The sequence below is a fragment of the Lissotriton vulgaris genome, chromosome 9 (assembly GCF_964263255.1).
Source record: "Lissotriton vulgaris chromosome 9, aLisVul1.2, whole genome shotgun sequence".
NCBI lineage: Eukaryota > Metazoa > Chordata > Amphibia > Caudata > Salamandridae > Lissotriton > Lissotriton vulgaris.
The window spans coordinates 590,680,757-590,824,935 of record NC_141697.1 but is presented as its reverse complement, the minus strand read 5'-3'; positions in this window follow the sequence as shown (position 1 = coordinate 590,824,935).

Below are 144,179 nucleotides of genomic sequence, written 5' to 3'. Positions count from 1 at the left end.
AATTGCATTAGCAAATGAACGAGAACTAGCACACGGCAAAAGGATTAATATCCTCACAGCGGAATCCGCCTTCGAGGCGCTATTCAGCCCAATAAACCTGCCTACAGTGTCACTGGATCCGAAATGGATACAGTATGTAGATTCTCTTGGAGCGGAAGATGTGAAATACTATTTCGCCCCGCAATTCGAAGAACTGAATGATTTAGAATATGAAGAAGAATATCCTCTGCCAATCGAACTTCTGCCTCTCCCACAGTACGCCTGTATAATCTATACAGATAGATTTGTACAGCATTTCAACGTAGAGAGCAAATCCTACGATGCAGCCTGTGCGATTGTTAAAGGTCGTTGGCTGTGCGGTAAATTCAGACCGAAAGTAACAAAAACTGAATCAGTAAGAAACTGTTCGGCTCAGAGAGCTGAAATCAGATCTTTAAAGATGGCGCATGAAAATGCAGAACGTGAATTCCCGACACTAATCGTGTGCGATTCTCATTTATGCGTCAACTCTTACAATAATAAACTGCAGAGTTAGATTGAAAACGATTACAAAGATGACAGGTGGCACAATAAAGCATAAAATGCTTTGGGAACAGGTAGTTCTTTTACAGAAATAACTACAAAAGACTCACGTGATACACACTCTGAGTCATCAACGTGATGGCGTTCACGTTGCAGGGAATTCATTGGCTGATGAAGCCGCGAAGGCAGCTGTGCAAACGGCTTCCGTAGCTGCGATAACTCGGTCACAAACAAAAATAGACAGCGACATTCTACAAGCTGTCAGTGCGTCAGTAAAAGATTATAAGAAAACACTCCCAAAAGGCTTTCCAGAAAAGTACTTCTATTCAACAGATACAAATAATGTTCCTTTTGCTCGAATCCCTGGAGTGGGGGATAGAGTAATTCCAAACATGGAACACAGGTTAGGACTAATCAAAGCGGCACACAAAGGGCTTGCTTCTGCACACGCTGGCGTTTCCGCAACAATATCACTATTAAAACAGAGATATTGGTGGCCTCGCTTGAGAATACAAACTAAAAAGTATGTATTAGAATGCGAAATATGCCAAAGGATAAAAGTATCAACAGTAAAACGACCAGCGCAGACACCCCTTCTCATCTCGGATAAACCATTTGCATGTGTTTACCTGGACCACTGTGGTCCCCTACAAAGGGACGGCAATTATAGATATATCATGGTAGCAGTGGATTCCTGTACGAGGTTCATATGGATGTGGCCCCAGCGCTCGGCTGACGCTAGAACGGTTATAAAAGATCTGCGAGTCTTTATCGGCACATACGCAATTACCACGTTCCATTCTGACCAGGGTCCTGCTTTCAGCTCTCGAGCTTATAAGGAGGCCATGGCCAGCATGGGAATTGGGTTGCGGTATTCTTGTCCGTCGCACCCCGAAGGGAATAGTGTGGTAGAAAGAAAAAACCGAGACATAAAGCGATCTATAACAGCGAAGGTATTAGGTTCAGGCGCTGGGTGGGTCAAACATTTAATAAGTGTCCAGGCCAGTCTTAACAATTTGCCAAGAAATTCTCTAAAAGGTTTCAGCCCATACGAACTATTGTTCGGAATTAGAATGAGAATTCAGGACTTAGATAGTCAGGTATCAGTGGTACAAGATAATAAAACAGACTTTGACATCAAAGATCGTTTGGCTGTTTTACAGGAACTGAATGAAACAAGAAAATCCTTAAGCAACATAAAGTTAAAGCAACAGCCAGATACCACTGACGAGGCACCACAAGCAACAGCTCCAGCAAGGCCTGTCTGGATTCCAAAGATTGGGGATCTAGTCAGAGAAAAAATTGCGGTGAAGAAGGAATTTGGGCCTTCTTACAGAAAAGCAGTACCTGTCTTGGCAGTCACCGGAACAAGATCAGTAGTACTACCGCCCCTTGCTGGTAAAAAGGAGAACAGAGTTGCATCTATCGACCTGGTAAAACCACAAGCATGTGGCCTATAATCAACAGTAGGCCCAGTGGACTCCCGAGAAACAACAGAATACCCAAACTTGCAACAATCCAAGAGGTTCAAACTGAAAGACTAATCACATTCGATCAGCCTGCAGTGCACAGAGAAGGACTATGCAATAATGCCATGGAACTCGTGCCTCTTGAGACACAGATTGAAACAGTTCGTCAAGAAACACTAGTCTACAATAATGTGGCATCAGAAAGTGCTACCGAAAGACAGATTGAAAGATCAATCCCAACAATTGACAGAACTGCCTCTGGTTATTTCATCGACTTCGACAACTTTTGTGAGGATCAAAGTAACCCCGAAGTGATGCCAGAAACAAAAAAGTATTCTAAAGAAACTACGACGGAACTCTTTCAACAAATCAAAGAATTATATCTGGATTCACCGTTGATTGAGCATTGGATTATTTCAGGGGTATTCATACTCCTACTATGCCTAATTTTAGTTTTAAATTTAGGAAAGTTTATTACAATTGAATGGACACAGCAAGTCAGAACATCAACCTAGTCCTCAAACCACACAGATCATCCCACGTGAAGAGAAGAGAACTGTCAACAGTAAATGTCACAGCCATTCCAATACCCGGTGGGGTAGTATGAGAGAAAACTGACTATGAGATCTATGGTCCGGTCGAGATCCTGAAGTATCCTCATCAACTGATGGTTTCCTTAAGTGACTTTGTAAAACCTAGTACATTCTCTGATGATTGGGACTTTAACAGTATTAATGACATGATGTCTGATTTAGTAATGTCAGCTAGATTCACAGAACATGATTATTTACAAGGTTCGTCTAGTTATGAACAGTTATTCTGTTTTACACATTATGGCGATCATTATTTGCATAAATCTGCACAGCCTAAAAATGTTTTTAAGTATAATCAATGGGAACATTGTGCTACACCACCTAGAAGCAGTTCTAAAACATTCTTTGAGAAATTCAAGTACTTCTCAGGGTTTAACACCAGTGATGCAGAAACGTTTTATTACAAACTGTTAGATAAAACAGGAATGAAAACAATGCTGACAAACACTAAATTAATATATTCAGAAGCATTTTATGAAAAAATTATGACATTTGGTTTTGATTATTGGAAAAATAACATTGAAACAAAAACCATTTGGGGTACGAAAGATTGGCAGGTACAAGGCCTTGAAGCACTATTTAGAACCTGCATGATACCAGAACAAATGATGTTTTTAAATGACACAATTCACCAAACATCCTGTCTTGGCCAACCTAAGATCAAAGACCTTAACAAACCGTCTATTCCGAAGCCAATACCTGAAAATGCAACAACAGATATTGAGATAGACGTAACAAAAATTTTACATTTTAACAGAACACATCCTGACTGGAAAAAGTGGTTAATCTGGCCTACTGACACAAACAACTGTCAATATAGATTCCTGAACAAAACACAGGGGTTAAAAATGACCAGACAAGACCCTAGATACTCCCAGAGACAACATCCAGGGATAGTAACAACATACAGTGTAGGGAAACTCTGCCTCGAATGGCTAGGATCATCCACACTGGCTGAAATTAAGCAACACTTGTCTTTACTAAAAGATGGTGCTGATTTGCGCGATTTCATTCTTGGACCACGCAAACAGTGTCAAAAGCGTTTCATAGCGGCCAGCATCTATGCTGCGTACAACGAGGCTTGGAAAGTCACACAAATTGAAACAGCTGAAAAAATACGAGAAAATTGATCGTATTAATTTGGAAAAATCACTTTCTGTAGTGGACAATGGGTTAATGACTCTGTCCTCCAGAATATATTCGTTGGACAATATTGTATCTTCTGCCTTTGACATAATAGACAGAGACTTGCTAATGTTACAGCATGGCCAGTCACAATTACGTTCTATTGTACAATTAGGCTGGACGCTGCAAAATCTTCGTTCAGGCTATGTGCCTTGGCGTTTAATCAACACAACGTCATTGTTTTCCATTTTTAACCTTACTGATAAACAAATCAGTTTGGCACAGAAAGGAGCAGACTATACAATCCTGAGCATCGAAAAACTTGAGAGATTACCATTGACAATGTCAGAAAGTCCTGTCATTGAATGGATAATACACGGAATTATCACTATTCCGATAACAACTTTCCGATTTAAAAAGTGCCTTGAATACATACCTACTGGCCAGTATGAACGATTGGGTAAAGGATATGTAAAATCAGAATGGAAATTACCATACACACATTCATGCTATAGTGACAGCGACAAAAATGTATTTCTTAGTGGTGAAAACTGTAAACATTCACTAAGCGGTATACTTTTGTGTCAGGGTATTAATTTACACGGAGCCTGTGAAGGTAATTCTAACAACCTTTCATGCCACCAGCTTGTCACACCTGCAACTCAGATAGAGCCCTTCTTTATGCAACTCGCGAATGGGAGTTACATTCTAAGAACGGATCACAGATGTTGTGGCCTTGTTCCAGGGAAAAGTTATCTCGTAAGCGTAACTTCCATGGTCAAATGCTGTATGCAAGCATTGTTCCCGGCGGGCCTGGAGACATAGAGACTCCCATCTGGCCTCGTCTGAATCTCTATTCTATACGAATTGATACTTTAAGCAAAATGAAGTCTGTGCTTTTGCAGACAACAGTGCCCATAACGTCATCAAAAGAGACGTATGATCTCCTAGTTGCAAGGACAGCTACGGAGGTTCATGACCTTTTATCAACAAATTGCCCCGTGCATTTCGTAGAAATGTTGAGCCAACTCCTTAACATGTCTAGTGCCACAGGCATCCCAGGCATATTTAAGATGATTTTTACGGGACTGCTAACACCATTTCAAGCAATTCTGGGAATCGCTCCAAATTTTGTCCACTCTGTTTTTTGGCGGCATACCCCTATTTTTGAGACTTGTAGCAGGGATTTTATTTTTGACCCTCCTGCTTCGTTATGGCAAGCCACAGCTCAGACATGACTCCTATGGGAATGGAAGAGACAATCCTAGCAATCCGCTACCGGGACAGAATAACTAGAGTCCTTGGATTGGCCAGGCTGAGAGATCTAAACATGACCTGGTTCCTTTCATTCAGACCGATATGGCAAAATTGCATCTTACCTGTACTACGATGTATGCTATGCGGAGATGAGTGCGTGTTGGACATCTGTCTTTCACTCCCATCAGCAGTACCAATGGATATCGATACTTTGCTAAGTCCGATAACGGCTCACGCATTGTGTTGTCCCCAGCGGCTACCAATCCTGATGACGGCATTCGTTGAGACTCCTGTGCTACGACTAAGCGTGGGCGGAAAATCCGTTCCGCTCGCGGATTTTGCGGATTTTCGGGAAATCCGCAATCCGCGAGATTTGCGGATTTCCCGCAAAATCCGCAAATTCGCACGCAGCGGATTTTTTTGGCGGCGCGCGGCGTTGGTGATACAATTTTTGCGGCGCGCGGCGTTTATCATCGTTTGCCGAGTTGTTTTTTTCGATAGTTTGCGAGTGCTGCGCCATTTTGGATCTTGCTGTGTGATCCCGCGGGAATTGGCGAGCGCGATTACGTCATCGCGGCTTGCCAGCGATAGCTTGTCAACGCGAGTACGGCGAGATCACGTCTCGCGGTACTTCGCAATTGCGAGATTTGAGATGCGGCGAGCGAAAATATAAATTTGCAATTCTGCGCAAGAAATCCACCAGCAAGCAGCATAAACCTTCTAGAAATGATGATTTTTATGTGAATAACTCCTTAGTTTGACATTTGCCTGCACTTTTTTAGCGAGGAGTCCATTTTGGGGAGGGGGGCAGGGGGGTGGGAGGAAGGAAGTGCCCCATAGTCTTCAACTTCCTGTTCCTGTTCAGCAGGCTCCTCCCAGTGCTTTGTCCATCTCCTGGTCACTTTTCATTTGGATGTGGACCTGGAAGGATTACTTTTTGTGGATGCTGCTGGATCTTTGGATTTGAGGCCTTTTTGACTTTCTTTGGATCACTGTTGGATTAGAAATTTTACAAGTAAGTTTGTTTGGGGCATTACAGTTGCTGCAACTAAAATTTTGGGATTTTCGATTTTTGGGCTGTTTTGGGGCCTTTTGCCCAGTGGTGGGTGAACTGATTCTTTCTGTGGGTTGTCTTGAACTTAAACATCATGGAGGCCATAGATGAATTGGGATTGTGCTGATTTTTCTGTGTTTTTCGATTTTTTTTTTGTTGTAAAATTTTGTGTTTTTCGATTTTTGACCTGTTGTTGGGGCCTTGACCAGGGGTAGTGAGTGGTGCATGGGCCTAGTCTTTCTGTGGGCTGTCTTGAATTTAAACATCATGGAGGCCATGGATGGAATGGGATTGTGCTGATTTTGCAGTGTTTTTCGATTTTTGGGCCTGTACTTGTGGCCTTTTCACCAGGGGTATTTGAGTCTAGCATGGGCCTAGTCTTTCTGTGGGCTGTCTTGAATTTAAACATCATGGAGGCCATGGATGGAATGGGATTGTGCTGATTTTGCAGTGTTTTTCGATTTTTGGGGGTGTTCATGGGGAGGGACATGCCATGTGGCTGGTGGCCATTTTGAGTGCAGCTACAGGCACTGGCCATGTGCTGGCAGGCAAGTGGCCATTTTGAATGCAGGCTTTGTTGTTAGGCCTCCAACCATTTTGCCTACTTTTCAACCTTTATTTATGCCCAGGGGTAGTGAGTCTTGCATGGGCCTAGTATTTCTGTGGGTTGTCTTGAATTTAAACATCATGGAGGCCATGGATTGAATGGGATTGTGCTGATTTTGCAGTGTTTTTCGATTTTTGGGCCTGTACTTGTGGCCTTTTCACCAGGGGTATTTGAGTCTAGCATGGGCCTAGTCTTTCTGTGGGCTGTCTTGAATTTAAACATCATGGAGGCCATGGATGGAATGGGATTGTGCTGATTTTGCAGTGTTTTTCGATTTTTGGGCCTGTACTTGTGGCCTTTTCACCAGGGGTATTTGAGTCTAGCATGGGCCTAGTCTTTCTGTGGGCTGTCTTGAATTTAAACATCATGGAGGCCATGGATGGAATGGGATTGTGCTGATTTTGCAGTGTTTTTCGATTTTTGGGCCTGTACTTGTGGCCTTTTCACCAGGGGTATTTGAGTCTAGCATGGGCCTAGTCTTTCTGTGGGCTGTCTTGAATTTAAACATCATGGAGGCCATGGATTGAATGGGATTGTGCTGATTTTGCAGTGTTTTTCGATTTTTGGGTGTGTTCATGGGGAGGGACATGCCATGTGGCTGGTGGCCATTTTGAGTGCAGCTACAGGCACTGGCCATGTGCTGGCAGGCAAGTGGCCATTTTGAATGCAGGCTTTGTTGTTAGGCCTCCAACCATTTTGCCTACTTTTCAACCTTTATTTATGCCCAGGGGTAGTGAGTCTTGCATGGGCCTAGTATTTCTGTGGGTTGTCTTGAATTTAAACATCATGGAGGCCATGGATTGAATGGGATTGTGCTGATTTTGCAGTGTTTTTCGATTTTTGGGCCTGTACTTGTGGCCTTTTCACCAGGGGTATTTGAGTCTAGCATGGGCCTAGTCTTTCTGTGGGCTGTCTTGAATTTAAACATCATGGAGGCCATGGATGGAATGGGATTGTGCTGATTTTGCAGTGTTTTTCGATTTTTGGGCCTGTACTTGTGGCCTTTTCACCAGGGGTATTTGAGTCTAGCATGGGCCTAGTCTTTCTGTGGGCTGTCTTGAATTTAAACATCATGGAGGCCATGGATGGAATGGGATTGTGCTGATTTTGCAGTGTTTTTCGATTTTTGGGGGTGTTCATGGGGAGGGACATGCCATGTGGCTGGTGGCCATTTTGAGTGCAGCTACAGGCACTGGCCATGTGCTGGCAGGCAAGTGGCCATTTTGAATGCAGGCTTTGTTGTTAGGCCTCCAACCATTTTGCCTACTTTTCAACCTTTATTTATGCCCAGGGGTAGTGAGTCTTGCATGGGCCTAGTATTTCTGTGGGTTGTCTTGAATTTAAACATCATGGAGGCCATGGATTGAATGGGATTGTGCTGATTTTGCAGTGTTTTTCGATTTTTGGGCCTGTACTTGTGGCCTTTTCACCAGGGGTATTTGAGTCTAGCATGGGCCTAGTCTTTCTGTGGGCTGTCTTGAATTTAAACATCATGGAGGCCATGGATGGAATGGGATTGTGCTGATTTTGCAGTGTTTTTCGATTTTTGGGCCTGTACTTGTGGCCTTTTCACCAGGGGTATTTGAGTCTAGCATGGGCCTAGTCTTTCTGTGGGCTGTCTTGAATTTAAACATCATGGAGGCCATGGATGGAATGGGATTGTGCTGATTTTGCAGTGTTTTTCGATTTTTGGGCCTGTACTTGTGGCCTTTTCACCAGGGGTATTTGAGTCTAGCATGGGCCTAGTCTTTCTGTGGGCTGTCTTGAATTTAAACATCATGGAGGCCATGGATGGAATGGGATTGTGCTGATTTTGCAGTGTTTTTCGATTTTTGGGCCTGTACTTGTGGCCTTTTCACCAGGGGTATTTGAGTCTAGCATGGGCCTAGTCTTTCTGTGGGCTGTCTTGAATTTAAACATCATGGAGGCCATGGATGGAATGGGATTGTGCTGATTTTGCAGTGTTTTTCGATTTTTGGGCCTGTACTTGTGGCCTTTTCACCAGGGGTATTTGAGTCTAGCATGGGCCTAGTCTTTCTGTGGGCTGTCTTGAATTTAAACATCATGGAGGCCATGGATGGAATGGGATTGTGCTGATTTTGCAGTGTTTTTCGATTTTTGGGCCTGTACTTGTGGCCTTTTCACCAGGGGTATTTGAGTCTAGCATGGGCCTAGTCTTTCTGTGGGCTGTCTTGAATTTAAACATCATGGAGGCCATGGATGGAATGGGATTGTGCTGATTTTGCAGTGTTTTTCGATTTTTGGGCCTGTACTTGTGGCCTTTTCACCAGGGGTATTTGAGTCTAGCATGGGCCTAGTCTTTCTGTGGGCTGTCTTGAATTTAAACATCATGGAGGCCATGGATTGAATGGGATTGTGCTGATTTTGCAGTGTTTTTCGATTTTTGGGTGTGTTCATGGGGAGGGACATGCCATGTGGCTGGTGGCCATTTTGAGTGCAGCTACAGGCACTGGCCATGTGCTGGCAGGCAAGTGGCCATTTTGAATGCAGGCTTTGTTGTTAGGCCTCCAACCATTTTGCCTACTTTTCAACCTTTATTTATGCCCAGGGGTACTAGTGAGTCTTGCATGGGCCTAGTCTTTCTGTGGGTTGTCTTGAATTTAAACATTATGGAGGGCATGGATGGATTGGGATTGTGCTGATTTTGCAGTGTTTTTCGATTTTTTTTTGTGCTCTATAACTGAACTGATGTTCCTCTGTCTTCCATTTTTTTTAGGTGCACAAGACTCAAGAGAACCACCAGTGCCAGGAAGAAGTCCTGCAGCGGTGTGTGTGTGCAGCACGTCTGGCCTCAGACAACTCTACAATTCGTGCAACTGCGGCCTGCTCTCTGACCTGCTCTGAAGAAGATGGCCCCGCCCCCAAAGAAAGTTCTCCGTAGCTCCTCTAGCAAGAAAGTTGCTAGTAAGGAGCAGAAGAAGCAAGGTACCAAGGAGGCTGGTGTGCCACCCGCCACGTATTTTGGGAGCAAAAAAAAAAGTACGCCTGCTGCAGCAGGTTCTGCTGGGGACCAAGCTGGGAGCAGCACCCCTGCTCCATTGGGTTCAGTGCCTCCACCACCACGCCAACTTAAGTCAAAGCCCTTGAGTGCTTCAGAGGCAGTCAGTGTACTTCTCCAATCACCATCGACCAGTGATGTTGGCTCATCGCAAGAAAGTAGCAGCAATGTCCCTGAATCAACACAGCCGCAACAACAACACCATGTGCAAGTACACGCCCAAGTACATGTGGAAGGAGAGGCAGCAAAAGGAGATGCGCAAGCAAAGGTGCATGGAGGTTCACAAGTGCCCACAATAGTTGTTCCTCCCGAAGTAGGGGCACATCAGGAAATCGACAATGAAGCCGAGGTATCATTGGAAGCCACTCCTCCTGATGATCATTCATTGTCTTCCACATCCCTAGCAAGGAAAAGATCAAGGGGGGTGTCTACATCTTCTTCAAGCCCACCTCCTTCTGATGATAACGATCCAGCTTGGGAACCACAACTGCGGTCTGACAGTGAGGCACACCATGATCTGACACCGGAACCTAAGCGTAAAAGGAAGGTCGTCCAAAAACTCAAACCTATGGAGTGTGATGAGGCTCAACAAGAAGTAACAGATACTGCTGGTGATGAAGCCTCTCACGATGACGACGAGCCAGTCATCACAAAGGTCACTGCAGCCCCACCGGGCATGCAGCAAAGAGACATTTTGACCCTATCCCGAGAAGCTGCTGAGCGTGATGATGATGTCGGCGAGGAGGCAATGGAAATGGAATTATTAGATTTGGAGTTAAGTAGTACACCAAAACCTACCGCTTCCATATTTCTTCGCAAGAAGGTACCCACCTCGTCCTCGACCTCAATTCGTGGTGGTGAAAGTGCAAAACGTACTGAAGTTCGGCAATCCACATCCTCCACTTCATCTGTCATTAGCAGCAGGACCACCACCACCAGTATCGCCGCCTCCTCCGGCCCCCGAAGACATTTCAAGTCTCCAGTTTGGGACTTCTTTAGTGTTTGCCCAAAAAAGGAAAACGTAGCCATTTGTAGCCTTTGTAAGCTTCGATTTAGTCGTGGTAAGCTTGGTTCTAACTATGGTACCGGAGGCCAGAGAGGTCATCTTGAGAGAAGGCACGCTGTCGAATGGTTTCCGCACCTAGAGGCGGTCAAGAAAGCCGGAATTGCACGTAATGAAAACGTTGATTTGTCATCTGCTGATGACGAGGAGGTAGAAGAAGACGATTCAAACACTTCACTTACACCCAGTTCCCATGTCAGCAGCACACCCCATGGGAGCCACACTAAGAGTGTGGGAGAGAGTGAGACATCAATGCGGAAAAGTTCATCAGCGAGCGTAACTGGGTCGAAGAGATCATCATCATCCCGTAAATCATTGGTCCAGGGCAACATTAAAAAGATGTTGTTTACAGAAGCGCAATATGAACGCAACCACCCAATGACCCGTCTGTATAACACTAAGCTGGCTAAAATGCTAGCTCTGGACCTTCTCCCTTTTTCTTTTGTAGAAGGGGTTGGTTTTCTAGAATTAGTGACAGCGCTCTGCCCTAAATGGAAGGTTCCTAGCCGGTTCTATTTTGCCCGAGTTGCGGTTCCAGCACTACATGAAGATGTTCTGAAAGTGATTGGGGCAGCTTTGCAGAAGAGTGCTGTTCACACTATACATCTGACAACAGACATGTGGACCAGTGGCGCAGGCGCTGATTACATGTGCATCACTGCACACTGGGTCTCTTTTTCAGGGGCTAAAGCAAAGCTAAACTCAGGTGTTGACACTAACATTGTTTTTAAAGGTGCTCGGAAACATGCAACACTAGCCATGTTTGGTTTGGAGAAACGTCACACAGCAGAAAACATTTTGGATGTCTTTAACACAAAGGTCCTTAACTGTCTGTCCCCACTAAAACGCAAGGTTGGTTATGTTTCCACGGACAATGGCTCCAATATAGTTAAGGCCATGAGGGACGGTTACTATTTCAGAGTGCCGTGTTTGGCGCACTGTATAAACCTGGTTGTCCAAAAATTCTTGGGTAATAAACGCAGTGCAGCGTACAGTGTATTGGAGAACTGCCGAAAAATTTGCAAGCATTTCAGGCATTCTTTTAAGGCCCGCAAGCAGCTGAGGAGCATGCTATATCAATGTCAAATGCCAGTGAAAGCACTCATCCAGGAGGTGGTAACACGTTGGAACTCAACCTTCTACATGCTTGAGCGTCTGTATGAGCAGTATACGCAACTCGATCAATATTTCTTGAAAGAGGGTATAGAGGAGCTGAGGATGGGTGGGCCGCAATGGAACATAGTTGAAAGCCTAACACGCATGCTTCGTCCTTTTGAGGTCTTCACGCGTGCAGTCAGCAAGGAGGACTCTAATTTGGGAAAAGCTATCCCATTGTTGTACATGCTGGAGGACCAACTGAAGGAGGTGTGTTCTGTGTTTGGAAAAGATGACAAAAAGAAAGACTCTTTGCTTCTGGCTGAGCAATTATTAGAGCTCCTACAAGGTGATGAACGTCTTAAAAAGATCCACTCAGAACAGCATTACATTTGTGCTACTATTCTGGATCCACGCTACAAAAAGGCGCTGGCAGGCAGAGCATTCTTTCCTTTTGGTGATGAAGATGTTACAAAGTACAAACGTTGGCTAGCCTTGTCAGCCAAGAAGTTTGAAACAGAACGGCTGGAAATTGAAGGAAATGGCAGTACATCAGCAGGCCATCCCCAGTCAAAACAATCCACTTCTGCACCTGTGGCTGTGGCACAAGTGACCTCTCAGCCGTTAAAGACACCGGCAACCGGATCATCTGCACGAAAGACAACAGAAACATTGGAGGCTGAAGAGGATTGGCTAGCTCTGCGTGGGTTTGGTTCTCAAAAGGTCAGAGGCACAGCAAGAGCTACGCAAAGTGGAGGAACCTTGGAGGAGGACCTTGAGTCGATGGTGAAGGACTATCTGAATGACTCCACAGAGGTCTATGTTAATTCTGACCCATTGGCGTATTGGCATGGGAAAAAAGAATTGTGGCCACAGCTCACCAACCTGGCTTTAAACTACTTGTCTTGCCCACTCGCAAGTGTGTCTTCTGAACGGGTTTTCAGTGCGGCTGGTGGGATTGTAACTCCCAAACGGAGCCGCCTCTCGCCCAAAAATGTGGAGAGGTTAACAATGATCAAGATGAATCAGCACATCATACCACCAGATATAAGAGTACGAGAGAGCGTGCCGGATGAAGAGGAGGTGGCCAGCACCATAGATGAGGGAATTTCTACTCTGTCAGGTGGCACTGACCTCACCCTGGCTGAATTCGCAGAGTATGATGACGAAGCCTTATTCTTATTCCTGGACCGTGATACCGACTTCGAGCCCTGAAAATGAGACAACGAATCAATAACTTTCTTTTTCATCCTTATTCACTTTTATTCCTGTGTGTCTGTCTTTCTTTGTTGTGCACAGTTAATATAATTCAAACTTTAATCAGATAATCACAAAAACAAGCCCATCAGCAGAACTGTCTTCACTTGTTTGCTAATTTATTTGAAGGTGCCGCAGTCTGCATTCCTCAGGTTCACAAGTTCAGAAGAACATGCTCCTCTATCCTCCTCCTCCAGACTCCTATTTCCATCAAAGCAGAGGGCTGGTTTACGCCCAATGAAGAAAGACTCAGCACTTGTGGGGGTGTTGTTCTACCTCTTTGCAGGTGAGTTGACGGGTCTGGGGCCATTGCTGGGAAGCACTAAAAGTGGTTTGTGCCAAATCCGAGGCGGAAAATTTTTTGTGTTTTTGATGACTTGCTTGCCTTTGAGGTGCTCTTAGGGGGGGTTCCGTCTGTTTGTGGGTGCGTTTCGTGGTCTGAGAGCATTGCTGGGACACTCTAATCTTGATTGCATTTGCTTTTCAGGAAATCCGTCGTGCCAACCCCGACTTATGGCCTAGCTACGCAGCGCGTTTGGACCGAAGGCCCAGAAATGTTGCAAGTATGAGATTTTGCTTTTGGCCTGTTTGGGGGTGTTATGCTTCTTGGCGGGTGGGTTGACGGGTCTTGGGGCATTCCTGGGAAGGTCTAATACCGGGTAGAAGTGGTTGGGACAAAATCCAGGCCGATTTTTTTTTGGCTATTTCTGACATTTTGCTCTATGTAGCGTTTTCGGGGGCCTGTTTGGGGGGCTTCCTGGTGTTTGCGGGTGAGTTTCGTGGTCTGGGAGCACTGCTGGGACACTCTAATCTTGATTGCATTTGCTTTTCAGGAAATCCGTCGTGCCAACCCCGACTTATGGCCTAGCTACGCAGCGCGTTTGGACCGAAGGCCCAGAAATGTTGCAAGTATGAGATTTTGCTTTTGGCCTGTTTGGGGGTGTTATGCTTCTTGGCGGGTGGGTTGACGGGTCTTGGGGCATTCCTGGGAAGGTCTAATACCGGGTAGAAGTGGTTGGGACAAAATCCAGGCCGATTTTTTTTTTGGCTATTTCTGACATTTTGCTCTATGTAGCGTTTTCGGGGGCCTGTTTGGGGGGCTTCCTGGTGTTTGCGGGTGAGTTTCGTGGTCTGGGAGCACTGCTGGGACACTCTAATCTTGATTGCATTTGCTTTTCAGGAAATCCGTCGTGCCAACCCCGACTTATGGCCTAGCTACGCAGCGCGTTTGGACCGAAGGCCCAGAAATGTTGCAAGTATGAGATTTTGCTTTTGGCCTGTTTGGGGGTGTTATGCTTCTTGGCGGGTGGGTTGACGGGTCTTGGGGCATTCCTGGGAAGGTCTAATACCGGGTAGAAGTGGTTGGGACAAAATCCAGGCCGATTTTTTTTTTGGCTATTTCTGACATTTTGCTCTATGTAGCGTTTTCGGGGGCCTGTTTGGGGGGATTCCTGGTGTTTGCGGGTGAGTTTCGTGGTCTGGGAGCACTGCTGGGACACTCTAATCTTGATTGCATTTGCTTTTCAGGAAATCCGTCGTGCCAACCCCGACTTATGGCCTAGCTACGCAGCGCGTTTGGACCGAAGGCCCAGAAATGTTGCAAGTATGAGATTTTGCTTTTGGCCTGTTTGGGGGTGTTATGCTTCTTGGCGGGTGGGTTGACGGGTCTTGGGGCATTCCTGGGAAGGTCTAATACCGGGTAGAAGTGGTTGGGACAAAATCCAGGCCGATTTTTTTTTTGGCTATTTCTGACATTTTGCTCTATGTAGCGTTTTCGGGGGCCTGTTTGGGGGGCTTCCTGGTGTTTGTGGGTGAGTTTCGTGGTCTGGGAGCACTGCTGGCTATATATACTTTACTTTGCAAGAGGTTTGAAGCAAATCCATGGTGGCAGAGGGGACTTAGGGCCTAGCTGCAGAGCGCGCGCGGAGTGATTTGGGAAATTTGTGAAAAATTGACTAAGTCCCCATTTTTGTACTTTTGCTCTTTGGCTGTTTGGGGGTCTTCTACTCGTCTTCTCCTGGGTTGACGGCTCTGGGGCCATTGCTGGGAAGCTCTAATACCGGATAAAAGTGTTTTGGACCAAATCCCAGGCGGAATTTTTTTTGTGTTTTTGATGACTTGCTTGCCTTTGAGGTGCTCTTAGGGGGGCTTCCTGGTGTTTGCGGGTGAGTTTCGTGGTCTGGGAGCACTGCTGGGACACTCTAATCTTGATTGCATTTGCTTTTCAGGAAATCCGTCGTGCCAACCCCGACTTATGGCCTAGCTACGCAGCGCGTTTGGACCGAAGGCCCAGAAATATTGCAAGTATGAGATTTTGCTTTTGGCCTGTTTGGGGGTGTTATGCTTCTTGGCGGGTGGGTTGACGGGTCTTGGGGCATTCCTGGGAAGGTCTAATACCGGGTAGAAGTGGTTGGGACAAAATCCAGGCCGATTTTTTTTTTGGCTATTTCTGACATTTTGCTCTATGTAGCGTTTTCGGGGGCCTGTTTGGGGGGCTTCCTGGTGTTTGCGGGTGAGTTTCGTGGTCTGGGAGCACTGCTGGGACACTCTAATCATGATTGCATTTGCTTTTCAGGAAATCCGTCGTGCCAACCCAGACTTATGGCCTAGCTACGCAGCGCGTTTGGACCGAAGGCCCAGAAATATTGCAAGTATGAGATTTTGCTTTTGGCCTGTTTGGGGGTGTTACGCTTCTTGGCGGGTGGGTTGCCGGGTCTTGGGGCATTCCTGGGAAGGTCTAATACCGGGTAGAAGTGGTTGGGACAAAATCCGCGCGGAAAAGCCTTTAGTTTTGGCACTTTTTGTAACTTAGGGTTCGTTAGGGTTAGCCCTAGCAGCAGGATTGCATGTGTTTCGGGGTGTTCTAGATTTTTCAAACTGAGTTCTGGGGTCTTAGAGCACTCGTGAGAATGTGTAATTTTGGTTGCAAGTCATTTGAAGAAAATCCATGGTGGGAAAGGGGGGATTTGGCATAGTTAAAGAAAGCCTTTGCCACTATTCTTAACTTAGGGTTCGTTAGGGTTAGCAGTATTTCTATTGCATGTGTTTGAGTGGGGGGGATTTCGAGTCTTGGAGCGATGCTGGCTATGGCTACTTTTGCTTGGTTGCTTGCAAGTGGTTTGAATGCAATCCACGGTGGGTAATGGGTAATTAGGGTACTTCGGCCTACTTTTACTTTCAAAGTAAGTTTTGTCACCAGTTTTCTGCTAGGCCTCGTTTTTTGAGATTTGATTGGGGGTCTTCTACATTTTTGCGACTGGCTTTAGTAAGGGTCTGGGTGGGAGCACTGCTAGGAAGATCTAATTTTGTTCTAAAACACAGTTTAGAGTACACCTAGCTTGAGGGGCAAGATCCGCTACATTAATTTGCCCATACTTATTTATCCTTCAAAAGGTCACTCAGAGTACGCACTTTCAAAAACATTGTACTGTCTACTAGGAAAAACAAATTGTGACTTTTTGCACTCCACAGCCTACATACCTTATATTTATTTATCAGTGGTGTTGTAATATTATATCACTTCCTGTTTTTCGTTGAATAATTACAGGCCGGGTTTCAGTCTCTGCAATGGGGAAAAAAGGATGGAGTCAGGCTTCACAGTAGCGAGCCACAATTCAGCATCAGGCAGGCAGTGGACAGGGTGTCTTCTGGTGACCAACATCGATGGACGAAGCGTCGGCTGCAATGGAGGAGTGCCGCTAATAGGAGGATTTTTTTTCTGCGGGCAACTTACTTACCACTTCCAACAGGACCACTACAACCACATAGATACAGTATCCCTTGCCTTTTTCTCTGACTGTGACTGCATTTCTTGCCTCTCTCTCGGCTTCTACATTGATCCCTTAACACATCACTTAGTCCACTCCACTATCACATCTGCACCACACATAGTCATTTGTAAGTGCTCCTACGTAATTCGCAAGTCGCAGCACGCCCCAGCCCGTAGAGGACTGGGATGGCCCCAATGATGAAGCATGTCACCAAGGGGCAACCCTGGTGAGTGAGGGGACACCTAGAAAAAAAGCAATTTCTCCTTTTCTATCTACTATACCTTCTGTCAGGTTACGCAGCCCCTAAGCGCCTACCGTACTATGAAACTACATTTCCCATGAGTAGGCGGGAGACTTGCAGACTATTTAGTGAGACTATATGAGAGTACCCTTGTATGTTAGGACAGCACTTCACTGATGCCTGTCTTGTCTTCTGTTACAGGTATCCTTTCCCTGCTGACCCTACCTTTACCCATCCCACATTTTTTATTTTAGTTTGTTATTTTTCTCCCCCGCCTAATGCCTCGAACACCCTGTGTTTACACTTCTGGGTGTTGGTGACATTTGGAGGTGGAACCATATTTGCATCGACTGGATCACGGGGAGTAAACCTGACACCTTCCAGACCAACCCCATTGAGTGTTGTTGTGAATGGATTTATAGTGACCAGCAAGGCTCTCGGGTATCTGGCTACAGAGACCTTATGTTGAATATAGTTATCAATATTTCCACCCACGCCCTGTACTGTCGCATTCTTTCTTCCACAGTTGTCGAAAGTACTACTTACTTTTAACTGACATGCATGCAGTAGTGTATGCACTTTCAAAGATTGATGGATAGGTTTGTACCCAAAGATTTGTTTATGTTCACAATTGTTCGTCCATGCTGTGCTACTTTTTCTTGTCTCCCAAAACCTTTCCCAAAAACCCCCGTACCCATCCATTTTTCAAACCCTAACCCTCTTCCCCCGGGCTGTGTGGTTTTGATTGATGTGTGACTAAATTACAGCAATAAATCCACACACTTGCTGGGGAGGATAAGGTGATAGCAACAGGCTGGTGAAGAAATCCGAGGATATATTCTTACTCTGCTTGACAAAGACCCATGGCTAATGTCAAAGAACTTCAACCGAATTAGTTATACTTTAACATTTGTTAGGCTACAACGTGGCACTGTTCTAGTGTACTTCTGTCACCTGCTATATTCTGTATTGTACCTTTGTATTGCTCAGGAGGACAAACCAGATTTCATTTTCTTTTTTTTCATAGGCAAGCAACTGCCACTGTGTCACACCACTAGTACCACCGCTATGAGGAAATTTTATCCGCCCAGGATTGCCAACCTTATTTGCTGTTTCCCGTGGAGCCAGCCCTGGGCCTAGCCCTACTTGCAAACAGAAATTACAGGTAAGATAGGCGTTTGGTTGGAGGTAGTATAATGGAGTATTAGGAGAGACGAGAGATTTGATTGACGGTAGTACTACTAAAGTCCTAGGACTATTCAGGAAAACAAACTTACTGTTATGTTAAACCCCCACCCACCAGACTCAAAAGCAGTAAAAAACAGGTATGGTCAGATAAAGTTTCAAAAAGTATATCTTTATAGCCCTAACAAAAGAATCTCCCGCAAGACCCTCCCTAACCCCAACGATTGTCCTTCAAAAGTCCCCAAAAATCACAACTCCCAATTCCCACCCCCCAAAAGTCTCTAAAAAAGGGGCAAGGGACACTATGGCAGGGTGCTGTTGGAATTAGCAGCCAGGGCATCATGCTCCTTGCGGAGGGTGGCAAGTTCGAAGCGGAGGCCCTCCACCACGTTCTTATAATTATGGACCTCCTGCTCCAGGTAGGACAGTCTGAGGGATAAGCGGCGCCGGTGTGCCTTGCAAATCCTGTGAGGGGCAGCTGCTTTCTTTGCTGCTGGGCGGTGGTGTTTGGCTTTGGTAGCCCGGCTCCGTACCGCTGGAGCACTGCGCTGGCTGGCAGCCCGCACGGAGGAGGATGCAGCTGTCCCAGTGGACGTTGTTGTTGTTCCAGACTGTGTCTCCTCCTCCTCCAGGGCCACCAGCCGCCGATATTTAGCAACAGTGGCATCCAGCCTCCGTTGCCGGGCCATTCGAGCCAGCTCCTTCCTCCTTGATGGTGTCTTGGATTTGGAAGGAGCAACTACATGAAAAAAGAAAGACATAGTCTGTAACCAATGCTCCTTAAGATTAACACAAAATGATTGAGCAGAAAGTTGTCACAGTACAAGTAGCAAATTGAAAGCACAGTGCATAACTATTGAGGACAGTATCTATGTAACCTCCGACTTCTTCATCCTTGCTCTAACATTAGTGGGAGTTTAAGGAACAAATTCTACGAGCACTATGGACTTCTATTACAGTCGACTATGACAGTACACCACTCTTATTCTTCTTCTTCTCTCTTGTTTAGGAAAATTGGTACGTTATCTTATGCAAGCCGGCATAATGCCAGCGCAGTGAACTTGCACCCGAGAAAAACAGACGCACACCATGGTGAGTGAGACAGACTTGCGTTACTGTACCGGTCCAGTACATGCAGGTGGTGAAGCTCTTACTTTTCTATTACGGGTGGCACTGAGAATACTCTGTTAAAAGGGCTACTGCTTAATTAATTTAGCTTTCACCCTACAGTGCAAATGAGTATTAGAAAAGGAAAATGAAGAAGCTAAATTATCTGATTATCTATCACTTCACATGGGATGTATTTGATGACATATGGGATGACTTTAGGTGCTTTGCTTATTATTGAGTGAACAGTGATACCCCCACACATGAATGACGTACTACTACTAAACTAAAGTTATTAAGGGAGGTAGGGAGTGTCCACCGTAATAACTGGATATATGCTGTGCTTGCAGTTGCAATACAAACTACTGCTACTATTCATGGTAGTCTTTGGACAACGTTACAACTTCTTTTCCTTGCCTTTCCTACACTGGAACGGACGTGCGGGTGCGGTGTTACATGCTCTTCAAAGTAACACTTAGTTCATCCAGTGACCGTCTACTCTCTCTAGATTCACATATGCTATCTAAGAGTCAGATAGTACCATGAATGATCCAGGCATCCATCCATTCAAAGTATATTGCACACATACAGTTTCTGTCTCACCCACCCAGGCTGTTCTCCTTCCACCCATCCTTGCTTCATCATTCACCCAGCCATGCACCATACCATTTTCTTACCTTCCCAGCCACCTCGGGGACCAAGCAAACACATATCATTCTTCTTTGCCAGTCATCATTACATTTCTCGTGCTTCCACACTTACTTACACCCTTCTTTCGCTTTTCGTTCATCCCATCCATCAAGTTCACCTCAGATCTGATTGGGATTCTTCTCGCCAAAAACTTCACAGCTAAGTCGAAGTACATTTAGAGGAGGCTACTACCTGCTTTTTTTATAATACACCCGTGCAGAAAGCACACTCTGCAGTCTTCAATCTCAATGACTAAGGAATGTATAGCTTACCTCTGCCCGCCACCACCGTTTGAACCCTCACAGGCATGTCCTTTTCCGGCACTTGCACCGCCTCCTCCCCAGAGTTGTCCTCCTCGTCCAATGCCACCACCTCCGCGCTGGCCCCGTCTCCAGATGTTCCACCTACAAAGTACATTTAATAATGTTAGAATACACCACTCACTACTATATAATATTTGGTCTAGGAGGAAGAAAGAAATGTGAAAAAAAGTGTACAATTTAATAATTTTTGACTGTGTACTCTAGAGTAAAAATGTCCCTTTTTCCAGGGAAGGCTGTTGTCTTGCTGCACTTTTTGGCACAACTGATGAATGTTTGCTTTTTACTTTTTAACACGCACCACTTTTTCTCCTAACAGACAGAACCTTGACTTCTAAGAACACGAGCAGGATCAAGTTCAAACCAGGTGAGAGCTCGGCTCGACCACAAGAAATGTGTCCAATTAATCGTCAGCACTAAGCACTTTTCCATTTTCAGTTACACGTTCACTTTTATGACAAACTTGAATTTAATAAATGTGTTTACTTTTAATAAAGCTTTTAAACTTAAATAGACTCTGTGGTTTTTGGTCCTCCAGACTAGAGTGGATGAGCTAAAGGTTTTCGAATTTTTGCAAGCATGAGTCCGTGCCTCTGCCATCGGTGACTTTGGGAGCTAAATGACTCTGCCACACTATCTAGTCAGTAAGGAGATTGGGGGTTCAACTACAAAGTCTGTTATCACTGAGGTATGTGGAAAGTCTAACAGTTACAGCACCTATTATAATTGATAAGCTAAGCGATGCATTATTTAGTGTCCATAGTTCTGTTTGTGCAGATTTGTCCCTGCAACAGTAGTCGAATGGATTGTCCTCCTATCCAAACCAAAAGTAAAGTAGTATCTTATTATTTCTTGGTGGTGGTCATTCACCTTTTTATTGTTGGCAATGGTCAAAGCATAAACATTTAGAATACTTGAAAAGACATTATGGACAATCCCAGAGGACTACACTCAGTGCATAGAGCTATTGCTGACTAGAATGGGAGTCCAATGGAAATGCCAAATGTGCAATCTTAGTTAGCTACACAGACAGACTAATAAGAATAATCTAGTAATACCACACGGAGTCATAGTCGAGGCAGGATAAGAATTTAGATCCTGTCTACAAGAAGATCAAAGACGATTTAGAAAAAATCGAATGAGGAACGCTAGGAAAAAATAAGTACTCTATATTAAAATTAAAACTTACTGGGGCCAGCAAAGGAGCCCTCGACTGCCCGGTCCTGGCCTGCATCGACAACAGCACCCTCCTCCTCCTCCTCCTGTGTCCTCCTCTTGCCCCTGGGGGAAGCTGATGTACAACATGAAAGAAAGAAAAACAGAAAACATGGATGATATTTCTCAACCAAATCAAACATTTAAAAAAGAACTAACAAAGTAACAAAATATTTTTGCGAAATAGCAAATAGGGAACGACTCCACGGGATATATTATTGACCAATCTCATGTGGTCGACTACGTCATTACTTTAGTATTGCTTGATTTGCGGACCGTCGAATTGGAAACTACCCTATGTAACTCACTAAACAAAGTACTAAAAAGGTTTGCCTAGGATTGGCAGGCAGCAGTCCGCAGCACGCAAAGTGACAGCCAAAGTCCATCGTGATTGAAGATCAGCGACAACACTAAAGTTTCCTACTACATTCACCAGTCATTAAAATACTCAAACTATTAATCCACCACCACTATTTCTTCTTATCGCCATGTGTACAAAGGAAGGACTGGACTTGAGTCTGTAGGGGCTGATTTATAAGGCCCTTGCGGCTCTTTTGCTCCATTGTTGCGTGACTTTTGTGACGCAGCGACAGCACAAAAGAGGCGCAATGGTGCGGCGTATATTAACAACGTGACGCATCTGGGAGATGCATCACGTTGTAAAGCCCTGCGCCAATAGGGGTGTTCCGGCGCAAGGGAGGGCGTTCCTGCGCAGGAACGCATCCTAAAAGTGGCTGAGGGAAATCTACAAGATTTCAATCAGTCACTTTGAGGACAATGATGCGTGACTCAAACCCTGCGCCTGCTTGAAGCAGACGTACGGCTTGACGCAGCATTGGGGAGATAGGGCACCCCAGAGAATTGATGGAGCTGCACCATCGTTGCGACGCAACTCCAGCAATGCGCCACCTTTACGGCACAGATGCGTAACGCTTTGGTGACGTTTTGGGCCCATGGCGCGCCGCATTGTAAATACGGCGCACCATGGGTGATGGTGGCGTGACGCACAATTACTGGCGCATCCCTGCAACTTTGCAGGGATGCGCCGGTAATTAAAAATCTGAACCTTAGTGTGTAGCATTGCGCAGTTCTTTCAACTACACTCATACATAATTTCACAGGCCAATGAAATGAACACAAAATCTAAAACAAATAAGCATAGTAGCAACACTACTGAGAAGGAGAGCAGTGTACCTGAAATGCACAGAAGATTTTGAAATAAAATGTACCTACAATGTAATGAGCAGCATTATTGCTCTTGGTAAAAAACAAAAATTTGCAATATAATAACACAGCAGGAGAAAACATAGTAGTAAAGACATAGCTACTACTACTCACCAAGCCCGGGGATCTCAAGGCCAAGGAGGTCGAGCAGATCTCGCTCACGGGTCAGGACATCCGTCCAGCGGTGGGTGGCCTGGTTGTAGGTGCGCCAGACCCGAGAGTGGTGGTAAATGGCCTGGCACACCTTCTCCCACCGCTTCCGGCGCTCCCGGGCCCCGTACCCGGCACTGATCTTGCCGCCTCCCATGATGGTCCTGGGGAGGCGGCGCTGAACATAAAAAATGAGTTGGGCCACCTCCTCCGGGGTAAAGATCTCCCGTGGCATCACTAGCTCCCCCCTCAAACGCCCGCACGGGAGTCGGACACGGGGTGCGGGACCCTTCCCCTTCTCGGGATGCTTCCCGGCTCCCTTCACCATGGTCTGGGCGGAAAGGAATAAAGAAAATAGAATAGGGAAGAGAAGAAAAGAAAAGAGTTTACAAAAGTAGTTTAAAATTAACCAAAAGTAGCAGTAAACACAAAAATATAGGGCTAGAAAAATAGAGGGATAGATAATAAGTAAAATAGATAAAAAAAACTTCAAACAAGCAAAGGATGGCAGAGATTGACAGAGGATACAAAGACCATGCCCAGAACCATAGCAATGAATGAGAAACAAGATGGCCGCGCCCGTTCACGACCGCGCGGGTAAGTTCGCGCGAGATTTTCCTTGCGAACACGCGCGAGACTGTACTGGCAAGCCGCAAACTTTGCGAGATTACACTTCGCGCCCGGAAACGGAAATACGTCAGGCAAACAAGATGGCTGCGCCCTTGAACGACCGCGAGGGTAACTTCGCGTCTTGCGCTACGAGCGGCTCGCAAAAACGCACAAAACCTTGCCAACTAACACGCCGCAAAAAAAACAAATAGCATATTCGCACGAATTTGCGGCTTCCGAATCCGATCTTGCGAGTGTTCGCACCCCGCGAACCCCGCGAAATTGCAGAAAAACGAGTTTTTCAAAAGTGAAAGCACTCGGCAGGGGCAAGAGTTCAAACTCATCATTAGTAACAATTCCCGGTAGTGCTTCCTGACTGGGGCCCCTCCAGAATTCAGTTGCTAGTTGCAACAATTGTATGACCCTGCTCTGACCCTCACAGCGTTCCCATGAACTCTGAATTCGGCCTTCAGTTTTGAACAACAAAAACTGCTAAAAGCGTTGGAACTCTAATTTCCCCATTCAAGCATTAATTCTTTTGAATTGAACACTTTTTAATATTCACCCTTTTTTGGCACGAAAAATTCTTTGCTTAAAGTAAGACTATTCATAGAGAACAGAAGCTTCAACTTCTATTTCTAAACACATCTAGAGACATAATAACTTACACCAGCCTCTAGCACATTTTATTGCAATGCATTTATATGTGATGAAATTATCTCGCCCTTCTTCTGTTTCAGAGATATTTCATGTGTAATTCTTTATGCATAATCGTTCATTGATTTCATATGCTATAATCTTTTGAATGATTTCTATGCTTCAAAAACGTACAGTACCTAAATTTTCACGTATTACAAATACGCCTATTTCAAATGCATATATGTATTTTGGGGTGGGCAATGTTACGCATGCGTCTTATTGCTCTAGTTTTAGTAATTTGATGGACATGAATTCGTGGAGTGGGTGTTGTGTTCTAATCTAGGACCCTGATCGATACTGTGACCTTATGCCCCTATTCGGCTATAAATCCATTTATTCCCTATATTGGCATAACCGTTCAAGTGCAATATTCAGAAACTCGTCTCTGGCCTCACACGAACAGAGCCACATTCCAGAATATCTTTCTCTGCCACTTCCTTTGCAACCAATTAGTGCAATGACATAGCAGAAGTTACTATCTGAGATTCCTAGATTAACACTCCGAGTTCTTCAACAAGATAAAAACTCAGCAACCTGGAAATCCCCGCTTGCTGTGTTTTGATTAGTAATAGAACTCTAATGAGCAATGATAAACGATCACTTCCTAGTGACATCTTTATTGACGTCTTATGTCCAAAAACTTACGTCAAACAAGGCACCTTTCAGGTATAAATATTACCAACGTTGCCTTAAGCAAACGCTGTCTGCTGCTGTGTTGCTGTCTGCCGTTGTTTCGCTGAAGCTGATGCTGCCAGCTATCTCGCTGCTGCTGAAGAAGCTGTCATGCTGATGATACCATAGCTGCTATCGCTACTGCTATCGCTGCTAACTAGCGAACGATGGTGTGGTGAACTTAGGAGCTGAACAGCCGTCCCCCTGCAAGAGCCCAGCAGATGCAAGCTGCCCGCGGACGCTGCCCCTCCTCCTCCTCCTCGACGCGCTGAGAAGAGACGCTGTCTTTCTCCTGCAGAGAAATCCAGCTCCGGCGTTTCTAGTCTACCCTTGCGGGTGACTGGGATATCGACCCCCTGAAGGAGATACCAGACCTCCATCATTCTATTCCAGAGGTATGGTGTTGACTAAACCCTTAGAGAGAATTCTTGAAGCAAACCTTGGCAAAACCAACTTAACTTAAAGCTACTTACTTACTCCCCTCCCAAGTATTAGGCTTAGGTCAGGTACACTGGGGTAGGCGTAGTTAGAAGCACCAGTTGAGTATTTTAGCCTAATGTATATATGAATGTATACATGTTTTATTCATTTTAAACCATTGTATGGCTAAGAAACCATATCAATGCTTTTACAGTATTATTTCGCAATACTTATCTTACTGTACGTACTTTTTATAATAACAAGTCTTGCAATTGTGGCAATTCATTTCTCTTGTACGAGAAGAAAGACTGTTCAATAAATGTTACCCTTTATTGGAAACGCCCGTCTCTCTATTCTCTACATATTGTGAAAGTAAACTGCACAACCACTGACTGAGTAAAATAACTGTCTATTGTTTCACACGACCCTAGAGATTGACTCTTGATCTGAGGAGCAAAGTTGTCATGTTGCACGGTTGTTGGAAAACTGAATCCCTTCTTGGCTGTGCCAGGGAAGCTGATCACTTCCTATTCAGTCAAGAAAGTTTCCAGTGACCTCTGAGCTAGTTGGTAACAACCCCAATTAAGTTTAGCATTGTCAGTAGAGGCCTGGAAGATCCGCACTTCTACGTCGATACTACTGTTTATGTTATTCCAATGCGCAGGGCCTATTGGGAAAATAGGAACTACACTACATGGCGCCCAAACGTTTGGTAAGGCGATAAACTAACGCAAGACGTTAGAGTAACTCAGTCGTGCATTTTTCGCACAGACCCCTTTCTCCCGTAAATACTCCAATAGACGTCTGGAGTGGGTGAAAGGTTAAAATCCGCCCGAACTCAGTAGGAAGAGATTCCTATGTAAAGCTCTGGTTTATTCAACGTTGAAGGATACAGTGTTCCAAAATATTGTGCACCTAATCTTTGTCTCCTTGGAGACCTACTCTGCAAACCTTGCATTTATATAATGCCAGGAGAAAACGGAACCACTGGGGCCGCAGCAGATGCGACTCAGCAGGGTCCCGACACTACTACTGACCCGGATGCAATAATCATCCCGGCACATTTAAGAAAATCTATAACTTTAAAACTTATAGAAAACGGACTGACACCACAAGGTGGTACAGTGATTTTCGTGATAGAGGCACACGAATATCGGCAGACAGAGGTATTCTATTCATGGATAAACTTTTCCCTGCTGATGAGGGGTAAATACCCCGAAACACGTGTCCAGGGATGGCGAAGAAGGATACATCGCGGAATACTAAACTACACTGACCATAGTCCTTAGGGGCGATCCCGCTGGTGAGTGAGTGGTGTGCGACCCCACCCCCTTTTGAAATGTTTAAAGCTCCCTCGAGCTGTCGGGCTGACGAGCCTGGGACCCCGCACCTGCGCGCCTGTGTGGTACTAGACCTGGCAATATTTGGCAGCCACCGGCAACCCCAGAAGATAAGAAGATGGCCTATTCCCTGCTGATGAGGGGTAAATACCCCGAAACACGTGTCCAGGGATGGCGAAGAAGGATACATCGCGGAATACTAAACTACACTGACCATAGTCCTTAGGGGCGATCCCGCTGGTGAGTGAGTGGTGTGCGACCCCACCACCTTTTGAAATGTTTAAAGCTCCCTCGAGCTGTCGGGCTGACGAGCCTGGGACCCCGCACCTGCGCGCCTGTGTGGTACTAGACATGACAATATTTGGCAGCCACCGGCAACCCCAGAAGATAAGAAGATGGCCTATTCCCTGCTGATGAGGGGTAAATACCCCGAAACACGTGTCCAGGGATGGCGAAGAAGGATACATCGCGGAATACTAAACTACACTGACCATAGTCCTTAGGGGCGATCCCGCTGGTGAGTGAGTGGTGTGCGACCCCACCCCCTTTTGAAATGTTTAAAGCTCCCTCGAGCTGTCGGGCTGATGAGCCTGGGACCCCGCACCTGCGCGCCTGTGTGGTACTAGACCTGGCAATATTTGGCAGCCACCGGCAACCCCAGAAGATAAGAAGATGGCCTATTCCCTGCTGATGAGGGGTAAATACCCCGAAACACGTGTCCAGGGATGGCGAAGAAGGATACATCGCGGAATACTAAACTACACTGACCATAGTCCTTAGGGGCGATCCCGCTGGTGAGTGAGTGGTATGCGACCCCACCCCCTTTTGAAATGTTTAAAGCTCCCTCGAGCTGTCGGGCTGACGAGCCTGGGACCCCGCACCTGCGCGCCTGTGTGGTACTAGACCTGGCAATATTTGGCAGCCACCGGCAACCCCAGAAGATAAGAAGATGGCCTATTCCCTGCTGATGAGGGGTAAATACCCCGAAACACGTGTCCAGGGATGGCGAAGAAGGATACATCGCGGAATACTAAACTACACTGACCATAGTCCTTAGGGGCGATCCCGCTGGTGAGTGAGTGGTGTGCGACCCCACCCCCTTTTGAAATGTTTAAAGCTCCCTCGAGCTGTCGGGCTGACGAGCCTGGGACCCCGCACCTGCGCGCCTGTGTGGTACTAGACCTGGCAATATTTGGCAGCCACAGGCAACCCCAGAAGATAAGAAGATGGCCTATTCCCTGCTGATGAGGGGTAAATACCCCGAAACACGTGTCCAGGGATGGCGAAGAAGGATACATCGCGGAATACTAAACTACACTGACCATAGTCCTTAGGGGCGATCCCGCTGGTGAGTGAGTGGTGTGCGACCCCACCCCCTTTTGAAATGTTTAAAGCTCCCTCGAGCTGTCGGGCTGACGAGCCTGGGACCCCGCACCTGCGCGCCTGTGTGGTACTAGACCTGGCAATATTTGGCAGCCACCGGCAACCCCAGAAGATAAGAAGATGGCCTATTCCCTGCTGATGAGGGGTAAATACCCCGAAACACGTGTCCAGGGATGGGGAAGAAGGATACATCGCGGAATACTAAACTACACTGACCATAGTCCTTAGGGGCGATCCCGCTGGTGAGTGAGTGGTGTGCGACCCCACCCCCTTTTGAAATGTTTAAGTCAAGTCAAGTCAAGTCAGAGAATTTATATAGCGCACTACATACCCAGAGGGTCCCAAGGCGCTTAAAGAGGAGAGGAGGATTATTTGTCAAATATCCACGTTTTAAGTTGTTTTCTGAATGCTAGGTGGTTCTGGGTGAGGCGAAGGTAAGCGGGGAGTGAGTTCCAAGTTTTAGCGGCCAGGTATGAGAAGGATCTGCCTCCCATGGTGGTCTTGTTGATGCAAGGTACAGTGGCGAGGGCTTGGCTGGAAGAACGTAGTTGGTGGGACGGGGTGTAGAAGGACAGTCGTGAGTTGAGGCATTCTGGTCCAATGTCGTAAAGTGATTTGTGTGCGTGGGTTAGCAGTCGGAAAGTGATCCTCTTATTGACGGGTAGCCAGTGGAGGTCTTTAAGGTGACCGGAGATGTGTTCGTTGCGTGGGATGTCTAATATGATCCTGGCTGAGGCGTTTTGGATTAGTTGGAGTTTCTTCTGGAGTTTAGCGGTAGTGCCTGCGTAGAGTGTGTTTCCGTAGTCCAGTCGGCTCGTGACCAGAGCATGGGTGACCGTTTTCCTTGTTTCGGTGGGGATCCAGTGAAATGTTTTTCTAAGCATGCGAAGAATGTTGAAGCAGGAAGAGGATACGGCGCTGACTTGTTTTTTCATTGAGAGTGAGGAGTCCAGGATGATGCCCAGGTTTCGTGCGTGGTCTGTCGGGATGGGTGCCTTTCCGAGGGCTTCCGGCCACCATGAGTCGTCCCATGCAGAGGGCGAAGTACCTAAGATGAGGACTTCTGTTTTGTCTGAGTTCAGTTTCAGACGGCTTTGTTTCATCCATTCGGCAACTTCTTTCATTCCTTCGTGTAGGTTAGTTTTGGCGGTGCTGGGGTCATTGGTGAGAGAGAGGATAAGTTGAGTGTCATCCGCGTAAGAGATGATGTTGAGGTTGTGTTGGCGTGCGATGGTCGCGAGGGGGCTCATGTATACGTTGAAGAGGGTGGGGCTGAGTGAGGAACCTTGAGGTACTCCACAGATGACTTCGGTGGCTTCGGACTTGAATGGTGGGAGGCGGACTTTCTGAGTTCTTCCTGTGAGGAATGAGGTGATCCATTCAAGTGCTTTTCCTTGGATTCCGATGTTATTGAGGCGTTGTAACAGGGTGTTGTGGCAGACTGTGTCAAATGCTGCCGAGAGGTCGAGGAGGATGAGGGCGACTGTGTCTCCATTGTCTAGTAAAGTTCGAATGTCGTCTGTTGCTGCGATGAGGGCGGTCTCAGTGCTGTGTTTTGCTCGGAAGCCAGATTGTGAGGAGTCGAGGGATTTGTTGGCTTCGAGGAAGGCGGCGAGCTGGTTGTTGACAGCTTTCTCGATGACTTTGGCCGGGAATGGAAGGAGCGAGATGGGGCGGTAATTTTTGAGTTCGGTGGGGTCCGCTGTGGGTTTTTTCAGGAGGGCGGTGAGTTCAGCGTGTTTCCAGTCTTCCGGGAAGGTGGCGGAGTTGAGGGAGCTGTTGATGACGTCTCGGAGGTGCGGTGCTATGATGGAGTCTGCTTTGTTGAAGATGTGGTGAGGACATGGGTCTGTGGGGGATCCTGAGTGGATGGAATTCATCAGGCGGATTGTGTCCTCAGTGGAGATTGGGTTCCAGCCGTTAAGGGTGTTCACGGGGGGAGAATGTTCAGCAGATGGTTGGGTGGGTTGGTCTCCGGGAAGGTTGTCGAAGCTGTTGTGGATGTCTGCAATCTTGTTGTGGAAGAAAGAGGCTAGGGAGTCGCAGAGGGCTTGAGAGGGGGTGATGTCGTTGGAGTTGGCCGGGGGATTGGCAAATTCCTTGACGATGTTGAAAAGTTCCTTGCTGTTGTGGGCGTTGTTGTCGAGTCGATCTTTGAATGCTGTTTTCTTGGCCTTACGGATTAGTTGGTGGTGAGTGCGGGTGGCGTTTTTGAAGGCGTCCTTGGTGCTAGTAGTTGGGTCTTTTTTCCAGGCCTTTTCGAGGGAGCGGCAGAGTTTCTTGGACTTCTTAAGGTCATCGTTAAACCATGAGGCCTTTTTGTTGGCAGGTTTGTTTTGACGTTTCTTCAGTGGTGCTAAGGAGTCGGCGGTGTTGGATAACCATAGGGTGAGGTTGGCGGCGGCTTCGTTTGCGTTAGAAGAGTGGGCTGGGGTGCTGAGAAGGAGCGATGCGGAGATCTGGTCCGTGGTGATTTTGTTCCAGTTTCTTTGCAGAGTTGGTTGGAGGTGGTTGGTGGGTTTTGGTTTGTTGTAGGTGAAGTGAACGCAGCTGTGGTCAGTCCAGAGGAGCTCCGTGGTGTGGCTGAAGGAGACATGATTGCTGGAGGTGAAGATGGGGTCGAGTGTGTGACCTGCGATGTGGGTGGGGGATGTGACCAGTTGGTTAAGTCCGAGGTTGGCGAGATTGTCCAAGAGGGTGGAGGTGTTGCGGTCGTTGATCTTTTCAAGGTGAAAATTGAGGTCTCCCAGAAGGATGTAGTCTTTGGAGGGGAGCGCGTGTGGAGTGATGAAGTCCGTGATGTCTTCGCTGAATTTTGCGCGGGGTCCTGGTGGTCTGTAGAGGAGGGTGCCTCTGAGTGTGGTCTTGGGGTCGATGTGGATCTGGAAGTGAAGGTGTTCTGAGTTGGTGAGATTGGCGTCAGAGCTGGTTGAGATGCGGATTGACTTCTTATGGACGATAGCGATTCCTCCTCCTGTGCCGGTACGGTCCTTGCGTATGATCTTATAATCTTCTGGGATGGCAATGGTGATGTCTGGGGCGGAAGAGGCGTTCATCCAAGTTTCTGTTAGGAAGGCGACGTCCGGAGAGATGGTGTCTAGTAGATTCCATAGTTCAATGGCGTGTCTGTGGACTGATCGGGTGTTGAGAAGGATGCATTGTAGGTGGTTGGGGTCAGGGGTCTGTATTGTGGTCGTAGCGGAGAGGTTGTCGGTGCCGATGAATTTGCAGGAGTAGCAGGAGAAAGGTCCATGGGTGTGTCCGGGAGCGGCTTGGACGCAGTTGGGGGCGCGCCCGGGGTTAAGGGCTAGGAGGGTGGCGGCATCGTAGGTAACGCGGGGGGGCTGGGTAGCGCGAGGGGCAGGGGGGCTGGCGCTGGGCGCGGACTTGGCGCGGACGGGCATAGACGGGCTTACCTTTGGCGCACCTTCGGCGCGAATTGGGCGCGGACGCTGCGCGTGAACGCTGCGCGCGGGAGCTACTGTCATATATGGATAGTGGAGGGGGAGGGGCGAGGGCGTCTCAGCTGGGAGGCGGGGCGGGCTAGGTAGGAGCACAACAACAACAAGATGGAGGGCGCTTGGGGGGAATACAATTTACAGGTCAGAAAGTCGCGCTGGGAATCAGAGCAGTGCAACAATCAAAGCGGAGCACAAAGCGCACGGCAGGCAATTGAAATGACACAGTTCTAAGCAATAAGCGCTAATTAACTATACCACAGCCAAAGCGCACCGCAGGCAATTGAAATTGTACAGTTTTAAGCACGAAGCCTTAATCAACGATTCCACAGCCAAAGCGCACAGCAGGCAATTGAAATTGTACAGTTTTAAGCACGAAGCGTTAATCAACGATACCGCAGTGAAAGGGAGCGACCACTCAGCTGGCAAGCGTCGAGTGAGTCACAGCGCTTCAAGGTAACGGAGCGCTGAAGTAGTTTGTGGGAGGGCGTCTCAGCTGGGAGGCGGGGCGGGCTAGGTAGGAGCACAACAACAACAAGATGGAGGGCGCTTGGGGGGAATACAATTTACAGGTCAGAAAGTCGCGCTGGGAATCAGAGCAGTGCAACAATCAAAGCGGAGCACAAAGCGCACGGCAGGCAATTGAAATGACACAGTTCTAAGCAATAAGCGCTAATTAACTATACCACAGCCAAAGCGCACCGCAGGCAATTGAAATTGTACAGTTTTAAGCACGAAGCGTTAATCAACGATTCCACAGCCAAAGCGCACAGCAGGCAATTGAAATTGTACAGTTTTAAGCACGAAGCGTTAATCAACGATACCGCAGTGAAAGGGAGCGACCACTCAGCTGGCAAGCGTCGAGTGAGTCACAGCGCTTCAAGGTAACGGAGCGCTGAAGTAGTTTGTGGGAGGGCGTCTCAGCTGGGAGGCGGGGCGGGCTAGGTAGGAGCACAACAACAACAAGATGGAGGGCGCTTGGGGGGAATACAATTTACAGGTCAGAAAGTCGCGCTGGGAATCAGAGCAGTGCAACAATCAAAGCGGAGCACAAAGCGCACGGCAGGCAATTGAAATGACACAGTTCTAAGCAATAAGCGCTAATTAACTATACCACAGCCAAAGCGCACCGCAGGCAATTGAAATTGTACAGTTTTAAGCACGAAGCGTTAATCAACGATTCCACAGCCAAAGCGCACAGCAGGCAATTGAAATTGTACAGTTTTAAGCACGAAGCGTTAATCAACGATACCGCAGTGAAAGGGAGCGACCACTCAGCTGGCAAGCGTCGAGTGAGTCACAGCGCTTCAAGGTAACGGAGCGCTGAAGTAGTTTGTGGGAGGGCGTCTCAGCTGGGAGGCGGGGCGGGCTAGGTAGGAGCACAACAACAACAAGATGGAGGGCGCTTGGGGGGAATACAATTTACAGGTCAGAAAGTCGCGCTGGGAATCAGAGCAGTGCAACAATCAAAGCGGAGCACAAAGCGCACGGCAGGCAATTGAAATGACACAGTTCTAAGCAATAAGCGCTAATTAACTATACCACAGCCAAAGCGCACCGCCGGCAATTGAAATTGTACAGTTTTAAGCACGAAGCGTTAATCAACGATTCCACAGCCAAAGCGCACAGCAGGCAATTGAAATTGTACAGTTTTAAGCACGAAGCGTTAATCAACGATACCGCAGTGAAAGGGAGCGACCACTCAGCTGGCAAGCGTCGAGTGTCGGGCTGACGAGCCTGGGACCCCGCACCTGCGCGCCTGTGTGGTACTAGACCTGGCAATATTTGGCAGCCACCGGCAACCCCAGAAGATAAGAAGATGGCCTATTCCCTGCTGATGAGGGGTAAATACCCCGAAACACGTGTCCAGGGATGGCGAAGAAGGATACATCGCGGAATACTAAACTACACTGACCATAGTCCTTAGGGGCGATCCCGCTGGTGAGTGAGTGGTGTGCGACCCCACCCCCTTTTGAAATGTTTAAAGCTCCCTCGAGCTGTCGGGCTGACGAGCCTGGGACCCCGCACCTGCGCGCCTGTGTGGTACTAGACCTGGCAATATTTGGCAGCCACCGGCAACCCCAGAAGATAAGAAGATGGCCTATTCCCTGCTGATGAGGGGTAAATACCCCGAAACACGTGTCCAGGGATGGCGAAGAAGGATACATCGCGGAATACTAAACTACACTGACCATAGTCCTTAGGGGCGATCCCGCTGGTGAGTGAGTGGTGTGCGACCCCACCCCCTTTTGTATTGTGAAAGTAAACTGCACAACCACTGACTGAGTAAAATAACTGTCTATTGTTTCACAGGACCCTAGAGATTGACTCTTGATCTGAGGAGCAAAGTTGTCATGTTGCACGGTTGTTGGAAAACTGAATCCCTTCTTGGCTGTGCCAGGGAAGCTGATCACTTCCTATTCAGTCAAGAAAGTTTCCAGTGACCTCTGAGCTAGTTGGTAACAACCCCAATTAAGTTTAGCATAGTCAGTAGAGGCCTGGAAGATCCGCACTTCTACGTCGATACTACTGTTTATGTTATTCCAATGCGCAGGGCCTATTGGGAAAATAGGAACTACACTACAGGGGTGGCAAAACAGACTGTTGCACTATGTGCATCCAGTGCTAGGGCCAGCCCTGGATGGGAGTGTTAGCCCCCCCCTCGAAGTTCGGGTCTAGTTGCGCCCCTGTAAACAAGTATGGGCATGTCGTGCCCCATCAAGGTTTTCGTACTAAATTACAAAAGGACATATTTACATGCACTGCAATCCAACCTTTCAGGGGTTGGTGTGTCAGCAGGATGCTTATGAATCTTTTGTAACATGTACATGTTGGGTCTGCGTGGGAATACTGTGGTTAGAAAGCTTTTCATGTTCTGATGAATCCACTCTATTGCGAGAGCCTTATCCAAAATATCCCTATAAGTGGCTTGAAATTCCCTGGTTGGGCCAGCCTGAAGTTGCATGTGAATGTTTTTATATGTAACATGAACATTGACTTTCGCATCATAATTTTTTTTATTTCATAACAACCAGCACACCTTCTATATCAGCCAATTGAAAACGATCTCTTGATTGTTAGCTAATGATCTTAAAGTGCCCAATTCTTTGTTTCTGATATTATTTGCACAGTACTGACTGAAATTCAAACAATTCAAGTCATTCCTAACCAAAATTTCAAGCGAATCCAGTATTTTCTGTGAACCTAGTGGCATGAAAGTGCTCATTGTTTTGAATTCTTCATATGCATTCTCCTCATATACAACCTCCTTGATTTCCAAACTACTGAAAAAATATTTCAGACATAAGTTGGGCATGAATTTAAACAGTGGATCTGACACTTCAGAGGGTTCGTTATGTATGTAGAAATTAATTATGTTCCTTTGTTTAACAACATGATCAGTATTGGTGTTAAAGTTAGAGATGAAATATTTATCACTAAATTCTCGATTGGCTGAAGGGATACCTTTTTCTTTGTCGTGTTCTTTGACTTCTCCTTCTTTTCCTCTGCCCGATTCGGATCAGTTGTTGATTTAATCAGGTCTGTTGTTGGTTCCTGGGCTTAGTTTTAGTTTGAGATTTGGTAGATCCAATCTCCAGTTGTTTATCCAAATGCACAGAGGAAATGTTAAGCGGTTGTCAATTAGAGAATTTAGTGATATGTCAGATATTTCGACAGTTTCAACAGTGACAGGCAGTTGATGTAGATGCTAGGCAGTAATGAAGAGAACAGGTTAGTGAGGGGAAAATAGAAGGCTACATAAATAAGGCATAAGGGAAGTATATGGGGACGATTACAGAATCTATTGATAGAAAATGTGAGAATATATGGTCCAGTATAAGACAAAAAGTGGTGGAGGCATTGGTTTCACCTGAAATGGGTGTGAATGATGGGGCAGGTTACAGTGGATGGGTTGGAAGGGTTCAGAGAAAACGAGGCTCTTAAGATTTAAGTGCAGAGTTACTATGTAGCCGAATACTATGAACATAGGATCTTGGAGGCAGCCAATAAACAAAAAGAAACATTTAAAATTCTGAAGGAGCTGAGTCAAAAACAAACGCATGTAGCGCTGTCCAGTCAGGAACAATGCAACAAATTCCTGTCCTTCTTTTCCGACAAAGTACAAGATATTCTGGCAGACATAGACAACTCCCCCTTTAAACAACTTATCGGGGAAGTGGTTGAACCACATGGAAATAGGGTAGTGCTGATCACCTCCTTCCAAAATCTCAACCTGGAGACTCTGTGCCACATCGCAACCAGAATAAAATCTGGCTCACCCGCAGAGCCATGCCCACCAAGGATTTTTTACCTAGCACTCGAAGCGATGGAGGGAAAAATCATTGCCATGATGAACCTCTTGCTGGAAACAGGGAACATACCCACGAAATTTAAGGAAGCAAGAGTAATCCCCCTGCTCATAAAGACAGGAGCTGACATGAAAAACTATAGACCCATATCTCAACTCCCCTTTTTGCCCGAAATCATGGAACAATATGTCCTGCATACTCTATCTAGGTTCATGGAAGATTACCAACTTCTTGGGGACAAGCAGGCAGGCTTTAGAGCCCACCATATTACAGAGTTAGTGATGCTGTCAGTACTAAATGATATTAGGATCTTAGCTGACAACAAAAAACGTGTGTGCTAGTCCTCCTTAGCCTGTCGTCAGCGTTCAATGCGGTCAACAACTCCCAACTCCTGGAAAGAATCCAGGACATTGGCATTGGGGGGGACTATCCTACAATGGATCACATCCTTCCTGACGGACTGCACTCAAAAAATCCAGATGGGTGATTGGGTGACAGAGATGGGGTCCATCACCTGTGGAGTCCCACAAGGGTCGGCATTGTCCCCACTACTGTTCAACATATACCTCAGACCACTGGTGAGGGACCTGGCCCTGATGGACTGCCAGGTATTCAACTATGCAGACCACACACAAATCATCCTACAAATAGAAAACACTGCACAAGCCCACACAGGGGTGAAAGATATACTGAGATTTGTGGTAAACTGGATGACAGCCAACTCTCTCAAGATCAATCCGGATAAAACGGAGGTATTGGCTGTTACTACGGACTGCAAACCATGGACTTCCCAGTAATGGCCACATGAGATGGGAGACACCCCATCTCCAGCCCTGGTGGGAACAATTCTGGGCATTAAAATAGATGCCAAACTTTCAATGGCCAATCAAGTATCTACTGTGTTTGGGACATGTGTGGGCCTACTCAAACAGTTGAGGAAACTATCTCCCATCCTCTCTTTCTCAACCTCGCGGACGGTGGTGGCCGCCCTGATCCTGGCTTGTCTTAACTACGGAAACTCACTTTACATCGGACTGCCCGACAAATTGCTGGGCAAACTCCAGATGGTGATGAACAATGCTGTGAGGCTAATTTTCAATTTGCCAAGGCGCACTCAGGCCTCACCCCTACTGCAACAACTGCATTGGCTTCCCATTAAACAGAGGTCTAAATTCAAAGGTCTCTGCATTACACGTTAGGCCTTATATGGGCTGGCACCTAAATATATTAAAGAACGCCTGGTGAAATATGTGCCTGACCGTACCCTTAAGTCCTCCATGGAGAGCTTACTAAAATGTCCATGGTTGAACTACACCACCAAAGGGGGCCGAGCCTTCTCGGTCCTCATCTCGCAATTATGGAACAGGCTGCCTGGCCAGCTTCGCTCCGAAAGTGCCCTCCCTCCGTTCAGGAAGAAATGGAAGACATTACTATTTACAGAAGCCTGGGTATAGCACTATCCACTGAGAGATAACATTCACTCTGGAACTATAGCTGATCTTCTTGCAGCGCTTAGAGACCTGTAGGTATTAAGCACTCTATAAGTCACAATTAACAATAACAATGTAAATGAGGTGTGTCTGGTAAACAGTCAGAGGATACACAGTGCAACAGGCCCCGTTGATGGGCATATAAAAGGCCGAAGAAAGTTTCCAGAGGCAGGGAATTGGGTAGGACCTTAGATGCGGAAATTAATCTATCATGTTTCTCTGATTTCGACTCAGATAATGATGTGATTCAGATAAAGGATAATGGAACTTTAGATGAGGCAGATAAGGCCCTTAATAGAAGGAATGATTTGGAGGATCCCCTTGGTTTTGAGATGTTTGATCCTTTTCTGATAAAGCACCCATTGTCCCCTGAATGGTATCCATCCCCTCATGTTGCACTGGATGGGGTGCATTGGCTTTGGAGAGAGATACCTAAGGAGGTGAGAACTAAAATATGGTCAGAAGTCCAAGACAGACTTTATCTGATAGAATTGCGTTGATGCTAGTGTTGGATGCCAAGGTTTTGGCATTCATTAATAAAAGTGGCAGAGATCCACGGAAATGTCTGGGCAGGACCATCGTCCACATATTTGTGGCCCCTAGCCAAGATTGTCGAGATGGCAAAGGAGTCTTATGTTAATGAAGTGTGGATCCAGAAGAGTTGCAAAAGTGGGTGCAACTTGCAAGTTGTCTTCTGCGTAATGGGAATCTGGCTTTGACAAATGAGAGAAGAAAACGTATTTTGATCAAAATAGAACCTAAACTGACAGAATTGTCTAATAAAGAAGTGGGTCCTTCTACTTTTTTTTTTTTTTTTTAAATCTGTTTATTAGCATAGTTTTGTGAGCAGTGATAGCATACAATTACATACATATAATCACAGTGTAGATTCCGTTGGTACATGTATGCGGTTGCTCCAAGCATATATAGAAACATAGTGATATCGATTTTTCCCTTTTGTCGATGAACTAGAACAAACTAACAAACCCCATTCTCATCTGGTCCCGCCCTCCACCCTTTCGGAATCCCACCCGTCACTCTCTAATTAGGCACATAAATGTAATATCTACATGTGGGTCACACTTGACGTATTAATACAAAGTGCAAGGCTTATACACAGGTAAGGTGGGTAGCGTGAGCGATGGGTCGGGGGTACCCGTACCCCATCTCAGTGCACCGTAGGTAGTGGTGGTCGCGCATGGGAAGGGTGGGTCGGGGCACATTAATACCCTATGCGGTTAATCACTATCCTCCTCTTCACCTTCGTCAGTGCCAGCCTCAAAAACCCCCAAGGTGTCAAACCATTCCAGCGAGATCGGTGTTTTCCGGAGGCCCCTGCTCTCCTCCCTTTGTAGTGCTTCGCCCTCTGCTTTCCCCCATCGCACCACCTCCGCCCGCCACATGTCTGGGTTGGGTGGTCTAGACGATTTCCATCGCATCGTGATGGCACGCTTCGCCAGCAACAAGGCCAGATCAGAGAAGCGCGTCGCCACGGTTCTAGTGCGGGTCGAAGGCCCCAGCCCCAGTAGTGTACGTTCCAGTGTAGGTGTTCGAGGCAGTGTACCAGCTGTCGCGAGTGAGTCATGGACAGTGTTCCAGAAATACCCTAACTTGGGGCAGTGCCACAACATATGTAGTAGTGATGCGTCGTCCTCATCGCATCGGGGGCAGTTGTTCCTGGTCGCAGGGAACATCACATGCAGTCGGTGCGGCGTCAGGTAGGCTCTGTGCAATAACATCAATTGTATGAACTTGTACTTGGGATTCCTGGCCACCTTCCTGGGGAACTGGAGTATGCGCTCCCACTCCTTGTCTCGTAGCGGCCTTCCAATATCTACTTCCCAAGTCGCCCGTAGTGGTGACAGTGGAAGTGCCCTCCCCTTTTTAATGCTAGATGTGAGCCATCTGGTCAGGTGGCCACCCGTTCCCATAAGGTAGAGCATTGTAACAAGAGGGTTCGCGGTAGGCTCCCGCCCATCAGGCGACCGTTTGCGTGAGATATAGTGTCGGAGTCCAGCGTACAGGAGAAAGGAGCCGCCGGGGACGCCCTGCGAAGTTCTTAAGTCTTCGAAAGATAGTAGGTGTCCCTCCGCAAACAGGTCACCCACATGTGTCACACCTATGTCATGCCAGGGCTCCAGCAGGGTCGTCGTGAGTGTGCCCGAACCAAGCGGTATGCCCAGTAGTGGAATTGTGGGGGCATATGGCGTCCCAGGGGACGTGTACCTCAGCGCTTTCCGCCAGTATGTGATAGCCAGCTTGAGAAGTGGCGGGGCGTTTCTAGGCAGATCTGAGCCGGGAAGAAGCAAGATGTGCACTCTCCCCTTAGCGTGGTCGTCCCTCGATATATTAATCTCATGCAGATTACGGCCCGCCACCCAGTAAGCTAGCCATTGCAGCTGACATGCATAATTATAGGCCCTGAGGTCCGGTAAGCCCATACCTCCAGAGTCGGAGGGGAGTTGCAACTTGGCCAGACCTATGCGCCTGCAGCCATGTCCCCACACAAGCTCGGTTAGTAGTGAGTCGAGGGTCTTAAATGTCGCCGCTGGGATCTGGAATGGCAGGTTGGTGAAGTAGTAGATAAGCCGGGGGAGCAGCACCATCTTGGAGATCGCCACCCTCCCGGGTATCGAGAGCGGTAATGTAAGCCAAAACTGAATTTGCGCCTTCAGCGCCCTAATGGCCTTTCCTAGATTTCCGTCAATCATCATGCTCGCCTCTCTGTATATCTGGATCCCCAGGTACCGGAAGGTGGTGTCAGCCATCTGAAATTCGTGAGGGGCAAAAGGCAGGGGGGTTGAACCATCTGTTACTGCAAAGGTGAACCCATAGGATTTAGTCTCGCTAATGGTGAGGCCAGAGATCTCTCTGAAATCCTCGAAAACCCGAGAAACCGGACTCAGATCACCTCTCAGGTCGCGGAGATATAATATAATATCATCCGCATAAGCAGATACAATGTGGTCCGTACCATGTCGCCGTATGCCATAGAGGGGGGCCATCAACCGGAGTCTACAGAGTAGTGGTTCAAGGGCAAGGACAAAGAGGAGAGGGGAGAGCGGGCAGCCCTGTCTGGTGCCTCTGGCAATAGCCATAGGACCTGAGATTTGATTGGAGGTGCGCACTCTGGCCGTGGGGATGGTGTATAGCAATCTGACCCAAGCGAGGAATTCGGGCGGTATCCCGAATTTCAACAGGGTGGCGAACATATAGTCCCATCTCAAGGAATCAAAAGCTTGTTTTAAGTCTAGAGAAATGCATCCTTCGGAGCCTGTGTCAATATTGTCTCCGAGCATGAGCTGAGCCAATCGCCTAAGGTTCATGGCCGTATTGCGGCCCGTCACAAAACCGCACTGATCCGGGTGGACCAGCTGAGGCACGTATTGCATGAGCCTCGACGCCAGCACCTTGCTCAGTATTTTAGAATCAGTATTGAGAAGGGACAGGGGCCTGTAGTCGGCCAGGTGCAGACCATCTTTGGCCGGTTTCAAGAGGGACGTGATCAGGGCTTGCATTGATGATTGCGGCAGGGAGGTTGTGCGTAGGGCAGCCAAATAAACAGTATGTAACCGTGGGGCTAGCAGGTCTATATATGTGGCGTAGAACTCAGTCGGTAGGCCATCTGTTCCAGGTGCCTTGCCCTTCGGAAGGGCTCTGATCGCCTGTCTGATCTCCGCCACTGAAATAGCACGTTTCAAGTCCTTGTTCTGGCTGGCAGTAAGTTGTGGGAGAACCAGACCCTCCATGAAGGCCACAAGTGCGGGTTCTGATAGGGGTTGCGGAGGACTGTACAACGTGGTGTAGTAGTCCTTAAACGCCGTGTTGATCCCTATTTGGGTGGTAGCTGAGCGGCCAGATTGGTCGAAAACCCTCAGAATGGGTTGGCTGATCGGGGAGTCCCTTAGGAGGCGGGCAAGTAGGGGTCCGGCGCGGTCAGCCTGTGTATGCTGCCTGTTCGTGTACTCCCTATAGTCAATAAGCCGCAGTTCTTCCAGGAGCTCCGCGTGTCTAATATGTGCCTCCTGTAGTGGTGTGAAGGGAACATTTGTGCCCGCCGCCTCATTTTCCAGGGATGCAAGTGAGCTCTCCACCTCTTTCAGTTCGCTGATCACCTCCCGTTTCCTTCCCACCCTAATAGCCATAGCAGCCCCCCTTAGACAGACCTTGAAAGTGTCCCATTCTATCTGCCGGGAGCTGGCCGTGTGTGCATTGGTGGAGAAGTAGGTATCTATAGTGTCGGACAGGGATGACCGGAAGACCGAGTCCTCGAGGAGCTCAGGAGACAGCCGCCAAGTCGGGATGGGAGCCAGCTTCCTACCCCACTGCCACGTAATCTCCACAGGGCTGTGGTCCGATAGTGTTTTCCCCATGTGTTGGGCTTGGACAATCTGTGCTGTGAGGGAACGGGAGCAGAAAACATGATCAATTCTGGTGTGAAGCTGGTGGGGAGGGGAGAAAAAGGTGTATTCCCTATCCAGAGGGTGTACGCTGCGCCACACATCCGCCATATCCCAGCCCGCAGCCCAACCTGCAAGCGCAGCAGCCTGTTTACTGCTCTCGGTAGCCTGTAAGGGGGGATGCGACCTATCTAGCATAACATCAAGTACAGCATTGAAATCACCCCCTATGATCCAGCGATGATCAGCCCAATCTGCAAGTACCCTGTTGACATTAAACAAAAATTCCGATTGATTTGTGTTAGGTGAGTACACACAGCCAATGACTACCGCCTCCCCGTCCAACAGTCCCCGTAGAAATACATAGCGTCCCTCCTGGTCAATCCGTTGCTCTAGCAGCTGGAAGGGTAGAGAGCCACGGAGCCAAATTGCCGCCCCCCTAGAGAATGCAGAATATGAGGTCGAAAAGAACTGCCCTCTCCATTTTTTGCGCAATTTCACCGCTTCAGCAGCGTTCAAATGTGTCTCTTGCAGGCAAGCAATCTGTGTCCCCCTTCTGTTGAGTTGTGCTAGGATTCTATGTCGTTTATGCACAGATCCCATGCCACGCACATTCCAGGTGCACAATTGGTAGTTATTAAGAGGTCCCATCTTCAACTGTGCGGCTCAACAATGCAATACAACTGGGTGACCCTACATGTTCTGCTGTGCTAAGAGGTGAGAGTGTCCCGCAAACAAGTAACCCCTGAACAAAAAGGTCCCTGAGCCAACGTACCCAGGAGCCAAACCATGGTGCCCAACGTGGGCACAAGTCAGTCAAGTTCTTGTGCATACCGGGGGTGGTAGGCCTCCGTCGGTTGACACTGAACTGTCCGCGTGGGCATGATAGCCCCCAATACAATGGGCCCCTGCACATACAACCCACCATATGTGAAGGAGGGGATTAGTCATACGTTACCACCTGGAGAGGATCAATTGCGTCGTCGTTCAGAACTCCTCCGCCATCTGTGCTGTGATCTTCGGGAAGAGTTGCAAGCTGTTGTCCGAACCAGATACCTCAGTGTGGGTGTCGGTAGTGACGGAGAGTCTGTCTTTGGTTGCTTCCGCGTCGTGGGCGGCCAGTGCCTCCTCAGTTAGACGGTAATGTGGGGATGATGATGTTCGGTTCGCTGCCTGGCGTCCGGGTGGACGCGTCGTAGCCGGATCTCCGCGTGATGAATGATGTCCGGGGCTGTGAGTGTCGCTCCGTCTGTCTTGCGAGCCCCTGCGGGTGTCACTGCGGTGGTCTGCGAGCGGGTCCTGTGATGCCTGCGGGATCAGTGTGACCTCCATCCACTCTGCCGCATCCTCGGGCGAATCGAAGAAATGGGATCTGTTGCCATGTAGGATTTTGAGCCGGGCAGGGAATAAAAGTGCATATTTCATTTTTCTGGCCCGTAAATTGCGTTTCACCCCCATGAAGTTGGACCTGGCCCGTTGCACAGTGGGTGTAAAGTCGGGGTATACCGATATATTCTTGTCCTCAAAGCGTATTGGCGCTTCCTCCCTGGCCGCCCGTAGGACGGTGTCTCGGTCCCTGAAGTGGAGGAGACGAGCGATCAGGGGGCGAGGAGGCTCCCCGGGTTGCGGGGGCCGCGATGGCATCCTGTGGGCTCTTTCCACACTGTAGAGGGCGGTGAGGTCTCTCTGGCCCACCAGTTTCCTCAGCCAATCTTCCACGAACTGCGTTGGATCCCTCCCCTCGCTTCTCTCCGGAATACCCAGGATGCGGACGTTGTTGCGGCGGGCACGTCCTTCCGCGTCGTCCACTCTACCCCACAGAAGTTTCAGTTGCTTCTCCACGTTTTCTAATTTCGTGGAGTGTTCCGTCTGCTGCGGTATGAGATCGTCCAGTGCTATTTTCTGTTCCGCCACTCGATCCGCCAACTTGTTGTGGTCAGCCTTGAGTAGGGACAGGCCAGTCGCCATATTGTCTATGCGCGATTCTAGCGCTTCGCGCGTCACGCGTATTTCATTCAGGATGAGATCTAGTTTGGCGTCCTGCGATCCCTTACCGGTCGGCGGGACGATGTCCATGCTGGAGGAGGCCAGTGGGTCTTCAGAGCCCGTGGACTGTACGTCCGTTCGGGCGACTTGATCCTGTGGCTTGCCCCTGTTCCTGCCCATGGTTCGTGTTAGCAGGGTGGCGTCGCAGCGGTCGCAGCAGCCCGCCGCTGTCCCTCCGAGTGGTCTGCAGTGGATGTGGACGGGCCAATGTTCACTGAGTAGGGGCTGTGGTAGTGGAGACCCCAGGGCCGGTAGGGGTAGCGTGGATTATCTTGGCGAGGTATCAATGTGGGGGTGGGTCGGTGCGCCACCAGTGTCCCCAGCTGTAGGTATATCCCCAGGTCCGCAGAGGTGGCGAGGGGGGAGAGGCGATGAGTCCAGTCCACCACAAAGCCAGTGCGTCAAGGCTGGCGAGAGCGTGGAAAAAGTCTGGGCCGCTGCGTTGTAAAAAGGCGCCAAAGCGCGTGGCGCACTACCCCACTCCACTGTGGTCCGAGCGTCTGCAATGCGTGTCGTTGCACGTTGTGAGTCCGACCTTGGTCCCCAAGCAGGCAGCTCCGTGGTCCGCAAAGGTAAGACTGCTAGGGTCTGAGGCCTCCACCAGGCTCCGACGCGGTGACAAGATGGCGCCTAGACAATGACAGGGTCTGGCTGCACTGTGTTATGGCGCCGGTACCCTGTGCAGAGGGAAGCTGGACCCGCGGCGCCTGCAGTAAACTACACACCTCGCCTGCTCCACCGCTCCTCACCCCCACCGGCGAGACGCCAGAGTCTCAGCAACCTCGTGGGTTAGCGTGGGGACGGCACTGTGGTGGCCTCACGTCCCGTAGGGGCCACGTTGCGGTGTGGCTTGGCCGTGGCGATGTGTCCAAGCGGGGCAGGCAGTGGGGCCACAGCGAGGGCAGGGGCTCCGTACCTCAATCCCTGGGTCCGGCTTGCAGAGTGTCGGGCGTCGGAAGACCAATCCCGGGTCCCGACTGGACCGCGAAGGAGGCGGGTGGTAGGCCGGCCAGGCCGATCACTTTAGGCCGGGGGTCCGTCTCGACCCACAGGCCGCAGCAGGCTCCGTCGTTAGAACTCGTCCAAGGAGCGGTTCCAGTGGGGCCACGAAGCACCGCTCCACGCCGCTGGCCCCCGGGGGCAATCTGTGTAGGGATCAGGTGGGTTGCAGGCAGGGGAGTGCAGGATAAATAGCTTATATTCAGGGCGTTGGACGGAGCTAGCAAGCTACACGTCCACCATCGACGGCTTCAGGCCACGCCCCCTCCGTGGGTCCTTCTACTTCGGTTGTCTTTTTGGAGATAGTTTCATTTAAGCTATGTTTACATATATGGGTGATTTTAGCTCACCAGAAATCCAAGAAGGACATTAAGAAAGCATTTGGCGACAGAGTTTTTGGAAGGGCCATAAGAACGCAGGGTCGGTTCCTTGGCCAAGGACAATCTATATCTAGACCCTTTATGGCAGAGTTCTTCAATCTGTGGGGCGCGCCCCCCCAGGGGGGCGCAACACCATCTCAGGGGGTGGGGGGGGGGCGCGCACTCCACATGAAGATCTTCCCTTTCAGTCTTTTAATGTCCTGAGGCGTTCAGGTCTTCACCCCTTTCAAATGGGAATCTGTTTATTGAGCTCCGGTAACTGAGGGCTGGAGGAGGGTCGGGACGGGGAGGGGGGAATAGATAAGGCTCCACTTGCGCTTTTGTCCTGCATAGAGCTAAGTGTTAACCTTCCCAGGAGAGGGTTAATTGGTAAAGCTGAAGCTTCAGCTGCAGTGGGGAGGCAGGGTCTCCTCTGCTAAAAAAACGAAAGCAAATGAACAGACAGTCCTGTTCCTTTGTGTTTGATTTCATAGCAGAGGAGATTCCTTGCCATGAAATGACGGTCTGCTCCTTGTTTTCAGTTTTAGCAAAGGAGACATCCTGCCTCCTAAAGCAGCTGAAGCATTTCAGCTCCACCAGTTTAACCCCGTCCTAGGAGGAAGCTCTTCGAAAGAAGACAAAGTTTCTGTTACATTTACACAGGCAGGTGCCACAACACTGAGTTACCAAAAGAAAAATGCCAGACACCCATGTGTTTTTTTAAACAACCTGCAAATTGCTTGTCTTCACACCAAATATGCCTATAAATAAATATAAATACATTTGTAATGTGAGTTTTCTGTCTTTGTTCCATTTTATATTTTATTATCAGTCATGGACTATTCGGGCAGCCCTAGAACACAATTAAAATTGCTACTATTTATATTTGCTGTTCAAAGTATGTGCAGACAAGTGCTGACAATACAGCTTTAGGTGACTGTTTAAGTTTGTAGCAACTGGGCCATCAAAATAATGAGCTGGCAACCCTAACCATAAAACTGGAAGTTTGTTGCAAGATCAGCACATTTATTTCCTCCACCTTGATCTCTCGTTAATGCCATAACAGCAATAGTTTAACATATCTGAAACCCTACGCTGCCGTCAATAACTTGCTGAGATAGTTCAAGTGTCTGGGAATGCACCATGCATTCAGACAACTCACTCCTCATTCTCGCCCTTCACTTTCACGCTCACCCTGCACTCACACTGATCACCATGCACTCACACTGATCACCATGCACTCACACTGATCACCATGCACTCACACTGATCACCATGCACTCACACTGATCACCATAATCACCATGCACTCACACCTACCACACTCTCACCCTGCACTCAAAGCGATCACAATAGACTCACACTAATCACATGCACTCTCACCATTCACCCGCTCACCCTGCACTCACAGTGATCACCATGCACTCACACTGATCACCCTCTCACCCTGCACTCAAAGCGATCACAATACACTCACACTGATCACATGCACTCTCACCATTCACCCGCTCACCCTGCACTCACAGTGATCACCATGCACTCTCACCATTCACCCGCTCACCCTGCACTCACAGTGATCACCATGCACTGACTCTGATCACCATGCGCTGATTCTGATCACCATGCGCTGACTCTGATCACCATGCGCTGACTCTGATCACCATGCACTGACTCTGATCACCATGCGCTGACTCTGATAACCATGCGCAGACTCTGATCACCATGCACTGACTCTAATCACCATGCACTGACTCTGATCACCATGCACTCATTCCGATCACCCGCTCACCCTGCACTCACAGTAATCACCCTGCACTCACAGTAATCACTCTGCACTCACAATGCACTTGTGCTGTTAACCCTGTACCTCACCCTGCAGTCATGCAAGCACACTTCGCACCCTGCACTCATGAAACACGCCACTCACATGTCCACCTTACTGCTCAATGTGCATACTCACTCAAATAATACCATCACTAACCATACATTCATTTGTCCCACTCTGCACTTACATCCGCACACAAATTCATATGGTCACCTCACTCACCCTGCAATCACTCCTCTTACCCTACTCCCACACTCTTGCATCGCTCAACGTGCACTCACATGGGTACTCCTGACACCCACACAGCACAGAGGGTTTAACGTGCCTGCTACAAAGAACGAGTACGATGCAGATCAGAGTGTGGGTAAACTATGAGTAGCACAATAAAAAAATGGGCATTGTTGATGAGTGGTAGTGAGGAAATTCATGGAGAAGGAGGAAATGGGGGTGTTGCGTTCTAATCTAGGACCCTGATCGATACTGTGACCTTATGCCCCTATTCGGCTATAAATCCATTTATTCCCTATATTGGCATAACCGTTCAAGTGCAATATTCAGAAACTCGTCTCTGGCCTCACACGAACAGAGCCACATTCCAGAATAGCTTTCTCTGCCACTTCCTTTTCAACCAATTAGTGCAATGACATAGCAGAAGTTACTATCTGAGATTCCTAGATTAACACTCCGAGTTCTTCAACAAGATAAAAACTCAGCAACCTGGAAATCCCCGCTTGCTGTGTTTTGATTAGTAATAGAACTCTAATGAGCACTGATAAACGATCACTTCCTAGTGACATCTTTATTGACGTCTTATGTCCAAAAACTTACGTCAAACAAGGCACCTTTCAGGTATAAATATTACCAACGTTGCCTTAAGCAAACGCTGTCTGCTGCTGTGTTGCTGTCTGCCGTTGTTTCGCTGAAGCTGATGCTGCCAGCTATCTCGCTGCTGCTGAAGAAGCTGTCATGCTGATGATACCATAGCTGCTATCGCTACTGCTATCGCTGCTAACTAGCGAACGATGGTGTGGTGAACTTAGGAGCTGAACAGCCGTCCCCCTGCAAGAGCCCAGCAGATGCAAGCTGCCCGCGGACGCTGCCCCTCCTCCTCCTTCTCGACGCGCTGAGAAGAGACGCTGTCTTTCTCCTGCAGAGAAATCCAGCTCCGGCGTTTCTAGTCTACCCTTGCGGGTGACTGGGATATCGACCCCCTGAAGGAGATACCAGACCTCCATCATTCTATTCCAGAGGTATGGTGTTGACTAAACGCTTAGAGAGAATTCTTGAAGCAAACCTTGGCAAAACCAACTTAACTTAAAGCTACTTACTTACTCCCCTCCCAAGTATTAGGCTTAGGTCAAGTACACTGGGGTAGGCGTAGTTAGAAGCACCAGTTGAGTATTTTAGCCTAATGTATATATGAATGTATATATGTTTTATTCATTTTAAACCATTGTATGGCTAAGAAACCATATCAATGCTTTTACAGTATTATTTCGCAATACTTATCTTACTGTACGTACTTTTTATAATAACAAGTCTTGCAATTGTGGCAATTCATTTCTCTTGTACGAGAAGAAAGACTGTTCAATAAATGTTACCCTTTATTGAAAATGCCTGTCTCTCTATTCTCTACATATTGTGAAAGTAAACTGCACAACCACTGACTGAGTAAAATAACTGTCTATTGTTTCACACGACCCTAGAGATTGACTCTTGATCTGAGGAGCAAAGTTGTCATGTTGCACGGTTGTTGGAAAACTGAATCCCTTCTTGGCTGTGCCAGGGAAGCTGATCACTTCCTATTCAGTCAAGAAAGTTTCCAGTGACCTCTGAGCTAGTTGGTAACAACCCCAATTAAGTTTAGCATTGTCAGTAGAGGCCTGGAAGATCCGCACTTCTACGTCGATACTACTGTTTATGTTATTCCAATGCGCAGGGCCTTTTGGGAAAATAGGAACTACACTACATGGCGCCCAAACGTTTGGTAAGGCGATAAACTAACGCAAGACGTTAGAGTAACTCAGTCGTGCATTTTTCACACAGACCCCTTTCTCCCGTAAATACTCCAATAGACGTCTGGAGTGGGTGAAAGGTTAAAATCCGCCCGAACTCAGTAGGAAGAGATTCCCATGTAAAGCTCTGGTTTATTCAACGTTGAAGGATACAGTGTTCCAAAATATTGTGCACCTAATCTTTGTCTCCTTGGAGACCTACTCTGCAAACCTTGCATTTATATAATGCCAGGAGAAAACGGAACCACTGGGGCCGCAGCAGATGCGACTCAGCAGGGTCCCGACACTACTACTGACCCGGATGCAATAATCATCCCGGCACATTTAAGAAAATCTATAACTTTAAAACTTATAGAAAACGGACTGACACCACAAGGTGGTACAGTGATTTTCGTGATAGAGGCACACGAATATCGGCAGACAGAGGTATTCTATTCATGGATAAACTTTCCAGCGGCAAACGCTAGAACAAAAGAGTTTCACTATTACAAAATAGAGAAACCTCCGGATGAGTACGCTCCTTTCGAGGAGACTGAAATCCCACTAAAATTCCAAGAGCACCTGCTCTGGTTTAATGACGCCCTAAAACATAATGATCATATTACCAGGCTCAGTCCACTAGGTAGACCAGAAGCAACGTGGCCGGTTCTAGCCAGCTACACACCACATCCGGACATTGCAAAAATGTCAAAGGAAGAGCTGTTAGTACAGCTAAAAACATTACTAAAAATACATAGGCAATTAGTCCAATATGTAATGCGGACTGCAACAGTCCAACCAGCTGTTAATGTACCACAGCTGACCCCTCATCAGGGGAACACTAATAAAATTACACCACAGAACATACAGTCATGTCTTGGTAAAACACCCGTAAAACGGGAACAAATTCCTTTCTGGTTAGCACAGAAAATCACTCAAATAGAGGCAGTATTTCCGGATACTACCCCTATTGAGAAACACAGAATCTTGACCATCTGCCTTCCTATGGGAATCGCACCACACATAGAGGACTGCGATACTTGGGGTACAGTCTTTGCTTCCATTTACACAAAAACACATGGTGTTCTGTCTATGGCGGTAATACCAGATGTGCTAAAACAGATTCAAAATTAATACGGTCCAGAGCCCGCTTTAACTCTTGGTATGAAATTACTGAAAGACTTCAAGCAGGTCTCTGCTATATTATTAGCCAACATAAAAGGAGAAGCAGCATCTGTGGCGATCCGCCAGAAGTTGAAGGAAACAGATATAACAGATCAGCCAATTGAGCTTGCCAGAATCATAGAGAAATGCTATGAAGAATTAGGTAGAGACAGCTTGGGTGGGAAACCAGTAAAGCCCCAACTGCTCGAAAACCCTGAAAAATTATTTATTAAAAATAATTTAAACACTCCTAAAAAGAGCTGGGATGGAAATAAACAATCCACTCCCAAGGAAAAAGTTTTCCAGCCCAGAGGAAGGTCTCCTCGACGGAGGGACAGAACTCCGACTCGAGAACACCAGTCTCCCCAGAGGGAGCCCTCTGAGAAAATATTTAACCTTAGAAATAGGGATAATTTGAAAAAACCTGATAGATATCAAAGTATTGATACACGTCCCTCTCGATCTTTTTCGCAGAAATCGGAAAGAAGAGGACGGTCAGACCCAGGAGAGCACACCAAGTCCAAAGACAAGGAACCTGCTCAGAGTAAAAAATCTCAATTTCCAAAAAAGAAGGTAGCCAGTATTAGAGTAATCAACCATGCCGAGAATACTGAGGACACAGTTGAAAAACGGGGAGTGGGCACAGACAATGTTAGACAGTGCAGCAGAAATCAGTATAGCCCGCAAGATCTTGATGAGTCATCTGGAGACAGTAGACACGAATGAATTCATTCAGGTTGAAACTGCCGACACCAGACTTAGTGAACCCAATAAGATATACGAAATAACATTGCGTATAGAGGGTGATAAGACTAGGAAAATAAAGGGTCTATTTTGGGATAAACTCTCAAAAGGCTATGATATTCTGTTAGCTGAAAAAGATTGGCCCCCAGAGTTTGTCAGGGAGTGCCCTCGTGGCGAGGAAATGATTATGCCTGCCTTCTCGAATCACATTCCGATTCACAAAAAATATACTTATGCATGGAAATGGGCAGTAGCCCAGGCACCGGCATTATATAAAAATCATGTAGGATGGGATGAGGACTCACCTCCTCACAAAATCCAGTTAAAAAGTGAACCAACTGCCCAATGGCAGTATTCCATTAAGTAAGAAGCTAAAAAACAAGTCAGGGAGATCTTAGATCAACTTGAATACCAGGGGGTGATTGAAACATGCACCTCTCAAATGAACAATCCTTTGTTTCCTGTCTCCAAACCAGACAATTCATATCGTCTAGTTTTGGACTACAGACACCTTAATGCATGTTGCAAAACTTTTGCAGTACAAAACTCGCATAGTGCAGCCCTAATGAATAACATAGTTAGGAAAAAATATAAAATGACATTAGACATATCTAATGGTTTCTTTTGTCAAAACATTGCACCAGAAAGCAGATACTTGACCGCTTTCTCAGCATTTGGGTCGCAGGAAAAATTCTGTCGACTCCCACAGGGGTTCAAGAACAGCCCAGGACTATTCTCAGCTAGGGTAACAGAGTTACTACAAATTTATGATGATGAGGCATTATCTTACGTAGATGATATCTATCTCACAGACGACAACTTGGATACTCACCTGAAAAGAGTGAACACCATTATACTTGGGTTCGCAGCAGAGGGTTACAAATTCAACTTTAAAAAGTCCCGAATTGCCCATCTGACAGTATTATTTTTGGGATACGAATTATCAAGTGTAGGAAAAAGCCTAGCGGACAACTTCTTAGAGAAGTGTGCTGTACTCCAAGCTCCAAAAACGCTGAAGAATTTACAATCCATACTAGGTTTTCTGAATTTCGGATGAACTTACATTCTAAATTACGCAGAGAGGGTTAAACCTCTCTAGGAACTAATTAAACCTGATTTTAAACAAATCAATTGGACTCAAAAACACACAGAAATTTTGAGATCACTGCAAACAGACATGTTAGCAAAAACAAAATTAGATACACGTGACAACACACGCGATCTTGTAATCCGAGTCATCCCAGGAAGATGCGGATTCACGTACCTAACCTCTAATGAGGGAGAAAAGATACTAATTTCAATTAAATCTCACTTGTACACACAAGTAGAAAAAACATTCAGTCACACAGAAAGAACTGTGAAAGCAGTGCAAATTGCATTAGCAAATGAACGAGAACTAGCACACGGCAAAAGGATTAATATCCTCACAGCGGAATCCGCCTTCGAGGCGCTATTCAGCCCAGTAAACCTGCCTACAGTGTCACTGGATCCGAAATGGATACAGTATGTAGATTCTCTTGGAGCGGAAGATGTGAAATACTATTTCGCCCCGCAATTCGAAGAACTGAATGATTTAGAATATGAAGAAGAATATCCTCTGCCAATCGAACTTCTGCCTCTCCCACAGTACGCCTGTATAATCTATACAGATAGATTTGTACAGCATTTCAACGTAGAGAGCAAATCCTACGATGCAGCCTGTGCGATTGTTAAAGGTCGTTGGCTGTGCGGTAAATTCAGACCGAAAGTAACAAAAACTGAATCAGTAAGAAACTGTTCGGCTCAGAGAGCTGAAATCAGATCTTTAAAGATGGCGCATGAAAATGCAGAACGTGAATTCCCGACACTAATCGTGTGCGATTCTCATTTATGCGTCAACTCTTACAATAATAAACTGCAGAGTTAGATTGAAAACGATTACAAAGATGACACAGGTGGCACAATAAAGCATAAAATGCTTTGGGAACAGGTAGTTCTTTTACAGAAAGAACTACAAAAGACTCACGTGATACACACTCTGAGTCATCAACGTGATGGCGTTCACGTTGCAGGGAATTCATTGGCTGATGAAGCCGCGAAGGCAGCTGTGCAAACGGCTTCCGTAGCTACGATAACTCGGTCACAAACAAAAATAGACAGCGACATTCTACAAGCTGTCAGTGCGTCAGTAAAAGATTATAAGAAAACACTCCCAAAAGGCTTTCCAGAAAAGTACTTCTATTCAACAGATACAAATAATGTTCCTTTTGCTCGAATCCCTGGAGTGGGGGATAGAGTAATTCCAAACATGGAACACAGGTTAGGACTAATCAAAGCGGCACACGAAGGGCTTGCTTCTGCACACGCTGGCGTTTCCGCAACAATATCACTATTAAAACAGAGATATTGGTGGCCTCGCTTGAGAATACAAACTAAAAAGTATGTATTAGAATGCGAAATATGCCAAAGGATAAAAGTATCAACAGTAAAACGACCAGCGCAGACACCCCTTCTCATCTCGGATAAACCATTTGCATGTGTTTACCTGGACCACTGTGGTCCCCTACAAAGGGACGGCAACTATAGATATATCATGGTAGCAGTGGATTCCTGTACGAGGTTCATATGGATGTGGCCCCAGCGCTCGGCTGACGCTAGAACGGTTATAAAAGATCTGCGAGTCTTTATCGGCACATACGCAATTACCACGTTCCATTCTGACCAGGGTCCTGCTTTCAGCTCTCGAGCTTATAAGGAGGCCATGGCCAGCATGGGAATTGGGTTGCGGTATTCTTGTCCGTCGCACCCCGAAGGGAATAGTGTGGTAGAAAGAAAAAACCGAGACATAAAGCGATCTATAACAGCGAAGGTATTAGGTTCAGGCGCTGGGTGGGTCAAACATTTAATAAGTGTCCAGGCCAGTCTTAACAATTTGCCAAGAAATTCTCTAAAAGGTTTCAGCCCATACGAACTATTGTTCGGAATTAGAATGAGAATTCAGGACTTAGATAGTCAGGTATCAGTGGTACAAGATAATAAAACAGACTTTGACATCAAAGATCGTTTGGCTGTTTTACAGGAACTGAATGAAACAAGAAAATCCTTAAGCAACATAAAGTTAAAGCAACAGCCAGATACCACTGACGAGGCACCACAAGCAACAGCTCCAGCAAGGCCTGTCTGGATTCCAAAGATTGGGGATCTAGTCAGAGAAAAAATTGCGGTGAAGAAGGAATTTGGGCCTTCTTACAGAAAAGCAGTACCTGTCTTGGCAGTCACCGGAACAAGATCAGTAGTACTACCGCCCGTTGCTGGTAAAAAGGAGAACAGAGTTGTATCTATCGACCTGGTAAAACCACAAGCATGTGGCCTATAATCAACAGTAGGCCCAGTGGACTCCCGAGAAACAACAGAATACCCAAACTTGCAACAATCCAAGAGGTTCAAACTGAAAGACTAATCACATTCGATCAGCCTGCAGTGCACAGAGAAGGACTATGCAATAATGCCATGGAACTCGTGCCTCTTGAGACACAGATTGAAACAGTTCGTCAAGAAACACTAGTCTACAATAATGTGGCATCAGAAAGTGCTACCGAAAGACAGATTGAAAGATCAATCCCAACAATTGACAGAACTGCCTCTGGTTATTTCATCGACTTCGACAACTTTTCCGAGGATCAAAGTAACCCCGAAGTGATGCCAGAAACAAAAAAGTATTCTAAAGAAACTACGACGGAACTCTTTCAACAAATCAAAGAATTATATCTGGATTCACCGTTGATTGAGCATTGGATTATTTCAGGGGTATTCATACTCCTACTATGCCTAATTTTAGTTTTAAATTTAGGAAAGTTTATTACAATTGAATGGACACAGCAAGTCAGAACATCAACCTAGTCCTCAAACCACACAGATCATCCCACGTGAAGAGAAGAGAACTGTCAACAGTAAATGTCACAGCCATTCCATTACCCGGTGGGGTAGTATGAGAGAAAACTGACTATGAGATCTATGGTCCGGTCGAGATCCTGAAGTATCCTCATCAACTGATGGTTTCCTTAAGTGACTTTGTAAAACCTAGTACATTCTCTGATGATTGGGACTTTAACAGTATTAATGACATGATGTCTGATTTAGTAATGTCAGCTAGATTCACAGAACATGATTATTTACAAGGTTCGTCTAGTTATGAACAGTTATTCTGTTTTACACATTATGGCGATCATTATTTGCATAAATCTGCACAGCCTAGAAATGTTTTTAAGTATAATCAATGGGAACATTGTGCTACACCACCTAGAAGCAGTTCTAAAACATTCTTTGAGAAATTCAAGTACTTCTCAGGGTTTAACACCAGTGATGCAGAAACGTTTTATTACAAACTGTTAGATAAAACAGGAATGAAAACAATGCTGACAAACACTAAATTAATATATTCAGAAGCATTTTATGAAAAAATTATGACATTTGGTTTTGATTATTGGAAAAATAACATTGAAACAAAAACCATTTGGGGTACGAAAGATTGGCAGGTACAAGGCCTTGAAGCACTATTTAGAACCTGCATGATACCAGAACAAATGATGTTTTTAAATGACACAATTCACCAAACATCCTGTCTTGGCCTACCTAAGATCAAAGACCTTAACAAACCGTCTATTCCGAAGCCAATACCTGAAAATGCAACAACAGATATTGAGATAGACGTAACAAAAATTTTACATTTTAACAGAACACATCCTGACTGGAAAAAGTGGTTAATCTGGCCTACTGACACAAACAACTGTCAATATAGATTCCTGAACAAAACACAGGGGTTAAAAATGACCAGACAAGACCCTAGATACTCCCAGAGACAACATCCAGGGATAGTAACAACATACAGTGTAGGGAAACTCTGCCTCGAATGGCTAGGATCATCCACACTGGCTGAAATTAAGCAACACTTGTCTTTACTAAAAGATGGTGCTGATTTGCGCGATTTCATTCTTGGACCACGCAAACAGTGTCAAAAGCGTTTCATAGCGGCCAGCATCTATGCTGCGTACAACGAGGCTTGGAAAGTCACACAAATTGAAACAGCTGAAAAAATACGAGAAAATTGATCGTATTAATTTGGAAAAATCACTTTCTGTAGTGGACAATGGGTTAATGACTCTGTCCTCCAGAATATATTCGTTGGACAATATTGTATCTTCTGCCTTTGACATAATAGACAGAGACTTGCTAATGTTACAGCATGGCCAGTCACAATTACGTTCTATTGTACAATTAGGCTGGACGCTGCAAAATCTTCGTTCAGGCTATGTGCCTTGGCGTTTAATCAACACAACGTCATTGTTTTCCATTTTTAACCTTACTGATAAACAAATCAGTTTGGCACAGAAAGGAGCAGACTATACAATCCTGAGCATCGAAAAACTTGAGAGATTACCATTGACAATGTCAGAGAGTCCTGTCATTGAATGGATAATGCACGGAATTATCACTATTCCGATAACAACTTTCCGATTTAAAAAGTGCCTTGAATACATACCTACTGGCCAGTATGAACGATTGGGTAAAGGATATGTAAAATCAGAATGGAAATTACCATACACACATTCATGCTATAGTGACAGCGACAAAAATGTATTTCTTAGTGGTGAAAACTGTAAACATTCACTAAGCGGTATACTTTTGTGTCAGGGTATTAATTTACACGGAGCCTGTGAAGGTAATTCTAACAACCTTTCATGCCACCAGCTTGTCACACCTGCAACTCAGATAGAGCCCTTCTTTATGCAACTCGCGAATGGGAGTTACGTTCTAAGAACGGATTACAGATGTTGTGGCCTTGTTCCAGGGAAAAGTTATCTCGTAAGCGTAACTTCCATGGTCAAATGCTGTATGCAAGCATTGTTCCCGGCGGGCCTGGAGACATAGAGACTCCCATCTGGCCTCGTCTGAATCTCTATTCTATACGAATTGATACTTTAAGCAAAATGAAGTCTGTGCTTTTGCAGACAACAGTGCCCATAACGTCATCAAAAGAGACGTATGATCTCCTAGTTGCAAGGACAGCTACGGAGGTTCATGACCTTTTATCAACAAATTGCCCCGTGCATTTCGTAGAAATGTTGAGCCAACTCCTTAACATGTCTAGTGCCACAGGCATCCCAGGCATATTTAAGATGATTTTTACGGGACTGCTAACACCATTTCAAGCAATTCTGGGAATCGCTCCAAATTTTGTCCACTCTGTTTTTTGGCGGCATACCCCTATTTTTGAGACTTGTAGCAGGGATTTTATTTTTGACCCTCCTGCTTCGTTATGGCAAGCCACAGCTCAGACATGACTCCTATGGGAATGGAAGAGACAATCCTAGCAATCCGCTACCGGGACAGAATAACTAGAGTCCTTGGATTGGCCAGGCTGAGAGATCTAAACATGACCTGGTTCCTTTCATTCAGACCGATATGGCAAAATTGCATCTTACCTGTACTACGATGTATGCTATGCGGAGATGAGTGCGTGTTGGACATCTGTCTTTCACTCCCATCAGCAGTACCAATGGATATCAATACTTTGCTAAGTCCGATAACGGCTCACGCATTGTGTTGTCCCCAGCGGCTACCAATCCTGATGACGGCATTCGTTGAGACTCCTGTGCTACGACTAGTGGTAACAGTGGAGCGAGTGACAAAAGCAACATCACCCAGGTACGACCTTCTGTGAGCATTGCTGATCCCGACTTTGATGACAGCAATCATTCTCACACCTGCCAAGTTACAGCACTATTGAATTTGGTCGAACTGTCACCTGATTTTGTAGACCAATTCCTTGAGAGCCTGTCTGATATGATGTTCTAACCCGAACAGAAACAATAACTTTGGAGAAGCATTCCGACACACAGCGTTCCCATGAACTCTGTATTCGGCCTTCAGTTTTGAACAACAAAAACTGCTAAAAGCGTTGGAACTCTAATTTCCCCATTCAAGCATTAATTCTTTTGAATTGAACACTTTTTAATATTCACCCTTTTTTGGCACGAAAAATTCTTTGCTTAAAGTAAGACTATTCATAGAGAACAGAAGCTTCAACTTCTATTTCTAAACACATCTAGAGACATAATAACTTACACCAGCCTCTAGCACATTTTATTGCAATGCATTTATATGTGATGAAATTATCTCGCCCTTCTTCTGTTTCAGACATATTTCATGTGTAATTCTTTTTGCATAATCGTTCATTGATTTCATATGCTATAATCTTTTGAATGATTTCTATGCTTCAAAAACGTACAGTACCTAAATTTTCACGTATTACAAATACGCCTATTTCAAATGCATATATGTATTTTGGGGTGGGCAATGTTACGCATGCGTCTTATTGCTCTAGTTTTAGTAATTTGATGGACATGAATTCGTGGAGTGGGTGTTGTGTTCTAATCTAGGACCCTGATCGATACTGTGACCTTATGCCCCTATTCGGCTATAAATCCATTTATTCCCTATATTGGCATAACCGTTCAAGTGCAATATTCAGAAACTCGTCTCTGGCCTCACACGAACAGAGCCACATTCCAGAATAGCTTTCTCTGCCACTTCCTTTGCAACCAATTAGTGCAATGACATAGCAGAAGTTACTATCTGAGATTCCTAGATTAACACTCCGAGTTCTTCAACAAGATAAAAACTCAGCAACCTGGAAATCCCCGCTTGCTGTGTTTTGATTAGTAATAGAACTCTAATGAGCACTGATAAACGATCACTTCCTAGTGACATCTTTATTGACGTCTTATGTCCAAAAACTTACGTCAAACAAGGCACCTTTCAGGTATAAATATTACCAACGTTGCCTTAAGCAAACGCTGTCTGCTGCTGTGTTGCTGTCTGCCGTTGTTTCGCTGAAGCTGATGCTGCCAGCTATCTCGCTGCTGCTGAAGAAGCTGTCATGCTGATGATACCATAGCTGCTATCGCTACTGCTATCGCTGCTAACTAGCGAACGATGGTGTGGTGAACTTAGGAGCTGAACAGCCGTCCCCCTGCAAGAGCCCAGCAGATGCAAGCTGCCCGCGGACGCTGCCCCTCCTCCTCCTCCTCGACGCGCTGAGAAGAGACGCTGTCTTTCTCCTGCAGAGAAATCCAGCTCCGGCGTTTCTAGTCTACCCTTGCGGGTGACTGGGATATCGACCCCCTGAAGGAGATACCAGACCTCCATCATTCTATTCCAGAGGTATGGTGTTGACTAAACCCTTAGAGAGAATTCTTGAAGCAAACCTTGGCAAAACCAACTTAACTTAAAGCTACTTACTTACTCCCCTCCCAAGTATTAGGCTTAGGTCAGGTACACTGGGGTAGGCGTAGTTAGAAGCACCAGTTGAGTATTTTAGCCTAATGTATATATGAATGTATATATGTTTTATTCATTTTAAACCATTGTATGGCTAAGAAACCATATCAATGCTTTTACAGTATTATTTCGCAATACTTATCTTACTGTACGTACTTTTTATAATAACAAGTCTTGCAATTGTGGCAATTCATTTCTCTTGTACGAGAAGAAAGACTGTTCAATAAATGTTACCCTTTATTGGAAACGCCCATCTCTCTATTCTCTACGTATTGTGAAAGTAAACTGCACAACCACTGACTGAGTAAAATAACTGTCTATTGTTTCACACGACCCTAGAGATTGACTCTTGATCTGAGGAGCAAAGTTGTCATGTTGCACGGTTGTTGGAAAACTGAATCCCTTCTTGGCTGTGCCAGGGAAGCTGATCACTTCCTATTCAGTCAAGAAAGTTTCCAGTGACCTCTGAGCTAGTTGGCAACAACCCCAATTAAGTTTAGCATTGTCAGTAGAGGCCTGGAAGATCCGCACTTCTACGTCGATACTACTGTTTATGTTATTCCAATGCGCAGGGCCTATTGGGAAAATAGGAACTACACTACATGGCGCCCAAACGTTTGGTAAGGCGATAAACTAACGCAAGACGTTAGAGTAACTCAGTCGTGCATTTTTCACACAGACCCCTTTCTCCCGTAAATACTCCAATAGACGTCTGGAGTGGGTGAAAGGTTAAAATCCGCCCGAACTCAGTAGGAAGAGATTCCTATGTAAAGCTCTGGTTTATTCAACGTTGAAGGATACAGTGTTCCAAAATATTGTGCACCTAATCTTTGTCTCCTTGGAGACCTACTCTGCAAACCTTGCATTTATATAATGCCAGGAGAAAACGGAACCACTGGGGCCGCAGCAGATGCGACTCAGCAGGGTCCCGACACTACTACTGACCCGGATGCAATAATCATCCCGGCACATTTAAGAAAATCTATAACTTTAAAACTTATAGAAAACGGACTGACACCACAAGGTGGTACAGTGATTTTCGTGATAGAGGCACACGAATATCGGCAGACAGAGGTATTCTATTCATGGATAAACTTTTCCCTGCTGATGAGGGGTAAATACCCCGAAACACGCGTCCAGGGATGGCGAAGAAGGATACATCGCGGAATACTAAACTACACTGACCATAGTCCTTAGGGGCGATCCCGCTGGTGAGTGAGTGGTGTGCGACCCCACCACCTTTTGAAATGTTTAAAGCTCCCTCGAGCTGTCGGGCTGACGAGCCTGGGACCCCGCACCTGCGAGCCTGTGTGGTACTAGACCTGGCAATATTTGGCAGCCACCGGCAACCCCAGAAGATAAGAAGATGGCCTATTCCCTGCTGATGAGGGGTAAATACCCCGAAAGACGTGTCCAGGGATGGCGAAGAAGGATACATCGCGGAATACTAAACTACACTGACCATAGACCTTAGGGGCGATCCCGCTGGTGAGTGAGTGGTGTGCGACCCCACCCCCTTTTGAAATGTTTAAAGCTCCCTCGAGCTGTCGGGCTGACGAGCCTGGGACCCCGCACCTGCGCACCTGTGTGGTACTAGACCTGGCAATATTTGGCAGCCACCGGCAACCCCAGAAGATAAGAAGATGGCCTATTCCCTGCTGATGAGGGGTAAATACCCCGAAACACGTGTCCAGGGATGGCGAAGAAGGATACATCGCGGAATACTAAACTACACTGACCATAGTCCTTAGGGGCGATCCCGCTGGTGAGTGAGTGGTGTGCGACCCCACCCCCTTTTGAAATGTTTAAAGCTCCCTCGAGCTGTCGGGCTGACGAGCCTGGGACCCCGCACCTGCGCGCCTGTGTGGTACTAGACCTGGCAATATTTGGCAGCCACCGGCAACCCCAGAAGATAAGAAGATGGCCTATTCCCTGCTGATGAGGGGTAAATCCCCCGAAACACGTGTCCAGGGATGGCGAAGAAGGATACATCGCGGAATACTAAACTACACTGACCATAGTCCTTAGGGGCGATCCCGCTGGTGAGTGAGTGGTGTGCGACCCCACCCCCTTTTGAAATGTTTAAAGCTCCCTCGAGCTGTCGGGCTGACGAGCCTGGGACCCCGCACCTGCGCGCCTGTGTGGTACTAGACCTGGCAATATTTGGCAGCCACCGGCAGCCCCAGAAGATAAGAAGATGGCCTATTCCCTGCTGATGAGGGGTAAATACCCCGAAACACGTGTCCAGGGATGGCGAAGAAGGATACATCGCAGAATACTAAACTACACTGACCATAGTCCTTAGGGGCGATCCCGCTGGTGAGTGAGTGGTGTGCGACCCCACCCCCTTTTGAAATGTTTAAAGCTCCCTCGAGCTGTCGGGCTGACGAGCCTGGGACCCTGCACCTGCGCGCCTGTGTGGTACTAGACCTGGCAATATTTGGCAGCCACCGGCAACCCCAGAAGATAAGAAGATGGCCTATTCCCTGCTGATGAGGGGTAAATACCCCGAAACACGTGTCCAGGGATGGCGAAGAAGGATACATCGCGGAATACTAAACTACACTGACCATAGTCCTTAGGGGCGATCCCTCTGGTGAGTGAGTGGTGTGCGACCCCACCCCCTTTTGAAATGTTTAAAGCTCCCTCGAGCTGTCGGGCTGACGAGCCTGGGACCCCGCACCTGCGCGCCTGTGTGGTACTAGACCTGGCAATATTTGGCAGCCACCGGCAACCCCAGAAGATAAGAAGATGGCCTATTCCCTGCTGATGAGGGGTAAATACCCCGAAACACGTGTCCAGGGATGGCGAAGAAGGATACATCGCGGAATACTAAACTACACTGACCATAGTCCTTAGGGGCGATCCCGCTGGTGAGTGAGTGGTGTGCGACCCCACCACCTTTTGAAATGTTTAAAGCTCCCTCGAGCTGTCGGGCTGACGAGCCTGGGACCCCGCACCTGCGAGCCTGTGTGGTACTAGACCTGGCAATATTTGGCAGCCACCGGCAACCCCAGAAGATAAGAAGATGGCCTATTCCCTGCTGATGAGGGGTAAATACCCCGAAACACGTGTCCAGGGATGGCGAAGAAGGATACATCGCGGAATACTAAACTACACTGACCATAGTCCTTAGGGGCGATCCCGCTGGTGAGTGAGTGGTGTGCGACCCCACCCCCTTTTGAAATGTTTAAAGCTCCCTCGAGCTGTCGGGCTGACGAGCCTGGGACCCCGCACCTGCGCGCCTGTGTGGTACTAGACCTGGCAATATTTGGCAGCCACCGGCAACCCCAGAAGATAAGAAGATGGCCTATTCCCTGCTGATGAGGGGTAAATACCCCAAAACACGTGTCCAGGGATGGCGAAGAAGGATACATCGCGGAATACTAAACTACACTGACCATAGTCCTTAGGGGCGATCCCGCTGGTGAGTGAGTGGTGTGCGACCCCACCCCCTTTTGAAATGTTTAAAGCTCCCTCGAGCTGTCGGGCTGACGAGCCTGGGACCCCGCACCTGCGCGTCTGTGTGGTACTAGACCTGGCAATATTTGGCAGCCACCGGCAACCCCAGAAGATAAGAAGATGGCCTATTCCCTGCTGATGAGGGGTAAATACCCCGAAACACGTGTCCAGGGATGGCGAAGAAGGATACATCGCGGAATACTAAACTACACTGACCATAGTCCTTAGGGGCGATCCCGCTGGTGAGTGAGTGGTGTGCGACCCCACCCCCTTTTGAAATGTTTAAAGCTCCCTCGAGCTGTCGGGCTGACGAGCCTGGGACCCCGCACCTGCGCGCCTGTGTGGTACTAGACCTGGCAATATTTGGCAGCCACCGGCAACCCCAGAAGATAAGAAGATGGCCTATTCCCTGCTGATGAGGGGTAAATACCCCGAAACACGTGTCCAGGGATGGCGAAGAAGGATACATCGCGGAATACTAAACTACACTGACCATAGTCCTTAGGGGCGATCCCGCTGGTGAGTGAGTGGTGTGCGACCCCACCCCCTTTTGAAATGTTTAAAGCTCCCTCGAGCTGTCGGGCTGACGAGCCTGGGACCCCGCACCTGCGCGCCTGTGTGGTACTAGACCTGGCAATATTTGGCAGCCACCGGCAACCCCAGAAGATAAGAAGATGGCCTATTCCCTGCTGATGAGGGGTAAATACCCCGAAACACGTGTCCAGGGATGGCGAAGAAGGATACATCGCGGAATACTAAACTACACTGACCATAGTCCTTAGGGGCGATCCCGCTGGTGAGTGAGTGGTGTGCGACCCCACCCCCTTTTGTATTGTGAAAGTAAACTGCACAACCACTGACTGAGTAAAATAACTGTCTATTGTTTCACAGGACCCTAGAGATTGACTCTTGATCTGAGGAGCAAAGTTGTCATGTTGCACTGTTGTTGGAAAACTGAATCCCTTCTTGGCTGTGCCAGGGAAGCTGATCACTTCCTATTCAGTCAAGAAAGTTTCCAGTGACCTCTGAGCTAGTTGGTAACAACCCCAATTAAGTTTAGCATAGTCAGTAGAGGCCTGGAAGATCCGCACTTCTACGTCGATACTACTGTTTATGTTATTCCAATGCGCAGGGCCTATTGGGAAAATAGGAACTACACTACAGGGGTGGCAAAACAGACTGTTGCACTATGTGCATCCAGTGCTAGGGCCAGCCCTAGATGGGAGTGTTAGCCCCCCCCTCGAAGTTCGGGTCTAGTTGCGCCCCTGTACACAAGTATGGGCATGTCGTGCCCCATCAAGGTTTTCGTACTAAATTACAAAAGGACATATTTACATGCACTGCAATCCAACCTTTCAGGGGTTCCCTTGATAGACGCAGCTCTGTTTTTGCCCTGATGGCCGGGAATAAATCCTAAACAGATTCTTGTAAATACAGTTTTGTTTCATTTCTCTTTAATGTGATTGATATGAGAGAGTCTATTACTATTTGCAGAGAAATGTTTTTGTTTCATGCAATTTTAGATCAAAACGGGTCCACACATTTATGTTGGTGGTGTTGTTATTAATCTAGGTCGTGTGTTAAACAAAGCATTCTAGTAAAACTAATTTGCGCACATTTTATCTTGGAAAATTGGGTTTTGAGCTGTGTAATAAGCCTTTGTCATTTCACCACACCCATTCACAAACCTGCAGTTTACTAAACACTCTAATTATGTAAAACATTATTTGCCGAATATGGCCCATGATATGCATGTGGCAGTCGATTACGTAGTGTACCAGGTTCCAGAAATTTCTGTCAGGTTGGGGGGGGGGGGGGGGGGCAACATCTAAATAAATTCAGCTGGGGGGCTCAACCTACAAAAGTTTGAAGACCTCTGTTTTATGGCATATAATTTAGGCCTTTTGGATTCAACAAGTATGGGTTGGGAGCCCCGCAACAGTTTTCCCACAAAGACCAAGAGGAAAATTTTCAAAATGAGATAGACTTCAGCGAGGAGGATCATCAGGTAAGTCTAACTAAAGACCATTCAGGAATTCAAATAAAGCTCTGTGGCCGGCTAGCCCACTTTTATAGGACTTAACTCAGGAACGTTGGGTTTTAGGAACTGTGATTGGTTCAAGATAGAATTTTTAGATTTTTCAGTTCAAAAGACAATTCCTTCCCAAATGTCTTTCTCTGAAGAGAAAAGGTTTTTGGGTAACAAGGAATGTGGAAGTTAGCTACAAAAGGAACAATTGTACAGGTGAGAGATGGTCCTCTAGGTTTTGTAAGCAATATGTGCTTAGTTTGGAAGAAAGACAAAGCTATGCGACTAGTGATAAAGCTAATGGAGTTGAAATATTGGATTGTGTACCATCAGTTATAAATGGGAGGAATCCATCTTTTGAGGGAGGTGTTTGGGAAAGACGGTTGGTTAACATGACTTAATTTGAAGCACAATTACTTGACAGTTCCAATCTGAGGTCAACATCAGGATTTCCTACAGTTCCGGCAGATGGGAAGGTTGTGGAAGTTCAAGTGCCTTCTTTTCGGTCTATCCTCAGCCCCTTTGTGTGTTAAGGAAGTACTACAACCAGTGGCAGCTTGGTGAAGAGCAAGGGGTGTCAGGTTATTGATCTACTTGGACGACATTTTGTTGATGGCAAAGGACAAAAAGTTTATCGTACAACATAAAAATTCAGCAATATATATGCTGTAATCCCTGGGGATAATTATAGAGCCAGATGCAAGTTTGGAAGGATGGTGTGCTAAATGTGAAAAATGATCTACAGGTGACAATGTGTCAGCAGTGAGATATGTAAAACAAGATGGGGGATCCGTGGTCGAAAGGATTAGCGGATTTAGCAAAAGTGGGGAACGGATTCATTCTTACAAGATTGGAGAGGGTTGGCACTGTACACATTATTTCCCTTTGCAATGATAACAAAGGCTGTTGGTTCAAGTAAGCAGATCCAAAGAGATGGTAGTGGTTACAATTCCAATCTGAAGGTCACAGGTTTGGTTCCCTATAATGATGGAGATGTCAATGGACTTCCTGATATTACTTCCAAGATCCAAGAATATGATTTTAGGACCACAGAGCAACTTAACAATTTGATGGAAGTAGGACAGTTAGATGTGCATGGATGAGTTCGGGAGACAGTGGTAAATACCAGGCCTTTTTCTAGTGGCTTTAGGGCTTATTTATGAATCCTGAGCCCTGGGAACTAGGTAAACATATAGACGGTCATGGAATAAATGGGTTTGTTGGTGTATTTGATGGGGTTTTGATCCTGTTTCACTGATGTATTTAATATAGGGAATTATTTGACAGAATTGTTTGCGTTAGGTGTCTTATAGAATGGTTAATTTCTATAGGTCAGCTATTGTGGCTGGACATGTATTGGTCAGACCCCCCATGAGTTTGCGATATGCAAAAGAAAATCACAAAATTGTCACTTTTGTAAAAATACCACGATTTTTATAAAAGTGCATAATATATATTTTTTAAAACATTGGCAGTCACCCTCTGTTCACGGACTCTGTGCTGCACCTGAGCCACTAAATGGAGGGTGAGCAACGGGCCAGCAGGCAGCAGAGTTGTTACATTCCACTGTTGCCTGCCTTTAAAATGCACAGACCCCCTCCTGCGGACTCTGCAAGCCATTGAAAGGCTCTCTTGCCCTCCACCCCACCCTCCACTGCACTCCTCTCCCTTGACCCACTTTTGTCTCCTATTAACACCTAACCACCGCCATGTCTCCTCTATATATATCGCTTCAACTCGCCTTTACTTCTTTATCTGACCCCGAACAGACAAGCGTGGACCCAATCTTTTTTAGTGCAATATTTTATTTCGCCAATGCCGCCATAACGCATTTCGGGAGATCCTTCCCTTGATCACATGACAACTCTTTGGCTTTTTGCTACGCTTTTTAAGTGGAAGTGCAGTACAACCATAAATAAACATAGAGGAAATACTTCCAACTAGTACATTTCATTGGTAATCTTTTCATGGAATAAGATTAAAAATAGCATATATATATACCCTCAACCCTCACCACCCTGCCCCTGCTGCCCTGCACACAGCTAGGATCGCAGGTTGTCTGATGAAAGAAAGCGCAGGTTTCATATTGTAACTTGCTATCTTTGACATTAGACATCCTCCAGTCGAGGCGCTGTGCTGCTGGAGACTCTGTGAGGTTACAGACTGTGACAGAACACAGTCTCCAGTAGTGACAGAGCCTTAAGTATTTTTATGGAAGTCACATTTTTTCTGCCTACTATTTTTGAGGGTTTGGGTTGCAAATTTAGCTTTTTGGGCCACACAATTTGCCACCCAAGCTACAAAATCCAGGGGGGGGGGTTTGATTGGTAAATGGTGTTCCTGTAGATCAGAGTTTGGTATTAGAAGAGATTTTGCGAAGTATGATTGTGTTGAGACTGAAAAGTCTTCTGCATGGGGGGGAGGAGCCAAGATGGCGACCTGAACGGACGTGTGGTCGCTCGGCTCCGCCGGCTCTGGAGACCCGCGCCTACATCCTGCCTGCTATCCTGCGGATTCTTTCGCCTGAAATGTGCGGGACACGGAGCCGATCCTGACGGTGTCCCTCTGACCTCTCCGCCCGCCCGGAGTCGTATGTTCCTGAGCGGATCGCCTCTGCCCTGGGTCCCCGCCCGCTCCTCGGCGCCTGCCGGACCTCGCTTGCCCCGAGGCGAATACTCTGCTGCGGCGGCTGCCTACAACACGGGGGTGCTTTCGCCCGACGGCTGTTTGGCTCATACCTGCTTTCACTGCCCTGCCGAGAGCACACGGAGCTGCACCGGCACGAACGTGAGAGGGCTCGCACAGTTTCCTTTGTTTGTGGCCGCCATGATGCTGGTCGGCTTTCCTCATTGTTGTGCCTGCCACCGGTGAGCTCCTCACAGTCCTGTCCGCCTACCTCGCAACCGGCTGTCCTCTGCTTCCACGGCACACAGGAGGGGGTACAGTCTGTTGCAGGGACAACAACCAACTCCCGATCGGGGCCCGCGGCCCCCCGTTTCTCCCCCTCCCAGCACCCCGTGGACTGCTGACAAGATGGCGGTGCCCGATCACCAGCGCTGTGGAGATGACACCGTGCTTTCCTCTTGGGGAGGCGAGTACACCTTCGCGCAGGGGGCCGTATTTGATTCTTCCTTCGGGAGTGAAGAACTACGTGAATTACAGCCGGAATGGACCTACAGGGATGTGATGAAGATCTTGGGTGAGGTACGATCGGAGATGCGGCATACCTACAATGTGCTGATTGAGACACTTGACGCATGTGCCCCTGATAAGAGCCGAGCGCAGGGGGTTCACCCCCGACAGGATCTGGGACTGACTTTGTTACAATCTGCCAGCCCATCGCTGTCTCCTGGTGCTACTGTGTCGATTGAGAGAACCATTGCTGGGGCTTCTGAAGATTTGTTGCCACCCGTCAGGACTGTTGATGCAACATTGTCTCCCCTTTGTTCTCTGACTAGCTGCCTGCCTCGTGTAACAGTCTCGCTGCGCTGTTCATTGCTAGCCTGCTCTACTGCCCTGTCCCCTGCTCCTTCCTTGAACAGTTTAACTTCCCCGTTCCGTGACTTTTGTCGCCTGTATGCCTTGGAGGAGCACTTTCATAGGGGACTACTATCTACGGGGGACAGGCGATGCTCCCTCAGCGACGGTGCACCTCCCCCATCCTCGAGGCGGCCATGTTTCTTCGTCGACACGGACTGCATCAGACTGCCAAGTTGGTTGGGTGATAGAATGAATCCTAGGTCGGGCCAGGGCTAGGCGAGCCCTTTCGCTGCAGTGATATACTGGCGGGTGGAGGCTAGGAGAGACCCGATTATTGCATATGACATTGTGTATTACTTGCTGACTCTCCCCAATGGTTAGATCTCTGGTGAAGCTATCTGTTAATCGATACTGGGGTGAAGAGTGTTTAACGTGCCGGCGGTGTCCGAGCGTGTACGATGTGGCCCTCCTCCTCGTCGCTCTTTCATGGGAGCCCAGGGATAGATTTTTCTCCTTGCTCCCTATATCACTGGTGAATTTTTCTTCTTTTCCTTCTTTCCTCTCACTACTTCTCTTCTCTTCCTAAATTTCGGGTTTTTTGGGGCGACAGACACTCTGCTGGGGGGGGGGGGGCAGGCCGTAGCCTCTGCATGTGTGTAGGGTCGGGGGTTATATTTAGTTTTAGTTAAGTTTCTATGGTGCCTATGTATGACCTTCTTTTATGATTTTCCCTTTTTTCCGTTCTGAGTCTGCGATAAGGGTTTAGGGGGAGTGGGTAGCACTGTGGGTGGTGCGTAAATGCTAGCTGACTCTCCTGCTGCTGTGTACTGTACTGCCGATTTGATGGGGGGTTCCTCACTACTGTTGTTACTTTTTGATGCTGCCTGCCCATGTGGTGAAGTTAATGTACGGACTCAGTACTCCTTGGTTCTATTCTTCACTGATTTATCTTTAGACTAAAAAATCTTAAAAATCTTAACCTTCACTGCTCCTTCTCCCTAGCGACATGATTCTGCTCAGTGTAACTGCTGTTAATTGATGCTATATTGCCTGCTGCCGCTGGGGGACCGTATAGTTTGCTTCTGTGCATAAAAGTACTGTGGCCGGCCTGACGGTTGTAGGCCCGTATTTGTACCATTCTTATTGCACAATAAAGGTTTTCAAAAAATTTAAAAATAAAAAAGTCTTCTGCATGGTAATGGACATGTAACCCTGTCCCAAGTGTATATGTTGTCATAGGCAAACATGGATCATGCATGTGTGCCATGACATAGGCCTGATTGCAGTCTTGTTGGGCTGGGAAGGGTGCCCAACGCGCTACCCTTATATTGATGGAAGGTTGCTACTTTCATCAGAAGTTAAGCAGCACGCGTGCGGTGGTGGCAGCATACCATGTAGTGATCAGTAGGAGTGAAAGGGTTCTTTTTACATGTATCACTGATGTAAGGCAAGCATGCTCACTTACCTTTTTAAAAGTTCCACTGCTGTGTACACTTTGGCCTCTTTCAGTTAGATGTAGAGTGCTACGTAATGCAGGAGAGGTGAGTGCACTGGTTGTATGTGTGCCTTCGAAGGGTACAATACAGGTATAGGGCAGGGCTGTGCAGTGCGTGCATGGTGAGTGCATGTAGTGGATGTATGTGTAACTGCTAGAAGCCCAGTACATAAATGATTTAGTGCTGTGTAGTGGGTGCATGGTGTGTGCATGTACTGGTTGTATGTGTACCTGCAAGGATTACGGAATGGTCACCCCCCCTCACACACATTTTGCTCCAGATGTGGTAATTGATCTGAAAGTACAATAGAGCCTGCTAACCAAGCCCCACTGCCAGTGCTTTTTGCCTCAAAAGGTAATGTAAATAGGTGCACCCAATTCTCTAATGCCCACATGCATCAAGGTAAATTGCATTCGCAAACGGTGCAAATCGCAAAATTCGGCCGTTTGCGAATGCAATTTCCTTTTTTGGGATGCATCATGTTTTTTTATTTTTTCGCAATTTAAGGAATCGCAATTATGTTGCGATTTCTTAAATGCGATTGCATTTAAGAAATCGCAATTTGTGATTTCTTAAATGCAATGCATAAATATATTTTTTTGCGAATTCGCTAATTGGAAGAGGTAAATTACCATGAAGTTGAACTTCATAGTAATTTTCAAAAACTTTCAAAAATGCACAAAAGTGCATTTTTGAAAGTTTCCTTTTACACACACACATGCCTTTGGGGCATGTGTGTGTGAAAAGTGTTCTTAAAGTTAAATTTCAGGGGTGCAGGGGGGGTCCTTGGGACCCCCCTGCACCCTTGAAATAGCATTCTCATTTTGCGATTCCTTAATTGCGAATCGCAAAATGAGAATGGCTTCCCATTCATTCCTATGGGCCTCTAGGCCCATAGGAATCAATGGAAAGGGATTCCTTAATTGCGATTCGCAAATTGTGAATCGTAATTAAGTAAAAATTAAGGAATCGCGAAAAATATTGCGATTTCTTAATGCATAGCATTTTGCGATTTCTTAATTGCGATTACTTAATTTTCACAATTAAGAAATCGCAAAATGTAACAATGATGCATGTGGGGGAAAATACGTTAACACCCCTCTTATAAGTCCCTATTATATGGAACTAGTGATACCTAGGGCAGTGGTGTTAAAGGGGTCACCAGGGCTGCAGCACTATTTGTGTCACACTGAATGACCCGAGCAAAAGTAAAGTCTGCAGCGTTGCCACTGTAGTCCGTAAGAGCAGCTTCCCTGCTACAGATTTACCCTCTACAAACCATGTGGACAGGGTCACCACTGACTTAATATATGTAAGTCACCCCAAAGGTTGGCCTCCTAAAGCCCAGGAGTCAGGGTGCATCTATTAATGGTGCAGGTATATATGCATGGACATATATACCTCCACAGTAACCTTGCCATTCAAGTTAACCGTAAGTGGACGACGGTCCATAGGTTAAAGTGGACTGCCTACCGGTCCAAACTCAGATAGCCAGCTCCACGATGATACCACTTAATTTAGTGGTGTTTGATATCAAACACAGTGCTTTTCTCACCCCTTACACAATTTATGTGTCGAGGGTGAGATGGCATGTATCTGGGTGGAAGTCTTAGAGGTTGCCACCATGTTGGCATAGTCTCCGTCATGAGTGGCTCTTCCACAACGGCGGAGGAGCGTCGCCCCACTGGCTCAGAGCCAGCAGCCAAAAAATAAAACAACATTTCATTATTGTTTTATTTTTAAGCAGCTGGCTCAGCCAGCATGTGCATGGAGGGGGCGGGCCGGGCGTGTGAAGGGGGTAGGAGGAGTGCTATGTGCACTCTCTGAGTGCTCATATGTGTTTGGCCAGCCATCTCAGGCCGACCAAAACACACATGCGCACGTAGGTTTCTCTAACCCAGCTGCATTGAACAGAAACCCCTAGACACCCTGACCTGAGCGGAGCGTCTTTCCAGCCCACTCAGGCCAATCCCAGTGCTGTCCTGAGTGAAATAAAACCGAAGTTTAAAAGGTGCGGAGCGCACCTGTCCGGGCCTGCTTGTGCTCCACGTATACAAACAACATGACATGTGCCTGGTGCGCCTGTGTTGTGGTTCAGAGGATTATTCTCACATTGTCTGTGTACTGCGTGGAAAACAGTGGCGCAAGGCTGGTCAGAGTGGCCACTATTTCAGCATTAAATTAACCCACAATGGTGGCTAGGCCCAATGGGAGGGAGGGTAGGCAGGGCCAAACTAGAGAAATCCAAAAAATGTGCCTATGCCTCCAATTCACAGTAATGCAAACACTGAATGTATGAAGATAAACCATAAGTTTATTAGTTTATCCCGACAAAACTTTTTGTCATTGAATCAATACATAAGTTGCACAATTCGCTTTTTAAAGAGCAGACAAAGAGAAAACCATCAACTTCATTTCTAGCCGTATGGAAATCAGTCAGACAATGTGTATATATTTACAGTGAGAAAATTTAAAGCAAAAACATTGCACTAAATCGTACGTTCATGGACATTAATAAATCAAAAAAACTTTTCAGCAAACAGATAAACACTTCACAGTTTGAGAAACATGAATGCAATAAAGTATAAGAGCAGGGGTGAATATTTCAAACAGAACACCTCCTAGCTCATAAACTGGATTCGTTTGTGTGAATAATCAAAAAAAGCCCATTTTGTATATATGACTGACAAGAGCCATTGGTGTGGAGACAAATGCCTGAAGTCAAATGCCGACGCGTTTCAAATCCTGCCAGTTATTTACAGGATTTTCATCAGGGCGGGAGTCTAGTCCATGGGAACTGTTTTACAAAAAAATAAAAATAAATGAAGAGTTTGTTTTAGCAAACTTCATACTAACGCCATATTACTATAATGCAACATAAAACCGCAAAGGAGTGCGGCATACCTTGGGATTGGTAGCCTGTGTGGCTTCTATTTTGAAAATAGCGGTTTATGGCAGGCGGGTCTGGGCTGTAACAAGAGCAAAACTGGTATCACCAATTTGAAAATGACAAAATGCACGCTGAAGGTAATGTAGCGGAAAAACTAATTTTACCTTGGGTCTTTAGAACCTTTAGTCAGAATGGCCGGTGGCAGAGTTATTTTTCAAATTAAAATCGCTGTGGGGACAGAAATGAAAAATAGCGATATTTTGAGTAGTTGTGCCAAAGCGGTGAAGAGACGGGCACAGAAGCGTCGCCACTCCAATGGGAACACTTACTTTTTAAATAGTTCAACACGGGCGCAGGGATCGGACCGGTGTTGCTGTGGAACGCTGTCCGTTCTATGGAATAAAAAGGAGAAGGAGGCTTGCTACGATGTGCTAAATCACGCTGTTATTAACTGTAAGCTAACACTCAATGACAGGTGAAAAAGGGGATCAATCGCTTACCAAAAAGTCGCCGCGGAGGGCTCTGCTATGACTGCATCCTGAGTTCTACCGGCACACAAAGAGTTTAGTTGTCCAAGGCACTGCCGGTGCTTGTGGCAATAAAAGCATGTGTGCGCTGACAACCAATGGGATGAGTCGCGGGTACTAATGCATTATGGGAGCTGAAGTCCGAGAATAAAGTCAAGCTCGGTTAATTTCACTGAGAGTATTTAGACCCTTATTCACGCTGTCAAATCGCAATATGAGGTATGCCTCCTTGCGCAACAGCATAGTTTCAACATCAGGGTAGCGTTTGGAGTCCAGCCACACAAGTGGTGTCCATTTAAAATCGTTTTCAGTGTGCTGATTATTTACAAAGTGTTCGACCATTGGTGCAGTCATAACTCGTTTCTTTATCCGAGATCGGTGTTGCGTGATGCGGGCATTGATGGCTTGACTTGTTTTGCCAATATAGACCTTGTCACAAGGACAGACCACTGCATAAACGATATTTTTTGTTTTACAATTAGTAAATGCATCATGTGTCCATTTGATGCCATGGTTAATGAAGGTGTCCCCTTCAATTGTAGAAGAACATGAAACACAGTTACCACATTTGTGGTGCCCACTGATTGGTTTGAGGTTCCACTGTGATATGAGGTCACTCTTGGGCGGTGGAATGTGGGTATCTGCTTTGATGAGATGCTGACCAATACTCGTGTTCTTCCTCATTGCAAAGATCGGTTTGGGCAGAGGGTGCTCAATTGTTTCCAACAAATGCCAATTGTTTCGGATGATGTTTTTAAATTGGTTCGTGTGTTGACCAAAGGTAGTTACACAAACCAATTGATCCGATTGCTTCTTTTCTTTTACCTGTAGGAGTGTCTCCCTAGGGGTAAACTTAGCCCTGTTTTTGGCATGTTTTAACAATTTTTTGGGATATCCTCTAGCAGCCATCTCATTACAGAATCTTGTTGCGTGTGATTCAAAGTCCTGTAAACTAGTACAGTTACGTCTTATTCGAAGCAGTTGCCCATAAGGTAGATTATCCTTAAGGCTTTGTGGGTGTGAGCTGGTATAGTGCAGGATTGTATTCCTGTCGGTTGGCTTTTTGTGCAAAGAGGCCGTCAGTCTAGATGCACTGGTACCTACTAGGACGTCCAGGAAAGTCATCTCTTTAGAACTTGAGTTCATCGTGAACTTGATGTCTTGGTGTCTTGAATTAAGCCATGCATGGAATTGATCAAGTTCACTCTGGCTCCCCTGCCACAGGAGCCAGACGTCGTCTATGTATCTCAACCAATGAGTCATCGGCAAAGACACCCAAAAGGCAATTACTGACTTAAAATCTGACACATCGATCATCATAAAACAGGCGGACAAGGGGGGCGCGGTGGTCTTATGGCCCCGCCCCATGTATCTCACCGAAGGACAACAGCATGTAAATAATAGGGATTGGTACAGACCATCTAAAGAGGATCCTGTCCTTATGATTCGGGGAAAAATAGCACAAATCACTCAAAGAGCCTTGGATGAAGGCTTCTTAGGACCAAAAGAGCATGAATATTTAAACAAAAAGTCACCCAGAACGCCAATTCTTTACTTCTTACCCAAGATCCATAAGAATGATCAGATACCCCCGGGGAGACCCATTGTGTCCGGATGCGATTCAGTGCTTGAACCGATATCCAAATATATCGATTTTTTCCTGAAACCATGCATAGAGCAAGTCAAATCGCATCTGAGAGACACGACTGACTTCATTAACCGAATTGAGGGACACTCATTCAATGAGGCAACGGAATTGATGGTGACACTAGATGTCGCTTCTCTTTATACACAAATACCTCAAGACGAGGCTTTGGAGGTTATTGAACTATACCTAGAAAAACGTGAGAGACCCCACCGGGTTCCAACTGCATTCATTGTGGAATTGGCTGAATTAACTCTTCGGAACAACTATTTCAGATTTGAGAGTGATTTTTATATACAAATCAAGGGGACAGCCATGGGCTGTCCTTATGCGCCGGAGCTGGCGGTGCTTTACATGTCCCAATATGAGGAACGATTCATCTATAAGGACAATCCCTTTTTACACCACATGACTCATTGGTTGAGATACATAGACGACGTCTGGCTCCTGTGGCAGGGGAGCCAGAGTGAACTTGATCAATTCCATGCATGGCTTAATTCAAGACACCAAGACATCAAGTTCACGATGAACTCAAGTTCTAAAGAGATGACTTTCCTGGACGTCCTAGTAGGTACCAGTGCATCTAGACTGACGGCCTCTTTGCACAAAAAGCCAACCGACAGGAATACAATCCTGCACTATACCAGCTCACACCCACAAAGCCTTAAGGATAATCTACCTTATGGGCAACTGCTTCGAATAAGACGTAACTGTACTAGTTTACAGGACTTTGAATCCCACGCAACAAGATTCTGTAATGAGATGGCTGCTAGAGGATATCCCAAAAAATTGTTAAAACATGCCAAAAACAGGGCTAAGTTTACCCCTAGGGAGACACTCCTACAGGTAAAAGAAAAGAAGCAATCGGATCAATTGGTTTGTGTAACTACCTTTGGTCAACACACGAACCAATTTAAAAACATCATCCGAAACAATTGGCATTTGTTGGAAACAATTGAGCACCCTCTGCCCAAACCGATCTTTGCAATGAGGAAGAACACGAGTATTGGTCAGCATCTCATCAAAGCAGATACCCACATTCCGCCGCCCAAGAGTGACCTCATATCACAGTGGAACCTCAAACCAATCAGTGGGCACCACAAATGTGGTAACTGTGTTTCATGTTCTTCTACAATTGAAGGGGACACCTTCATTAACCATGGCATCAAATGGACACATGATGCATTTACTAATTGTAAAACAAAAAATATCGTTTATGCAGTGGTCTGTCCTTGTGACAAGGTCTATATTGGCAAAACAAGTCCAGCCATCAATGCCCGCATCACGCAACACCGATCTCGGATAAAGAAACGAGTTATGACTGCACCAATGGTCGAACACTTTGTAAATAATCAGCACACTGAAAACGATTTTAAATGGACACCACTTGTGTGGCTGGACTCCAAACGCTACCCTGATGTTGAAACTATGCTGTTGCGCAAGGAGGCATACCTCATATTGCGATTTGACAGCGTGAATAAGGGTCTAAATACTCTCAGTGAAATTAACCGAGCTTGACTTTATTCTCGGACTTCAGCTCCCATAATGCATTAGTACCCGCGACTCATCCCATTGGTTGTCAGCGCACACATGCTTTTATTGCCACAAGCACCGGCAGTGCCTTGGACAACTAAACTCTTTGTGTGCCGGTAGAACTCAGGATGCAGTCATAGCAGAGCCCTCCGCGGCGACTTTTTGGTAAGCGATTGATCCCCTTTTTCACCTGTCATTGAGTGTTAGCTTACAGTTAATAACAGCGTGATTTAGCACATCGTAGCAAGCCTCCTTCTCCTTTTTATTCCATAGAACGGACACCGTTCCACAGCAACACCGGTCCGATCCCTGCGCCCGTGTTGAACTATTTAAAAAGTAAGTGTTCCCATTGGAGTGGCGACGCTTCTGTGCCCGTCTCTTCACCGCTTTGGCACAACTACTCAAAATATCGCTATTTTTCATTTCTGTCCCCACAGCGATTTTAATTTGAAAAATAACTCTGCCACCGGCCATTCTGACTAAAGGTTCTAAAGACCCAAGGTAAAATTAGTTTTTCCGCTACATTACCTTCAGCGTGCATTTTGTCATTTTCAAATTGGTGATACCAGTTTTGCTCTTGTTACAGCCCAGACCCGCCTGCCATAAACCGCTATTTTCAAAATAGAAGCCACACAGGCTACCAATCCCAAGGTATGCCGCACTCCTTTGCGGTTTTATGTTGCATTATAGTAATATGGCGTTAGTATGAAGTTTGCTAAAACAAACTCTTCATTTATTTTTATTTTTTTGTAAAACAGTTCCCATGGACTAGACTCCCGCCCTGATGAAAATCCTGTAAATAACTGGCAGGATTTGAAACGCGTCGGCATTTGACTTCAGGCATTTGTCTCCACACCAATGGCTCTTGTCAGTCATATATACAAAATGGGCTTTTTTTGATTATTCACACAAACGAATCCAGTTTATGAGCTAGGAGGTGTTCTGTTTGAAATATTCACCCCTGCTCTTATACTTTATTGCATTCATGTTTCTCAAACTGTGAAGTGTTTATCTGTTTGCTGAAAAGTTTTTTTGATTTATTAATGTCCATGAACGTACGATTTAGTGCAATGTTTTTGCTTTAAATTTTCTCACTGTAAATATATACACATTGTCTGACTGATTTCCATACGGCTAGAAATGAAGTTGATGGTTTTCTCTTTGTCTGCTCTTTAAAAAGCGAATTGTGCAACTTATGTATTGATTCAATGACAAAAAGTTTTGTCGGGATAAACTAATAAACTTATGGTTTATCTTCATACATTCAGTGTTTGCATTACTGTGAATTGGAGGCATAGGCACATTTTTTGGATTTCACTATTTCAGCATGGCACGTGCATTCTTCAAGTGCGCCCATGTTGTTTAGTCTCATGCTATTTTTGTACCAAGTGTTAGAACTGTAGTGCAAGTCTGATCAGAGAAGCCACTATCTTTAAAGGGTGCAAATTAAGTTGTGCAAATTAAGTTACAAACCCCGTAGTAAAAGTAAAAATACTTTTTTAATTTATTGTCATAATTTAATCCAGTGTCCCTTGACCGAAGTCGAAACACCCAACGTTGTTCTCTGGTGTGAAGTATTCTTTTAATGTTTGGGTTCGTTCCCCTTATGACCTCAAGAACTACCCATTTCAAGTAAACATCTTTGTGGTTGTATGTGGTTGTGTTCTAGATGTATGTGGGCATGACAACCATTAAGATCAAGACCCGCATTAACAAACACAGGAACACCATCAGGTGCAAAAAGACACACACAAAGCTGATGCGCTACTACAACAACAACAACAAAGGAGTTTATAAACAACAAAGGAGTTTATAAAGCGCCTGGTGACGCCATCCCGGCGTGTCCCCGCGCTGTGGAAAGAAGTCAAGTACAGAGTGGGGAGTTACAGGGAGAACAAGTGGGTTTTTAAGCTTTTCCTAAAGGCGGTCTCCGAGTCCGCTAGTCTGATCTCCATAGGGAGAGCGTTCCATTCCCTGGCGGCCATAACCCGAAAAGAGCGGCCACCCATTCTGGCCTTCCTGATACGAGGTACAGTGAGCAGGCCAGTTCCCCGTGTTACTATCTGGAACACAACCACAAATATGTTGACTTGAAATGGGTAGTTCTTGAGGTCATAAGAGGAACAAACCCAAACATCCAGAGAATACTTCACACCAGAGAACAACGTTGGGTGTATCGACTTCTGTCATGGGACACTGGATTAAACGACGACATCTCATGGATCCACATTAGGCGCTGATGTAATGAGGGATACATGCATACAAGCACAGCTAACACTGACAATCATGCACAGTGCTCTAGGAAGCACCCTTTCCTTCTCTCTAGCACTAGAGCGCATGGGACCTTTTCCCTCCAGCTCAAGTTTACCCTCTGATTACCATCTTCTGCAGTGTGAAAACCTTGGGTTTCTTGCAATAAAAAAACGCTTTCTTTTTTTACTTTCACTACAGGGTTTGCAACTTAATTTGCACAACTTCATGTGCACCCTTTAAATATAGTGATACAAAAGGGGATGATGGATGGAGCGTTTGAGCAAATCAAACACTCACCCCCAGTCCACTGATCTGGGTTTAAACCATCACCATTCTTTAGCTCACTCAGCCACCCCAGTTCAGACATGGCCATATGCAAATCAGTCTGACCCTGTGCCTCATGGTCAGAATGGTGATGGATTAAACCCAGATCAGTTGACTGGGGGTGAGTGATTTGCTCAAATGCTCCATCCGTCCTCCCCTTTTGTATGGCTTTGTTCGCCCTAAGTTGGCAGGGTATGCTCAGACGTGTGTCCCTTGCTCACTTGGCCACTGGATTCAAGATAGCCTGGCTGATGAGGATTATAAATCCGAAACCGGTCCCAGGATGCTTGTTTCCGGTCCAGGGAAGACATGGCTTGGCAGTTCGGGCTGGACTGTTCCCATGAGGCACAGGGTCAGACTGATTTGCATATGGCCATGTCTGAACTGGGGTGGCTGAGTGAGCTAAAGAATGGTGATGGATTAAACCCAGATCAGTTGACTGGGGGTGAGTGTTTGATTTGCTCAAACGCTCCATCCATCATCCCTTTTTGTATCGCCCTTTAAATATAGTGGCTTCTCTGATCAGCCTTGCGCTACTGTTCCGTAACTTGGTACACAAATAGCGTGACACCAACCAACATGGGCTCACTAGAAGAAGCCACGTGCCATGCTAAAATAGTGGCCATTCTGACCAGCCTTGCACTACTGTTTTCCACGCAGTACACAATCAATGTAAGAAGAGTCCTCTAAACCAGAACACTGGCGCGCTAGGCATGTGTCATGTTGTTTGTATACGCGAAGCACAAGCAGGCCGGGACTGGACAGCTCCATGTATGACAACTGAACGCACATGTGCGTCTCCATAACAGCGCCCACACGCCTTTGTTGCAGCACAATTGATTTCCCTCTGACACAAAGCCAGGCAGTCTCTGTCGGCCTCCATGGGGACACTGGGAAATCAGCGGGTGTTTCGCATTTGAGCTACAACCGCCACATTTCCTTTCTGATGCGACTGTCAGGCAAACACCCACATTCATTGAGAGAGGTGTCCAGACACCGGAAGCATCTTCTGGCATTTGTTACTCCTCACGTGTTACCTATTCACCAATTTAGGTGCCTATTTAAACTGGATTTTCTCATCCTTCACTCCACCACTGGGAAGAGGAGTGAACACAGCTAGGACTACGGAGAGAGTTGTACCTTGATGTTGTAAGCGTATGAGTGGTAGTATGAATGCATGCTTATGTGAAGCAAGAGCACCCCAAGTGGAATGCTTCCCATTAAATGTGAAATCCATTTTTCTTTTTTTCCTAGAGTGCGACTACAGGGGTCTCTACTTCACCCTCCTCCCATGACGTGTGTAGTAACCCCCAACGGGGTAAGACTGTGAGCTGGCCTCACAACTGTGTAAATGACATACCATGTGTGTCTCACGTTTGCAGTGACACATGTTTTTTACACAATAGCCACTATAAGCATTCTATTGCATGTGAGGACATTTTCACTGCAGTTTTTAATTTTACTTTGACCGAACTCCTCTCAAGATTTCCTCTCCTGACGGCCATCTCAATTTCTTTTTCACATTTTTCAAGAAACTTTCTTGGGTAGAGTGTGACATAAGTCCACCTATCCAGTGGTAACTCGTGCCAAAGGTTTTGGTAAGATAGGAGCCCATATCTCTTTTGTCCTGAATAATGACAGGGACCCCAGGGGGCCATAAGGGCAGAACATGTTGACGACCTTCACCATCACGGTGACGGGGTACTGATTCCCCTTCTTCACTGCTTCCATTTTATTATCTAGTAGTTGTGTAAGCGTGGGAGGGGTGCTAGGGACAGTCTCCGGGATAGGAACAGGTGCTACAGCAGTAAGAGGCTGACTAGTATATTTTTTTTAAGCTGGGTTTTATTTTTATGGTACGACGTGTTCTATAAGTTAGTCTCTCCCTCGCGAATACGGAGTTATCCGTGATGGTGGTCTTCGTTGCCTTTCTATGGTCCCTGGGTACTGGTCTTCCTCCTGGGTCGTCTCTCACTGCAGTGAGGTCTCAGGGCTCCGATCATGGAAAGAGAAGAAGGAGAGAGGGACGCCGTTAGCCACTACTTCCTTATCGCATATACCCAAAGGAACCCGGTGTATGTGCAGGGGGCACCCGTATTTCCTGACGTGCTCTGGAGAGGGAGGAGACGTGTGCGGTACTGGGGTAAGGGAAAAGGTACGAGGAACGGGTAGCGGAAAGAGGGGGTGGGAATTGCGGAAGACGGTCGCACTCTTAAGAATGCTTTACGCTAGCGGCACTATTTACAGGGGCACCCTTCCCAAACCAGCCCGCCAAACGCCGCCGTACCTGGCTAAGCCATACTCCTCCCTCGGGAGTATGGCACGGCGGAACGTAGAATCGTTGGCCTCCTGGCTCTCCTCCGCAGTTGATTCCTTCGGTTTCTCCGTCCTCGGCTCGCGTCTCCGTTTTCCTCTCCTCGCCTGGTCCGGTCCTCGCTGTTACGGTGTCGTCACACGCCGTGTAGAGGACTTCCCCCGTATTCATCCATCCGGGAGAGTAGACGTCATCAGGAGGTGGGGATTCCTCTTCGTTGCTATACGCCCACTTAAAGGAACCCGGGGACGCTTCTTCGCTCTCGTCCTCCGGAAGCTCCCACGCATCCCTCGCTCTTTCAGTCTGTAGAGTAGAAGGGGAAATACCATCAGGTGTCCACCAGTCCTCCCGGCCTCCCTTCCCGACCTCGTTACAAGTTGCCATTCAAATAAATGTATTTTTGATAACTACACAGATTTTTAACTATCATTTTGTGGCCCGCTCTCTATCAAACCAAGTTTTTAGAGAGCTAGGATTGCTGATGATGAAGCATGACAACTGGTGGTGTGTGAGGACAGTCCGTCACTTTTTGTGAGATGCCAGTAATTCCACTTAACACCTTTTAAACTTCGGTCTTCTTTCACTCAGGGTAGCTTCTTTTGTGTACACATATCAGTATGGAGGCCAGCTCACCCTGAATACCCAGTGCATCTAGTTCCCTCCCCTGGGAGTGACCAGGGTTTTTGTGTTGCACAATCCCTGCGCTGCTCTGCAGCATGGGGATTGGCCAGGGAGTCTGATGCAGCCCCAGTGCTTTCTGAGACTAGGAAGAGGAAACACCAGGTGCGACATGGCTGGCAACTTAAGGTACATTTTTCCTTTTTATAATATTAACGCCCCCCCCCATTCCCCCCTCCCACTTGACCCCCCAGCCTATCACCTTTTGTAGGTGAAGGCCGCCACTGGTCTCCTTATGCTTTGGTGGGCTTTCCCAACCAGTTGCCACCAAGACAGAAGTCTGCCCTCCTGTTGAGTATGGGTTTAACTGCCAGAGGATGTAGACAAAGGCCTGGGCTGGAAGGTCACACATCTGCCCTAACAGGATGGCTAGCGAATGACCCATAAGCAGGGGTAAGCCTCAAAGTCCAAACCACCTCTGATATTTAAATGACTTGTCTCCCAGTGGAGACAATGGCTCCCCTCCTGCCCCAAGGCACTTGGGCTTGTGAGGGGTTTGGAAATGAGGTATTCAGGAGGAGTACAACCCCCAAAGGCTAAACACACTTCTAGGGCAGGCTAGATGATCTGTACAGCCGAGGATGGCCTGTGCCATCTTGAAAAGTTCCAAGAATAGTGGGTTCTGGGTAGCTTAGTGATAGACACCCCCCGGATGTGGTTACCTTAGGCATGGATTTGCTGTAGATTCAGTAGCCCATTAGCTACTAACTCTCATACCCCTAAACACCCTCTAAATACAGGACTTAAGGGGCACTCCTGGCACCAGAACTCCAGGTCTACTCTTAAGAAGAAAAGTAGATAGAAGAAGCTGTGTCAGTACAAGGCAGGACTCCACAAAGAAGAGGCACAAAGCACTGCACCTGTGGCAGCCCCTCTGCACCCGCCGGACTACAGCTCATCCATGACCAGAGGCTGGTTCCAAAAGGAAGGTGAACTCCTCTGCAATCTGAAGACTTCACTGGTACTCTCTTTGGCTAAAGGAATTAGTCCACTGTAGTCGACAAGCATAAACTGCACTTCCACAATTTAGAGAAGGACTGACCGCCGAGCTCCGTTGTGGACTAGCCTGAAAGTAACCAGCTTGGTGCCTTCTGGGAAGCATAGTCCTGAACCTCAGTTGAGTCTCTGCCCTCTACGGCATTCCCAGGACCTCTGGAAGATTGACCCAGTCGTGACCTTTGCCAGGACCAAGATTTGTTGGAGGTTTGGCTGACTACTACCTACTTCACTTGACGCCCGACAATGACAAAAACTTTTGCATCATCCCCACTCCAGTGGCAGAGTTGTTGAGTTCCTGCATCCCAAAGGAGGCTTTGTTGGCACGCCTGGAAAGGCCGGACCTGCAGTTGCATTCAACACCAATGATAGCAAGGCACACCTCTCAACCCGAGACACCTGAGCTAGGTTGAACTCTTCTACCTGTTGATTCTGGGTCCGGGGGCCCCTCCAAGCTTTTCCCCCAAGGGGCTCCTCTGAAGACAACCTGCAAGTATTGTTTTGTTAAGTACTGTTTTTGACAGCTCCCGCAGCTGCCTATTCAGGACCAAGGACAGGGAAATCACCTCAAACCCAAACTCCCTGGGCAAGGTAAAATTGTTCTGACTGTCGAAGCTTGGTCTGTGGACCTGCAAGACCTTAAATCTAAGTGAGATCTATTGAACTCGCCACTCAGGCAACCGAGTGTCACCTGATATTTTCCCTGTTGACCACAATGGTGAAGTTTGACAGCCGCTCGTAGCTTTACTTTCTTGCTGTGACTTTGGCTCTACACCTGCTTGCCTGCTTTCCGCCGTACCAAGGGCGCCAGACTGCACTGGAACCGCGTGTGAGGCTGTCTTCAACAGGGGCTGGGACTGCGAGACCCAGGTTGCAGCGCAGGATCACCAGAGCGCACCTGGAGTCTCTTCCCGCCCCTGCTCCACATCGATTGGCTGCCTGCCTGTGATTGGCCTGTGATTGGCTGCCTGCCTCCCTAACTGCTCGCGGCCCCCGCTTCGCGGGAGCCGCTCGTAGCTTTACTTTCTTGCTGTGACTTTGGCTCTACACCTGCTTGCCTGCTTTCCGCCGTACCAAGGGCGCCAGACTGCACTGGAACCGCGTGTGAGGCTGTCTTCAACAGGGGCTGGGACTGCGAGACCCAGGTTGCAGCGCAGGATCACCAGAGCGCACCTGGAGTCTCTTCCCGCCCCTGCTCCGCATCGATTGGCTGCCTGCCTGTGATTGGCCTGTGATTGGCTGCCTGCCTCCCTAACTGCTCGCGGCCCCCGCTTCGCGGGAGCCGCTCGTAGCTTTACTTTCTTGCTGTGACTTTGGCTCTACACCTGCTTGCCTGCTTTCCGCCGTACCAAGGGCGCCAGACTGCACTGGAACCGCGAGTGAGGCTGTCTTCAACAGGGGCTGGGACTGCGAGACCCAGGTTGCAGCGCAGGATCACCAGAGCGCACCTGGAGTCTCTTCCCGCCCCTGCTCCGCATCGATTGGCTGCCTGCCTGTGATTGGCCTGTGATTGGCTGCCTGCCTCCCTAACTGCTCGCGGCCCCCGCTTCGCGGGAGCCGCTCGTAGCTTTACTTTCTTGCTGTGACTTTGGCTCTACACCTGCTTGCCTGCTTTCCGCCGTACCAAGGGCGCCAGACTGCACTGGAACCGCGTGTGAGGCTGTCTTCAACAGGGGCTGGGACTGCGAGACCCAGGTTGCAGCGCAGGATCACCAGAGCGCACCTGGAGTCTCTTCCCGCCCCTGCTCCGCATCGATTGGCTGCCTGCCTGTGATTGGCCTGTGATTGGCTGCCTGCCTCCCTAACTGCTCCCGGCCCCCGCTTCGCGGGAGCCGCTCGTAGCTTTACTTTCTTGCTGTGACTTTGGCTCTACACCTGCTTGCCTGCTTTCCGCCGTACCAAGGGCGCCAGACTGCACTGGAACCGCGTGTGAGGCTGTCTTCAACAGGGGCTGGGACTGCGAGACCCAGGTTGCAGCGCAGGATCACCAGAGCGCACCTGGAGTCTCTTCCCGCCCCTTGCTCCTCCTATAATTACTCTCCCCAGACGCTTAGCGGGACGCGTGCGGGACGCCGGGCTAAGCCCGGGCAAAGGTCGGGCCGTCTGTGGCCGTCCGGGGACGATCGAGGACGGGACGGGCCACCCCACTAACATCATCGCCCAAAATCATTACGAAAACGACTCGTCAAAAATAATAGGTAATAATCTCTTTCTTTGATATAAGTGGCATATCAATACTATCTCAGTAAGGGGGAGTTGGCTAGAATATCGTGCTGACATTTACATCATACTGGAACGAGAGTCTTCGAGATTTTATTATCAAATATACTATAAAAGCTGTAATAGGAAATACAAATGGGCCTAAGAAAATTACGTTCGCGCACAATCTTTATGAAGCGCATGGGAACTGAGGAAGCAGTCAGGAAATCTACAGATAAAGCGATAAAACCTGGCCGCGTTACGTTAACCCCGGCTATCAATGAATATTTTTCTACCCTACCATCAAAAAAGGTACCTGATAAAACAACATCTTCCACTGAAAATAAACCACTTGGGAGTTTAGGGGATTTAACAAACTTATCCGAAACCCCCCATCTGCTCCATAACGTAAGTGACATGGTGCCCATCAACAAGTCTATTCACTCATTGAATGACCAACAACTAAAAGACTGCAACTCTATCCTCTTGAAATCATCGACTCCTATAAAAGGCTATGAGAACTCATATAAAACAGAGGACCTAAATATACTTAATCACAAGTCTGAACAAAATAATCCAAACTTAATATCATCCCCTATAAAGAGAAATGGGAGCACACAAAAATCAGAAGATTTAAGTATATTCAAACAAAAAGTAGAAGAAAATAGCGCCGAAATAAAGCTTTTAAATACTGAAACAAAAAAAACATCTACACAAGAACAAGATTCTTTTTTGGACCCTTTCCTAAACGAAAATAAAAATCTCGACACATCCACAATACCTCTATCTAAGGCCCTTTTCTCACTACAGGCAATATTAGAATCGGTTCTCTCCTTTTTAGGGAACATCCTCGAAAACTCAGATCAAACTCTGGATGTCCAAATCGGCATTCTAAAATTTCTAGTAGAAGAGAAAAGAAAAAAGGAGTCCTCAAAAATAATAGAAAATCAATTAAAGGATACCACTAAACGAAAGGAAAACGATTATAAACAAAGTAATTGTCACTCTTCTACTCAGACATCAGAAGAAGATCTCATAGAAACTCATAAAAGGAAACAAACGGAATCTGTCAACGAATCTATGCTCTATTCTTTAAAAAGATTATTTAGAGAAAAATCGCAAAAAAACCAAAAGCAATTTCCGATTTTTAACAAACATAGGAAAAAGGACATAGACGACAAAGACTTAGTAAAGGAAGATGAAGACTCTTGTATAATAACTAAGCAAGAAACTCTATTAGGATAAATAACAACAGATAAAACTAAGGAAACTGAGGAAAAGGGAAAAAATAAAAGGAGGAAAAAACCTCTTAGAAGTATTCAAAAAAAGAAAATCCGTAAACTCAAATTTCAAAAAATCAATATACCCCAAAAAGATTTGCAGGAGAAAAATGATGAGAAAAGTACACCATATATGAGTCAAAAAGGAGAATCTCCCAAAGGAATATGTACAGATACAAAGCCAACATTGAATCCAAAGGCGGATGAATATCTCCCAACCAGGACAACTATAAAGACAAGACATGAAAGTATCGATGTCAATAGAAGTAATAAAAAGGACAACGGATCCAGCGTTAATATTCAGTCAAAAGCACTTCAATTTGAAGAACTTTTCCCCACCGATAATACACCACTTAATAGAGGCAGGATACTCAACCTCCTGCAAAACATAAAGTCTCTTCAATTATTGACTAGCAGTGAAATAGACCTAGTGACTCTCCCCAAAAGTGGTCACAATAAAATCGCACATAATATTGCCACTTTGCTACATTTACAGTATATTAAAGGTGTAGTTTTGGGCAGCGCGTGCATGTGTGCCTGCAAGTGGCAATACAGAAAGGCTACAGTACTAAGCAGTACTCAAAGAGTGAATGTGTGTCTGTCATGGTACAATACAGAGAGGAAACAGTGCTGGACAGTTTTTGCTTGAACATACACTGAGACAGATGAGTTTTCAAGAGGAAGTGGGAGAGGAGAAGTGTGTACTTCAAAAGAAGCAGAACCCCAACATAAAACTTCTAAGTCCCAGGCTCTAAATCACATTTAATGTCTGGAAATGGGCTATAAGTAGGGAGATTGAGACCCCAAAAAATGTCATCTGCCAGGCAGGCAGACGGGCTGTGTGAGGAGGGAAAGCTCTGCAAGCACTAGCGCCTTCCTGCTTACCAAGACCACTGTGCCCCATGAGGGAGAAGAGAGTGTTGGAGGGAGAGAGGTCCAGTGGGGAGCCCTGTCGAGTGGAATCGGCTACTGCACCGATCGGGTTGTTGTCTACGTCTAGACTTGAGTTGGCAACCCCCATATGCCAGGAAAGAAAGTTAACTGTGTGAATATTGCTGTTCTGTACCATTGCAGTGACCCCGTGTGCCAGGAGGGGCCTCCGTGGAAAAGAATGACTAGCAGAGAAGAGGCATTAGCCTGGGTGACACCATAGCGGCGACACTGTATACCAGGAGGTGCTGCCATGGTAAGGACTGCCATGAGGTAAGGGCTGAAGCCTTGTGCAGCAGTGGTGAGGCAACCCTGTATGTGAAGAGGGGGGCGGGAATAACTGGGTCATGTGGATTGGGCAGGAGTCCTCAAACTGTGAGCAGCTGTGATCCATAGGTCACCAGGAGCAACAAGGACTGCATCTGACCTGACCCGGTAGATCGAGTATGGACGCAGTGGAAGCATCGCCACCTCAACGGGATTGAGATCATGAGCATCTGAATCACTCACACCACACCCCCACCTTTGGGAGCGTCGACACTTATCAGCTGGAGGAGCACGGAAACAACTCTGATCACTGCTGGAGCATGACCACGTAGGTAAGAGGCAGTCATTGCCTACCGGGTGCTGCCACGATGCTCACGTGCAGCACATGAGCAGGACCCGAGCTGTTGACAGTGCCCACAGACGAAGCACTCTCCAGGATACAGCATGCTTCCTCTGTGTGTAATACTTTTAATGGGTCTACTGAGCCACGGGGAGGCACTGCTAAAAGCACTGTGGCAGTAAGACACGTTTGACTGCAATCCAAGAGTTACAGTGGACTCTTTAGTTAAGGCCTACTAGTGAGCAGTCACTGGATGCGGCCTTCAGTGAATGGGAATAATTGATCACATCGCGAGGAACCGTGGGACAGGGACTTGCTAATTAAACACTAGAGCCTGAACTTCAAGGGGAAATGTGTTGTTGTCTGTGAATGCAGTAGCTTTCCTTTGAAATAGTAGAGTTAGAGATAAAATACTTCTTTTTGTTATAAAAGTATTTGACTAGACACTGATTTATTGCTACTACGCGCTCTTTGAGTTATGAGTCATGTTCACTAATCTGTATCCACAATTTCCTCCCCAAGGAAGCCTTAGAATGATTGTTCATGTCTACCATTGAGAGTCAAGTGCAGAAGGGGTACTTGGCGCAGGTGCTCAGGATCCATAGGAGGCTGGGCCCCGGGACAACAGGAGTAAAAGGCCTCAACCCCCACAGTTGGGCCCATTAGGACCTGCATGGCCCATGGCCCTCTGAAAGGGGATCTATCAGAGGGCTTTGAATCCTCCAGTCACAAACCATTCTTCGATTTGGGATGTACAGATGACGCTGTGAGTTATGGATAGTTGGGGTGACAATTTCTTTCTAAATTTGAAGCAAATTTTATGGAAATTGACTATATTCCGTTGTTTGGTGTCCTTTAGGGGGACTTCTGATGCTCGAGTTTTAGATGTCACAAGTCGAGCATTCCAGCTGAAAGGAGTGTGTTTTTATATTAAAAGAAGAACAAAGACTATGTCACAAATGCTTTTTTACTCATATTTTAAAAATAATGACACTGTGTGCACCAAGTTGTGTGAAAGAATATGAAGGACTGTCGAGTTGAGAGGAAATGGGGTAATACAGATGCTAATCTCTTACAAACCTCTGCATCAAGCGCTATTACCTGCAACCTTGGCAAGATTGGTGAAGAAAGTCATGAGAGGGGCAGGTTTAAATGTCAGTGAGTTAAGAGCACACAGTGCGGTCTGCATCAAAGGCATTGGTGATAGGTGGAGGTTTGTATGATAGTCTGAGAGCTGCAGATTGGTCTAATGAAAGGATGTTTAGAAATTGTTATTTCAATCCACTGGTATGTGCAATGGAAAAGGTTTTATTAGGACTTTAAACATCCATAATGATAGCCTCCGTGGCTTGACATTAAATGTAGAATTTTCACAGCCTGGTGGGCAGAAAATCAAGATTGTATTAAAGACACAGAGGCTAAGAATATTCCACCACTATTTTGATAATCCACCAAATCTTTTTTGTTTGTATTTCAGATTGAAGAGAATTTGGTTAAAGAAGGTGCATGAGCTAAGGAGAAACAAGTTATTTTCTTCTAGCCTGAAGAGAGTTTGAGGATTATGAAGTTCTTTTTCTTGTTTGCAGCATTTCAAGAAGGATGAGAGCTGCGTTTTCTATGATAGTCTGCAAAAATGTAAATTCTAGCTAATTACTAATGTTAGGGGACACCAGAGTAAAGGAATTATTATGCAGTTTTTTTCATCTGAGTTGTTGCAAATGCCAACAGGAAATGTGTTTTATTCTTTTAAAAGAAAGACTTGCAAAATATAGAAAATGTGTTAACATTGCAAACATTATTATATATTTTGTGGAGAAAATGAAACCTTAGCTTGATGCATGTTGAATGCGATGGAGAAGGAGATGCCAAGTGACTCCATATATTGCCAAACGTATGTTTGTAATATTGGGTTTTCATTTACCAAATTATCAGTGGTTGTAGGCTCTGTTTGCTTTATGTGTACTAACGCACTTGATATCAGTGATTTGTCGAAGGAATGCCCAGTGCAGGATACAGGGTGTTTAGGATGAGACTGGGACAAAAAATAGGTCAGTGCAACAAAATAAATGTGGCCCTACTAGCAAACCAGATAGCTAACAAAAAACGTCACATTTGCAAATCAGGCCAGTTTCGAACTTGTAAAGACAGGCTGTATGGGTATTTTGCAATGAATTTGACACTGCATGCAGTTGTGTTTGCTGCAGGCAATGTTTATGGTAATATCAGGGAAATTAACAGTAAATGCTGGCCCATCTGGCCATAAAACAGGCCCTCAAACTGCTAAAGAAAACTCCTACCTACTGATCTGTGCGACCAGCCCATCGGTCACTGCCTGATTGCCAGTCCAAACCTGACAGTGTTTGGTACAGATGGTGTGATCTGGAAGTCATTAGTGTGTTGTATGTTAGTAAAGAGAGATGCAGGCAGTGCTTAATTTGTCAAATGACTGTAAGTGCCAAAATATTTCTCTGCAGCCGCAGCCGGCATTGCTGCCAAGTTTCAAGATTGCCTAAACCCAAAGCTGTCTAGTGTTGATTTCACCTTGTGTATCTTTTATCCACCAATATAATCTCCCTGCCTCTATCTCTCACTCTTGTTGATTCGTTTTAATCTTATTCTTGTATGTTTCCTCATATTTGCCTGTATGACTGTTGGTATCGCTATGTGAATAGAGATGTAAGTTATATCGGGCATACTAGACAGTGCATGCGCTGTCTGTTGCAAGGCATATTGAGGCTTATCAACGCATATCAAGTTTCCAGTCCAGGGAAGACATGGCTTGGCAGTTCGGGCTGGACTGTTCCCATGAGGCACAGGGTCAAACTGATTTGCATATGGCCGTGTCTGAACTGGGGTGGCCGAGTGAGCTAAAGAATGGTGATGGATTTAACCCAGATCAGTTGACTGGGGGTGAGTGTTTGATTTGCTCAAATGCTCAGTCCATCATCCCCTTTTGTTTCGCTTTGTTCGCCCTAAGATGGCAGGGTATGCTCAGAGGTGAGTCCCTTGCTCACTTGGCCACTGGATTCAAGATAGCCTGGCTGATGAGGATTATGAATCCGAAACCGGTCCGAGGATGCTTGTTTCCGGTCCAGGGAAGACATGGCTTGGCAGTTCGGGCTGGACTGTTCCCATGAGGCACAGGGTCAGACTGATTTGCATATGGCCATGTCTGAACTCGGGTGGCTGAGTGAGCTAAAGAATGGTGACGGATTAAACCCAGATCAGTTGACTGGGGGTGAGTGTTTGATTTGCTCAAACGCTCCGTCCATCATCCCCTTTTGTTTCGCTTCTCAAGTATATACAGTGGCTTGGTGCCTGCCCATTACGTAGCATTGGTCAGTTTTCCTGATACTCTCTTTTCCTGCTTTTTATTTGTATTTGTGCCACAGTTAGTCAATATTGTGTGCAAGGGAGTAACCAGAAAATTAAAATACCCCCCACTTTGATCCTTATCTCGAATGCCATCAGGTGAGTGAAGCAAGTAAGCCGTGCCCAGCCTAGATGAGCTCCCTTCATTCCACCTTCCTTCCATCTCTCTCTCTATCCGTTAAGACTTTCATGCATTCATCCATCTTCGCATGTTGCCATCCAACCATCCTTTCACCTTCCCATCCTTTCTTTACCATTCTGTCTATCAATCCTTTCATCATTACATTCTTCCATCAAAAGTCCTTCCACTTCCACTTTGCCATTCATCCATCCATCCATCCATCCATTATCATCAATCCATCATTTCATCTTTCTTTTATCAATTCACCAATCCAGACATCCATTTGTCAATCCACTTATTGATCCAGCCTTTCATCTTTCCAGCCATGCATTCACCCACCCATGCAAATATTGTTTTCAACTTCCAACCATTATTCCTTTTATCCTTGCATGCATCTTTTCATGTGTATTGGCCTGCACAGTCTCAGTAGCATATTTTTATTTTACAGAGTTGTATATACCGCGAACTTGAGCCGAATCGGGTATCAGAGCGCTTTACATAGTACCCGTTGCATTACATGAGGAAACATTGTTTTTTTTTGTTAGGCATGGAGAGATTAAGTGATTTGCCCAGAATCGCAGGATGTTCAGCATAGCCAGTGTTTTTGGGTCTTTTTTTTTTGTAACATACTTTTATTAGAGGGTTGTGATATATTACATCGCTGGGCGCAGCATCCCATATAACTGCGTCATAATGATACAAGTCACATTCAACATAATAGTAATTACAATATACTAGGTCAATAATTACAGCAATGTCACATCTTAGCTCGTTTACACCTGAAATTTACCCAGTATCGTTCCTACTTTCATTTTATCTTTAGGAATAAATATCCCCTCTTGTCCCTATCCATTGTGACACAGCTCTCATAGGTTACAAATTGTGATAAGGGACCATATCTGGTCTATACTGCAACACCATGGGACAGAGCGTAAAAATGTAAGAGAACAAAACATATCAACTTCCCCACCCACTCCCTCCCCCGTAGGCTCAGCAATGAGAAATTGTGCACCCGTAGACATTGCTCAGATCAACACATTGTCCGCTTGTGACATCCATACATGTGTACACTGGTCTCTAGTAATCTCCTGTTTCGTAACTCAGAGCCCCAGCACTGCTTCCGCTCCGCACATCCCAGGCTTCAACAGGTAACCCTCCAGGGGAAATACTCTAGTATGTCCACTGCGCCAAGCTTTTCTATCAACACATTCCATTCCATGGATATAGGTGTCTTGCGCAGTCCCCTCTGTTCCTCCCTTTTCAACTCCGCCCCTTCAGCTCTGCCCCACTTCAGCAGTACTTCATACCAAACTTTCAATGCCGATGGCCTGCCGTTTTCCATTTCATTGTGATATTACGTCTGGCTAAAATGAGTGCCAGGTTATTACATTTAGTGACCAGACTACCTTTCTTCCCTTTGGGTCCCAGCCCCAGCAAACAGTATTCTATGCTGTCATTGTCCGTTACTGGAGCTATATTTGTTAAAATCTCACAAACCGACACACAATAGTGACGTAATCGTGGACAGTTCTACAACATATGTGTCAAATCTGCCGGATGCCGTTGGCAACACGGGCACTCATCCGAGGCATCTGGGTACATTAGCTTTAGCTTGCACGGTGTCAGATAGGCTCGATGTAGGAGCATGAGTTGTATGAATTTAAATTTCGGGTTTCTTGACACCTTTCTGGGATATTCCACTAATACACCCCATTCTTTGTCGCTGATCGTCCGGCCCACGTCTATCTCCCACGTCACGAAGCCTCTATAGAGACACCGCTGCCACTGTCCGGATACCTCTGTCTAGCCACCTCGTAAGGTTTCGGCCATTATCCATCAGATGTTGCATTGTGATCAATGTATGCGTGGCTGGTTCCACACCCCCAGTTGCCCATGCAGTGCGGATGTAATGGGATAGACTTGCGTGCATAAGGAACTGTGTGTTAGGTGCTCCATGTTCTCTAACGAACACATCATGTGGCAATTGGTTACCCTCCCTAAAGAGATCACCCACTGTAGTTATACCCGCATCCTCCCAGGCCCGTATTCTCCGCTTAGTGATCCTGCCCACTTGAGTGGGGATTCCCAGTAGGGGTATAGTGGGAGCGTACGGGGTCGCCGCCCCAGTGTACCTAAGGGAATGCCTCCAATATAGTATTGCAATTTTCAAAAGGTTTGGCGCCGTCGCTGGAATTTTGCTATTAGGCAATAGAAGCATATGTATGTCACCTCTGTGCCATTCTACTTGTGTCATATCTATTTCTTGCAAATTCCGCCCCGCCAGCCAGTATGCCAACCATTGCAATTGACTCGTGTAGCAGTAGGCCTTCAGATCAGGGACCCCCATTCCCCCTTGTTTAGTATATAGGTACTGTTTTGTAAGCCCTATAAGCCGCCTGTCCTTACCCCAGATCAGCTCAATCAGTAGGGAGGAGAGAAATTTGAATGTCTTGGATGGCACCAGTATGGGCAAATTATTGAAAAAATATAACAGTCTAGGGAGTACCACCATTTTGGTAATTGCACCTTTGCCAGCCACAGATTTGGGCAAGGTAACCCAGAATTTTATTTGGGACCTGAGTGACGTGATGGCACGATCCAGGTTGCCCTCCAGAAGGTCCACTGTATCCCTATATATGTTGATTCCTAAGTACCTGAAGGTGCTGGGTGCGATCTGAAACGACCAGTCCCCAAATTTCAATGTCCCAGTACAATTTGCGTCTGTAAAATAATAAACATAGGATTTATTTTCGTTAATAGAAATTCGGTAAAGATTGAAGGGACAGGCTCATGATCATTATCCATGTCCCTGAAATACCGTATTAAATCATCTGCATATGCAGATACTTTGTGCGTAGTGGGACCCAACGCTATTCCCCTGTGACCCGCATTACCGCGTAACTTCAGTAGCAGTGTTTTTAATGCTAAAATAAACAGCAGAGGCGACAGTGGGCATCCCTGTCTAGTATCCCTCGCAACCACATATTGCCTCAAGATACGAGATATGCCTGCCCGTTCTAGCCCGTGCCGTAGGGTCTGTATAAAACAACCTTACCCAGTGTACGTATTCTTCAAGTGTCCCATATTTAGTCCGAGCATAATACATATACTCCCATTTCAGAGAATCAAAGGCCTGGCACAGATCTAACGAGATAGAACCGATTGCCCCGGCTTGCTGTAGAGTATGGGCCATTACCTGATGCAGTCTCCTGATATTGAGTGCCGTGTTCCTGCCTGGGACAAACCCGCACTGATTGTTGTGTATGAACTGCGGTATGTACTGACTGCGCCGAACAACCAGTATCTAGCTCAGTATTGTATAATCTAAGTTTAGTAGTGAAAGGGGCCTATATTCTGTCATGTTATGTTATGTTAAGGCCATACTTTTAGAGCGCACGGCTACCCCAAGGGGTGTCCCGGAACTTTGGCAAAGAGACCTGAAACCTTAAAACACAGAGGCAGCAACACTACAGTCACAGTGATTACGCGGAAAAGAGCAAGGTCATGTCAGTATTATCCCTTCCTGGTTTTAACAGTGAGATCACCGTGGCCTGTAGCGTAGTATGTGGAAGGGTGCCTGCCTCCAAGGAAGAGTGGTATAGTCGCTGCAGGTGTGGCACCAACAGATCAGCGAACGCTGCATAAAATTCCATGGGCAGCCCATCCTCACCAGGTAATTTGTTATGGGGCAAACTATGAATTGCTTTCTTAATTTCCATTGCTGTCACTGGGAGCCCAAGCTCCTCCTTGTGTGCCTGCAAAAATTGGGGAAGATGCAGATCGTCAAAGAAGGCATCTAGGTCTGCTCAGGGGCGTAGCTAGAGCTTGTGGCGCCCGGGGCTATCCCTCAGATTGCCGCCCCTTGGGGGAGGGAGGGGGGGTGTTGGGGAAAGAGGACAGCGAGCACTTGAAAGAGGTCCGAGAGACACGGAGTATCGCCGCTAATAGTTACCTCAATCATGCAAGTTACATGCACATACATGACGCGGTCCAAGGCTACACAGTTGAATACACCGATGACTGGCAGTACAAAAAAGAACACACAGACTGCAGCGAAGCCTGGATGTACATGAGATAATCATGGAGATTATGGGATGGGCTGTATTGTGCTATACTACTATGACCCCTTTAGATATGCCCATTAAAATATATGACCAACATAAGTTAAAATAATTTGAGTAAGCTACATCTGAATTATACATTAGAAAAGAAAATTGTGCAATCTAAATTACTTATATGGGGGTACTGCCACAGAGATTCAACCCTTGATGTGCATGGACAAGTCAAAGATGTTACACAGTAAGAAGCGTTCTACTGTACATTGTTGTTTTGAGTAGTTCCAACGTCATTTGGTAAAACGCAGCCTAAAAGTGCATAGCTACTAAGCTTTCAGATTCTTAGGTGTGATATTTTCATACTTTTATTGTAATTATGAGTCCGCCGCCACAAACATTTGCACCAGTTTTAGTCTTCTTAGAGTTTCTCATTGCTCAAATGGGTGTAATTACTGATATATATATATATATATATATATATATATATATATATATATATATATATATATATATATTTTGTTTCATAAAACGCTGCAAAGAAGCGTAGAATGCACTTTTTATCCAGTCTCAAACACCACTTTTTCAGACCAAACGACCGTATTTCGTATTCTTCATATTTTTATTCCAGCATAACAACAGTGCATGGAACCAACCCAACGCGTTTCACCGAACACTCGGCTTGATCACGGGTGAATTGTGTTCCTCAAAAACATAGTTAAATAAAGTTAGCCATGATACACTATTGATCCCCAAAGAACAGAAAGAAAGTGAGACACAGGAGGTGGTTAGATATATCTCCACTTACCATGCCAAATCTTGGCAGGTGCAGAGCAGCTTAAAAAAACACTGGAATGTTTTAAAAACAGAACCTACGCTAACAAGTGTGTTGAGCTGTAATCCAAGCATCACATATAGAAAGACAAACTCTTTGAAAGACAGACTGAGTAAAAACGAAGTAACTACCAAACAAGGGAAAACATCTGATATACAAGGCTTTTTCACTTGCATGTCATGCAAGGCGTGCAAGTTCAGCCAAAATGTAAAAACAGTATATTACCCAATTGAAGGTAGGGAAAAGTCTATCAAACAACATCTCACTTGTCTATCTGAATATGTGGTTTACATTCTTGTGTGCCCGTGTTCCAAAAAATACGTTGGAAGCACGATGTTTCCTGCTAAGAAACGTATTTTGGAACACATGCGGGCAATTGAAAACAAGGATCAGAATTCACCTGTAGCCAGGCACTTTGAGGAATTACATTGTAGCAATCGCAATTTACTCAAGTTCTTTGTGATTGATAAGATACCTTCCATGAAAAGAGGTGGTGACAAAATACGTAGGTTGCGACAACTAGAGAGCAAATACATTCTGGATCTAGACACCCGTATACCTGGGGGGCTGAACTCTGAGGAGGAACTGAAATGGCATTTGGGCGAGTGAACTAGTATCATTGAGAATAGAGCTGTAACTGTATAGATGTGTTATGCAGTCTCCTGCTGGTGCTCCTTATGGTTTTAATCCACATTTTAAGTTTATCACTTTTTTCACGTTTTATTTATTAATGATGCACTGTTTTGATTCAAATCATTAAGGATGTGTAGTAAATAGAGAATTGAAGAGCTTGTTTCTTTTTATACAGGTATTTATCGCTGAGGAAGATGGAATGTATTAATGAGCAATGCATACGGAGACCACTAACCCATTTGGGTATTAATTTGAAGTTTGTTGGAATTCCCACTTGGGATTCACTACCTTGAATTCTTTCATCTATGATTGTAAAGGACAATTCATTTAACCCGGATGAGTATATTTAGACAATGTCCATTATCTCCGTTTTGTTAACAGAGAAGTGTATGATTGAAATGCTGTCAATTTCGCTAATGGGACACTGTTTCAATAAGGCCGCTCCTTTACTGACACGAATCATAGTCCTATGTTTATGTTCACATTGGGAAGTGATGTGTGTAACTTTATTTAACTATGTTTTTGAGGAACACAATTCACCCGTGATCAAGCCGAGTGTTCGGTAAAACGCGTTGGGTTGGTTCCATGCACTGTTGTTATGCTGGAATAAAAATATGACGAATACGAAATACGATCATTTGGTCTGAAAAAGTGGTGTTTGAGACTGGATAAAGAGTGCATTCTACGCTTCTTTGCAGCGTTTTGTGAAACAAAGTATTATTGGCAGGTAACCCTCTGACCCTGCTGTGCACCGCAGTCAATGTGTCCCGGTTTCGTTGGAGGAAGTGATACGGATATATATATATATATATATATATATATATATATATATATATATATATATATATATATATATATATATATATATATATATATATATATATATATAGATATATATACCGCTCCAACTCTCCTCCCCAGCCGGGAAAGAAAAGGCAGCACTCTCGGGGTGTTTAGCAAGTTATTCCAAGTTTTATTTCGCTTCTCACAAACGCGTTTCGGGTCAAGCCCTTTATCAATGTGTCAACACGAATGTTGCACGGAAGCTCATTTTAAAGTGCAACGTGCATTCTCATTATGGAAATCAAGTTAGGACAGCTTGCAAAGAAGTACGAGCGCCATCTTGGAATGTGCAAATTAGGCAAAAGTGCTATACATACATTTCATGATCGAAATCGGTGTACACAAACAACGATACCAAAATGTCAACAGTACATACATATCGTGTGGATCGGCTATCCCGGTTCCTTTATTTGGAACCGTAAAGTGCATTACTTAATAGTGCCGTGGATCGGCAACATTCATTAAACTCAATAATAATATTCAGAGTAAATTTTCAAATTACATTTCTAAAACCAATAAATCAGACTCTATCATTGAATGTTTTTCACACCTATGAATACCTCTGAAACAGAGCTTTCAGTGACGATATAATTGCATAGCCTAATATATAACACATCTCCAAATTAAAATCTTGCCGTGGATCGGCTATGGCGATTCCTATCAGTAGGAATCACAGAGAATACCCTTATGTATTGTCAAGGTTTACAATACGATTTCCCATGAGAATGATAAGGTAGCCTCAGTAATGTCTTCATAGCTTATTTTCCTAGGTGGACAATCAATTCTTCCCCACTGTTAAGACCTGTGGGGATTTTTGTTTGCCGGTCAATAATATAGCGGGATTCTAGGCGTCTGAGTTTGGCAGCCTATTACCTCCCCTTTCATGTTCTGGTACCTGATCGACCCCAAAGTATTGTAGCATGTCCCTGTTGCTGTGATGTTTGATCGCAAAGTGTTTAGCTACTGGTGACGTCATATCCCTGTTGGCTATGGCACGCTTGTGCTCTAGGATTCATAGTTTAACACTTTTGATGGTGCTCCCTATATATTTTAGCTTGCAGGGGCACATCAAAAAAGTACACTACATAAGGTGTTTGACAGGTAATGAATGAAGTGATGGATCTACGGTTTTTCAGGCCTGGTATCTCATAGCCTAAAATCCTTTTGCTAAAAGCACAGGCTTTACACTTCCCGCATGGGAAAAAGCCTTTCATTTCTGCCACAGTGTTAACTTTTCTCTTAGGTGTTTCTAGATGGCTGTGTACTAAGAGATCCTTAAGGGATTTGGTTTTCTTGAAAGTCACCATAGGACAACTCGGGATGTCCATCCCGATGATCGGGTCCGTCTTCAGAATGTGCCAGTTCTTGCGTTAGGTAGCTTTCAAGAAATTGGCATCATTGGAGAAGGTGGCAATTAAGCGGAATTTTCCGTCCTCACTCTTTTGGCCTTTATCCTGCCTCAACAACTCACCTCTTGGTATCCTGGCGACCTTAGCCATTGTCTGACTCAGGTGAGACGGACTATAGCCCCTCACTTTGAATCTGGCAATACTGTCTCTTACTGCTTTTTGGAAGTCTTCCTCTCTAGAGCAGTTGCTCTTAAGATGCAGCAACTCCCCATAGGGAATGCTTCATTTGAGGTTTTCAGGATGCCCGCTGTCAGCATGTCGAATGCTGTTGCCAGCAGTGGGCTTTCGATACCGAGATGTGGTTACCTGATTGTCTTTTATTACTATCCGGAGATCGAGATAGCTCACTGCCACTGAGCTAACTTCGCCTGTGAATTGTAAATTAACATTGTTGTTATTCAGGTGAGTGATATAGTTTTTGGCACTTTCCACCGACCCCTTCCATACTAGGAAGAGATCGTCAATGTATCTATGCCATGTTATGACATTCTCGGTCCACATCCGATTGTCATCGGACCAGGCCACTTGCTCCTCCCACCAGCCAACGAATAAATTCGCGTAGCTGGGGGCGAAGCAGGTGCCCATCGCGGTCCCAGAGATCTGTTTGAATATGTCCCCCTGAAAAAGAAAAATGTTGTTAAGTAAACAGAACTCTGTTAGTTCCATAATCATAGTACTGTGTCCAGCGAATTTCAAAGGTCTTTTACTCATGAAATATTCAACTGCTTTAAGACCTTAAGAGTGTTCAATGCATGTATATAGACTGGTAATTTCCATAACAATCAAGACATTTGTTGGATCCCAAATCAGTTCTTTCAGATGTATGATGAAATCCTTAGTGTCCCTGATGTAAGAAGACAAAGTCAAGACTGATTGGAATAAGAAGTGGTCAATGAAGGTCGACAGATTCTCAGTTAGGCTGCCCATTGTAGATACTATGGGCCGGCCCAGTGGTACATTGAGATCTTTATGTATCTTAGGCAGATGGTAAAAACATGTAATCATCAGTATTGAGCATATTCTTGTTATGCCACTTCTGGATCAGTTTGCCATATTTGTGCACACTTTCTTGGTATTTCGTCATGGTGGTGCGCTCATAGTGCCGTTGGTTCATTAACTGCCTTTGGGCTTCCTTGACATACAGATCCCTTTGTCTTTGTGTCAGGGGATTTTTCATAGATTTCTTGGTGTTCGTTTTAGGTCGAAATTTCACCAGGTCCCTAGACCTCTTTAAATTTACGAGAAAATTAAAACTACACAAAAAGTTTCAAGATCAACCCTACTGTACATGAAACTAGACATCTACAAAACAAGATCAAAGAAACAGATATAATTCCGTTAGGTGATCTATCAACTCTGGAGATTTTGGAGGAAATGAGATCTGAAACTCCAATCACAGAACCAGATGAACACAGTCTCACTCAGAGAAGCAGACGGGTCGGTATAGACCAAGAGGCTCCTTGCAGCCCTTTCAAACCTACTTCTGTTTTCTTGCCCCAAACGGCGCAGGATGCTATTGACATCTTTTCAGAGGCCATGTCTAGGGACCTGGTGAAATTTCTAACTAAAACGAACGCCAAGAAATCTACGAAAAATCCCCTGACACAAAGACAAAGGGAGGCGCTGAAAAACTTACAAGCGGATCCTGAAGTAATTTACAGACCATCAGATAAAGGCGGCAATGTCGTCATAATGGCCAAAGATCTGTATGTCAAGGAAGCCCAAAGGCAGTTAATGAACCAACGGCACTATGAGCACACCACCATGACGAAATACCAAGAAAGTGTGCACAAATATGGCAAACTGATCCAGAAGTGGCATAACAAGAATATGCTCAATACCGACGAATACATGTTTCTACCGTCTAATCATCCAGTCATTCCGACTTTTTACCATCTGCCTAAGATACATAAAGATCTCAATGTACCACCGGGCCAGCCCATAGTATCTTCAATGGGCTGCCTAACTGAGAATCTGTCGACCTTCATTGACCACTTCTTATTCCAATCAGTCTTGACTTTGTCCTCTTACATCAGGGACACTAAGGATTTCATCATACATCTGAAAGAACTGATTTGGGATCCAACATATGTCTTGATTGTTATGGACATTACCAGTCTATATACATGCATTGAACACTCTCAGGGTCTTAAAGCAGTTGAATATTTCATGAGTAAAAGACCTTTGAAATTCGCTGGACACAGTACTATGATTATGGAACTAACAGAGTTCTGTTTACTCAACAACATTTTTCTTTTTCAGGGGGACCTATTCAAACAGATCTCTGGAACCGCGATGGGCACCTGCTTCGCCCCCAGCTACGCAAATATATTCGTTGGCTGGTGGGAGGAGCAGGTGGCCTGGTCCAATGGCAATCGGATGAGGACCGAGAATGTCATAACATGGCATAGATACATTGACGATCTCTTCCTAGTATGGAAGGGGTTGGTGGAAAGTGCCAAAAACTATATCACTCACCTGAATAACAACAATGTTAATTTACAATTCACAGGCAAAGTTAGCTCAGTGGCAGTGAGCTATCTCGATCTCCGGATAGTAATAAAAGACAATCAGGTAACCACATCTCTGTATCGAAAGCCCACTGCTGGCAACAGCATTCTACATGCTGACAGCGGGCATCCTGAAAACCTCAAACGAAGCATTCCCTATGGGGAGTTGCTGCGTCTTAAGCGCAACTGCTCTAGAGAGGAAGACTTCCAAAAAGCAGCAAGAGACAGTATTGCCAGATTCAAAGTGAGGGGCTATAGTCCGTCTCACCTGAGTCAGACAATGGCTAAAGTCGCCAGGATACCAAGAGGTGAGTTGTTGAGGCAGGATAAAGGCCAAAAGAGTGAGGACGGAAAATTCTGCCTAATTACCACCTTCTCCAATGATGCCAATTTCTTGAAAGCTACCTTACGCAAGAACTGGCACATTCCGAAGACGGACCCGATCATCGGGATGGACATCCCGAGTGGTCCTATGGTGACTTTCAAGAAAACCAAATCCCTTAAGGATCTCTTAGTACACAGCCATCTAGAAACACCTAAGAGAAAAGTTAACACTGTGGCAGAAATGAAAGGCTTTTTCCCATGCGGGAAGTGTAAAGCCTGTGCTTTTAGCAAAAGGGTTTTAGGCTATGAGATACCAGGCCTGAAAAACCGCAGATCCATCACTTCATTCATCACCTGTCAAACACCTTATGTAGTGTACTGTTTGATGTGCCCCTGCAAGCTAAAATATATAGGGAGCACCATCAAAAGTGTGAAACTAAAAATCCTAGAGCACATGCATGCCATAGCCAACAGGGATATGACGTCACCAGTAGCTAAACACTTTGCGATCAAACATCACAGCAACAGGGACGTGCTACAATACTTTGGGGTCGATCAGGTACCGGAACATGAAAGGGGAGGTAATAGACTTGCCAAACGCAGACGCCTAGAATCCCGCTATATTATTGACCTGCAAACAAAAATCCCCACAGGTCTTCACAGTGGGGAAGAATTGATTGTCCACCTAGGAAAATAAGCTGTGAAGACATTACTGAGGCTACCTTATCGTTCTCATGGGAAATCGTATTGTAAACCTTGACAATACATAAAGGTATTCTCTGCGATTCCTACTAATAGGAATCGCCATAGCCGATCCACGGCAAGATTTTAATTTGGAGATGTGTTATATACTAGGCTATGCAATTATATTGTCACTGAAAGCTCTGTTTCAGAGGTATTCATAGGTGTGAAAAACATTCAATGATAGAGTCTGATTTATTGGTTTTAGAAATGTCATTTGAAAATTTACTCTGAATATTATTATTGAGTTTAATGAATGTTGCCGATCCACGGCACTATTAAGTAATGCACTTTACGGTTCCAAATAAAGGAACCGGGATAGCCGATCCACAGCGATATGTATGTACAGTTGACATTTTGGTATCGTTGTTTGTGTACACCGATTGCGATCATGAAATGTATGTATAGCACTTTTGCCTAATTTGCACATTCCAAGATGGCGCTCGTACTTCTTTGCGAGCTGTCCTACCTTGATTTCCATAATGAGAATGCATGTTGCACTTTAAAAGGAGTTTCCGTGCAACATTCGTGTTGACACATTGATAAAGGGCTTGACCCGAAACGCGTTTGTGAGAAGCAAAATAAAACTTGGAATAACTTGCTAAACACCCCGCGAGTGCTGCCTTTTCTTTCCCGGCTGGGGAGGAGAGTTTGAGCGGTATTTAATGCACGGTGCACCACCGTGTCAGCGGCACCCACCGTTTGTGCCACGTCGCCTATGGTGCAAACTTGAGCTGGAATATATATATATACATTACCTACTGGCGGTCGCCAGTAGGTAGTTATAGTTAGGATTTTTTTAATGCAAAATCTCAAAATTGGAATAACTTTGGCGTCGGTTGACGAATCTGCCTGAAAATTTCCTCAAATTTGCCTCGCGGAGCTCCGGTCCTTCCTTGAAAGTTTTGGGGGGATTCGTCAAGCGGGGGCAGAGATAAAAGGGGGGTCCCAAAACGTGTTTTCCCCATGTTAATTTCTATAGGGCGGTCAAACTCACTTTTAGCCCGAACGGCTGAATGGATTTGCACCAAACTTGGCAAAATTTTAGGGACTGGGAGCCCGATGTGCCTTTGCTATGTCTCAAGATATGTGCTCCAGTGGTTTTTGATTAATTTAGGTTCAAAAAAATATATATATCTATAGCAGCGCCCCAGTACGCGCACCGGGGAGCGCTCCGGGCGCACCACGCGACTTGCGCACAGAAAGCTGATTGGCTCTCGGGTGTTTGTAAACATTCGAAACAGTCCGGAGCGGCCGCCATCTTGTGTCTCGGTAAAATCGAGACATAAGAGGTGGAAAAATCAAAGGGGGAAATGACCATAAGGGGGCAGGGATAGACCCCCCCTGACCCCTTAGGTTTGATGTGGGGGCCATAAAAGGGCCCGGCCGGGCAAAAAAACAATTTTTTTTTTGATTTGCGCGGGGGGAGCGCCCGGTACGCGCACCGGCGAGCGCACCAGGGAGCGTACCATGGGGAAAAATGAATAATATTTTTTAAAAATGTAGCCTTTTTTTAGAAATTGGAGGTAGTTCTAAAAAGAACAGTTTTTTTCTTCTTTTTTAGTTTTTAATTTTTTTTTTACTTTTTCCGAACGTTTTTACATTTTTTTGGTATTTTTTTCAGAACAAAAACAAAACTAGGGAATTCAAAACTGCTCAACAGGAGCAAAAAAAAGGGGAAAAATTAGGGCTGAGGGGCGCAGCGGTGTTCCTCCCTCTTTCTAACAATCAGCTCAATGCTCTGCTCCCCATAACAGAGCAGTTGGTCACACTGCTTACAACGAATTGTAATATCTGAAAAAACAGGCTGAATATTTGGGATCATCACTGCTGGTCTTCCTCTCACCGATGATGTTGAAGCTCCGGTGGAAGTGGAGGGGCCATCGGGTGGTGGATTGCGAGCCAGGGCCCTGGTGCTCTCCCGTGCATAATTAATCGGGTGCTTCCTCTCAACATGCCTGATTAAAGTAGCATTCCCGAAACTATACTTCTGGGTGGGATCCCCACGTGATAGGTCAGTGTCACAAGTTTTACAGGTGACTTTGGCTGCATTGCATTTTTTCTCTCCCTCTGGAAAAGAGAAAAACTTCCATATGAAGTGGTCCTTCACTTTTCTCTGTGGGGGGCCTCAGGCAGGAATCCATCCGAAGAGTCAGAGGACTGGTCCTGGGAAGGGTTCTGGGAACCAGACATGGTTGAATTAGATTTTTTTGCAGGAACAGACAAGAGGTGCTGTCTCAGCAAAAGCAAACAGGTTGTGAGGGAAATGGGTGGGGTGTTTCCCTACTTGTGAAAAAAACTGTTTTTAACCAATGAAAAGTGTTATTTTCAGGTCACATGACCTGATGCGCTTACGCTACACGCCCCGGGGTGCGCCCAGGGGCGCGTCGCGTAAGCACGTCGGACGCTTACGTTGCGCGATCGTATTTGCTTGAGTGCTTCCGGGTGCGCTTACACCGTGCATATCACGCGGACGCGGCTACACGATACGTCACAATTATGTTTTCGTTTGCGATATTGGCGCTTACGGGACGCTCCCCGGTGCGCGGACCGGGGCGCTTCATAAAACTACGCTTTCCGGGGCGCTCACCGGGGCGCGCACCGGGAGCGCTCCTAGGCAAAAAAAATAATAAATTGGCAAAATTGTAGGGGCTGGTAGCTTGATGTGCCTTTGCTGTGTCTCAAGATATATGCTCAAGTGGTTTTTACGAAAATTAACTTTGAAAAAAATATATATTGGCCTACATTGGGCTATATATATGTTAGAGCCCAAATGTAGCCCAATGTAGCCCAATGTAGTCCAAAGATGGCCACCAGAGACAAAAAAAACAAATGTAGCCCAAATATCAGCCAGATGTAGCCCAAATATAGCCCAATGACAGAATGTCCCAGAGTGTTCTAAAGAACAACTAGAGCGAACAGTCTTACATATAAACTGAGACTTATAGTTAGGAATTAGCATTTAAAAAACCTTTGAAATTCACTGAAAAAACCATAGGTTTCACACCAGTTATAGTTAGGAATTAGCATTTAAAAAACCTATTAAATTCACTGAAAAAACCATAGGTTTCACACCAGTTATAGTTAGGAATTAGCATTTAAAAAACCTATTAAATTCACTGAAAAAACCATAGGTTTCACACCAGTTATAGTTACCTGGAAATGTTACTGACATAAAACCATTGAAATTCCCACGTTATAGTTAGTTGGACTCACTATAACTTGCGCATGCATTGCACTGCTGATGACATCACATATTACATCACTCATGACATGGTCAGTGACATCACTCATGACATCACTGATGACACCATCCTTGTGACAGATTGACAGACCTCCTTTCACTGTAATGTAATCCTTGAACACATATTCAAAAATAGAAACTACATTTTTTTTAAAAATGGAGATAACCATATCAGTTACAACAACCAATTCAGTAATTCCACCATCTATATACACATCTACTCATTCACAAACAGTTCAATATACTCACTCATACATATACTCACTCATCATATGTAGTGATACACCTATACATCCTGTTACACACTGACAGTCATCCAAAAGTTACTCACACACATACTCACACATGCAAATAAACAAATGAACATCCATTTATTTGCATATAGAGCTATACACACACTACCACCTTACTTCTATTGAAATTAAAACATATTTATTCGGAGAGGGCGCACTGAGGCTCGTCCCATAAATACGGACCATTAATCCGACATATCGCCAACTGAGGGGGTAAAACCCAAGACCTGGGTCCAGGCAGCAACGAGCGATCGACTCGTGAGCGGAATCCGACCGGGGAACTGCTCCAGACATGGAGTGACGGGGAGTGGCCTGCGGCTGCAGTCGCAGCACCGGTCTCAATTGGTGGTGCACCCGGGCGGAAGTGAGGGCTAGGCAGCGGCCAGACTCGAGGATTGCCCGGTCCGCCGCGGAAATCGAGGGACGACCCGCAATCTGGACACCGGCAGAAGGGAGAACACAATCGGTACCCCTCGCCGCCCATCCTGACCCACAGGGACTGCGGTGAGTCGAGAACAGCCAAGTGCGGAGGCGGGGTATATCAACGCTGGCGCCCAGGATCGGATAAGGGCACTGGGGCTTGCAGGCTGGGAAGCGAGCCACATACTTAGCCCTCGCTATCGGCGGAGCCCTGAGAGGTGGAGCGGAGGGGCTGACGCACCTGAAGCGTGAGGAGAAGCCACAACAATACGCCGCCTTTGACTCTGCAAGCCATTGAGACACTAGTGAGTCGACGCCATAAAGAAGCGTAAAGAAGCGTGGTACGCACGGTGGCACCACGGTGGGGCGATATCCTGACCCATCTGCGGTACTAGGGGCGGTGGGCCCACTGTGATACCTCGCCACAGACTGGGATAGGGACAGAAGGCCCTGTGAGGCGGGAAGTACCAGGCAGAGGGCATTGCGGTGGTCGAGCACAGAAACGCGCCATAAGAGGGGCCTAGGTGCCGCCATCCAGAATATCGTAGGCGACCGCAGTGACAGAAGACCACCAGACTGCCACGCTCAGTGACTATACAACAGTGGTACAGCCGGGGACAAAGTGCCGCGACATCCAATGCCAGTGCCACACATCTACTCCTGCGGTCTGATATAGCCGACCGACATGGCGGGAAGGGGACCGAGGAACATGTCGACGCAGGCAAAACTCGACAAATATGCATATGAAAAAAGAGACAATCACGCGGCAGCCGGTGGTCGCACTTCTGTGGGCAAAGGACAAGATGCGGAAGGGACTAAATCCGTGACATTGGAAGACATTATGAAAACCCTCTCTAATGTCCAGACAACGGTTGGGACTATATCAACTGATGTCAACCTGCTGCGCGCCGACTTCCGCAAAATGTCTGAATGGGTGGCGCAGGTGGAGGTTGTGACAAAATCACTGGTGGAGGAGACTTCGGAACTGCAGGTGGCAATGGAACGCATGGAGGCGGTCACCAAACAACTACAGGCGAAGCTGGACGACCAGGAAGGGCGTTCGCGAAGAAATAACGTTCGGATCCTTGGTATTCCGGAAACGGAGGGCAAGAGAGCGATGGATCTCTATGTGGAGGACCTCATACAAAACAAACTACAGCCCAAAGGACTCTCCCATTTCTTCTCGGTGGAGCGAGCGCACAGAGTGCCTGGGGGGACGCCGAAACCAGGCGCCGCACCACGACCGGTCTTAGCCCGGCTATTCAACTTCCGGGACAGAGATGTGATATTGCAGGCTGCGAGAATATCGCCGCCGATCAAACTTCAGAACTCCACTATGGCCTTCTTTCCGGATTACACAGCAGAGGTGGCCAGACGCCGTAAAACCTTCTCTGAGGTGAAAAAAGCGCTTCGAGCGCAGGAACGGCCGTACTCCATGCTGTTCCCAGCGAAGTTACGAATTGTGGCAGACGGGAAAACGTGGATTTTTGACACGCCGGAGGTTGCACAGGACTGGCTCGACGGATGGAGATTAGTAGAGGGGCCCCGTAGATCGAACAGAGGCCGTCGCAATCAGCAGGCAGAGACACGAGATGAGCAGCATCGGGAAGGACCGCCGCCTCCAGAGAAGATGTCTGAGACAGGATTGGAGAAGAGAGGACACTCACCGGGCCACTTATCTCTCCACGACAACGACAAATAACTGTGAGGCGACTAAGCAGTCGGAAACTATGCCCTTTGGACACATGGCTGGGTGAAGGCGAACACGATGGACTGAGCCGTTGATGCTCGGAGAATCTTGACCCCCCACGAGCAAGTAAGGTGTTGTGGGTTGGGGTTAAGCACTCTGCACAGTTGGGGAAGCGGGCGGTGTTGTGTCCGTGGAGCAGGGAAGCAGGGAGGGGGGACGAGGGGGGAGTTTTCGTTTTGGTTTTGTTAGTTCGAGACTTAGATACGCACACTGTACTGCACCATGTCTCACCACACGTGTGTAACACCATGTGCTGCACCGCACTATGGATGCCGCTGCGACTGCGAAGACTAGTCGCACTCATAAGGCCACATGATGACTTCCCAGTCACACACAGAAACCACTGAGGCACCTCCGCGGTTGGCAACGGTGCCCCCCCCCCGCGGTTGGCAACGGTGCCCCCCCTACGCATACTGACATGGAATGTTAGAGGTTTAGGGGACAAGATTAAGAGGGGATTAGTTCTGCAGGCAATTAAACGACAGGGACCCACACTAGTGTTGCTACAAGAGACGCATCTCACCGAGAATGCCTGCCGTGCACTCGATAGACGAGGGTACAAAATGGTTGCACACGCAGAGTTTACAACGGGATCTAGGGGAACGGGTATCATGGTGAAGAGTAACTCCCCCTTCATCGTTCTATAGCACAAGGTGGATGATCAGGGCCGCTTCGCGGCTGTACATGGGCAGTGGGAGGGCAGACTCCTGAATGTGGTGTCCGTATACATCCCCCCAGCGCTTCACTCTGTGGCATTGCCGGCACTGGGAGAGTTTTTGCTACACCTACCGGCGGGTAATACAATTATAGGGGTAGACCTTAACGCTATTGTGGATCCTACACTAGACACATTTCCCATCAGACCACATACATTGGGTTCCTCTGCCTTACTGGGGTTTATGGCGGCTTTGGGATTAATAGACGCCTGGCGCCATGCTCACCCAACGGCGATATATCTCTCCGGTACATCGTAGCCTGTCCAGATTGGACTATTTTTTGCTCCTGGGCGATGGGGTGGGAGGCATCGACACTGTAGACATACTGCCAAGGGGTATTTCCGACCACTCTCCTGTGCTGCTCACCCTTTCCACTAAGGAGAAAAAACGTGCAAGAATTTTCCCTCTGTACCCCAATTATCTCCTGGTCCCCCAGATCAAAAAGGACCTTGTATCTGCGACCAAGCATTACTTTGCAGAGAATACATTGTCGGTTTCTTCCCCATCGATTTTGTGGGAAGCATATAAGGCGGTCCTGAGGGGCCGAGCGATTGCATCGGTCTCGGGACACAAACGTACATACAGGCAAACACTCACTGATCTGGAATTGGCACTCCAAACGGCATATACGGCACATATGGCGGACCCTACGACAGACACGGCACACACGTCAGCAGCAATACAGCGATCACCTTAAATCACAGGTCAGGGACAGTATAACCAACACGGCGAACAGGGTTTATGATATCGGGGACAAGGCAGGGAAATTGCTGGCATGGCTTGACAAACGTGGAGGGAGTACCAGAGGTATACAACACCTATACAACCGAGGGCGGGAGTTACAGACACACCCAGAGGACATAGTGCACACCTTGGTGGAACATTTTCAGACAGTCTACACTCCAGACCAAGCAGTTACAGTGCAGGCAGCAGAGGTGTCCCTTGAAAACATAGACATTCCCACACTTCCGCCAGAGGCGGTGCAGGAACTAGAGGCAGAACTGACGGGAGAGGAACTACAGCGAGCGATACAGGAGATCCACGCCGGAAAAGCAATGGGCCCTAATGGGATACCCATTGAATGGTATAAAATTATGTCAGAAACCCTGAGTAATCCCCTATTAGCGATGTATGTCGACAGTCTGGGGAAAATGGAACTTCCGTTAGACCAACGCACCGCCACGATAGTGGCTATACCAAAACCCGGAAAGCCACAGGCGGAATGCTCTACGTATCGGCCCATTTCGCTTATTAACGCGGAGGCGAAAATTCTAGCTAAACTCCTGGCGGCGAGACTGCTGACCCATATACAATTGCTGATCCACCCGGATCAATCGGGCTTCATGCCCCACAGAAGTACGGCCCTCAATCTTAGGCGAGTTCAAGGGGGGGTGGCACGAGCCACACCCTCTCAGAGGCAGCAGTGATCCTCTCTCTGGACGCCAAAATGGCGTTTAATCTAGTGGAGTGGGAGTACCTCTTTGCTGTCTTGGCCCGCATGGGCTTTGGCCCCAAATTTATTTCCTGGATCAGACTCCTCTATGCCAGGCCTGTGGCCCAGGTCACCACACACGGTCACATCTTACGGACATTCCCGCTGGCACGAGGGACGCGGCAGGGCTGCCCCCTATCACCCTTGCTCTTTGCCTTGGTATTGGAACCACTAGCGATACTGATTAGAACAACGCCACTGCTGAAAGGGATAGACTGGAAAGAGGGTTGGGAAGATCGTATATCCCTGTACGCCGATGACATGCTGATTTATTTAACAGATCCCGATAGGGGCATTCCGGAGCTCTTATCACTATGTGACACGCATGGGAAAACGTCGGGATACACACTGAACTGGGCCAAATTCGTAGTTTACGTGCTAAGGGAACCGAGGCCGACGCTACCGTCCAACTGCCAACTCTCACTGACCACAAGCTCCTTTAAATACTTGGGCATCCAGATCACGGATAGCGCCCCAGAATTCTTTGAGCGAAATCTGAAGCCCCCTTTGGAGCGCCTCCGCACCGATGTTAAACACTGGGCGAGTCTGCCGTTGACCCTCCTAGGGCGTGCTGCATTGTACAAAATGATGGCGCTGCCAAGATTTTTATATGCCCTGGAAAACACACCTTACATTGTCCCACCACATTATTTTAAACAGATACGGGCTCTGGTGTCCGCCTTACTGTGGAATAATGGTTCAGTATGCATTGCACATGATAAGTTAACTAAGAGCTGGTACGAGGGAGGGATTGCCCTGCCGGATATACACCTATACTACTGGGCGGCACAGCTCAAGATAGTGAATCGATGGATCATGCTCTGAGAGATGACCCTGCTTACAGGGCTGACTGGGCACAGCTGGGGATGGAAAGTATGCTAGCACCACTGTATAACAAACGGCAGGTCATGCGTCTGAAGGGACCCACTAAATACAAGGCATTGATATGGCACGCAGCGCAGGCGAAGCTGGGATGGAAGGGGAGGATTACTAAACTGACCCCCCCTCTGGGACACTAAGGCTCTAGGGCATGGGTACTCACAAACTTTCTCTCGGTGGCCAAATTTACAGTTTGGTTTGTGTCCGAGGGCCGCATCGGTGGGGGGGCAGGGTCAGTGGGGGAGGGGGAGGGGCTAGAGCAACAACATAAACTGACCATGAGGGTGATCATAGGTCCCTGCAGTGGACGCCTTCGTCCACTGAGCCGTCCCCGCATACACACATCTCTCTCGGTCTCCCTCCCTCTCTCTAGCTCTCTCTCCCTCTCACCCTCCCTCTCTCCTGTCTTCCTCTGTCTCACTCCGACTGTCTCACTCCCTCTCTCTCACTCCCTCTCTCTCACTCCCTCTCTCTCACTCCCTCTCTCTCACTCCCTCTCTCTCACTCCCTCTCTCTCACTCCCTCTCTCTCACTCTCACTCCCTCTCCGTCCCCCTCCCTCCCTCTCACTCACTCTCTGTCTCACCCCCTTTACCTCCCTTTCCCTCCCTCTCCGTCTCCTTCCCTTTCCCTCCCTCTCACTCCCTCCCTTTCCCTCCCTCTCTGTCTCCATCTCACTCCCACTCCCTCTTCCTCCCTGTCCGTCTCACTCCCTCTCCGTCTCACTCCCTCCCTCTCCCTCCCTCTCCCACTCATTCATTCTCCCTCTCTCCCTCTCTCTCACTCGCTCACTCCCTCCCTCTCACTCACTCCCATTCACTCCCTCCCATTCACTCTCACTCACTCTCACTCCCTCCCTCTCACTCACTCACTCCCTCACTCCCTCCCTCCCACTCACTCCATCCCTCTCACTCACTCCCTCCCTCTCACTCACTCCCTCCCTCTCACTCACTCACTCCATCCCTCTCACTCACTCCATCCCTCTCACTCACTCCATCCCTCTCACTCACTCCATCCCTCTCACTCACTCCATCCCTCTCACTCACTCCCTCCCTCTCACTCACTCACTCCCACTCATTTACTCATTCTCTCTCACTCACTCCCTCTCACTCACTCCCTCTCACTCTCACTCACTCCCTCTCACTCACTCCCTCTCACTCATTCTCACTCCCTCTCACTCTCTCAGTCACTCTCACTCTCCCTCCCTCTCCTTCCCTCCCACTCCCTCCCTCTCACTCACTCCCTCCCTCTCACTCACTCCATCCCTCTCACTCACTCCCTCCCTCTCACTCACTCACTCCCACTCATTTACTCATTCTCTCTCACTCACTCCCTCTCACTCACTCCCTCTCACTCTCACTCACTCCCTCTCACTCACTCCCTCTCACTCATTCTCACTCACTCTCACTCTCTCAGTCACTCTCACTCTCTCAGTCACTCTCTCACTCCCTCCCTCTCCCTCCCTCCCACTCCTTCCCTCCCACTCCCCCCTCCCACTCCCTCCCTCTCACTCACTCCCTCCCTCTCTCTCCCTCTCACTCCCTCTCACTCACTCACTCCCTCTCATTCTCTCCCTCCCTCTCACTCACTCTCTCACTCACTCACTCCCACTCTCTCCCTCTCCCTCTCTCCCTCTCACTCTCTCCCACTCACTCCCTCTCACTCACTCCCTCCCTCCCACTCCCTCCCACTCCCTCCCACTTACTCCCTCCCTCCCACTCCCTCCCTCCCACTCACTCCATCCCTCTCACTCACTTCATCCCTCTCACTCACTCCCGCTCACTCACTCCCTCTCACTCACTCAACTCATTTACTCACTCACTCCCACTAACTCCCTCTCCCTCACTAACTCCCTCTCCCTCACTAACTCCCTCTCCCTCACTCTCTCCCTCCCTCTCCCTCACTCACTCCCTCTCCCTCACTCACTCCCTCTCAACCCCTCTCTCTCTCCCTCTCAAACTCTCCCTCTCACTCCCACTCACTCACTCCCACTTACTCACTCCCACTCACTCACTCCCACTCATTTACTCATTCTCTCTCACTCCCTCTGTCACTCACTCCCTCTCAGTCACTCACTCCCTCTCAGTCACTCACTCCCTCTCCCTCATTCCCTCTCCCTCACTCCCTCTCCCTCACTCCCTCTCCCTCACTCCCTCTCCCTCACTCCCTCTCCCTCACTCCCACTCACTCTCACTCCCTCTCACTCTCACTCCCTCTCACTCTCACTCCCTCCCTCTCACTCCTTCCCTCCCTCCCTCTCACTCTCTCTCTCCCTCTCACTCTCTCTCTCCCTCTCCGTCCCCCTCCCCCTCCCTTTCTCTCCCACTCCCTCTGTCACCTCACCCTGCCTGTGCGCCAGCCGGGACACACACACACAACCGCACCCGAGCACTTCACAGGTCATTAAAAGACCATTTGCATGTTAATGATGCCTTTGTATTTCACCTCTCCTTAGGCCCCTGCAGCTTTACTCTGGCCATTCCTAGGATCGCCTGGCCGGCAGCCCCCACAAAGCAGCAAGAGTCTCTCTCGCTGCTGCAGACACTTTAAAAAAAAAACTCCGGAAACACAGTTATGATGTCTCGGGGGTCCGCGGGCCGCCAGGGAAGGCTTGCCGGGCCGCCACTGGCCCGCGGGCCGTACTATGAGTACCCCTGCTCTAGGGCAACTTCGGAAGAATAAAGGATTTGCACAGTGGGACATTATTGGGATCTCCACGGTTGGGGATATGTGGGAGAAAGACACTGTAATCACGTTTGAGAAACTCCAACAGCACTACCGGCTGGGCCCGAACGAACTATATAGATACACTCAAATCAAACACGCGTTGCTGCAGGCGATACCACGTGACAGTGAAGTACCAGACTCGTCCCCACTGGAAGACAGATTACTCACAGATTTCATGCAACAGGGAGCCACCGCACTCACGTACAAAAAATTGATCAACAATATGAAAGACCCCACATTGGCATTGCGGGAAAAATGGGTGGAGGATGTGGGAGGTATCGATGATTCGGAATGGAATGAGGCACTGGCGTCACCCAAAGAAGTGGGCATATCGGCGAAATTTAGGTTAGTGCAACTTAAAATTCTACATCGCATTTATTACACGCGATACATGCTGCATAAGATACATAGAGCCCCAAGCCCCTTCTGTCTCCGCGGTTGTGGGGAGGAGAGTACACTGTTCCACACGCTGTGGGATTGTCCCCCAGTGGTAGAATTTTGGCGGTAAGTCATGCGTACTGTCTCACAGACACTTAAGGTCTCTCTGGTCCCCGAGCCACGCAAATGCCTATTAAACATCTGGGAACCGAACGATTAGACGAAGTATGGATTAATATGGGCTACACTAGCAATAATGGTAGCGAAAAGAGACATCGCACAAAAATGGGGTGCCTCAGAGCTGCCAACAGCATCAATGTGAAGTAGAAATGTGGACTTGCTAATGTTTACAGAGAGGGCAGTGTATGTACTTAGGGCCTGTCCCCGTAAGTGGAACAGGGTATGGTCGAACTGGAATGTGTACAGAGGTGATTTGTGTGATCCCTTGCCAGAAGATGATGACATCAGCTCGGACGAAGATGAGGAAGGTGTTTAGGAGAGGGGGGTGGGTAATACAGCTAAGAGGTGACATTGGGTGCGGCACTGGGATTGCGAATTGGCACATGTCTTAATAACAGACTGCGAAATTACAAATCAGTGCATAGTAACTGACGAGATAATGACGGCTACTTGTGGGTATCTATCTTGAACAATGTTATGGTTCTGGTTGAGAAATGTTTTAGGTTCGAAATAAGAAAAGATGGACGATAACAAAAAAAAAAAGAAAAAAACTGTTAGACCTATAAGTCGCTATGACTATGATCGAGGAGGTTGTGGGAGACATGAAAGAACATACGCCACCGGACCTCCGGGTTGTCGGATGCACGGCTGTGTATTCTGGAATAGTAAGCATCATAGCTATAATTGTAGCGGCCGGCCCAATGGGTTGTAGGCCCTGGAATGCATCGTCTATCACATATGTGTATTCACTCAATAAAGGTCTTTAAAAAAAAAACATATTTATTCTCTTAAACAATCCCTTATAGAAACACATACTTATTTAAACAGGAACTCTTACAATCTCTTACTCTCACATATACTCACTTATATACATCAATATTCACATATACTAGATTAAAACATATGTAGTTACTGATAAAGACAATAGTGAGACAGTCATTCACTCACTAACATACACATATACACAGTCATTCACCCATACAGTCCTGCACATATGCTGTCTTCAAAACTTATACAAACAGAGAGTCAGTCAATCATGCATCTATGTGCTAAGTAATACCCCCACCAAACCATATAGACATTCATACTGATACTAAGAAAAACATCTAATAACCCATGTACATACACATGTAGCTACTCACCAACCCATGCAGTTACTTATACACAAAGTGAAACACTAATACATATATTTAAAAATTTAAACATTACTCACTAATATTTATTTTTCAGAAAGACACACATTCACTGGATGGTGTCATCAGTGATGTCATGAGCGATGTCACTGACCATGTCATGAGTGATGTAATATGTGACGTCATCAGCAGTGCATTGCACGCGCAAGTTATAGTGAGTCCAACTAACTATAACGTGGGAATTTCAATGGTTTTATGTCAGTAAAATTTCCAGGTAACTATAACTGGTGTGAAACCTATGGTTTTTTCAGTGAATATATATATATATATATATATATATATATATATATATATATATATATATATATATATATATATATATATATATATATATATATATATTCAAACACTTGTTTGGCGTTTGCTCCAGCCTCCCTCAGCAGCAGGCTTCCCGGCGGGATCGCCACTCCCCAAATATCCACTCACTCCTGGTAGTTTAGAGCTCATAAATCAGCAACACACCAGAGCCGGGGCCCAAATGTTCGTTCAAAGTGCTATATATTAAATGTTATGGTGGCCATTCCTTATTTAAAGTGATACAGACATGGTTTTCGTACACGTGATCACAGAGAAACATAGAAAAGTTACTTTGTTGCATTCATGGTTTTCCGTATCGTATCAGAAGGTTGCAAGATACCAACAAGCATGATCTATGGACTGTTTTTCTCTACACGAGGAATTTGATAATTGTGCCCACTGGGGCGAGACGCCTTGATTTATTTTTTGAATTCATGAACCTTGCCATCACTTTTTCATTCGGGAAACATTTCACGTTTGAATAGCGCGCATTGAAATAACATAATGCGGGTTGCATGTTCATGAAATATCATGCTCTGCAAATGTTGCTTTATTATTTATTGTGACAGCAGTTTATTTTCACTTTTGTTCCAATGAGGAAATGTGTGTATTATTATTTGCAACCTTCTGATACGATACGGAAAACCATGAATGCAACAAAGTAACTTTTCTATGTTTCTCTGTGATCATGTGTACGAAAACCATGTCTGTATCACTTTAAATAAGGAATGGCCACCATAACATTTTACCCGTGAGCAAGAGGCGCAAGCTTCAAAACGCGTAGGGTTTGTCCGTGTGCCAATAAATATATAGCACTTTGAACGAACATTTGGGCCCCGGCTCTAGTGTGTTGCTGATTTATGAGCTCTAAACTACCAGGAGTGTGTGGATATATATATATATATATATATATATATATATATATATATATATATATATTTCCCTCATCTTCATTGCTTGAACGGAAATTTGAGAAACACTGCACTTCTACTATAACTTGTTGGCTTCGTTTTATTGATGATTTATGTATTGTATGGCATGGTTCTGAAGAGAGTATCTTAAATTTCATACAGGAAATCAATGAAAATGATCTTAATCTGCATTTTACTTCTAGTTTAAGCAGGGAATCGGTGACATTGTTAGATGTGCAGGTTTTACTATCCAATAATGTTCTTATTAGTACCCTTTTTAGGAAACCGACGGCAGGTAACACTCTTTTACATGCAACGAGTGCCCATCCACAACATTTGATCAAATCTATACCCTACGGTGAGATGCTAAGCATCCGCTGTATTTGTTGTAATACTGATGATATGATCATTAAGCAACAAGAAAGCTTCATGAGATTTGTGGATAGGGGTTACAGTGCTAAGATAATACAAACCGCCATAAGAAAGTCACGGCTTAAAGCTAGAGGTGAACTGTTAATCTACAAAGAGAAACACAACACACTGCAAAGTGGCAATGCCAATCATGTAAGATTAATATTGACATACTCAAAGCAGGAAAAAGAACTCAGGAGTATTGTCAGAAGAAATTGGCATGACCCATTAATTGGAGACTTGATGCCCTCAAATCCGTTGATAACTTACCGCAAAGGTTTGAGTATGGGCACCATTCTCTCGAAAAATAGGGAGGAACATCTTGGAAAGGAACCTTGGCGGCCAATCAGTAGGGGTTTCTACAAGTGTTTGGCATGCAAAGCATGCCAACATGGTGTGAACAACAAAAAATATACGACAGTAATTCCTAAAATCACCAGGGAAATAAAACAACATCTAACCTGCAGAACAGAGTATTGTGTGTATATATTGGAATGTGATTGTAAACTCAGATATATTGGAAGTAGTAAACTGCAAATCCACAAGAGAATTTTACAGCACCTACGCACTATCACCAATAAAGATCAAAGTTACCCGGTGGCCAGGCACTTTGAGGCATGTCACAACAGTAGACCTCAGTGCCTCAAATATTTTGCCATTGAATCGGTCCCGCTAACAAAAAGAGGGGGTGATAGAGAGGCATGTATGCGTAGGTTGGAAACAAAATATATCCTTGAGTTTAATTCCAAGTGGCCAGGAGGCCTCAATACCACGGAGGACCTCCATACATACCTATAAGCTGGCAGATTAATGGATCATAGACATATATCAAACAGCACTTTAATCGGCATATAAGAGGAGTTGGATTATACATTGCATATTTTGCACATTTTTGTATTTATACTGTGTTATACTGTGTAATATATATTTATAATTGTGATGTATATTTATGATATGATTGATTTTAACCGTCTTTTAGATATTGGGGTAGTTTTATCCTAGTGTTTTTTATGATAGCTGATTTTAGTCATGTCACCGATTCCCTTTTTTATAGGCTGGTTTTATGGTGTTGATATAATTCATTTTAAGAGCGTAATTTATTATGCGCTGTTCTAGTAAAAGTGAATATTTTGTCTATTTCATTGGTACTGTATGATTTTATAATGCCAAAAAGAGTCTTGAATCAAATGATTAATAATTTCTTGTTAACATCTATGAAATTATTCCCTCCTTATATATATCCCATTAATTGTCTCCCCCTCAAATCCTATTCCTTGAATTCTCAATGCACCAGTCACTTTTTTCATATTGCACTAAATAGCACGAGGTCACTTTATATTTTAAGTCAGTCCCGTGGTAATATAGGATGTGCAATCATGTATATAAGATTAGAATATACATATATGCCAAATGATAATCATTGGTAACATTTTCTAATCAAGTACACAGTGGCTGGATAATATCTCATAGTTGAGCATCTCCTCTGTATGGTCTTTTAGATATTTTTGATTTTATATTTTTTTTATTTTCTCTATTATTATGTAATAATAGGAACTGGTATAACTTGGTTTATGATTTAATACACGTTGGTGAGCACTAGTATTTGTATTGTAGTCATGCAATGTCAGATGGATGAAGCTGAAACAATCAATCTGTATTTTGGATGGAGGAACCAGCATTTATGCTGATATTTGACTGTCCGAATTTAAATCCTTTCCCCAAATGCATTAGAGATATGTTTATTACTTTTTCGAATGAACAATACAAGATTGTTTCATGTATTTAAACAGTTAGTAAATGAAAATATCATTGTGAAATTACATGTATTTATACATATAGTATTTTCTCTATGTCCATCATTATGACATGTGATTGCACGTTTTTCACTTTAAAAGGGGTCAAAGCACTCTGTAATGCCATGTGACCAAGGCCGCTGGGACGGCCGAAACACGTCATGACATTCTGTCTGTTGGCTAAATAAAAGAATGCTGATAAAAGATGGTCCTTGCCTCGTATTTCGCTGGGGGAAGCGTTGCTGCTGCTGCGAGGTATTGCAGATATATATATATATATCTATATATATATATATATATATATATATATATATATATATATATATATATATTACCTACTGGAGGTCGCCAGTAGGTATATATAGTTAGGATTTTTTCTCTATGGGATTTTTGAAAATTCTATGTCTAATAACTTTGGCGTTTGTGGACGGAATTGGCTGAAATTTTCAGGAAAATGGCACATTTTGTTTCTGAGCAGCCCCTGAAAAGTTGGAGGGGTTTCGTCAAGGGGGGGCCGAGAAAAAAGGGGGGTCCCAAAACGCGTTTTTCCCATGTTAATTTCCATAGGGCGGTTGGCCTCACTTTTAGCTCGAACGGCTGAATGGATTTGCACGAAACTTGGCAAAATTGTAGGGAGTGTTAGTCCGATGTGCCTTTGCTAGGTCTCAATATATGTGCTCCAGTGGATTTTGAGAAATTAACGTTAAAAAAAAGATATATATCTGTGACAGCGCTCCGGGCAGCGCTCCGGTTCGCGTACTTGACGCGTAACGGAACTTTGCGAAGCGAAGCTGATTGGCTCTCCGTTGTCTGTCAACATTCTAAACAGTCCGGAGCGGCCGCCATCTTGTCTCTCGGTAGGATCGAGAGACAAGAGGAGGCCAAAACAAAGGGGGAAATGAAGGAAAGGGGGCAAGGTAGACCCCTTCTGACCCCCTAGGATTGATGAGGGGGATATTATAGAGCCACGCGGGGCAAAAAAAAAAAATTGCGATTTTTTCGCCGTAGAGACGCGTCTTGGTACGCGAACCGGGCAGCTAACCGGGCAGCTAACCGGGCAGCTAACCGGCAGCGTAACGGGAGTCTGAGGAGTAGCTGATTGGCTGTCAACATTGTAAACAGTCCGGAGCGGCTGCCATCTTGTCTCTCTGTAGGATCGAGAGACAAGAGGTGGTAAAAAACGAAGGGGGAAATGAAGGAAAGGGGGCAAGGTAGACCCCTCCTGACCCCCTTGGATTGATGAGGGGGATATTAAAGTGCCCCGCGGGGCAAAAAAAAAAAAAAAATGTGATTTTTCGCCGTAGAGGCCCGTCCCGGTACGCGAACCGGGCAGCTAACTGGGCAGCTAACCGGCAGCGTAACGGGAGTCTGAGGAGAAGCTGATTGGCTGTTAACATTGTAAACAGTCCGGAGCGGCCGCCATCTTGTCTGTCGGTGGGATCGAGAGACAAGAGGTGGAAAAAAAAAGGTGTAAATGAAGGAAAGGGGTAAGGTAGACCCCTCCTGAACCCCTAGGATTGATGAGGGGGCTATTAAAGTTCCCCGCGGGGCAAAAGAAAAAAAAATTGCGATTTTTCGCGGTAGAGGCGCTTCCCGGTACGTTAACCGGGCAGCTAACCGGCAGCGTAACGGGAGTCCGACATATTGTGTTTTTGGAGCGTTTGTTTGCATACTGGGTAGCGTTCCGGTAAGCGTAACAAGGGGAAAATCAAGAGAAACAGTAAAATAAAATTTAAAGGAGTAGATTTCCACCAAACTTGGCAAAATTGTAGGGACTGTTTGTTTGATGTGCCTTTGCAAGGCCTCAAGATATGTGCACGTGTGGATTTTGTCTAATTAAGGTTAAAAAAATATATATATATCTGTAAGCGTGCTCCGGCGCGCTTACGTTACGGGTTTTGTTTGCGCTGCAGAGACGATACGTCACGGTTATGCGATGCGTCATGAGGCGTCTCACGGGCTATGTGATACGTCACGTAATAAAGAATATATTTTATAGCTATAGATATTAGCTTTTAAAAAACCAATGAAATTCACTGAAATAACCATAGGTTATAGACCATATATAGTTAGGAATTTGCATTTACAAAACCTTGAAAATTCACAGAAAAAACCATAGGTTATAGACCATATATAGTTAGGGATTAGCATTTACAAAACCTTATTTTACTTGCACAAAACCATTGAAATTCCATATATAGTTAGTTGCACTAACTATATATCGCGCACCCGCAATCCACTGCTAATGATGTCACATATTACATCATTCATGACATGGTCAGTGACATCACTGATGACATCACTGATGACATCTCAAATGACATCACTGATGACATCACTGATGACATCTCAAATTACATCACTGATCACATCACTGATGATATCATTTATGTGATAATACAATGAACATCTTCAGACTCAAATATAACCTTAGATACAATCAGTATAAACAGACACTCACAGACTGTCACTTATCCATGGAGTTACTCACACACCTAGTCAGTTATGCAAAAAATCAATCACACCTCCATTTCCTCAACTATACAGTTATACACACCTTACTTATTCAAACATATACTAACACATATTTACTGTCTTATACAATCCCTGATACAAGTTCACAATGATCCATACAGCCACTCACACATTCACTGGCTCTTATGCACAGTTATTTATATATGTCAACTCTCACATGGACTGTGTTTTACATATGTACTTACTTTGACATGTAGTACTGAGATATCCATTCACTCACCAATACACTCATGCACACAGTCAACTGTCCATACAGCTGTTTCCACATGCACTTTTGAACCCATACATTTAGTGAATCAACTGCTCACACATCTATGCACAGTCATACACCTCCCAGCCACCCACACACATACTCAGTCTCCCATACAAATACTTGGGCAACCATTCAATAACCCATATAGTTACTCATATAGCTACTGATTTAAACATGCAGCAGTTTACAGAACAAAATATATAATGATGCACAAATTAAGACAGTTTAGTCACTAACCCATGCACTCAGTGAGACACATTTAATCATTCTCTCATACAGTCAGTCATGCACCTACTAAATCCTTCATCCAGACACTTATACATCCACTCATTCTTCAATATGTAAGACATATTTTAACTTTACAGAAACATACAGTCACTGGGTGTTGTCATCAGTGATGTCATCAGTGATGTCATTTGAGATGTCATCAGTGATGTAATCAGTGATGTCACTGACCATGTCATGAATGATGTAATATGTGACATCATTAGCAGTGGATTGCGGGTGCGCGATATATAGTTAGTGCAACTAACTATATATGGAATTTCAATGGTTTTGTGCAAGTAAAATAAGGTTTTGTAAATGCTAATCCCTAACTATATATGGTCTATAACCTATGGTTTTTTAAGTGAATATATATCTATATATATATATATATATTTCCCTCATCTTCATTGCTTGAGTTTTGCTCGCAAAAAAGTGTCACTCATAGTCGTTGAAATGTCACTCATAATTACAATTTAGTTATGAAAATGTCACGCATTGCAGTTTGAAACCTTGGCAGCTATGCTCATAGTCGTTGAAATGTCAATCATAATTACACGGAAGAGTCTGAAGTCATGAGAAAATGTCACACATCTGAAACCTTGGCAGCCAGGGCTTTAAGTGGGCCGGTCTCAAGGGGTCTGAGCACCGGCAGTTTTTTAAAGTTGGCCTCGAAACGGGTCTCAATCGGGCTGTTTAGAGCCCTGGCATAGGAGGTCTGTTTTTTTCCAGAATGCAGTGACAGCAGTCTGCTGTCACTGCAGTCCGGAAAAATAGTGCCAGGGGCGCGAAACAGCCCGATAGAGACCTTTCGAGACAGCAAGCACATCGATGTGCGCTGCTCACACTGCTCACTTGTCACTAGTGGAGAAGTTACGGCATGACGTCATGCCAGGGGAGCGTTGTGGGGGAAGGGAAATCCTTTAAAGAGTAATTTTTCTCTCTGGATTTCCCTTCTCTTTTTGAAACGCAAAAGCAGCAGCATTGTGGTATTGTCACCAGGGCTTTAAGTAGAAGCTTATTCAATATTATATGTAACAAGCCGTAGTTGCAGCTTATTAATGGTATGCAACTGATAACCATTGACAAAGCCAATAGTCGTGACTTGTAGTAGGTATTATGTTACTTGTTGTACCACATATCTGGATGCAATGACAGAAACAGCAAAATACAAGTCAGGTGGCACACTATGCACGCCCTTAATTAAATCGGCCATCCCCCTTTGAGAAAACCTCCCCAGTTTTTTCATCCCACTTAAAGCCCTGTTGGCAGCTATGCTGTCACTTAATAAATATCCCCTCTGAAAACACTGCAGTCTTACCTCACTCGTGGCTCGCTCCAGGGTAGGGTAGGGGTGGTTGTTTCAGCAGCCAAATTGTCCAGAAAATCATCACTGCCACTGACTGCCCCAGGCCAGAAATCGCACGAGAGCGCGTAGCAGTGAAGCGCGTGATGCATCACTTCTACGTCGTTCTCATCGCGAGGGCAGGGCTGGCAAAAAAAATCATTTTTTTCAATGTCGTCCAGGGCCGTCATTGGTAGCGCTCACGCGCTACAAGATTGATTGACGGCCCTGGAGGTACTGGCAGCGGAGTGAGCCTGAGGTGTGTGGAAGAGGGGTCGCAGGGTAAAAGGAAAGACTGAGGGCTCTCGTTTCTGGGTTAACTGCGCCTCTGCTCCACTGCATGTAAACGAGACAGTGTGTACTAGGACTGACCAGAGAGCAGCTGAGCCTGAGTAAATATGAGCGCTGGTTGTCGTTGCCGCAGTTAGAATAAACAGCAGCAGGTAGTGGTACACTTTCAAACTGGGCTGCGTGCGCGGCACTGGTGGCCCGTTGCGGCCGCGGCGGCCTTTAAAATGTATTTGGGGCAGTTTCCTTAAATAAATTATAAAGGCGGCCGCGGCCGCAACGGGCCACCAGTGCTACGCGGCTGCCACCTGGGGCGGACCGCCCCCCCCCCCCCCCTGCTCCCCTCTAGCTACGCGGCTGGGTCTGCTCCTCCCACAACATCCGGTCTCATATATAAGGTTTCATAGTATTCCCTAAAAGCCTCATTTATATCTAATTGCATACACACCAAGTCACCTTTTGTATTCTTAATCTCTAATGTGGGGACAACCGGAGGAGCCTCCTTAATAATCCTCGCCAGTAACGGTCCCGCCCTATCTGCTACCACATGCTGCTTCTGCACATATAGCCTATAATCCAACAGCCTCAGATCTTCCAACAGTTCAGCATAGCGTATGTGAGCTTCTTACAGCTGCGCCCTGTGTGTCTCGTCCGAAGTAGTCATCTGCTCCAACCTCCCCATTGTATTTTCTATGTCAGTAAGCTGGGTGACAAGGGCATGTCTCATTCCTACTCTCGTACCTATCGCTACACCCCTCAGCACAGTCTTGAATGCATCCCACTCCACCTGTCTGGATGACGATGTATTTGCATTTTCTGAGAAGTAGTTATCTAAAGCCGTGGCTAAGGTTGATTTAAAAACTGAATCCTCTAACAGCTGCGGTTGCAGTCTCCATGTCGGCACTAGAGTCGGTATTTTGCCCCATTGCAGTGTAATCTCTACCGGGTTATGGTCCGACAGTGTTTTCCCCAGGTGGGTGGAGTCACTGACCGCATCCGCCAATGTGCCTGAACAGACTATCCTATCAATGCGGGTATGTAATTTGTGCATTGTGGAGTAAAATGAGTATTCCCTGATTCTCTGGTGCTTGGTTGTCCATGCGTCTACCAGTCTCCAACCATATGCCCAGTTCCTCAGTATCCCCGCCAGCTTCTTACTTTGTGCGGTATGCATCAGCGGGTGTGACCTGTCTAGTTCTATGTCTAACACCGCATTAAAATCACCCCCAATCACCTATGGGTATCCCTCCTAGTCTACCAGCAACGTGTTCAAAACGTCCCAGAACTTGTCTTGCTCTGTATTTGGTGTGTAAACACTCCCTAATTGTCATGGTTGCGGCGTCTTGCTGTCCCGGCGTTGCCTCTAAGCACGTACAGGAGACCGCGATCCTCACTTCCGTGCGGAAGTCGAGACCCGGTCTAGTCTTTTACGGACCGCCTTCTCCATTGAAGCGCTTCCGGTGGATCCGCATAAACACAGCATTTCCCGCCAGCTCTGCGCTTCGGATTCTTGCTGGAATCCTGGTTCGAGTTTTTGCCCGAAGACGTCCCGAACCACCGGTATTCTGAGGACGCCTTGCTGTTACCGCATCCGTCTCTTTGTTTCTGGTCGTTCCGGAGATGCCCTGTTTCTCCCCGCGCTGGAGCGCTTCTCTTTGGTATTATGTTCACGCGCAGTGGCGCTTTCTGATTTCGTGACAATTCCGCGCTGGAGCGCTGTTCTGACCGACTTTTTCGGCCCTCCTTTGAGGGAGAATGATTGAAGGTGACTCCAGCCTATTACCCTTCTAGTGCAGGGATTAGAACTATAAACAGGGCCTATTCATAAGGCACAGTAGTGCACTTTCGTACCCTTTTCCTTAGATCAGGGCTTATAAACTTAAGCTAGGGGATAGATTCATTAGTATTAGTGATAATCCGTCCTTTTGCAAGAGTGTTAGTATACCTTCTATGGAGTTATGCTTATTTCGGGCCTTGTAGGCCTCAAACGGGAGAGACTCCATCTTGCTTTCTGCCCCGGCAGCTTGAGATGCTTCTAGGCCAAATGTAATGTTTTAGTTTCGAAGTGTTGTTCGCTTGGAGAGAACCGGCTCAGGCTGGCCCTTATCGAAAGACTGTATTTTTCTCCACTCCGAAGACACAACATCAGGCCGGCCGGCTGGGAACGTGTCCTTGGTACGGGGAGGTACAAGAATTTGGTGGGCGGCAGGTTACTGGCCGTAACTTTCCATGAAAGGACAAGCTTCCATATTAGCGAAAGTGTTAGGCAGTGAGTCAGTCAGTCTGTAGGCGGCAGCTAGCCGTTAGCATCAATGCCATTAATTATTTCCAGGCAGACGGTCGCCATTTTGAAGTCCGAGAAAGATCATGAAGCTGATACTCTCTGAGAAAGATTGAAGGAGAAGGAGAAGTAGCGCAGAGCGAGTGGAGACAGAGAGAGACAGCAGCTAATAAAGAGGAAGGTTCCAGTGACTTGGAGGAAAGTAGAGATGACAGAGCATAGCGGTGCAGACGTGTACTCGTGACTGCTGAGGTGTGATTCCGAGACGAGCCAAGGCACAGACGAGAAGGGAATCTAGATGACTGTTGAACCCCAACTTCGTGCTCACAAGGTGATCTCTGTCCTATAATGTGCACATTCTAACCTTTCACTTTTCTTTGCAGGATATATGTTATAGTATAGTGCTGTGTTTATAATTATTGTAATAAAATACCCCAGTTCTTAGTGAACCAACATGTGCCTTGTATTCTTGTTCAATCAGGGTAACCTGGTCTTCTAGTCAGACATCGTTTTCATGAACGGATGTAAATCCCGGTCAGGTAAGAGGTGACTGAATAATGAGGGAGAGAGGGACCATTTGATGCTGAGAGCAGAAGGTACATGATTCAATTTGGCAAGCTGTGCTAATTCCTGTTATTGTAGTATCATCCCGAGTAGCCAATGAGAGATTCCTTCCAAAGGTATTCATAGGAGAGTGATCGTCGTTGGTAAGCGGCGTTAATGAGAACACCAGGTGGGAGGCTGGTGCGTAGATCCGCCGGATTGCGGATCGGGTTGTAAGTAAGCGAGCACTGGGAGGGAAACCAGTGTCTAGGTCCGCCGGATTGTGGACCGGATAAAAAGAGAGCACTGGGGCTGCAGCTCAGTGTGTATGACACGCCGGATTGCGTGTCGAGTGAGCACTGATGGTGATCAGTGTGTAATGGTACATAATCAGAACTGCCCCAGGGTAGATTAGTCTGGGCCTAGGTGGCCGTGAGACTAGCTGGTATGAATGGGATATTGTAGAAAACCTATGCATGTGTATTACTATTTTCCCCATCCTTAGGTACTAGATGTACATACATATACATATACCTATTGTAAATACGTTCTAAGGAGGGAGGTGATTACGTTCCGACTGGGTTGGAGGGCCTCTCAGGAGCTGATCCCATCTGGTTCGAGAATCCGGTCGTTACATCTGGCGTCACAAACTGTTTACGAAGCATGTGTGCGCTGTATCGTTTTCATCTTGTTGATTTGCGCTCGGCTCGTACGTATTTTCTTTGTTGATAATTGTGTATATATTTTTTGTGTGTCAAAATGTTTTCGCGAAAATCGAAATCTAGTTTTAAATTGCCTGTTGAAATTCCCGGCTGGGAATCAACGCCTTACGAGGCCCTAGCCCGTGAGTGGGCCGATTCTACTGGTTTGAGTGAGAATTGGACTTCTTGTTTGGAGCAGGCGGAGCCTGCTGATGTGGTTTCTTGCTTGCAAAAGGCACCAGTAGTGAAGGGTGATGAGCTTCCTATTTTAGGACGCAGAGGTTGGATTGTTTTGACTGCATACAGAATGCTTCATGAGAAATTTGTGAAATTACAGAAACGATTTGTGGATATGGAAGAAAAGTTTGTTGAAGTGCAGAATGCGCATACTCTTTTGCGATGTCAAAATAAATTGCTTGCCGACAAACTTGAGACTTATCAGACTATAGCCGAAAGGGCTGCTGTACGAATTGCGAAATACAAATATAGAAACCGTCGTGGTCGTGTTTGTAAACGGAAAGTGCGTCTGGTCGTGGCGAAAGCCGGACTGGATTGGAACCCCGACGAGTGGGATGGTAATATCTGGGACTCGAATGATTCTGGCTCCTCGGCTGAGGAGAGTGACAAGCGCGAGTCTTCTCGCTCCGGACGTGATTGTAAATCTACTTCTTGTGACAAAGACGATGATTCTAGCGGCCGTGGTCGCTCTTCCCGTTCTGGTGACGTACCTACTCCTGATTGTTCCTCTAAATCTATGGATCGGGCTTCTTCGGAGGCTCGTCCGGAGGTTTCTGCACACCTGGTTTTTCGACGCAAATTACAACAGGCTCCTGGTAATCCGAATGGTGTTCATTTGGATAGTATTGAAGATTTTACTCAACAGGAAGTTAGTGACATTTTGCAACGATTTCGACAACGGCCTGGTGAGGCTTTGCTTACGTGGATGGTGCGCCTTTATGAATTAGGTGCTGCAGGTATCATGCTAGATGCAGTTGATTGTTTACGTTTTTGCTCTTTGAGTTCTGATTCTACTGTACAAGATCATTTTCGAAATTTTAATGGTGCCGGCCAAATTAGTCTGCTCCAGCTCGCGACTGATGGCTGTAATCACAAATATCCTACTGAGTCTGATTGGCCTGTCAATGACAAGCCGTGGTATACTTTGCGCGATGCGTCGCAGCGTTTGAAAGAGGAGGTGATGAAAACTGCGATTTTTCTCAGTACTGCTGACAGGTTGTTGGATGGCTTATTAACATCTTCTGTGCGGAATCGCATTATCCGTTCTTCCCCTGTTGCTTATAAGCAGGTTATGATGACTTTGTTAATTAATCAAACTGGCAATCCTTTGTCTATGGTGCTTGAATCTGTCCGTCAGCTTGGTGAGTTGGGTGACTGGTTTAAACCTGAGAGGCAGTCCAGACCGGAGGGTCGTACTGCTGGAGATTATAAATTCTCTAGACGTGATATGTTTCTTGCACTGTTGGCTGATGGTGTGAAAAGAGAAGACATTGACGGTGAACCTAATAATCGCTTATGGGACATGTTTCGTAAGCGTGGTTTGGATCAAAAGGAGGGTGCCCGTCGTGTGCGGAAGAATGATTGTGATCGTGGTTGTTCTGATGATAGTGGTGACGACAGGGGTCGTGTGGATTCTGATCGCCGTGAAGGACGGCGCTATGAGCGTGATGATTCCCCTCGTCGTGAGAAAGTAAGAGGGAGAGAGGGGGAAAAAGAAAGGGGGAGAGATGATTGTGTCTACAACAGATATAGAGATGAAAGGGATCAGTCCCCTGAGTTGAGGAGAAGGGAGGATCGTCACAGGCTTTCTGATCGTAATTCACAGTACTATGAAAATGACAAAAATCCATTTCGTAATGGAGATGGATATGAACAGGATATTTTGATACCCAAGAAATATGAGAGCATTTACCCTGATTTGTCCTGGTTGACAGAACGCAGTAAAAATGACTAGGAAATAGGTCAAGCTCCAGTACGCAGGTGGGCTCACAAAGACAATAGACCCTATGTAGATATTGAAATTTTTTGGAAACATCGTAATATCCAAAGGGCCCGAGCATTGGTAGATACAGGAGCGGAGCCCACTCGAATTCATGGTAAATCAAAGAAATTCAAAGGCCAATTTTTCACAATTACTGGTTTAGGTGGAAAGGAGACTCCCGCAGTGCAAACTACACTTGAAATGAGAATAGGTAGAATTTCCCGAAGAGAATATTCTGTATTAGTTGTACCACTCTTGGAGTATATAATTGGAATTGATATTTTAAAAGGAATGACTTTGCATTTGGATGACGGTTGTTATCAATTTGGAACTAAACACTACATATCGTCCAGACCTGCACGGGTTGGCGGTTTACGAATGCCCCCCATAAAAATTCCTCAAGCCACAAAAGTGGTTTCTCAGAAACAATATCGTATTCCAGGTGGCCATGAAGAGATTAGTGCCACGATTCAGGATTTGGTTGACGCAGGAGTTATAACTCTGGTTACTTCTGCTTGGAATAATCCCGTTTGGCCCGTGCGCAAGAGCGATAATTCTTGGCGCATGACCGTTGATTATCGAGAACCGAACAAACACACACCCCCTTTGACTGTTGCAGTACCAGACATTGTTACTTTAATTGAAAGAATCCAAAAGCATCCAGGTACATGGTATGCGTCCATTGATATTGCTAATGCTTTCTTTTCAATTCCGATTGCCCCCGAGTGTCAGGAACAATTCAGTTTTACATGGAATGGGCGTCAAATGACGTTTAGGAGTCTTCCTCAAAGTTATGTACATAGTCCTACGATCTGTCACCGGCTGGTGGCGGAGCATTTGTCCGAAGTAGCTGTACACCCGCAAATTCAAGTGTGTCATTATATTGATGACATTTTAATTCAAGGCGAAACACAAGATCAAGTTCAGACCCAATTAGATCAAATCCTTGACTGCTTACGTGAAAAAGGTTGGGAAATTAATCCTGATAAGTTACAAGGTCCATCCCAAAATGTCAAGTTTTTAGGTATTAATTGGCATGAAGGTCACAGAGAGGTGATCCCGCAGGTTAAACTAAAAATTTTAGATTTTGCTGTTCCGAGGAATAGAAAAGAAGCTCAGAGCTTCATTGGCTTGTTTGGTTTTTGGCGTCAACATATTCCCCATTTGAGTCAGATATTGGCTCCTTTATATCGAGTCACTCGCAAAAAGAATGCGTTTGAATGGGGTGAACCACAACAGAATGTATTTAATTTGGCAAAAGAAGCGATTCAGTACGCCTTGGATCTGTGGCCTGTGGGCGAGGGTGATGTGGATTTGAACGTGTCCGTACAAGGTCTGTATGCAAATTGGAGTCTGTGGCAAAAGCAAGGCAGACAAAAAGTGCCATTAGGTTTTTGGACTAAAAAGTTACCTGAGGCTGGTGAGCGTTATACACCTTTTGAGAAATAGTTGCTTGCGTGTTATTGGGCTCTGGTGGATACCGAGCAATTGACTTTAGGTCATGATGTGATTTTGAGACCTGAAATTCCTATCATGCAGTGGGTTTTGAGTTCGCAGAAAACTCATCGAATTGGACATGCTCTAGAGGCGAGTGTGATTAAGTGGAAATGGTACATTCAGGACAGGGCACGTGTGGGTCCGAAAGGTGTGGCAGCATTACATGAGCAAGTGGCGCAGGCGCCATCGAATGAGACTGGGAGGGATTGCTCCTTACCTGTAGTACAGGAATCTCCGGTCAAGTGGGGTAAGCCATTTGATGATTTGTCCGCAGAGGACAGAAAACATGTGTGGTTTACGGATGGTTCAGCGAGGTTCATTGGAGAGAAACGGCATTGGAAAGCAGTGTCCTATAATCCTATCACACAAAAATTGCTGAGTACAACTGGTGAAGGAAAGAGTAGTCAATATGCTGAATTATATGCAGTTTACCAAGTTTTGAAACAAGAACTACCTGGCACATGTCATATTTTCACTGATTCCTGGTCCACAGCTAATGGACTGGCGGTATGGTTACCAACTTGGCATTCTCATAATTGGGAATTGCATTCAAAAGAATTGTGGCAAGAAATTTGGGAAATGCTCCCACAAAGTACTGTGACAATCTTTCATGTGGATACTCATACCCCGATAGACTCCCTTGACAAATTCTTTCATAACATTGCAGATGAGAAATCTAAAATTGCTGAGGCAGTGGTGGACATGCAATATTCTGATTTGGCGGGATTGGCGAAATGGGCCCACCAGAAAGCAGGACATTTTGGAGAGAGAGCCACTAGCAGGTGGGCCGCTGATCGAGGAATTTATATTCCTTTAAATTACATTAAAGATGCTATTCTGCATTGTCCCATCTGTCAACATTCTAGACAACGAAAAGTACCACAAATTGTTAAAGGTCATTTACATCGAGGAAAATTGCCCGCTCAAATTTGGCAGATTGATTATATTGGCCCGCTCCCTATGAGCAAGAATTGTCAATATGTTTGTACAATTGTCGACACTTACAGTGGCCTTTTGGTGGCCTTTCCCTGCAAACAAGCTACCCAAGTAAATACCATTAAAACGTTGGAATTAATCATATTATATTATGGTATTCCATTTCAAATTCAATCTGACAATGCATCCCACTTTCGTGGAAGATTGGTACAGGAATTTTGTGTGGAAAACAATATAGAATGGGTGTTTCACATTCCTTATTATCCACAGGCAGCAGGCCTTATTGAAAGAATGAATGGTTTATTTAAAGAACAGTTGCGAAAGTTAACTGACGACAAATACAAAAATTGGCGGGATTACTTATTTCAAGCATTGTTAATTCTGAATAATCGTCCCTTGTTACATGCTGAATCTCCTTTGATGCGTTTGTTTCCCCCAAATGTTGATGCGAAACCCAACACCATTGGCAATACTGTAATGTGCTGGGAAATTTCCCCCGGAGCTTTGGCTCCATGCAGAGCAACCCCAGGTTCCGCAGGCTTGGACCTGCATGCCATGAATGACACAGTACTTAAGAGTAAGGATCGAATCATTGTTGAGACCGGCGTTGGTGTCTGTATACCAGCTGGAAGTTTTGGACTGATTGCCCCTAGATCGGGCCTGGCCTTAAAAGGTGTTCAAGTACTCGGAGGAGTGATTGACAGTGATTATCAGGGAGAGATTAAGGTCCTCCTGCTGAATAGCAGTGAGGTTGATTTATCGATTCAAAAGACTGACCGAGTTGCCCAATTGCTAATCATGCCTGTTTTCAGTGGTGAGATTCAGAAAGGCACTGCCCCAACTTTACTAACTGTGCGAGGCCAAAAAGGATTTGGTTCCTTCGATAACCCTGGAGCGAGAGTGTGGGTGCAATCGCCTAAACATCCCCCTGAACAAGCTGAAATTATTGCAACCGGTCATGACAACACCATTTTGGTGATGAGACCAGGGAAAGATAGCTGGGAAGCTGTCCCGGCTGACAAATGTTATTTACGAGAATGAATAATGCCTGTATTTGATTTTCTTTCAGATCATTCTCTGGACTGCTGCTGCAGGATGTGCCGGCGTTGGAATCCTTTTGGTCTGCTACGTCGGGAGAGGAGGGAACCCACAGACTTTGGTTGATTCGAGAACCCGAGTACCGCGTTCCTTCGCTGCGTGGGATTCATCATCAAACTTTTGGACAACTCTGGCCAAACGAGTTACTAATTCTCCGCACTTTTGCCTGACACCCATGCGCTCAGTAACTGACATTTTAGCGACCTGTTTGGTTGCTGTCCCTGCCTCGTTGGAAACTTTAAAGCATATTTTCAACATATCAAATGCCCGACCCAATGTTATTCTGGGCGATTTCGCAGCCCATGAATTTTGTCCCTTATGTACTATTCTTTCGGAATCTATTCCCCCGATTCATTCTCAGATTACTACGTATAATATCATGCAGGGTGACTTGTGCTTTTTCTTGACTTGTGATACTAATGCAATTACTGAATGTCTAAAGTTAAAATTGAGAGCCGCCACTTCTTTTTCGGCTCATGAACGATTGCTGTGCTCACGAAGACCCCCAAAATCATGTGTTTCTGTTAAAAATAACATGACCTGTAAAAGTATAGTAGTTGCTCCTAGCCATTACCGTACAATGCTGTTACCTTCTGGTTGGTTGTTCTCATGCGGCAACACCTCTTGGCCCTATATTCCTGCCAATATTTCCGGAGGCCCGTGTGCCATCACTAGACTGAGTTTATTAATGTTTTCCTCACATCCCAATACCTATTCCCGTGTAGTTCGCGATTCTATGATGTTACATGAGGACTGTGATTCTTCCTTACATCTCTATTCCAAATCTGAATACCTTAGTTTAGCCATTTCGATTATTGGTGTCCCAGCATTGGCTGTTTACAACGCTAAGTTCATTGGGAAAATGGCCTGTTGGATGGTAAAATCGATTAACCAAACCTCTACCATTTTATCTGAAATGCTATTAGATGCCCAGGGTGAACGCAGAGCAATTCTGCAGAACCGTGCAGCTATCGATTATCTCTTGTTAAAGCATGGACACGACTTTTCTGACTTTGAAGGTCTTTGTTGTTTCAATTTATCGGATCACACCAAATCGATCCAGGCCCATATTGACAAACTCCATGACTTGACTGCAGAGGTTAGAAAACATATTGATCAGGGTTGGTTTGACTGGCTCTTCAATTGGTTACCTGACTGACATTCCCTATGACAGATATTAGGGGGTATTATGATTTCTATTTGTATTTTAGTAGCTATTTGCTGCTTTATTCAGTGCATTCCTTCTCTACTCCAATACTGTAGATTTGGCAAGAGGAATAGATCAGTTAGTTTTGTTTCCTATTATTCTTCCACAGATGTTAGCTCTATATAGAGAATGATTAATAGACTGGAGTCAAGGGTGAAGTGTTCTGACCAACTTTTTCGGCCCTCCTTTGAGGGAGAATGATTGAAGGTGACTCCAGCCTATTACCCTTCTAGTGCAGGGATTAGAACTATAAACAGGGCCTATTCATAAGGCACAGTAGTGCACTTTCGTACCCTTTTCCTTAGATCAGGGCTTATAAACTTAAGCTAGGGGATAGATTCATTAGTATTAGTGATAATCCGTCCTTTTGCAAGAGTGTTAGTATACCTTCTATGGAGTTATGCTTATTTCGGGCCTTGTAGGCCTCAAACGGGAGAGACTCCATCTTGCTTTCTGCCCCGGCAGCTTGAGATGCTTCGAGGCCAAATGTAATGTTTTAGTTTCGAAGTGTTGTTCGCTTGGAGAGAACCGGCTCAGGCTGGCCCTTATCGAAAGACTGTATTTTTCTCCACTCCGAAGACACAACATCAGGCCGGCCGGCTGGGAACGTGTCCTTGGTACGGGGAGGTACAAGAATTTGGTAGGCGGCAGGTCACTGGCCGTAACTTTCCATGAAAGGACAAGCTTCCATATTAGCGAAAGTGTTAGGCAGTGAGTCAGTCAGTCTGTAGGCGGCAGCTAGCCGTTAGCATCAATGCCATTAATTATTTCCAGGCAGACGGTCGCCATTTTGAAGTCCGAGAAAGATCATGAAGCTGATACTCTCTGAGAAAGATTGAAGGAGAAGGAGAAGTAGCGCAGAGCGAGTGGAGACAGAGAGAGACAGCAGCTAATAAAGAGGAAGGTTCCAGTGACTTGGAGGAAAGTAGAGACGACAGAGCATAGCGGTGCAGACGTGTACTCGTGACTGCTGAGGTGTGATTCCGAGACGAGCCAAGGCACAGATGAGAAGGGAACCTAGATGACTGTTGAACCCCGACTTCGTGCTCACAAGGTGATCTCTGTCCTATAATGTGCACATTCTAACCTTTCACTTTTCTTTGCAGGATATATGTTATAAGATAGTGCTGTGTTTATAATTATTGTAATAAAATACCCCAGTTCTTAGTGAACCAACATGTGCCTTGTATTCTTGTTCAATCAGGGTAACCTGGTCTTCTAGTCAGACATCGTTTTCATGAACGGATGTAAATCCCGGTCAGGTAAGAGGTGACTGAATAATGAGGGAGAGAGGGACCATTTGATGCTGAGAGCAGAAGGTACATGATTCAATTTGGCAAGCTGTGCTAATTCCTGTTATTGTAGTATCATCCCGAGTAGCCAATGAGAGATTCCTTCCAAAGGTATTCATAGGAGAGTGATCGTCGTTGGTAAGCGGCGTTAATGAGAACACCAGGTGGGAGACTGGTGCGTAGATCTGCCGGATTGCGGATCGGGTTGTAAGTAAGCGAGCACTGGGAGGGAAATCAGTGTCTAGGTCCGCCGGATTGTGGACCGGATAAAAAGAGAGCACTGGGGCTGCAGCTCAGTGTGTATGACACGCCGGATTGCGTGTCGAGTGAGCACTGATGGTGATCAGTGTGTAATGGTACATAATCAGAACTGCCCCAGGGTAGATTAGTCTGGGCCTAGGTGGCCGTGAGACTAGCTGGTATGAATGGGATATTGTAGAAAACCTATGCATGTGTATTGCTATTTTCCCCATCCTTAGGTACGAGATGTACATACATATACATATACCTATTGTAAATACGTTCTAAGGAGGGAGGTGATTACGTTCCGACTGGGTTGGAGGGGCTCTCAGGAGCTGATACCATCTGGTTCGAGAATCCGGTCGTTACAAGCGCTTATCTTTGTTTTTTTGTTCACGCGCAGGGGTGCTTTATATTTTCATGACAATTCCGCTCTGGAGCGCTTATAGTTGGCATTTTGTTTCCGCGCAGGAGCGCTTTATTTTTTTTTTTATGACAATTCTGCGCTGGAGCGCTTATAGTTGGCATTTATTTCTGCGCAGGAGCGCTTTATGTTTACATGACAATTCTGCGCTGGAGCGCTTTCTGCTTAGTATTCTTTTCACGCAGGAGCGCAGTTCTTGGGGTACATCACATCGCCCTGACGTACCTATTCCTACATTGGTCCTTGCTGTGCAGGAGCGCTTGCCTTTTGTTTTACTTACCTTACTGGAGCACCTATGCTTTCCCTGGCTGGGAGGTTTTCATGAGCCTTGGTGAGTCTGCTGACAGGTGGCTCTCTTCTGTGTGTGTTTAGAGGTGTACTTGAAAAGCGGGTGGTTTGGGTTTCCTTCTAATTGGGTCTCTTTTGTCCCCCCTCAGTTAAAGCCCACGATCCTACCTAAGATCTGCTACAACAAGACTCCTTCCCATCCTTATTTGGCTCCTTTCCCTGGTTCCATCTCATCCCTGCCGGGTACATCCTTCCATACGGGGTCAGGTGGGTACAGGGGCGGTGGCTCTTGTCGTCTCTGCGGAATTGCTTCACAAGCCAAGGTAAGCCTTGTGGGGTACACAACAGAATCCAAAGCCCACGTACTATATTCCGCCCATACGACATGAGCGACCCAGAAGTTTCCCTACAGGACATAGCAGCCATGCTGGCTAGCATGCAGGCAGAGAACCTCAGCCCACGCCATGATATGACGGCCTTACAAGGCCAGATGGCGGCAGGGGTAACCGGCCCTTGGGGTCCCTCCCCAAGCCCCAGAGTCAGACAAGAAGGGTTGTTACGGCCACCTATGTTCACGTTTGGAGGGCCCTCCTCTGCATCCAATCAGGACACAGCAATACAAGTCATCACACCCCACCCAGTGCAGCTAGCACCACCTGAACGCTTCTATGGCGACAGCACCAAGTACAGCGTCTTCTTCCACCAGTGCCATTTACGTTTCATGGACAGAGCATCAGCCTTTCCAGACGGCGTCAAAAATCGCATTCATTCTCTCCTACATGGGTGGTGATGCCGCCCAGTGGTCTATATCGTTGGTGGATAACGACGATCCTATGCTTACAACTTACCGGTGTTTAAGGAAACCATGCAGCGGATGTTTGCCCGTCACACCTTTGTTTATGCCGCAGACAACGAGCTACTTAACCTAAAGCAGGGCAACAACGACTTGCTCCATTACATCACTACGTTCAGTAGGCTCGTCATTGAGGCGCACTTGCCCGAGTCCAAGAAAGTGTCGGTTTTCTATCGAGGTTTGCGTGATGAACTCAAGGATCTAATATCACAGATGCTTAATCTGCCTGAAGAAATAGGTTCGTTTATAGACCTAGTAGTCATGGTAAACTACTGAATACAAGAAGAAGAACCGAAAAAGGAAAAGGAAGTGATAACCGCTTCCTGTTGTTTGGGGACAAAGGCACAAAAAAAAGCAGAGATGAAGCGGCTCCTACTAGCGATTCCCCGGAACCAATGCACATAGGAGGTCCCCTCACCAGCATGGAAGGAGAAAAGAGGAGGAAACAGAGCCAGTGCCTGTACTGTGGCAAGAGCGGACATTTCGTCAGGGAATGCTCGGTGAAACCCACATGCACACGGGGTAGAAGGCCTTTTGCATTACCCATTACCAAGGGAGACAAGATGGGAAATGGGGCAACCCAGTAGACAAGGGGGTCCGTCCGCTGGGTTTATCATCCTGTAAGACAGCGATCCCTGCGGTTTTTGATGGTAGTCATCACGTGGGTGTGGAGGTGACATTACGGAATCAGACAGGCAAAGTATGGCTGGTAACCGCTCTGCTGGATTCCGGAGCTACGGGAAACTTCATCGACACCCAGTATTCACAGGCCTTGGGTATGACCACGGTACCTAAGGCAAAACCAGAAACCATCAAGGCATTGGATGGAATGGACCTTACTTTCGGCCTCATCCTGTAACAAACAGAAGAAATGGTTATGTCCTTCGTGAATCACCATACCGAAACCATCGGCTTCGATGTGATTGATGCTCCACAGTTCTATTGGGTCTTCCATGGTTAGTAAACCACAATCCCCGATTGGGTGTCCAGAGTCATAACCGTGGATTCAGAAAACTGCGGCGTTCCAGTACTTCATAGATGAGGTGTTAATGGATGTGAGAAGTTGGCCTGATATGTGATGTTTCCAATTCTGGAACCACCTTGTATCAGTCCAAACAATCCCTTATGGTGTCTGGTTGTAAGTCAACCTTATTAGACAAGCTATCCTAGTGGTAGCATGGACTAAGCAGCCTTAAAGGCTAAACTCAAGAGGTCGTGTTAAGCGAGCTGTTTTACCAATCACAATACTGTAATACCAAATGAAAGGACACCACACAAGTTATATATAAAAATATATGTATTTATTTCTAAAATAATCCTCTGTACTCTTTATGAGTACAGAGGCACAAGCGTTAAAACAAAAGCACAGTTAAACATGAAAGTTGCACAATTATGGATGAGGCCGGGGGGCCACGCAAACCATATATTAAAAAAGTGGTATAAAAGATACCAATCGAACAGTGGTTAGGCCTAGGGAATCGCTGGGAGCAGTCGGGACTAGCAATGCTGATGTCGGGAAAAGCCAGCGAGATTCGGGTGCAGCGCTTAAAGCACACGCACGCACCACTGCAAAGTCTATGGTGCGTAAAAGTTATAAAGTTATAGTTTAAGGAGACTTCCGCTTAACCTAGCAGAATGAAACTTTAGACACATACACTAGAGGGGTGTACCAGTGTGGAAACACCGGCGTTGATGAGTTACCTCACCCACAGGAAGCGGGTGCACAGGTGCGAAGTAGTGTCAGGTTTTGCCACGCTGGTTGATGGTGCTTGGAGCTGAAGATGCTGCAGGCGTCGTGAAGGAGAAGTGTCCGGTGTGATCCAAGGGTATATCGGAGTTGTAGAGTACCTGAAAGCAGAGGGGACAGAGTCTGGGTCACTCAGCAGTGACCAGGGTGGAGCCAGGATGGAACAAGGCAATGTCGGGCGCAATCAGGTGGTTGTCAAGGAGCTTCTCTCCGCTGCCAACTGGGCTCTAGGGCATCTGCGACGTCCAGGAGCGGATCACAAGCTGTCCCACGAAGGCTCTCGCCGTCGGCGGTGTCGGCTTCAGGATTGGAGCAAACAACATTTGGCAAGAGCAATTCACGCAGGACTGGAAATTGCTTTTCACTTGGACCAGGAGGGTCAGAGCGGGTGCTCCTTTTCAGAGGAGCGAGTGCAAGTCTGGAGCAACCAGAATCACAAGTTAGATTTCGTAGTTCGTCGGCACAGGGGCCACAAGCCAACGGGCAAGTGACCGGGCCAACGCGTTGAGCCAAAAGATGCAGAAGGGCCCCACGCAGCACTCGGTGAGTATAGAGGGGTGAGCTTCGGTGCAAGAGTGGTTCAGGGCTGGGGCTTTTCAAACCCCGAAGTACAGCTTCGAGGGTCACTCGTGGGCTGCACGGTCAGCGTCTTGTGGTTTCTCCAAGATGGCGGGCCCCACGCTTCCGGTCGCCTCCACGGGTCTCAGCTCTGCAGGGACTATGGATCGGGCTGTTAGAAGGCAGGCACGCTTGGTCTTGTCGGTCTTTGTCGCTCGAGTTCCGGCGGGAACTGCAACAAAGCAAACGTCGAGGTGCTGGATGGTGCCTGTTTGCACCGGGTGGTCACTCCTTGACCACAAGGAAGATTCTTCAGTCTTCTACGTCGAGTAGGATGTCGAAGGGTCCAGAGTTTTGTTTCTTATGTTTCATCAGGATAATCTGAGTGTGTTGGCACTGCTCCCATTCTTATACCAATCTAGGGGGCTGGATTACCTGCTAGGTCCCCTCCTATGGGTGGGACCCAGGAAGGGGGTAGTTACATCACTTTCCCTTTGTCCAGGTCACGCTTGGACTGGGGCTGGTGTGCCCCAGAACTGGTTTGACCGGATTATGCAAGGGGAAGCCTTGTGCTCCCCAGGCAGTGTCTGGTTTCTTTCAAACCTCCCTGCTACAATCCACTATCTCCTGACTGGGGTGGTGTGACACCTCCCCGCGACAGGAAAGCCTTTGTCCAGGCCTCCTGTGCTTAGTTTCGGTCGGCAGCAGGAGGTCAGACTCGTGTCTGTGGCAGAAGCGTCCATTTTGTGATGCTGAGGCTCCTTTTAAAATCAACCGCGTTTCAGTAAAGTAACATGTCTTCTCCCTCTAGAAGGGTGGAATGCTATCCCCGTTGACAGGACTGTCAAGGGGATAGTATTCCAAATCGTATGACACCGTACACGACATGTTTTGATAAAGCCAAACCAAAGTTGACATATAACTGCAAGGATTATAATGCACGTAATAGTATATGGTATGGCATTATCCCGGAACAGCTTAGGGAGTGGTTCCCGACAGCTGCAGACAGGCTCAGCTCATGCTCGAGCTCCATCTCACATTAAACCACGCACTCTGCCTCCAGGATTGATAAGGCCTTCCATAGGAGTGACTCACAGGTTTATATGTGTCCAGATATAGGTTTAGATATAGGTATACTATATCTAAGCAAGGGGTGATTACGCCAACTTGCCCCAGCTGAGTGATCAGCCAGTTGTGTCAATTTAAGAACCAGCCAGGGGTGGCAAAAGCTATGCTGCAGCCCCTGGTAGGCCTTGGTGGCACCTATGCCCTGAGCACCTATAGTGCATGGTACAGGGGCTGACAAGGAGTCCAGTTCCAATTGGGTTATGTACCTATAGTACATGTATGTGAATTTAGAGAGAGAACAGCAGGCTGTGGGTCTGATTATTAGGTCAAAACTAAAACTAGTGAAGCAAAAAGCAAACATTGGGGTGACCATAGGATAGCAGACCCTACTCTCCTACACAACCCCCCCCCCCCCAAAACGCTGGGACATTAAACTTAACCTTGACCAGATAAGTCTTCATGGTCTAAGTGGAAGTATCTGGAGAGACCATCTGCATTACCATGGTCAGTCCCTGGGCGGTGCTCCACTGTAAAGTCCATCCCCTGTAGGGAAATGGACCACCTGAGTAGTTTGGGGTTTTCACCCTTCATCTGATTTAGCCACAAGAGGGGCTTATGGTCTGTCTGAATTAGGAAGTGAGTTCCAAACAAGTATGGCCTCAACTTCTTCAGGGCCCAAACCACAGCAAAGGCCTCCCTCTCAATAGCTGACCAACGTTTCTCCCTGGGGGTCAGCCTTCTGCTAATAAAAGCAATGGGCTGGTCATGACCATCTGTCCATAGTGGCCTACACCGTTTCCATGTATCACATATCATTTTCACCACAGTTTTATATGTGATATATATCAGTGAAGATCCGTTCTTCGTATTCACTGATCATGTAGTTAGTTTTTTATCAGTGGCCTATACCATTTTCATATCATTTTCCCTGCAGTTTTATATGCGTCAGCTAGCAGTGAAGATACACCTATCGCACTCCTTACCACCCAGAAACTGGTATGTAGACCCCTTCACTTCACCTAAGCCTTTAGTATTTTACAAAGCATGCCTTTGTGATGCTACTTGTATAGATGTCGGTTTATTTCTTTTTGGCTCATCAGCTCCACATCAATGTGTGTTTGACATTGATAATAATGTATAGCATGTGTTTTGACTCAAAAACATTTTTCATTAACACAGATACCTGTTTTCACATGTGTTATTGTTTCTTTATCACTAGTGAAGTTCTATGATTATGCACATCTATTCCTTGAATATTATATTTATTACCCACGTTTCTATGTATGAAGGTACCATATCGCTATGAGGATAGCTTTGTGTCATCTCTCGTAGGTGCTATGATAATATAATGATGCTATCGTGATATATATCTGACATGTCTACACACTGTTCAGTTTACCTATTGGCAAATCATGATACTAATATGAATGTTCCTTCCTGTGTTTAACGATCATTTATTTGCTAATGGATTTTGATTTTGATATATACATTTCTTTGTATTACATTTGTCTAGGTATTCTCCCCTGAAGAAGGGAACAGGGCTTCCCGAAATGCATCGGGCGACAGCAAGTGACCATAAATAATGTTATTGCTCCAAATGGATAACCACGCTATATAGTGGTGTATATGTTTATTTATAAATTGGGTTTTTCTTAATGTTATGAATTACATTAACATATGAAAAGTTTTCACTGTATGATTTAAAGGATGATATAAGAACTTAGTATGGTTCTTGAAATAACCACATTGCAAAATAAAACTAATGTTTGCAATACAAATTTATAGACTACTGATTCAATAGAGTCTTATAACCATTTTACATTGTGAGAATAATTATTCTCTTAGGAACAGTGCATCCTGCATGTAGGCTTTGCTTGCATTTTCTTTACATGACCATCTGTATTCAGTTGTGAAGGCACAGCCCCCACCCCCAACTCAGAAGCATCTGTCTGTACAATGAACTGTTTGGAATAGTCAGGACTCTTCAGGATAGGTGCAGAGCACATGGCCTTCTTCAGGTCATCAAATGCCTTTTGACAGCTAACTGTCCACTGAACCTTTTTTGGCATCTTCTTGGATGTCAAGTTATTTAATGGTGTCACAATGGACCCATAGTTCTTCACAAACTTTCTGTAATACCCAGTCAGGCCCAAGAAGGCTCTGACTTGTGTCTGGGTAGTTGGAGGAGCCCAGTCCTGTATGGTCTGGATCTTGCTCTCCAATGGTTGAACCTGACCCCCACCTACTAGGTGGCCCAGGTACACAACCTTGCTCTGCCCTATCTGGCACTTAGTAGCCTTGATAGTCAGGCCTGCCTTTTGCAGGGCCTCCAGAACCTTCTTCAGGTGGATCAGGTGATCCTCCCAGGTGGAGCTAAAGACAGCAATATCATCTAGATATGCTGCACAAAAGTCATCCAACCCAGCAAGGACTTGATTCACCAACCTTTGGAAGGTGGCAGGTGCATTCTTTAACCCAAAGGGCATTACCACAAACTGATAATGTCCACTAGGGGTAGAGAATGCTGTTTTGGCTTTTGACTCTTCAGCTAACCTGATCTGCCAGTAGCCAGCTGTCAAATCAAATGTGCTCAGAAACTTGGCAGAAGCCAATTTATCAATGAGCTCATCTGCTCTTGGAATGGGATGTGCATCTGTCCTTGTGACAGCATTGAGACCTATGTAGTCCACACAAAACCTCATTTCTCTCTTTCCATCTTTGGTATGGGGTTTTGGCACAAGGACTACTGGGCTGGCCCATGGGCTCTCAGATGGCTCAATCACTCCAAGCTCAAGCATCTTTTGCACCTCGGCCTTTATACAATCCCTGACATGGTCAGGTTGCCTGTAGATTTTATTCTTCACAGGCAGACTGTCACCAGTGTCCACCTCATGGGTGCACCAGCTAGTTTGACTGGGTGTGAGTGAAAACACATGTCTGTGGGCCTGCAACACCTGTCTGCAGTCCACCTGTTGCTGCTCAGTGAGGCTGCCTGCCAAGGCTACTCCATCAACTGAACCATCATCAGGGTTCTGGGAAAGCAGGTCTGGGAGAGGGTCACTCTCTTCCTCCTGGTCCCCATCTGTGGCCATGAGCAGGCTCATGTCCTCCCTGTCAACAAATGCTTTCAAACGATTTACATGGAGCACCCTGTGGGGGCTCCTAGGGGTTCCAAAGTCAACCACATAGGCCACTTCTCCCTTTTTCTCAACAATGGGGTAGGGTCCAGTCCATTTGTCTGGGAGTACTGCTGGGGCCACTGGCTCCAATACCCACACCATCAGCCCTGGTTTGAACTCAACCAGAACAGCCTTTTGGTCATGTCAAGCTTTCTGTAATTCTTGACTGGCCTCCAGGTTTTTGGATGCTCTCTCCATGTATTCAGCCATCTGGGAGCGGAGA